This window comes from Pygocentrus nattereri, chromosome 4 (assembly GCF_015220715.1).
Source record: "Pygocentrus nattereri isolate fPygNat1 chromosome 4, fPygNat1.pri, whole genome shotgun sequence".
NCBI lineage: Eukaryota > Metazoa > Chordata > Actinopteri > Characiformes > Serrasalmidae > Pygocentrus > Pygocentrus nattereri.
Genome location: NC_051214.1, coordinates 43,202,360 through 43,346,538, shown reverse-complemented (window position 1 = coordinate 43,346,538; position 144,179 = coordinate 43,202,360). Strand labels below are relative to the sequence as shown.

At 37.8% G+C, this 144,179-nt stretch overlaps 2 protein-coding genes across 3 annotated transcripts in view; one reads left to right on the top strand and one right to left on the bottom strand.

The window, feature by feature from the left end:
* nkain2 (sodium/potassium transporting ATPase interacting 2) overlaps positions 1 to 18,432 on the bottom strand; it is a 267,619-nt gene extending 249,187 nt beyond the window's left edge. Inside the window, exon 1 of one of the 2 annotated variants that reach the window (XM_017683579.2) lies at positions 18,332 to 18,432. In XM_017683579.2, the coding sequence (XP_017539068.1) occupies positions 18,332 to 18,334 (3 nt within the window). In that variant the 5' untranslated portion in view covers positions 18,335 to 18,432. Of the gene's footprint in view, positions 1 to 5,111; positions 6,129 to 18,331 lie in introns of those variants that run through there. The other variant, XM_017683577.2, reaches the window with a different exon arrangement.
* A 31,659-nt stretch (positions 18,433 to 50,091) lies between these two features.
* trdn (triadin) lies at positions 50,092 to 142,275 on the top strand. Its single transcript, XM_037537387.1, has 29 exons — positions 50,092 to 50,462; positions 55,652 to 55,864; positions 70,439 to 70,492; positions 73,323 to 73,451; positions 86,771 to 86,797; positions 88,439 to 88,465; positions 93,120 to 94,262; positions 98,775 to 98,864; positions 106,790 to 106,879; positions 109,734 to 109,826; positions 114,432 to 114,476; positions 114,693 to 114,737; positions 117,366 to 117,404; positions 118,310 to 118,363; positions 118,460 to 118,507; positions 121,775 to 121,825; positions 121,916 to 121,957; positions 122,059 to 122,106; positions 123,047 to 123,091; positions 123,198 to 123,245; positions 125,018 to 125,059; positions 125,147 to 125,176; positions 128,282 to 128,323; positions 129,384 to 129,440; positions 130,676 to 130,705; positions 131,222 to 131,266; positions 131,352 to 131,381; positions 134,325 to 134,360; positions 136,759 to 142,275. The coding sequence occupies exons 1-29, from the start codon at positions 50,456 to 50,458 to the stop codon at positions 136,926 to 136,928; spliced, it is 2,820 nt and encodes a 939-aa protein (XP_037393284.1). The 5' UTR covers positions 50,092 to 50,455; the 3' UTR covers positions 136,929 to 142,275.
* Positions 142,276 to 144,179: the final 1,904 nt, after the last annotated feature.

The window sequence follows — 144,179 nt, the reverse complement described above, 5'->3', positions numbered from 1 at the left end:
AGCCTCCATTTAGGGACAGGACTGTGCTCAGAATGAACAATCCCATAGAAGCCGAGAATGGTTGAACGCGGACATTGGAGAGACTGGAAAAGGTCATGGTGTGTGTGTGAGAGTCAGAGAGAGGGAGAATGAGAGAGGGAGAAGGTGGGAGAGAGAGGGAGTGTGTGTGTGTGTGTGTGTGAGTGTGTAAAAGTGAGGAACCCATTGATCACAGATTGAAGGTGAGGCAAAGTGCCTCAGAGGAAGTTCAGACCAGCTTCAGCAGCAGAGCAGCAGTGTGATCTCCCCTTAAACCTCCTCACATCAAACGCACATGCAATCCTGCCTCAACTTCAATTATTCACCAAATATCAAGGGGCTCTGTAAAACACGATTCAGTCATTCCGTCACATTCCCTTTAAATAAACTCTTTAATCCTAAGGTAAAAAACATGCAGCTACGCTGTCAAAAAGCATCCAGCCCTTTCAATTGGAGAGCTCAGCTACGTTGAGGTACAGCCGTTGCAGACGCAGGTGTTCAATTGTGCTCAGACAGCTTGTATTATCTCCTTAGAAAAGCATGATAGAATGGGACACTCACATGAGATTACCAGGCCCAATGCCAAGTGTCTGCTAGAGGGATATAATGCAACCAAATCCTCACAGCAATGTTCTAACATCTTGTGTAGCCTTCCCAGAAAAGTGGAGACAGTTACTGCACCAAAGGAGGACAAACTCTTTATCAATACCCTTGAATTCAGAAGAAATGAAAAATGAGCAGGTGTCTACAAACCTATATATGCATAATGTATTTCTGCCTCTAAATCAACTACTCTTCTTTAATAGCATGATTTCTTAGTGCTTAGAGGTCCGTGAGACTTTGTTGTCACATTCATAGAGATTAAGATGTAACATGGCAAAAACGTTGAGCATCCAACAATAAAGGCAGCATGGAACTTCTTTTATGCAGTGATAGGAAACACAGTAGCACACAGAAAGCTTCATTTCTACATGCTGATTCACTTTACTATGACCAACATGGACATGCATGTTCACCAACTACTCTGGGGTCAGATTTTAATGAGATAAAGAAGATAAAGAATCTGAAAGTTATTGCCAGCGAGACATTAGATGGTGTAGGGTTAAGACAAGAGCATGACTCACTTCAAGCATCACGCCTCGCGTTTTACAACATGAGTAATTTATTTGCTGCTAACTATGACATCATGTAGCCGACTGCCAAAAGACCTGTGTTTCCAACCACATTCAGCAAGCTCAAATTAACACAGTCCAGGGAGTTGACATCGCCCACTGGCCACCTTAACACGTTAACGCACAAAATGGCCAACTGGTTTTGCTTAAGGGCTGACCAAGCTTGCCAATTGTCAAGTGACCTATCACGCAGGCCTGATTCACCAAGCCAGCTGGTAGGCATGGTGAGGCTATCACTGCCCACTATCCATTATCTAACAATGTGATTCAGACACAATATGTTGAGAAGTTGCAGAGTGAGTAACAAGCTCTGACTTTTCCAATATTATGATTATGGAGAACGTCAGTGATTGGAAGGGGACAGGCTGACATGGCATGATGCTCATTTGCTTTTCCACTTGCTATTTTAGAGGGTATCATTATAAAAAAGGAAAAAACAGAGCAGATAATAAGTGGTTAACCAGAAACATGAAACAAATGAGATCCAACTGGTTTCAGGGTTACAAGAGCACTCTGAAAATGGTCTTAAATAGTCCAGAGGTTCTTACTGTACTAACGTCAGATACAGTATTGGGAAAAAGTCAGAGACCGTCCATCATTCATTTCCAATCAAAGTCATTATGTACAAGGTATTCGTTTATTTCTGAGGAGATTAGATAAAAGATAATCCACTTGCATAAGGAACTGCCAAAAAACAGCAGTTTCCAAAACTGGAGTTCAAAGAAATGATTAAATGATGTAGAGGAAATGGGTCTCGTATCAACCCAGTAGACCACCAAACCTGTATAGCTCCAGATCTAAAAAATCCAGTTTTTTTCTGTCCATCCTTCCACTTTGAGACGACAACTCGATGCTATGGGTCTAAAAGTATGTGTAGCTGTCAAGAAGCTCTTACTAAGAAAAGGATCTAAACAAAAAATGAATGAAACTTTAACTAGAACACCAAAAGTGGACCATTTTCGACTGGAAATAAAAAAAAAAAATACATAGGTGGTCTCTGACTTTTGCACAGTACTGTACCTAACTGATAAGCATCATTTTATCAGTGATCCTCAAACAAGATCAAAAGCCTTCCTCACTTCTCTTTTTAATAAAAGGAAATAAGTGTGTTCAAGTGCTCGATTATGGAGTTATCTGCTCACTACTTCTCATCACAAAAGATCTTCAAATACGTTCCAGCACATTGAGGGAAACATTTCTATATTTGCAGAACGTTGTAATATCAGATAATAGAGTTCAAAACAATGTTGTTTTGGCTTCAATGGCAGTTTGGCAAATACATCACTCTTTAATACCACTACATAGTAAATCTTTGGAAAAAAAAAATCTAGACTCAAAAGGTGAGCAATACGACCGAGTCATACACATTACAATATGACTCACAGTGCAGATGGCCTAACATCCCTTGTCAGCACTATTGGCAGTAAGTTGTGCCATCTCCCTCAGAGGTCAGTGAGACTTCGCTCAGCCTCCTTTAAGTGTATACCCCCACAGGAAGATTAAGATAAGCACAAATGATACTTGCCTCAGGGTAATAGCACAAACCAGTCAGCATATCATCAGCTCCACCCTCTTTTCAATAAGATATAACCAAGCATAATTTCCCCTGCTGATACATTAGTTTCCGCCAAGATTACTCACTGCACTGCCAGTTTGTGCCTCTTTTTGCCCTCTCGTGACCCACATCTTAGTGCCATCTCACTGCACTCAGCTGGGTCACTGAAGACACTAGCGAGAAACGAGTGGCAGCACGCTTGGCTTTAAGCATGTAATGGCAATGGGATGCACAACTCTACACATTGGGTAGCTGGATGCACAGCTGTAAGCATGCATTTGTGGCAAATATTGGGATGTGTAGCTTCAAACATATAGCAGGCAGCAGGCTGCATGCATTTAAACATACAGTAAGCAAAGCCATCCATGGTTTAAAGCATGCAATGAGTAGCAAAATGTATGCCTGCAAGCACACAGTGAGCACTGGGATGCACGGCTTTAAGCATGTAAAGGGTAACAGGAACCATGGCTTTAAGCATGCATTGGTAGAAGATTGGATGGCTTTGTGCATGTAGTGTGGATGAAAGATTTAAAGAATACAGTGCCTGGCAGGTGGCATGACTTTAAGTATTTAGTGAGTAGCAGGTGGCAGTTCCAAGCATATAGTGGGTACCGTCTTGTAAGAGTTTACGCATGGATAGCACATTGCATGCCTCTGCACATTTAGTAGGCAATGGGATGCATGGTTGAAAACATGTAGTGTGTAGCAGGATGCAAGACCTTAAGCATGCATGGATTTAACCATACTTGGCTTTAAGTATGTAATGGATAACGGGATGCATAACCTGAAGCTTGCATTGGACAGCAGGCTGCATGGCTTTACATGTAGATGGTAGCTAATAGTTTAGATCAAATATTGAAACAAAACAGGTATGCGGGCGGAGCAGAATGACTTGAAGCATAAAGGGGTGCCAGCTTGTAAGGCTTTAAGCATGTACTGAGCAGCAGGTTGCATGCAGCAGTGAATGGGATGCTTCACTCTCAACATAAGTGAGCAGCTTATGCTTGACTTTAGGCGTGCAGTTGGTAACAAGATGCATGACTTGTAAGCGTGAACATTAGATTGTTCTTAATAAAAATGGGTCGCATCACTTTAGGCATGGAATGGGGAGCAAGTGGCATGGCTTTATATATGAATTTGGTAATGGATTTCTGGTTTTAAGCACAAAGCAGGCAGCAGGTGGCATGACTTTAGGCATATCTCGGATAGTGCTGTGTATTGTGCTCAGCGTGTAGTGGACAATAGGCTGAAGTATGTGCGTAAAAGGTTCTTCAAGCAAGCAGTTGGTAATGCGAAGACTGGTTGTAAGCATGCAAACTCTCTGTTTTAACCATGTAGCAGGAACCAAGTTGAGCATGTACTAGGTAGTGTTATGCATTGTGTTGAGCATGTAGTGGGTAGGAGGCTGCATGGTTTAAGGCATGCAGTAGAAAGCAGGTCGCGTGGCTTTTTTATGCATGTAGCCAGCAATAGTCTTAAGCATATGGGTAGAGGGTTGTATGGCTTATGCATGGCTTTAAGCATAGACATTACATTTTTATCAGTAATAATAATAATGGGTCGCATCACTTTAGGCATGGAACGGAAAACAAGCTGCATGGCTTTCTGTAGCGGATTTATGGTTTTAGGTATACAGCGGGCAGCAGGTGGCATGACTTTAAGCATGTAGCACATAGTGCTGTGTTAAGCATGTAGTGGGCAGTAGGGTTAAGCATGTGAGTAGAAGGTTGCATGGCTTCTGTATGACTGCAAGCAAGCAGCTGGTCATGCGAAGACTAGCTGTAAGCATGCAAACTCTGTTTTCAGCATGTAGCAGAAAGCAGGTCGCATGGCTTTCACGCATGCAGAGGGCAATAGTTTTAAGTATATTGGTAGAGGGTTGTATGGCTTATCCCTGGCTTTAAGCGTAGACATTAGATTGTTATTAATTATAATAGGTCACATCACTTCAGGCACGGAATGGAAAGCAAGGTGCATGGCTTTGGTAGTGGATTTATGGTTTTAAGCATGTAGTGGGCAGTAGGTTTCAGCATGTGAGTAGAAGGTTGTATGCCTTATGTATGACTTGATGCATGCGGTCGGTAATCCAAAGACTGGCTGTGAGCAATCAAACTGTTTTAAGCTTGCAATGGGAAGCAGGTCTCACGGCTTTACGCATGTATTGGGCAATAGGTTTCCCCATGGGGGTAACAGGCTGCATGGCTTATGCGTGACTGCACGCATGCAGTGGACAACGGGATGCCTGGTTGTAACTCTCGCAACTTCAGACTCGCGTGTATTGGGCGGGGACACCAAACGGGGGCTGACCGCAACGTCCATTCAGCCTAAGATCTGCTGTCCAGAGAGAGAAATGCGCTTAAACTTACCAACTGCATGCCGCAGATGAAGGCCAGAGTGCATCGGCCACTGCAACAGCCCATGGTGATCCGGCCACTCCTGGGTTCCTGGCTCCACGTGGGTCGCGGTTACTCCAAAACAAATAGCCCCCAAAATCTCCGGGCAGGTGGCTGCAGACCACCGCGGGGCTTCCGATGCAAAGAGTAAGCAGAGCTCAAAGCAGTCGCGTGTGTCTTCCTTCAGCCAGCATGCCTTTAAAATCTCCTTCTTTTATCGAGCATCCACACAAGAAATCCAGGCGGGGGGAAAAGCGCTCGGTGCGGCTGAGAGAGAAAGTCCGGGGTCCGCGGGTTTAGAGGGGAAAGAGCGAACTCGGGCAAGAAATGCCCCGTTTTGTTGTCCTGAACGAGACCGAAAGTCAAAATAAATACGATTTAAACCAAGACAAGGCTGATCAAGTTACTGTCCAGAATAAAAATAAACAAGCGGAGAGCGCAGCACTTCGGCAAACACCGTCTCCTACAGAGAGAGAGAGAGAGAGAGAGAGAGAGAGAGAGAGAGAGAGAGAGAGAGAGAGAGAGAGAGAGAGAGAGAGAGACAAAGCGAGCCAGTGTTGTTTACGGCGACAGAGCTGCTCGCTGCTCCTCCCTCAGAAGAGGCTCTCGGCCATGTGAACGCCAATTTCATACATTTAATCCCTCCCAGAAAACATAAAAACAAGCCCCACGCCGATCCGTCCAACTTCCACGCCTTAAATGTCCCACATTCAGGGCTGAAGCAGCGGCGGCAGCAGCAGCGGAGTGACTGGAGCTGAATCCAACCGCCCGCCCGCTATCGATCAAGCTGGAAGAGGGTGTTAAAGACGCCTTACATCCTCGCTAGGAACCCAGCGTCCCTCTCAGCGGCTTTAATTTTAGAGTAAAAAAACTCAGCCAAAAAAAACTCAAACAGTCCGGCAAACAAACAGCAGCAGCATTAAGAGTAACCGGGACAGAACGCCGTTACGCCGTTGCCAACGCGACCATCTGACGTTCCAGATTGAGTGAAGCAGCGCACGCGGCGGGAAAGTGGCTGAGTTTAGCGACTCGCGAGCGAATCGTTTCGTCTGAACCGGTTCTTTTCAATGAATCGGTCGAGTCGATTCATTGAAGCGGCGACAGAATATAACTTTTATAATAACGAGCCAAGAGCAAGGACAATAATAATAATATTAATCATAATATGAAGAAGAAGACGAACAACAATCATAACAATAACAATATTGATTTTTAATTAATACATTTTGTATCTTTATATTTTAAATAAATATAGCAATATTAATATTAATACCAATAATAATAATAATAAAGATAATAAAAATAAGAACAACGGTGCTAACAATATTGATAATGATAATATGAGCAATATTAATAGTAACAATAAGAACAACAACAACTACAATAATAACATTATTAATCATTCTAGCACTAAATTACTACTATCATAATAATAATAATAATGTTAATGATAATAATAATAATAATAATAACAATAACAACAACAATAATAATTATAATTATTATTATTGTTGTTATTATTATTATATTGCTAATGTTGTCAATGATATGATGATAATAATAATAATAATAATAATAATAATAATACATTATTATTATTATTATTATTATTATTATTATTATTATTATTATTATAATAACAAGATTGATCATGATAGCACTACTAATATTAATAACAATGATAAGAACAACAACAATCACAACAATAACAATATTAACATTTCTAACAACATTAATAGCTAAAAGAATTAACAGAAGAAGAGGAATTTTATTTATATGACTGCTTTCTTAAACCCAACATCAGTTTACAGCAGGATGAACAAAAATTAATGTGGAAAAAAGCTAAACTTTTTCTTTTTCTTTACTTTTTTGTGTTTTAAGGTTGAGGAAGGGCATTAATGTTAGGTAAGTAAGTAAACCCCGGGCATTAACAGATGAAATGGAGATGCAGGGGGCTGTGGGACTGAATGGGCATTCATGTTTGTAATATCTGCGATGTTTACATCCATTTCATCGGCTAAGGCTTCTAATAAAATTCAAATCATAATAATGCACACGACAACGTCATAAAATCGTCCCACGAAATACGAGATTGTAAGGAACTGCCAGTTGCTCCTGTTTTCTCTCTCTATGGTGCAGCAGACTCTGTCACTGCACAGGGGGAGCTTATTTCGCTTACGAATCAATGACTCATTGAGCCGGGCGCTCGATTCGTTGAAACGGACTGTTCGAAAGAGTCGGTTGGTTCTGTAAAGTGAATCGAGCTGCCCATCACAAGCTGCTGCTGCTGGGGCTGCTGGTCTCCCGAACGGCGGGGTTAGATTAGCATATTTTAGCGTTTGCTTGGAAAAGGAGGCTGAACCGTGATGTTAAAGTGATGTGAATCATGTTGTTGGGTCACTCGGGAAGGAGTGGACTCTTTTTGTTAACCGTTTGACCCGAAAATGCTGCAGTTGTACCGGAATGTGAGAACATCCCAGCCTAGCGTCGCTGCTAACTCAATGAATGACCGCACAGGACCGAGGAAGCTCAAGACTGGACTCGGACTTAGTGAGAGGTTGTCCACCGATATGCTGTACGTACCGAAGGAGAACAAGAAGGGAAAAGCAAACAGTTATGCCTGCAGTTACAGTCGCAGTCAGGGGCTTAATTGCTAAGTGATTCGAACTTTAAGTCACGGGGGACTCTGCAGTGTAAACACACACAAATGCACACACTGGACTTTGTATTCCCGTCTTTGTGGGGTTTTCCCATTGCTTTCTGTATGACTGCCCTGCTAAGAAAAAAAAAACCGTAAACCAGGGCTGTCAAACGATTAAAAAAAAAAAAAATCGCGATTAATCTCAAAATTTCATATAGTTAATCGTGATTAATCGTTTAAAAAAAAATCTGTGTAAATGTTATATAAAAAAAGGATTTTTAAGTGAAATGTTACAATTAAAACGGTGAACACATTTTGTGCTAAATGTACTTATATTAAAAACTGCTGGGACGAGAAAACTGTAAGGGAGTTTTGTTCACTCACATACTAGGCAGTAATACTGAAAACACAAAACTTGGATTTGTAATAGATTAGGGAGCTGCCGTCTCAAATATAAGACATGTAGTCACACACTACTGTGTCTCGGTTCAGATACGTGCAACAAAAGAAAATAAAAACTAAATAAAACTTCAGCTGTATTCAGTCACAGCCTATAGGACTTCACAGTCCTGCGCAAACAAAAATAAATTACAGAAAGTTGGACTTCATTAACGACATGTAGTGTCAGACCACAGTGCTACAGCGCTGTAAACAGTATAGTGAGTAGCCACATTTACATGCAGCCTAATAATCCGTTAATCCGAGTATTAGCTCAATCGGGATAGAATACGTCTATGGTAACACCTCAATTAGAATAGTCTAGTCCGATTGAGGCCATTCAGAATACAATTTCTATCCGATTGAACGAGGTGGGTAAACCTCTAAACAACCCGTTAAATAGAAGAATAATATCCGTGTAAACACCTGAATCTGATCACACTCCAATCGGAACGTGTCAGTACGTTCTGCGCATGCGCGGCACGTCACAGTGAAAGGTTCATAACGGTCAACATGGTGGAGCAGAAACTGGTCTGCAGAGGAGACGAAGTTTATGCTCTGATCTTTAAAAGACAGCGGTGGGACGGACGTCTAGCTTATGTGTCTCAGAGCATGATGTCTTCCTCTCGCCGCTTCCTTTATAAGTACATATGAAGGACGTTTTTCTGAGTCTGACGTCAGTTTAAAGCAAATATAAACACAAGCACTGCTCACTGCTGCTCATCTCACTCTGACTGGACCTCATGTGATGTTCGCCGTCATGGTAACGTTTACTCTGAGTGCTACTCCACGCATGCGTGTCATTTTGCATCAGATTACTTGTGGCGAGCATGTAAACGAAGATTTTCATCAGACAGTTTAATTGAGTGAGAATAAACACCTCAGTCTGAGTCTGTAATCCGATTGTTTTCAGTCGTTTTTGTTTTACGGCACAGTCGTTTTTGTTTTACGGCACTGTTTTTCAGTTGTTTTACGGCACTATTTTTTTAATCTTGTTAAATTGAGACCGCGTTAATGCCTTATTATGGCGTTAACTTCGACAGCCCTAGTAGAAACCACTAAATGTAATAATGGTTTTGTGATGTGTTTTGGCTTTTTTAATGGCTTGATATCACAATGTAAAGAATCCTAATGGTTTACAAAGCATATAGAAATATAAACATACAAATGCACACACTGGACTTTGTATTCCTGTCTTCGTGGGGTATTTGCTTTCTGTATGATTGGCCTGGTGAGAAAAAAAAAAACCTAGAAACCAATAAATGTTTCTGCAGGTTCCTCTTGCTTTTTGTAATGTGTGTTGGATTTTTTAATGGCTTGATATCACAATGTAAAGGATCTTAGTGGTCTAACAGCCTGATTCTAAATGCATTTGATTGTTTCCTAATGAATCTAAAGGTGTTCTATGGAAAACTAGTGGTCTCTATTATAAACCATTAAGCCAATTCCCATTGTAAAGCAATTACTGTCACGTTTTAATCCTATTAGTGTCTAAAGGAATGATTCTGTTTAGACCAGTGAGTTCGATATAGAACCATTTTGGATCTTTGCATGGTGAAATGGTTCTTCAGACTGATGGAGAATGTGCTGTATATGGTTCTATAAAGAATTTTTGTGAAAATGTATGTGCAGTGTGTATAGCATTGAAAAGGGTTCTGCTGTTGGTATGATGTCAAGCTTGAAAGAGCAGAATCCTTTTTGGTCCTATATAGAATCATTTGTTCTATGTAGAACCATATTCTTCATCAATCTGAAGAACCGCTTCACCGTGCAAAGAGCTGAAATGGTTCTTCATACAACACATTGTTCTAACCAGAAACATACCCATTACTAAAGAACCATTGAAGAACCTTTTTAATGCTGCTATGCTACAGAAACTAAAATATTAGCTTTGGCCCCTTTAACTTTTTTAATAAAAGCTGCTGATTTTCATAGGGACCAACCAAATATCCCCATAACATCAAAGAAAAGGTCCCCACAAAGAGCCAAATACATACCCATACACACACAGAATGTGAAAGAGAGAGAGATAGAGAGAGAGAGCTAGAGGATATGACATGGCTTAATTATCTCAGTAATCTTGAGTGGCTGGATCATGAATTTCATTTCCAGTGTCCTAAGATAAAGGCGTCTGGCAGTTTTGTTCTCCATTCCCTCTCGTCTAGCACCATTTCATTTCAGAATTGGTCTCCCCGCGACACCTGGCACAACGCTATGGGCTTGCCTTTTACTGCTGTGCGCTTAAGAAATTATCTTACGCTTCCAGATGTCATTACTGGAAAGCTTGACCTCAGCTGCCAAGGGTTCGCTTCAAAGTTTCAAGTAAACAAATAAACAAACAGATCCCAAACGACAGTAAAAGTGCTCACGCAGATGCTAATGACTAAAGAAAGGATACGTCTCTGAACTGAACCTATCCACCCAGACCGAGCCCTGTAGTCAAAATAACATTCCAGGCATTTGTTCTTTCTGATTTCTTGTAACCGACAGCTGCCATTTGCGTCTAGCTGACTGAGCACTTGCCACAGTGTAGAATCATCAGGTTAACGATGACCTTGGATCATGCAATTAGTCATAATAAGTAGGGGGTGGGGGGTTGTTGATAATATATATTAAAAAAGGCTCAATGCTGATCAGTGACACAAAACAGCTGATTGTAGGGAGAAAAAGATACCGCTAGGCCTTCTACTTCAACCACCGGTTTATTTGTAGAGGCTGTCATTTGTGCTTTTAATCTGTTTTTGCGTTTAGCTATGGGCTCCTTACTGAAAAAATGAGCAAATAAAGAGGAACGCTGGTCATTTGGATTGAGAGATTGTTGCCCATCTGCTTTTCCTCAGTTGGATTTGAGTTGGGCAAGTCTATGCCTGAAGATACTGACATCAAGTGACCTCTCCATCCAATCAAAATTAAGCAGATTTCTCATCAGCAGCTAAAGCAAGGACTATAGTTGTGTCTAAAAAATGAGTCTAGCTGGACAGTATTTTAAAACACTTCCTGACCGGGAGAAAATCACTGTAAACACTGTTTTAATTAAAATATATGTCTGCAGTGTATCTTGCCATGATTACACTGAGTGTGTTTACGTGCACTGAGATGGACTGGTGACTTGTCCAGGGTGTATCCTGCCTTCCTCCCGATGACCAATCGGATAGGCGGATGGGATAGGCTCCAGCACCCCCACAACCCAGAAGGAGAAGCATCTTAGAAGATGTGTGTGTGTGTGTTTACACGCACTCAGTAATCTGATCATAATCAGATTTCTGCAGTTATCTGTTTACTCAAATGGTCATGTAAACAGCTCACTCTGAATTCTTGGATCAGAGTGAGGTCTAGAGATGTGGTTGGTTAGTGTAGTGGTGAACACCTCTGCCTTCTATGCTGTAGACTAGGGTTCAGTCCCTGCCTGGGTAAACACCCTACACTATACCAATAAGAGTCCTTAGGCAAGACTCCTAACACCGCCTTCGCCTACTTGTGTAAAATGATCAAATTGTAAGTCGCTCTGTATAAGAGCGTCAGCCAAATGCCATAAATGTAGAAATCTGATAAAGAGAGCTTGATTTTAGTTCGGTAATCGGATTTCTCAGGCATGAAAACTTACTCTGATGTCTTTCGGATTTCTCAGGCCTGTGCATGTGCGAAAACAGACGGCGGTACCGGAAATAGACAAGCATTGTTGCCGTGAGACACAGCAAAAGTTTTAAATATAAAAGGTTTAAATATTCTTCATTTTCTAGATGTTGTATGTTCATATTTCAGGTAAAGTGGCACAATGTTTAAAAAGCATAAAGTTTGAGTTTTACATTAGGGTTACGTCATGTCTTCTTCCATGAGTTCATTGACTGGTTGTAAAGCAGAAATGTGATTACTGCCTGACTCATGTAGCCCCTAAGGTTCCTATTATCTTATTACTCACGTGCACGTAAACGTGTTGATCGGTTTACTGACAAAATCTGATTTTTTGCACTTATCGGATTATTAAGTGCATGTAAATGTACTTCCTGTGAGTCACTGTGCAGTCTGAAATGTCCAGCTTTTCCTAACATTTATGCTTGTCACAGCTATTGCATTATAGCCTGATTGGTTATTTGATTGGTTATTACAGTTATTTGAGCATTTGATTATATTAGCTGATAACTATTTTCCACAGAATATAAAGTAGGCATTTTCATAATTTAGTTGGCTTTAGGCAAATGCATATAAATAAAAGCAAAAAACTAATTAAATACATTATGGCTCAAAAACTATAAACTCTATTGGTGAGTGATGTTTGTTTATTTGCTGTTTGTTATAAACACCTTTAGAGGGCAGCAGTGAGTGATTACTCAAGCTTGAGCTGTGTTAACAATTCGTTCCCAACTGACAGGTATTGATAGCTAATAAGGAAGCTAGCTAATTTGTCGGTTTGATCACTTTAAATATATAATTTGAAAATAGACGATTAAATTGTAGTTCAATTATTTTTATGGCAATTAATGATTAGCTAAAATGTCATGACTGTGACAGGCATATTAATGTTAGAATTACCATTAATTACTATTTTTAAAATCTGACTTTATGCTATAAAATATTTGTGATATCAGACGTTCTAGCATAAACTAACATTGGTCTCCACTGATCTATTAAACAAACATGATTATTCGTAGAAACAACCAAATAAGAAGCAACTCGTCTCCACTCACCTGAAACACTTGTAGATTCAAATTTGTTCTTTTTCTAACAACATTGGCTTTTTGTGTTAATTATATTTTTATTAAATGCTATCAGTCCTGTTTTGGCTATTTGACCAAAAAAGGCTTTTCTTGTTTACTTCTGTACCAAAAAATGTATTGTCTTCCTCTTTAACTGTGTTCTAGCAAAGCTAAATACATAGCAGAGGTGGACGAAGTACACAAATCATGTACTTGGGTTAAAGTAGAGACACCCAAGATAAAATATTACTCCAGTAAAAGTAGATGTTCCTCCCTTTAGACCGCCACTTGAGTAAAAGTACTAAAGTATTTGCCTTCAAATGTACTTAAGTACCAAAAGTAAATGTTCTATAAGATTAATTATGGTTCTAATGTTCTGTTATCATTTTTATAACAAGACTTTTGCTTTATCAACTCATTTTAGGTGAAAATACTCGTGTGTGACTTTTGGTAAACCAGTCTTTTAATAGAATGCCATTAGTTAGTCACTGATGTCTATTAATATTATCATAAGTGCAAAGCACTGAAGGCAAACACTTTCCATTAGGTAGAACCGAGTGGCTTTGAAATAACCTTTTACAAACAAGCAAAGTTTCAGTTTAGGATTTATTTGCAACTTTTAATTTACAACTTTAAGTTTAATAAAAACTTGCTTTAAACTCAGGATCACAAATGAGTTTTGCTTTAGTACATCTGTGGGTCTCTGCTCATAAACATAAACTAGCCAAAACAAATTTACTATAAAATAAAGTGTTTATATAAATTCTGAAAAAGACACGTCAGTCACGACTGTATATGTGTATTTCTATATTGTGGTTTATTTACATAAAGTTAGGTTAGTTCCATCATTAATGTTGAATAGACTCTCCCAAAGTTTTACACTGCTGCACTGACGTTGAACCGTGTGCTTGCACTGGGTCGGTATGACCAACAGGTCACAACAAGCTCAAAACAAAGTGCTGCTTTGCCCTGATTGGTGTTCTTACTTCACACTTCTTTCGTTTTGATGTTACATTTTTATGCACACATAAACCAAAAGGAATGACAGGTTTCTCAAAATGTAGTGGAGTAAAAATTAAGCTACTTGAGTTTGAAATGCAGTGGAGTGAAAGTAAAAAGTCGCCCAAAATGGAAAAACTTAAGTACAGATACACAAAAAACTACTTAAGTACAGTAAAGAATTACATTTATTTTCGGTACTGTCCACCACTGATACATACACCCTCACAGCTAGCCAGCTTTCTCTTGCTTTGTCTGGTGCTTTACATCTGACATCACTGCCATACAGTAGATTCTTGCAAAAGGCTGTCACTGGGCCGGACCCAGCCGTTTAGTTTGCATTCTGACTGCAGCGTTTTAGCTTAGCACTGTTCTCCAATCTATCAGCAGGAGACGCACTGAAACTTGTTTGTGTGCTGACAGGAGTGTAAAGTGGCTTAAGTGGCCGCACTGAGACGTGCCTCTCTACGCTTTGACAGTATCGATCAAACTTTTTGACTTTGTCTTGCGTTTTGAGGGTGAGATAAAGCTATCTGCCCTTTAGTGTCTGATTTTCATTCTCAGAGATAACTTGCTTCACAGCCTGACACAGGCAGCACTGACTGTCACTCAAAAAGTTAATGGCTTAGTGAGCGCTGATGTGATGAAAAGCTCCCTGGGTGAGACTCTGGGTGTCTATAGTACAGATCCTGTGAAAGTGTTGCAAGAGTTTACACCAATGATTCATTCAGTGTTTAGCGTTTGTACAATTACTCGATTAAACTTGATTTATTAGAGGTAAAAGTCATAGATTAAAATGCACCTTTTTAATCTTCAGCATAATAATCATGTATATTGTGTTAGCAGAGTCGTATGAGCCCTTTCATAAGCCCTACACAATTAAAGATGGTTCGTCAAGGGTTCTTTAGCAAAAGCAATGGTTCTATTTAGAACCATGAGTTCTATACATAACCATTTCATGCTTAAATTGTTTTTTGCAGGGTGAACTGTTTCTTCAGATTGATGGAGAATGTGTTGCATGTGGTTCTATATAGAACCTTTTTGATCATTACGTTATCTGTTGTCGTTATCTACTGTTATGATGTCAAGCTTGTAACAATAGAAGAAGAACCCTTTTGGTGCTATCCCAAACTATTTCCAAAAAGCCTCTGTGTAGAAACAGAGAGGATAGTTCCTTTACTGAACAGCCACCTTTAAGTGTGTAGAGTGGTCAACACTCATTTAGGTGTAATCTCATGACATTTTTTGCATATTTTGTCTCTCCTAAAAAAATGTCCTATCAAATGAAGACAATGTGTTAAACTTTTAGTGCTGGATTGTGGTGAAATCTGCTGTACACAACGGCATTGGCCTCTAGATGCTCATGAGGTGTGGCCCAGGAGGATCCTGGGACTTATACCCTCTCAGAAAAAAATAGTATGACACTGTCACAGGGGAAGTACCCCTCTAGTGTCCGTGAGGGTACCACCCCAGTGACATCTCAGTGCCTTAATCCATTGAAATGATCATTTCAGTATTAAGTTAAGTGATACTTTTTTGATCCCACAACCGGGGAAATTCCACCTCCGCATTTAACCCATCCATGAAGTGAAACACCACATACACACTAGTGAATGCACAAACACTAGGGGGCAGTGAGCACACTTGCCCGGAGCGGTGGGCAGTCCTATCCACGGCGCCCGGGGAGCATTTGGGGATTAGGTGTCTTGCTCAAGGACATCTCAGTCATGGACAACTGGATGTTAAAACCACAGGTGTACCTTTGAGGGTACAATTACATTGTTTGTACCTTGATGAACAAAAAAAAAAAAAAAAAAAAAAAAAAAAAAAAAAGTACCTGCACAGAACCTTTATTTCTAACAGTGTATGTTAGTTAGGCCTTGCTCAGACTATTTTTATTTTTAGCGTATCCAGATTGATTTTTGATAGTCTGCACAGCCAATCAATTCATCGCTCAAATCAGATCTCTATCTGTCCTGCACCCACGTTTGATATCCTCATCATCAGGACAGTGGTTACTGACTGCCTTCGTTGTTACCACAGTAACTAGTGCAGATGGGTTGATGTCTGGACACGCAAAATCATTTTGATCACTTACAAATAACAGTGCAATGAGTCAGTTCAAAAGATTTGACAAATCCAGATTGCCTGCAGGCCGAGCATAGCCTTACATGCAAGTGGTATGCGTTTACTGTGTTGTTCTTTGTTGGGGAGTGGGTTTAGTTAGTGTGGGTTGGTGGTCACTGTGAGGGTGCAGTGTATGGTAGGTGGTGACCTCCCCTGCAATCTCAGTGCTTCGTCTGTGCCTTTCACTACTTCACATGGTGGAATCATCACCCTGTGTCTTATTCTATGCCCACCCTGCAGTATAAAGCTTGCTCACTAAATGCTATTGTTAGCTGACGTTCATCCTACTAAATGAATGGTTCAGAAATGCCCTTCGATATGGTTTCAAGGTAAGTTTAATACACAAAATGAGTTTAGTGAAATTGCTTGAATACATTAACTCAGGAGAAAAGGGGACTTTGGCTTGTTTGTAAAAAATTTGGTTGCTAACACTGACCAGCCATTTAAAACAAAAACCAGTGATCTTGGTCACATCTACAACCCCATTACCAAAAAAAAAAAAAAAAGTAAATAAAAACAAGAAGCAGATGATATGCAAATCATAAAAACCTTATGTATTCCATTGAAAAGGCTTCAAAGACAACATATCAAATGTTGAAACTGAGAAATGTTTACTGTTTTAAAAAAAATATATATATGCCCATTTTAAATCTCATGCCAACAACATGTTCCAAAAAAGTTGGGACAGGAGCTACAAAAGGCTGATAAAGTTGTGTAATGCCAAAAAAAAAAAAAAAATGAAGAAAAAAAAAAAAAAAAACCAAAAACCTGGTGGTTAACTGGCAATAGGTCAGTAACATGATTAGGTATATAAGGAGCATCTCAGAGAGGCAGAGTCTTTCAGAAGTAAAGATGAGGAGAGGTTCATCACTCTAGGAAAGACTGGACAAGCAGATAGTGCAACATTAATATTTAATAATATTTCTCAATGTAAAAATAATGAACTTTTGTTTTTCATCATCTGTGGTACACAATAAAATTAAGATTCAGAGAACCTGGAGTAATCTCTGTATGCGAGGGACAAAGCCTAAAACAAGTACTTGCTGGCCGTGACCTTCGGACCCTCAGGCAGCGCTGCATTAAAAACAGACATGGTTCTGTAGTGGAAATCACTGCGGGAGCTCAGAAAAACATTGTCTATGATAATAGTTAATTGCTGCCTTCACAAATGCCAATTAAAACTCAAAACACAGAAGAATCATCATATAAACAGGATCCAGGAATGCTACCACCTTCTCTTGGCCTGAGCTCATTTATAATGGACTAAGGCAAAGTGTAAGAGTCCTGTGGTTTGAGGAATCAACATTTGAATTTCTTTTTGGAAATAATGGATACTGTGTCCTCTGGGCTAAAGACCACTTGTTATCAGCACAGTTCAAAAAGCCAGTATTCAAGATGGTTTAGGGGTGCATTAATGCACATGGCATGGTTGACCTGCACATCTATGAAGGCACCATTAATGCTGCTAACCAGACTACATCTTTTTCAGGGACCTCTTTGCATATTGCAGCATCACAGTGCCAATCTACATTGTGCAAGTACTACAACAAAATGGCTCTGTATTAGGAGTCCGGGTGCTAAACTGACCTGCCTGCAGCCCAGACCCATCACCATTTGGCACATTATAAAATGAAAAAATAAGACAAAGGAGACCCTGAACTGTCGAGCAGCTGAAATCCCATGTTAAGCAAAAATGGGAAAACATTTCACTTTCAAAACTACAGCAGTGTCTTCTCAGTTGGCAAATGCTTGAGTATTGTTAAAAGAGGTGATGAAACACAGTGGTAAGCATGCCCCCGTCCCAATCTTTTGGGAATAGGTTGCATCAAATTCAAAATGCGCATTTATTTAAAAAAAAAAAAAAAAAAAAAAAGGCTTCAGCATTTTTTTGTTTTTAATACTATTTGCAATGAAAAATGTTTTGCATGTCATTGAGTTTTTAAATTTACACTTTGCACAGCATCCCAACTTTTTGAAATGGGGTTGTATTACTATCCATAAAGGGGGAGCAGGTTTGTCTTCTTAAATACAAAGGGGATTTCAGCTGTAAACACAGGTCATAGCACAGAAACAGACAAGACAGTTACTTTGGGCATTTTCAGACAGACGTTTTCCCTCAGCTTGTCGGAATAGCTGTGGGCAAAGTTGCACATTGCCCAGTGGTGTGTACACTACATTCCTATTTAATGTTGTAGATAATAGGAGTCCTTTGCAAACAAATTTTAGTGAGCATATGCAACGTAAGGCTTGAGAGAGGTTGCAAGTGCAAAATAGCTTTATTTGGGGTAACTCACCATCAAAACACGCAGGCATCAGAGGCACATCCACAGTCCAAAAAAAAAAACAGAAAGACAAGTGAAGGGTCAAAACAGGGGAACAATTCAAAGAAAACCCACAGCAACCTTTCAGTAAGGAACAACAGAGACTTCACAAACTAACAGGCCAAACAAAGGGGTTTAGATGGGAGTCTTAATGAGTCCAGGATCAACTGCAGCTGTGTGAAATGGAGGAGTGGGTGGAGCTGGAGAAGAAAACAAACAAAAGCACATGGCCTAGCCATATGCACCACCGCAGAGGCCCAGGAGGGGGTAGTTTGTGACAGCATGAAGGTACATAGTTTGAATACAAATCTGAGAGCTCGTCTTTTCTCAGACATGACTTCCAATTCTTTTTACATCACTGTAACTCTGTATTGTTTCAAGAGGTAATATGTAACTGTACTGCATGTGGTGAGTTCTCTGCACACACAACACACGCTGACATGCTTAAATTAAGTTTTTGGGGTGACTTTTCACAGACAATAATTTACAGTACAGTCATCCAGCTAACAACAGAACTGGGTCATTCTACCAAAACGTCCACTTTTTTATCTACCCATAGGGGTGACTGGTGTAACTGATCCTAACTGGTGTTGAGGTCACAGGTCACAGGTAACACCAGTGACATTTTTAATGAAAAATACATTTTACAAAATGGCTACTACAGAGCATCAAACCACATGTTGTCAGTCATGTAATAAAGTCCATTTGTATTCTATCTTTTCATGATTACCTAAGAATAAAGTATGTCATAGCAGTGACTTTCAACTTTAAGCTTCATAGGAAATCGTATGAAAAATGAGAAAAGTTCTGATAACTGAAGACACAGTGGACTTTTGTCATGCAGTAACACCGGGGACACAGCTCCTGGGGGACACAGCTCCTGGGGGACACAGCTTTTATTGTATACTGTATTTTCTAACCTTTACTTAGCTTATTTAGCTTTATTTGGCATTTGTTTTCTTTATGTCATTTAAATCCTGTATTTCATACTCATGTATAGATTACTGCAGTTAAAATCACAGAAAAACATACTTTTTTACCTAAACATATGGCCCTCACACTTTACACAAGACTGTGAGGACGAGCACTTCTGTGCTGCTTGGAATTCTATAGAATTGATTTAAAAATCAGAATGGCTGAATTGATGGCTCAGAAAGGCGTAATTTTTCAAATTATTATTATTATTTTTTAAATAACCTCAACAAGTTTTTCAAGTGTCCTATATCTGTAAACGCTAGAGACACAAAAATGGACTTTTCCATAGAATGACTCACTTCTTGTCTGTTGGACAGTGTTGATAAGAACACCATCATCCCCAGCTGTGAGCTCTTCCCTCAAAAGACGTTGGATTGGTTCAGAAATTGCACTCTCAGTTTGTCCTTTATGCACAGAGATGTTATTATGCACATAGAGAGTGAAATACCTAAAATTCTTGCAATCGCTCTCTGTGGAATGTTATGTTTAAACTATTGGATTTTTTTGGCAAAGTCTCGAGCCTCTGACCATTCTAGCCTATAAAAAACTAGACATTTCCGGAAGCTTCTTTTACACTCAAGCCTGATTGCATCATGTGTTTATCTATCTTCCTAGTCTTAAATTGCCCCTGACCTTAAATTGCCTCTTCTTGGAAAGTTTTGTAGGCATCAATTTTAGAATGAGAGTTTATTTACAAGAAAACAATGATGTTAATAAGGTAAGACACATATTGTGTCTTTGTACTGCAGGTCAAAGGAGATGTATAATTCACTGCTTTCTGTTTTATTTGCCCCTGCGACCCTGAGGGAGAAGCAGCTTAGAAAATGTGTGTGTGTGTGTGTGTGTGTGTGTGTGTGTGTGTGTGTGTGTGTGTGTGTGTGTGTGTGTGTGTGTGTTTTATTTGCATTCCACATACTGTCTCAACTTTTTGAAATTGAGGCTTATGATCAATTATGACAGCCCTACTAGGAATGAAAACGATTATAGTTTCCTGAAATAAGCATAAACAATTCCCATGTGTTTTGAGACTATAATGCTCTCCCTGTGAAGACAAATGCTTTAAGCTGGTACTTGTAATACTTACAGACGCTGCTTCTCGATATTATATTCCATTATGTAAGGGGCACTTGAGTTCAGCTTGAGCAATGCTGAAGTAAGTCCTTCCTGATCACTTCCATAACATGTTGGTTCAAGATAATATTAGCCTACAGCGCTTTCCAGCTGGATTGCTCGGTTCCAAATATTCAGATTAAAGCATTAGGAATTACGCAATACACCATTAGAGTTTCCACTGACTGGAAATTTCATTCACTCTGAGGCCCAAAAGCTTAATAACCTGAAAGGGAGTAGAATTCAGGACTTGATGGAAATTATATCTTGAACTGTATATATAAATATAATCCAGCTTTAGTAAACCGGAGCAAACCATTTAAGCATAAGAAATTAACAAGAGCCAGGAATCAGTAGCAGCCGTACAGAGATATTGATCCCTTAAAAATTCATGAGCTGCTGCAAAGCTCTTGACTTCTATCGCTTTAAATTGGACACAAGACAAATGCACTTCCCTTTTTAATGCTTTAGTGAGGTTGAACTTTGGGCTCTCCTGAATGTTTCATTTGATCTGTTCTTTTTTTCTCTTGTGCCCCATCAGTTAAGGCTTAGAGGAAGCAAGAGTTTTTATATATATATATAAAAAAAAAAAGCTGGTGAGGGAGATAGTGAAGAATGATCTGAAGTCCACTTTTGATCTCTAAAAATGTTGCGTTCAAGCCGTGGATTTTATAATGGAGATGAATCCAACTGGCACGTGGTATTACTTTATAATCACCGGTACTTATATGGAACAGAACTGCTTGGTTTATAGTGTGAAGTGAATGATCTGCAGTGGAAAAACGTGACGCAAACACACAATGATGAACAATGTTTGAAGGCCTTAAATAAGGAGGCTGCTCTTACTCAAATAGGTGATAATAAATTTGCCTTTCTGCTCTATGGGAAATATGGCTGCATAAACACAGCCAATTAGTCTGCAGAGTCTTTTAGTAATTACACTGCCAATTTACCTTCAGATGGAAACTGGTGCATGGCTGGGAGGTGTTTATCATTGTTAATGCATTCAAAAGCACACTGATGTTGTTCGGTACCTCACCTGCCTGCAGAATGTCAGCTCTAAAGAAGATCCTGTAATGCATTAGAACACCAACCTGGCCTCTGATTAGCATGTTTCTCCTTGTCCTGTTATTCTCTCACAGGTTTGAAACTAGCAGACCCACTGCTAGCACTGAATAAGCCATCATGTGATTCTGTTAGGACTTCAGGCTACAGAAGTCAAGGCTGCCAAAAGCCGCTAAATCGGACAAAAACCTTTAGCAGCCCACGAAAGCCCTGGCTGCGAGACATGTTTGACATGTAGCACTACAGTCAGCTGGAGGAAGTGCTACGTAGGCACATCAGCATTAGCGCAAGAGTGCGAAGAGATGTAAAATCTCTTTTGACACCATTGCTTTACACCAGCATTTAAATTTAAATTGCTGGCTTTTTTCCACATTGAGGTTTTTACTTCCAACCACCAGATAACTTGCTGATTCAGAGTTTTCAGTGACTTGTGCAGCTACAAATGATTCCAGTTGGTTCCACCAGAAGGTAAACTTACTTTCTTTGGCAGGGAACGTACCTATGTTCCCAGGGCCCTATGCTTCCAGTGCACTACGTTCCTATCTTCCCCAAGGCCTTATGCTCCTTCTCCCGACTTAATGTAGCATCAGATAAATTCACTTTTATTCAACCCAAGTAAATACTTTGAAATAACAGCTGTTCCTCCCAAAGTATTTTTGAGTTGTATGAAACTAGTTCAACTGCTTGTTACCACATGTGGTATTTTTTAAGGTTGACCTGACATACCATTTTTCCAGTGGTGGACAGTAACTAAGTAAATGTAATTCATTACTGTACTTAAGTATTTTTTTTCTGTATCTGTACTTAAGTTTTTCCATTTTGGGTGACTTTTTATTTTCACTCCACTACATCTCAAAGTCAAATATCTTACTTTTTACTCCACTACATTTTGAGAAATCTGTTGTTCCTTTTGGTTTTTGTGTGTATAAAAATGTAACATGTCAAAACAAAAGAAGTGCAAAGCAAGAACACCAATAATGGAACTAACCTAACCTGTAAATAGACCACAATATAGAAATATGTCCACATATGCAGTCGTGACTGGCGTGTTTCTTTTTTCTGAATTCATACAAACACTTTCATTTTATAGTAAATTAGTTTCAGCTAGTTTATGTTTATGAACAGAGACCTACAGATCAACACAGTAAAGGAAAACTTATTTGTGATCCTGAGTTTAAAGCCAGTTTTTATTAAACTTGTAACTAATTTACAAAGTAATCTTAAACTGAAACTTTGCTTGTGTGTAAAAAGTGATTTCAGAGCCACTCGGTTCTCCCTGATGGAAACTGTTTACCTTCAGTGTTTTGTGCTTATGATCATTTTAATAGACGTCAGCGTCACTAATTAATGACGTTCTATTAAAAGACTGGTTTACCAAGAGAGACACTGGAGGATTTTCACCTGAAATGAGTTCATGAAGCCAGTCTTGTTATAAAAATGATAACAGGACATCAGAGCCATAATTATGTTTTTATTACTTTTACTTTCAATACTTAAGTACATTTGAAGGTAAATACTTTTGTACTTTTACTCAAGTGGAGGTCTAGAGTAAGGACTTCTACTTTTACTGGAGTAATATTTTACCTTGGGTATCTCTACTTTAACTCAAGTACATGATTTGTGTACTTCGTCCACCTCTGCATTTTTCACAGTATGTGATACATGATACCTCAACTATGATTTCATTACGTAAACCTTGGAAAGGGTTCATTAGTTCAGGTAGGTTCTTGGGGTCACCTAGGATGAATAAGTAGCTTATTTTTCAATTGGAATGCACTTATCCTTGACTTGGCCAGCCTCAGTGGGCTAATTAAGTGGCAAGGCAAACTGCCATTTAAGCCATTTTCTGAGAAATCAGAGTTTAGAACGCATTAACTTTCTGAATAATTGGTTGATCTGGTTTAAGTGTGGTGCCCTGCCCTTTTTTGTTGATGGTAGCTGTATATCTCCTAGCTAGCTTCCTAGCAAGTAGGCAGAGTAAAGTGACAAACTTACTTCAGCGGGCATCTATAACATGGAGTCATTTCTGATGTAAAGCTGAGTTTGAAAGTGCTTAGTGAAATGTCTTAGTTTTGAAATATTAAGGAACAGACTAAACGAATGTTGCATTAGATCAGAATGGTATCTGGCCAAGTTCTGAAAGCTGGACACTTGGGACTGAAACATGGAGCCATGGGAACATTGAATTGTTTTCTAGAAACTTTCAATGAGGCATCTGAGGCCTGTGAATATAGGACCTTGGGAATATAGCGCCCTGAAATATAGAACCCTGGGAAAATAAGGCAATTCCCTGAGTTACAAAGAAGAAACACAGGGCTCTGGAAACATAGGGGCTATTTTTCAGGCATAGGGTTATTTTCTAGACATTTCGATGAGAAAATAAAGAGCCCTGGGAATAATGGGGGATGATGACCCTTTGGGATGCATCTTGACTTACAGAATGCCACTTTTCTTATTATATTCAATGTCTATTCATAGGGACCTAGTAATTTATTATGCTTCATTGCAGTACATTGCAAAAATAGAGCACGCCAATGTTTATACACTGCTGAATAAGCTTGAATGTTAATGATGCTCATCTGCCTTTATCTGGTGCATTCTTCCACAATGTGTAAGTCAGTGATTATTTATTGCTATTGTACATTAAAAGCCCTTTCTTGATGGTTTTAATGCTAGCATGCATTGTACTGTTTTACGTTACACCTGTACTAATGTTTCACATTAGACCGAGCCTGCAGTATCCTAATGTATGCAGGCTGTGCTCACCCTCAGTGTTCACATTACACTGTACCTTTCTGAGAGTAACTGGTGCCAAGGTGTGGTCTAGTTACGTAAGCTCATATAATTAGACAATTAAATCCAATAACAATGCCTCTGAGGCTGTTTAATAATTCATCTTTTAATAAGAGATGTGCAGGCCCAGTTGGGTGGCTCAGTGCTCTCTTGTGGTTTGGTATTTCAATTCAGTCCATTTCACTCGCGATACTTGAGCAATTCATCTTCTGTGTTGGGTTCAGTGTTTGTGTTACAGCAAGTAGCAGGGACTAAATGAATAAGTCTAGCCACTGTGACTGTTCTGCACTCTCTCATTTAGAAGCTAATGGTGAGGGTTAATCTGCGGCAATGGCCTGTTGATTCTATAAGAAATGGACTCCATACCTTTATATACAGGGTGAGTCAAAAGTCACAGGACAGATTTTATTTTATTTTATTTTTTATTTTATTATCGACTTTTATCTCTGGGGTCATCTCAAACAAATTGTGTATGCTGAGAAAATCCGCACCAAGCACTACCTTCAGCACCGCATTGTGGAGGCTTGTGACAGCATAAAAAATAAAATAAAACGGTGTCCTGTGACTTTTGACTCACCCTGTACTTATACAAATAATGGCTTGGCATGAGGTTCACATGACGGCATATTAAATATGTTAATAGTTTTCAAAACATTGAATGCTAGAGAAAAAGTACACAGTGCTAGTCAAACGTTTTGGACACTCTGACTCATAGAAGGGATTTATTTATTTATTTGTTACAGTTTTAGTAGATTTATACATAAATAATACATATTAAATAGTAGGAGGGCGGCACGGTGGCGTGGTGGGTAGCGCTGTCACCTCGCAGCGAGGAGGGCCTGGGTTCGATTCCCTGGCCGGGCGACCGGGGTCCTCTCTGTGTGGAGTTTGCATGTTCTCCCCGTGTCTGTGCGGGTTTCCTCCGGGTTCTCCGGTTTCCTCCCACAGTCCAAAGACATGCAGTCAGGCCAATTGGACGTGCTAAATTGCCCCTAGGTGTGAGTGTGTGAGTGACTGTCTTGTCTGTCTGTCTGCCCTGCGATGGACTGGCGACCCATCCAGGGTGTATCCTGCCTTCCGCCCGTAGACTGCTGGGATAGGCTCCAGCACCCCCCCGCGACCCTGATGGAGAAGCGGCTTAGAAAATGGATGGATGGATTAAATAGTAGATTTATTATATTTTTATGATGAAGCTTTGCACACTCTTGGCGTTCAACCAGATTGACAGGTGAAATACAACTAGTACAACAGGTACATAGTACAGGGATCCATAGAGAGCACATAAAAACACTAAGAGTAAACTTACACAAAGGAACCAGGGGTGTATTCCAGAAAGCGGGTTTAACAGATTCTAAACCTAAGCCAGAACTCAGAGTTGACTTATCTTGCCGTGTCATAGTCAAAGTTTCCGGTTCCACAACAGCTGATCAGTTAGATTAGTCAATTCTGAGTAGATTAAACCCAAGTGAAGCGCGTTCACTGTTACCCATAAATAGGCGTTCACAATGGAGTGGCGAAAAACCAATCACTATGCATGCCAGTGATGAAAAAAAGAGCATCTTACTTCACACCCATAGAGCAGGAAATATTACTGACTGCATATGCAGAAAATGAATACATATGTAAACCTAATACTTCAGCAGCGGCAAAAAAAAAGGAATTGGCATGGGAAAAAAATTGCAGACCAAGTTATGCATGAGTTATTATTAAATAATATTTAAATAAAACTATGACCCATCATTTAACATTTAGCAAATGGATATGGCAAAAAATTATTTTCATGTCAGTTGTAATAGTTGTCTTGATTTTTACATTTTTTTTCTTTTTTCATGTACATAATATAGGTGTAATCCAAGTGGCATGAAACGCACATGGCAGCAAATAAAGAGGAAATATAAAAGCATAGTGCAAAGTGGTATGCCTTGTACATAACTACCTACTTGTAACCAGCTTGGTATGACTTACAGTTGGTTATGGCTTTGTAGCTAATAGGAAAAAGGCAGAGGCACGGAAAACAGGAGGGGGACCAGCACAGCCGCCTTTCACCCAGGCAGAAGAGCTGGCACTGTCACAGAACAGTGGCCAGCCTATAACTGATGGAATACCTGGAGGAAGGTCAACAGAGCCAACAACCCCCAGGACATGACTGTTTATGTTAAAGGTATATTCATTATATTTATTAGTTATAAAGCCATCTATAATTCCATCTCTCCAGTGATAGGCGGTGTGGTTCAAACAACCAAGCCTCCTGCAGTTGTAAGTGATCTTAAAGTCCCTAGATCTTACTTGAGGTGTACAAATGCCCTTCTTTTAAACAAAAAAATCATTGTTTCAGGAAGAAGAAATGGTCTCTGCTGTCTCAGAGTGGAATGATGCTCTTGGGAGGCCTATGGATGTAGAGTATATGCTACATATGCTGAATATATTGACCATAGCATTTCATGTGATTCACTATGATAATGTGTGACTGCCCTCTTACAAAACATGACAGGAGATGTACAGCCTAATGAGAGACCAACATCCAGAATTCAGCTTGGAACAGTAAGATTAGTTTAATGTCTCACCAAATAGTTGAAATATTTAGAACACAAAGATATTTATTTAACCATATCACTGTATTTTTCTCGCTTCCTTTCTGCTTCCAAGCTACCTATAAAGGATTTATACAAGATGTGCCTCCAGAAGCAAATTAAGAAGTGTGATCTTAAGATGGAGCACATAAAACTCCAAATAAAACAGACAAGCCTTGAAATTGAATCGCCGGAATATAAGTTAAAGGTGGGGGTAGTTGCTGTGAGTGTATAGATGTGAATGTTCTTACTAAAGAATAAGGACAAGGAAATTAACATGCCATTGTTTTTTTTTATTTTCAGGAAATGAAGAAATCGTGAACATAAACTGTCGTCTTATTTCTATAATTAAAGGGCAGATGGGTGAGAGAAATGATGAGGACATAATTATTGGGAGAAATAGTGATTGCATATTGCATCTCGGACAATTCTACCATTTCTGTGGTCAGGTAGATTAAGATGTTGTTCCTACTCAATATCTGCTTGGGGTATGGCAGGATGTTGCTCTCCTGTAATGGTGGCAATGTTGTGAACTCTCTGGAGTGACCCTGAGTCCCCACAGTCGCTGGAACCCGGCCTTGAGAATCCCGACTGTCATTTCAACCCTTGCTCTTGTTTTGGATAAGGCCAGGTTGTAGCGTGACTGTGGTCCAGGCTCAGGGTCAGGGTATGGTGTCATCACATATGACATGCAGGGATACCCTCTGTCTGCAAGGAGGAGACCATCGTATTGTCCTGTAAGCACACATGGGATGCAGTGATTTAAACAATCAATGTAACCGTACACTAAATGTGAACCACAGCAAACGTTTCCCAGCCTTACCTTGTTCAAATTTATTGTATAGTGCAGACTCACGAAAAATCCATGCATCATGCAGAGCCAGGCCATTTGGCTTCAAGGTTTGTAACTATGTTTGTAGCATCATATATGATCTTCATGGAAGATAACAGTACATTTATGTAACAAATGAAATGCTACACTTTTATTTGAATAAATTTAACAAAGTACGTTTAAGATAGTCAATACCTGTATATTAATGCTGGAGAAGGATTTTCTTTTTACACAATCCCCTTCATTTTCTGCAGGGGCTTTAATTGGGATGTGGGTTCCATCCATGCAGCCAAAGACTCTTGGAAATCCTGAAATATTAAAAGATGCAGAGCTATTTCCACTTCCCAATTATTTTCTCCTTTTGTAATCTTTGTTAATAAATGCAAACCTGCAGTTCTGTGGAATTCCTCTTTGATGTTCATTATAATCTTATGCCCAGGGAACACCACAAATCTGTACATCAAACGTTTTAATCCTCTGCATACTTTTTTCGGACAGACCGACATACAGTGGCCTTCCCTATGTGTTCAGCATCTCCTATATTGTATAAAAAAAGAACCATTTGCAAAAAAATGGAGAGCAATGCATAAAGTTTGCAAAAAAGTACATGCGGATCCATGATGTATGATATTGGAAATGTATGGCTTTAGAATATTATTTAAGTATCTAATTGACTGTGAGGAAAAAAGGTAATGTTCGCAGAGATACTCGCCGGGTAATGAAAGCATGTCCAGTATTTACTCGAGAAAAGTGCATGTGAACCTGGGTTATGTTTAAGTTAACCTGCCAGTGAGCAGGTTAGCTTCAGAGTGTAAGTTGCTATAGTAACTGACAGTGGTTTTCTTTAATCTCGCTTTCTGGAACGAAAAACCTCGAGTTTTTGTAAATTCTGAGTTAACTTACCTGGTTTTATTGCTTAACCTGCATTCTGGAATACACCCCAGGACCACTAGGATGCCAGACCAAACTAACAAAACAAACAGGGGTATAAATACTAACACAGAAGAAAGGAACACCTGAGACTTATGCATTGTGTCGGGTCAGAAGTGTGGTGGACAAGAAGTTCTGGACAAGTTTTGCTGCTGAATCAACTCTTCGGTCCACTCAAGTCCTTCATCTCTCTGTGGGCTTATTTTTGTCTTAGAAACTAATTTAAGACTCAATCTTTGAATCAAAATCTCTCTGAGATTATGAAGCATAGGCATTCAGTCAGACATCCAAATTTTGTATTGTAAGAACACAAAACTAGACGTTAAATTCAAAGCTTTTCCATGACTTAGTGAATCTTTTTCCATCCAAGTGATCGTACAGTCTCTTGCACACCAGCCACCAACACAAAATACCCACCAATTCTGACTGCCATCAGGTCAGCTCTGCAGCAAGAAGAGACGATCCAGGGAGCCAGACATGTTCCCTGTTCCTGTTGCTGTGAGCCCGGCTGCAGGCCCTGGCTGAGCTAATACCTGCTGTGACATCCTCACTATATCCCTCCCACGCTATCACTTACCTCAGTTCTCTTATACTGAGCGTTTTCTCTTCACACAGAGCAAATCCAGCGATTAAACATGGCTGTGGGACCACGCAGCTCTGTTCTCAAATCCTACATAGCCACTCCTCTGTGTTTAAACCACTGACTTTGCCAAATTTCCATCTTACTCCAAATATAGCCTGTCAACCAAGGCATGTTTTGTACCTGGAGGTTGCAATTATTGCAGCTACTATGCATGGTTATCTACAACCACAATTTCAAAAAAGCTGGGATGCTGTGTAAAATGCAAATAAATGTAAATAAAAACAGAATGCAATGATTTGCAAATCTCATAGACCCATATTTTATTCACAATAGAACATACAACTCATATCAGATGTTGAAAGTGAGATGGTGAAACCAGCTGGAGTGATAATAAGTGCAAATTAGTCCATTTGTCTCCAAATGATCAATGTTCATCTTAAATCTTTCTCTTTGCCTTTTTTGTTAGCTACTAGCTGGGCGAGACTTGTCTGAACCGCTATGGTGACCAGCAGTCTGTGCACCAGTCTTCAAGGTTGAAGGTTAGAGAATTTGCAATTATAAGCTACATTAATTCCAGTATTTAAAAGCATTTATTGCTAAAACTGTGTTTGAACAATCAGCAGAGCTTTATTTTACTGCAAAGGAGGATTATTTTATTTTTACCTAAAAATCTAATTCTGCTGTAGAGCCGCAACAGGGCAGGAAGAGAGCCGCCTGTTGCCAACCCCTCAACTAGGTTAAGGGGAAAGTTGTGTAAATTAGACTTTTGGCTACTTAAAGAGAAACATATGGCCTGTTTCTGCTTTCATAACCTGGATATGTTGCTACAGGTCCTTTCCCAAGGCTAGGCCTCTGTGTTTGTGCGGTCAGCTGGAGGGAAAGCAGCAGTGTATGCATTGTGACATTGTGGCTCTCTTTATGGTGCCTTTGAACCGTGCACTCTGGTAATGAATGAAGGCCAGAAGGCTTCAGGTGCACTCACGCCTGCAGTGTAGGGCTGTTAATTGATGGTGTAGTGTCTTGACAAAGAGCCTTCACAATGCAGGCCGGCTGCATGAATGCATCCACTGAGGTTTGGGTTGCAATCAACCTGGATATATTGCCAGAACGTGAGATCTCTCTGAATTGCATTGGGGACTTCTCAGTGATGGAGTGCTTGTGATTTAGCCAGCAGGGCCCCAGGGCTTTTTGGTCGAATTCCCAGTTGAGTCACTATTGATGTCCCGCTGGTTTTGAGGCTGGGCTTTTATGTGCATGGCTGCTACGTAACGGGTTACAGCTGTGACTGAAAAAGAGTGTTAACCCATATTTATCTAGCATTACAACCTGAACCATAACAGAAAGGTGAGAAAACAGATATTTACATGTAATTTCTTTTAAAGTGCAACAGAAGTCCTGTTTCTACTAAATGGCTTCAATAAAACTGTCATGTCTTGTTGACAGGAGCTCTGACCTGCTTGTGTAGTCACACGTAAAGTTCGCAGCTGGAAAGCTACTGGCTCCAAGCTAGAACAGCTGAGCCCAGCTGGAACTGCATACCTGCTGCTATGAAACAGGACAAAATGGTGTCTAAAGATAGAGGACATCACTCAACCTACTTATCCCTGTTACACTACACGTCAAAAGTTTGGGGACTTCTTGCATTCTTTTAAACTTGTTTTCTATGTGTATGTAACTCCATGTGCAAAGGACATAAAAAATAAATGTTCATATTAAAATGAGATGCTGTAAAATATATTGGATCTACATATATGTGCATGTATTTCAATATATTGGTGAGTATGTGGATAAATTGCCATTTATATTTACATGCTAAAATCTCCCCCATATGGAAGAAAAATACAGCACACATATTTGCTGGTAATTGTGGCAAAAAGTTGGGACAACCCTGCAGTGTTGGCATCTAGCAACACCCCCTTTGGCATATTTCACAGCTTGCCCACTCATGTGTCAATGTTCATGGTCCATATTCCATGCACAGCATGTCTAAGACCTGCTCAAGGATTTTTTTGTGATGCTCAAGTCGTGGAACTGTGAGGACCATTCCAAAAGCTTCAGTTTGTGTTTCCTGAAGTAGTATATGGTGGTTTTTGGTGCATGTTTTGGATCATTATCCTATTGTAGAAGCCAGTTTTTTTATCGTCCCTCTTCACTGACTGTGTCACGTTTACTTGGAGTATTTGCTCAGATTTAATGGAAATGATCCTTCCTTCTATCAGTGCAGTGTTTGCCACTGGCTGCCATGCAAAGCCAAAGCATAATAGATCCACTTCCTTGCTTAAAAGCTGGCCAGGTGTTCTTTTCATCAAATGCTACTCTTTTTTTTTCTCCAAACATACCTTTGGTGATTGTGGCCAAAATGTATGCATTTCTTAAGGAAGTGAAGATAAAACTCTTTTGATGTCACTGACATTCTAAAGTAAATTCAGTGTCATTAAAAATACTTGACCACATGTTTGGGCGCATTTGGTCTAATTACATGTTTTGTTAATTTTCTAAATAAAAAGAAGTTAGCACTCCCTCTACACCTATATGGAAAACAAATACTCATAAAATAAAGTTTTCAAACATACTTAAACATTTTTCATATAATTTAGTCTTTGGAATGCATTTTAAAATATAACTGTGTTTTACATGCATTTCACATATAAAAAAATGCATGGCCATACATTTCTATTAATATGAGCATAGAATACACTTTTGCACATTTCAACACACAATTACTGTTTTTTTTTGCTGAATTTAACACATTAGGGAAATAGATAAAAAATAAAATGTGGCCTGTGCAAAAGTTATGGCACATTTTGTGCTTAATGTATTATTATTTTTTTCCAGTATGTTAACTCCAGGAAAAATATGCAGAAAAAAAAAACAGTTTTTAAGTTTGTACCCTGTAGAAAATGTTACCTTATTACTTAGAAAAATAACAAAACATGTAATTTGGCTAAGAATGTTCAAATCTTTGCTCACAACTGTATTTGCATATGAGTAAATGTGTATTAGAATTTTGGTACTAAGACATCAGATATGTGGACATATTGCACACATGTTTTGGCTGGGAAGAAATATACATACATATACATATATTTTTCCGGCAGCACGCTTTGCTGACACAGAACAGTTTGTCAGTTTTCTTTTCCAAACTGTTGTCAAATCTGATAGCGAAGCTCTTTTAGCCCAAAGGTTTGAGTGCTGACTCCAGGATCAAATGCATGGACATTGGTGTCATTGTCACTTCAGTGTCATAGTTTTTGCAAAATCACAGCACCTTTCTTTGTTAGATATTAAGCTATTGTGAGCAGACAAAGAACACATGCAAACTTATTGAAAGCATTTAGAAAAGCAAGATGTCCCCAGACTTGTGATGCCCAATTTACATCCCATGCTGGTTGTGCAGAATTGTTGAGGAAATGTCCATTTGACAGGTACAGTGGCCTTATACTGTCCATAAAATGCCAACGAGCTTTGTTTGCTTGGCAGTGTCAATGTTGCACTTCTATTGTCCTACATATTCTCCTCACTGCTTGTAGATCTGATGCTGCTGGCATTCAGAGGCTGTTTAGAGCAGAGAGAAATAAACTGTGATAGCGTTTGACACAGCATAACTGTGGCCCAGTGCATTTGGGGTGAAATACAATATCACACTCTAAACTCCTGTATGACAGCACCATTAACAGCTTTTTCCTGGTGTTTTGCACTCTTAAAGCAACTCTAGCAGGCCTCGGCTCTTCTGCCCATTACGGTGCTTTTGTGCTGGTAGTTATTGCTCTACAGACAGTCTTTAAGTATTAATGAAGACATCAGCAGTTCTTTTAAATTAGCTGTGTGGACACAGTTTTCCCCAATCTGTTGTAGCGTCCACTTCTCCAGTCCAGTCCTTCACTGTCTGCAGATGCTGGACTCTCTGAGTGGTCCTAAACCACTCGATGCAGGTTGAAAAAAACATCATATGATGCTTCTGTGCTGAAGGATTCCTGATGAAGCCTCTTAGTTGTATGCCATGCCAGGTTAGTGCTGCTAAGTTTTGTTCTGATTGCTCTGCTTTGATACGCTTCTCAAGTGTAGAAATCAGGACTATGGTGAGGCGCGTGACAGTTTTTTAGCCGAAGATGGCTCACTGTTTGTCATTGTTATTGGGTTGCACTGTTAGTATAATTGTTTTGTTTTTACAGACAATTTTCTATGACTTATTTTGCATTGTTTCCTGGCACAGCTTGTGCTAGTGCACTGCTGTCTCTCTGTCAGTCTGGGACTGTTCAGAAGATGCTGGTGATCACTATTATTACGTTTTTACTGATAAAAGATGATTCATGATGTTCTTGTTGTTAAAAATGATTCAATTGTTTGTTGTTTCCAAGAATATTGACAAAGCAAGAACCAAACTGAGATATGATTTGTTTTGGATTATTTTCCCCCTAATATAGTTTAATTTAGCAATAACATTACCTCTTGCAGCGTGGGACAGATATAAACTAGAATTAGATTAAGATTAGTAAATCAAAAGCTGAGCTCAAAACTTATACCACTGAATGAAGGGATCATATGAGAAATGGAGAATTTGCCTCACGTTTGTGAATGGGTTTGAAATAATATGGACACATTTTTAAAGATTTGAAACATTTTAAAATATACCATTCATCACCAAGTCCATATGGTCCACATATGTTCTGAGTTCACTATCCATGTGATGTCACAAGAACCAACTGATTTGCACAAATCCCTCTATTCAGCCTTCAAAACATTATAACTCTTAAAGGCACAGTAACAAAAACGGTGGGTATAATTTTGAGAGAGAGGTGAGGAAATCCTCATGTAAAAATGAATGGTGGTATTTTTGGTACATAAAATCACACAAGAGCATCCGCTCTTTTTTAACAACCATCTGTAAACGTCTGGGAAGTGAGGAGACCAGTTGCTGGATCCCATATAGGATTCTAGCTGCTCAACAGTCCTGGGACATCGCCGGAATTTTTTGTTTCATGATGTGCCAAATGTTTTCTGTTGGCGAAAGGTCTGGACTGCAGGCAGGCCAGTTCAGCGCCTGGACTCATCTTCTGCAAAGTCATGCTGTTATGATGTGGTTTAGCACAGTAGTTTAGTCTTGCTGAAATATGCAAGTCCTTCCCTGAAAGAGATGCTGTCTGAGTGGGAGCATATTTTATTTCTAAAACCTCTATATACTGTTCAGCATTCATACTACCTTTCCAGATGTGTAAGCTGCCCATGCCATAGGCACTAATGCAACCCCATACCTTCAGAGATGCAGGCTTTTGAACTGTACGCTAATAACAAGCTGGATGGTCCTTCTCCTTTGATTCATGTGACCACAGAACAGTTTTCCATTTTGCCTCAGTCCATTTTAAATGAGCTTTGGCTCAGAAAAGACGGTGACATTTCTGCATTGTGTTGACATGTGGCTTCCTTTGTGGATGATACAGCTTTAACTTACATTTGTGGATTGTACAGAGGAATGCGAGACTCTGCCACTCTAAAATGTTCTTTTTATACTCTGTCATGTGAATTAGTTGCAAATTGCTCCGCCAGCTGTTTTTTTATTAGTACCCCAATTTATTTGTTCTAAATGACATGTTCTAAATGAGTTAATGTTTGTCATGAAATGTGTTCTAAGTTCTGTTGTATAAATATAAATTCTGTTGTGTATAAACTATCTATGAGATAAAAGAGTCTATGAGATTTGCAATTCCTTGCACTCTTTGTTATTTGTTATTTACTGTTGTTATTTACCTTTATATACATTTTACACAGCATCAAAACTTTTTTGGAATTGTGGTTGTATTTAAAGTGATAGCCAAAACTCAAACATTTCCCCCCTTACCCCAAATAGAGTCGAACCAAACACGTTTGGCATCTGACGTTTCTTTAGTTAATGCAACCTTACAAGTAAACCCCACCAGGTCATCCTAACTCCATGAGTGAATCCTCACTCACTTGCATCAAATCAGTAGACTTGTTTATGTGGTGTCAGGCACTGTATGACATACTGTTTTCTATTCATATGAACAAAAAACAGACACTGTGGTTGCTATACTGTTTTTAGGTAAGCACTGTACTTTTGTCCATTTATATGCCCAACAATGTATCATATAGTGACAAATAATGTGAGTATGCCACATAAGCAAATCTATTTTAGATTCCACCAATTTATTTTTAAGTTTCTGCATAATTAAATGGTTAAGATGTGAAATATAGAGTGGTTTAATGTCAAATGTTCCGAGAAACGTAAAGTCAGATTGCTGCCACACAGAGAAGAACCAATAACCATGGTGACCCAATAGACATTCTTTTTCATTCAGAGCATTATAAGCATAATGTTTGTTAGTTAGCCAAGCCAACTGACCCAAAAGGCCTAAACAGCAGGGGGTTATGGATTCAGCTGGTTTTTATGTTATTGGTGAGGTAAACAGCTATCAATCAAACTAAATGGCTAGCTCAAATAACCACATACAACATTTCAGTGAAAAAAAATACTGCACATGGCTAACTAAGGCAAGATGGACAGTTTTACACCATGTGGGCGCTTCCATGGGATATGCAAATGAGCTGGCAACCACAGTGTGACGAGGCAGCAGAACTCAGATGCATGCAGATCCTTAAAAGAGGGATTTAATACAAAAACATGAAACAGGCAAACATGTAGTCGAAAACTAGTCCAAGAGTCGATACTGATCCAGCAACACAGGCAAAAGTACAGAAGGGCAAAGACAAAGAAGCGAAAAACGGGTAATCCAGGCAAAGGTCAAATAAGGCAACAAGGCAGTCAAAACAAACAAACTGGGTATGATCTCATGGATGCAATACTTCACGATATACCTGAACTAAGCCCGGGCTTAAATACTAAACTAAACCTATCACATGACAAAAACACACAGGTGAATCACATCAGAATTCAGGAGACTGTGAATGCTGATAGGTGTGTGAGTGAGAGTCCAAAGTCAAATGATCTTGCAAAGATTCATGGGAATTGGAGTCCGATTGGGAGTTTGCCGGATGTGTGACACACAGAGACCTCAAAGTTGCCATAATATTTTTCAAAACATGCAAAGCAGAGACATGCAGGGCATTGCAAGACAAAACAGGACAAAAAAGGCTCTTTTTCAGATTTACCACTAATATACCAACATTGTATATACAAACCCAGAAGACACATGAAGGTTCTCTGGTGGTTTTTGATAGTAAGTAGAGGGGCTATATTTGTGCTATAGACATCGGGTCCCCTGGTTCCTATCACTACCACTATAAAGAAATCTGAGTCAGTAAATTTCTCTACAATTAAACTGTAACACGGTGGAGCGATGATGAGGTGGAGGCATATGCATAGAGAAGTGAAATTTAGCTGAGGTCATGTACCCAAATCATTCAAACTAGTGAATTGTCAAGCTACAGACCTATTTCCAACTTATCATTTATTTCTAAGATTTTAGAAAAAGCTGTAGCCCAGCAACTCTGTTCCTATCTACATAAGAACAACATATATGAAAAATTCCAATCTGGTTTTAGGCCCCACCATAGCACAAAGAAAGCTCTAGTTAAGATAACAAATGATCTTCTTCTTGCCTCCGATCAAGGCCACGTATCTCTACTGGAACTACTCAATCTAAGTGCAGCTTTTGACACTATAAAACTACAAAACATGGTTGGAATTAGAGGAACAGCATTATCCTGGTTCATATCCTACCTCACTGACTGGTTTCAGTTCATACAATTATATAATGCATCATCTAATTATACAAAAATGAAATATGGAGTTCCACAAGGTTCTGTTTTAGGTCCTCTGTTATTCACATTATACATATTACCATTAGGCTTAGTTATAAATAGACATGGAGTTAGGTGCTGATTATACATATGCTGATGATACACAGCTGTACATATCAGCCAAACCAGATGATAAATCCAGATTAAATAAAATAGAAGATTGTGTAAAAGACATAAGAAACTGGATGCTGCAGAATTTCTTTCTTTTAAACCCAGATAAAACAGAAGTTCTCCTTCTTGGTCCAAAGGCTGCTCAGAATAAATGCTCAGATTTAATGTTAAATCTTGCTAACTTCTCTGTAGTACCTGGTTCAGTAGCTAAAAATGTTGGTGTGATGATTGATTCTGTTTTACGTTTAATCAACACATTGGTAATATTACAAAGACAGCGTTTCTTCACCTCTGAAGCATTTCAAAGTTAAGAAACGCATTATCCCTACATGACACTGAAAAATTGGTACATGCCTTTTTAACTTCAAGGCTAGACTACTGTAATGCATTGTTGTCAGGATGCTCCAGCAGGACCTAAAAAAACTTCAATTAGTTCAGAATGCTGCAGCTAAAGTACTCACTAAAACCAGGAAATTTGATCACATCAGCCCAGTTTTATCAGCATTACACTGGCTTCCTATCAAATATCAAAAAAGAGCTTTTTCTTACAAAGCCCCCAAATTGTGGAATAATCTCACAATTAATGTTCGGGACTCTGACACATTCTCATCCTTTAAGTCTAGACCTAAAACATTTTTACTTTAGCTTTTGATAATTTAAATTAGCCTTCCCCTTTAGATAAAGGCAGGAGATCCAAGGGTTCATGAGCATAGAGGCTTATGGTAAACTAAGATGTTGGTGCTGTTGACCCACCACTTCACGCAATCACACAGGTTTGTTGACGGTGGAGTGGGGGGATCCCAGTGTCTCAGGGTACTCTCATATCTATGTTACCTTCTGGTTCTCTCCTTTTAGTTTATGCTGTTATAGTTAGACCTGCCAGAGTCACCAGCCACACTCTGGGGGAAATCATATTTATTACAGTCAAACTCCTGAGCAGAACTAATTTTGTCTCTTTACTCTTCCTGAGGTAATGACTGCCCTCCCACCCTGCTGAAGACTGACCATCAGGGCCTCCTCCTCACCATCACCAACCCGCTGTCCTGTTCAGTTGTGCTGCAACACCCTCTGTTACATCACTGTGCCATTCAAATGTATTAGCACTGAGATAGGATGGGACCGTTTCAGCTCACTCCCAATTTTCATAAACTGCCTCAGTCAGAGATCGCCTCAGTCAGAGACTGCCTCAGTCAGAGACTGCCTCTACTAGTGCAGTTTCTAAAGCTTTACCATCCAGTCTTCAAACAGAAATCCTCTTAGCTTTTATTTGGTATTTAGCTTATCAAATTGTAAATACTTTTGACCAAGGGAGGATGGGTCTCCCCTTGTGAGTCTTGGGTCCTCCCAAGGTTTCTTCCTCCAGACTGAGGGAGTTTTTCCTTGCAACTGTCGCCTCTGGCTTGCTGTAACGGGGAGCGAGGAGGCAGACGCATATGCGGAGATAAGCGAGATTTATCATGGGCAATTCCAGGATCATAGTCAAGATGGTCCAGGGTCATAGAGCCAACACGGATTGATCGAGGGGCACACATTCAGACAAACCAGAATCCAACATACAAACAGTACAACCAGAATAGTGCAAACACCACAGCAGATAACAACCAACAAAGACCAGCAACCACAGGGGCAAACACAGGGCTTAAATACACAGGGAAAACGAGGGACAGGGGAAAACAGGTGCAGACAATTAGGGGCGGAGTCATGAAAGAGGGGATTAAACCAAAACAAACGCACATGGGCTAAACCAAAACACTAACACATGGACAGGAATGGGAGGGGCCAATCGTGACACTTGCTCACTGGGGGATATGTTATAACTGTATGTTTTCAAACTTCAGTAAAGCTGCTTTGTGACAACATTGTTGTAAAAAAGTGCTATACAAATAAACTTGAATTGAATTAAAACCCTACAGACATTATAAGTGGACCTCAGGAAAGAAGAAAAATGTAGGACATGTTTTTGTTTTTTGGAAAACACGAAAAATGTAGGACATTTACAAAGGCACTTTAAGACGAACTAAACCAGCCAACCACTTTTACTTCTGAACTTGTGTTTGTGCATGTTCTCCTCTGAACTTTGATGGAGTCCAGTCCCCTTACGACGCAGAGGCAATTTAGAGAGAAGGCATTTAGATGCAAATCTAGCTGAAATATACTCCTCTATAGGCAGATAAGGAGGTCACAAATGCCATCTCAGACTCTATTATGGGATGGCTGTGCTGAGCTGATGTAGGATTGAGCCCTGAGGTGCCACAGCAGAACATTAACCAGGACATTCTGTTTCTACATAAACCCTCTGTAAACATACGCACACACACACACACACACACACACACACACACACTAAATGCCAGTCATTTTCTCCTTCATTGCACTCGATTTCATCAGACCTGCATGTTTCATCTTGACCTGTGGAAGGGTCGCAGCTGCCATGGCAATGCAGGTGTGTGTGTGTGTGTGTGTGTGTGTGTGTGTGTGTGTGGGTGTGTGTTTGTGGGTGAGAGAAAGACTTGATTTTTCACACTTGCAGTTCTGGAAGCTGCAACACTCACGTGAAAACGCCTGCATGCTTTCCTGTCGGGCTGCTTGATTTCAGATATTGAAGAACTCTGATTCCAAGGCATGAGAATCAATGGAGTCGATTCCAAGAGTTGTTTCTGCATAATAATCTTATATTGCATACATATTGCCAAACCACCTGGCAAAAATACACATAAAAAAGCAATAAGCCACAAGAGGCCACACATTACAGTAGTTTTATTAGAGGTACAATGTGAGGTGGAGTAAAACGTCATTTCCCATTGATAAATCGCTGTAACAGATGGTGTGAAGTGGCTTATAGCTTTTATAAAAGGGCAAACACCATAAATTATGATAAAATACACATTTTTTCAAAGGGTAATAAAGTTATTATTAATATGCCATGGACTTCTGAAAGAGGACACAAACATTCAGTTGCCCATCCTTGTATCCTGCAGCCATTTCATCCAAATGAAACTATTACATCATTGCTTGTTGAACATTCTCTTCATGAGTACTATTCGCTCACTAAATTACAACCGAGATGACAATGCTAATGTTCAGTAGCACTTCTATGCAGTTTCCAGTTGTATTTAGCACCAAGCTAAAAGTACTGTACATGCCTTTTTACCATGCTGGGGCTGAATCTCAAATGGCTCCCTTCTCCCTACACAGTGCACTACATAGGAATTAAAATACTGCCCTGGCCCCCAAACAATGCAAAATGATTCAGCCTTGTCTATAATGGACAGACAGTACATTATTAGGGTGTAGAAACTAGAATTTCACATCTTACAGTTAACTTCAAAGGAAGGAGGGAGACATTCAGCCTAAGTTTAATGCTGCTTAAGACAGATCTGACTAAAACACAGACATTTGGAGCATGTACAACATTCAAGTGACATATTATTTAGTCTTTTATATTCCAGTGTTGTGGTAAATCATACATGTACTTGAATTCGAAGCTGATGATAATAATGGAGTTGTTGCTCAGCCTGATAGCTACCTTTTAGCTTGTTAATGATCTTTCAGCCTGTTAGCTAGTTGATTAGTTAGTTCTAGGTAAGAAAATAAGTTTTCAGCACCTCAATTTAAACAGAACCAGGTTCTTATTCCATTAATATGCTCAGTGGACCATGCGAGCAGTGTGACAGTCAACGATTATTCCATGAACAGCACAAGGATTTTTTGATTTACCACAGTAATTCAGGATTAGGTGGTTAGGAGGCGGTCATAACTAAGTATTTTAGAGTATTTTACCACAGCTTTAGATGCAGCCCAGCTAATCAGATTTTAGGACCATAATTTGTTTTACACTACTGTAGCATCAGTGTAGAAGGAGACACAGGAGAGGCACAAACACAGCCTTGAAGCAGGCAGGCCACATTTTTTCCTTATGGTAGATACACTGTTAACCCCCACTATCTCACTACAGCCCAACACTAAATAACACAGTCAACATATACTACATCTTAACCTCACAGCCAACAACACTAACATAATAAAAACAACAATGACTCCTTCACAAAGGCGGGGTGTGGTGGTGGTAGTGGTGGAGTATAATGTCATGGACTTCTGAAAGAGGACACAAACATTCAGTTACCCATCCTTGTATCCTGCGGTCATTTCATACTAATGAAACTATAATATGATTGCTTGCTGAACATTCTCTTCATAAGTACTTTTTGCTCACTAAATTACAACCCGAGATGACAATGCTAATGTCCATTAGCACTTCTATTCAATTTCCAGTTGTATTTAGCACCAAGCTAATAGTACTGTACATGCCTTTTCCCATGCTGGGGCTGTGGTAATGGTGGAGTATATGGTGCAGCTTGGCATCTAAATATTTTACCTTAGCAAAGAAATTTGGTGGGCTAATGCTAACTGCATTAACTTACTTGACTAACAGGGGCTGGTTAACTTGTACCTTCTCAACTTAGTTTAATCGAACGTTTTCTTACCCTACATTTTTTAGTTCTGCATCTCAGTTAGGTCAGCAGCACATTTTACATTGACCCTAGTGAAAAAAACACTAAATGTGCAGTGGCACTTTGTTTGGACCGGTCCTTTGTAGATGATTAATAAACTCTTAAAAGATTATCAGTAACACATCAACAACATATCAATCAAGTAGCAGTAGAACAGCATCTGAATACATTGAAGTAAATATCTTGTAGATGTTCTGTCGATGTATTACTTACTTTAAGTAGCTGTATTGTTAATATACGACCCCCATTACACAAACCTAACCTTACTCAACACCTAACGCTCACCCTGGCCCTAATCCTAACCCTGTCCTCAACCCAAAACCTAACCCTGGCCCTAATCCTAACCCTGTCCTCAACCCAAAACCTAATCCTGGCCCTAATCCTAACCCTAATTTTAACCCAAAACCTAACCCTGGCCCTAATCCTAACCCTGTCCTAAACCCAAAACCTAATCCTGGCCCTAATCCTAACCCTAACTTTGACCTCAACCTAAAATCTGACCCTAACTCTCATATGTTTCTGACATGTTACTGAGAGTCTGTTTCATCTGAAAAAAAGACCACCCAAAATAAAGTGTCACCAAACATGCTGTATCAGAATGTGTAACTTTATTAAATTTAAATTATTTCACAGTACAACTATCAGGGAATTTGTAGTTTGGAAGTTTATAAGTATAAATTGAGTATTTAAACTATTAATTTACTAGTCAAAATTGTATATTCACATGTGCAAACTAAATTCCAGAGATTAAGTAAACCAGGAAATAAAAGTTAAACCACTAAATTAGAATTAAATCGTTAATATTGTGAAAAAATGACTACATGTTAAAAAGTACACACTTAAAAGCATGGTTCCTCAAATGTTCTTAAAGTAAGTATAGAAAACAGTTTTATACAGAAGCATGAATCACTTGCATGAATCAATTGTTCTTTGCATCTTGAAAGGGTTTTTCAAATTGATGGAGAATATGCTACCTATGGTTCTATATAGAATTTTTCAAAGGGTTCTTTGCATCATGAAAGGGTTCTTCAGATTGACGGAGAATGTGCTATAGATGTTTCTGTATAAAACCTTTTTGAAAAGGGCACCAGAAAGGGTTCTTCTATTGTAGCGATATCAAGCTTCTAACAATAGAAGATCCCTTTTTGGTGCTGTATAGAGCCTTTTTCAAAAAGCTTATAAAAAGTGGGTAATTGTCCTACCAGTAATAAATGAAACCGTACATGCTAAAATATAATTCCCACAAATTAGGTAGAACTTCAAGATGTTATCATTTGACTTTGTGATCATATGTATTTATTCTTCTCATGATTTTTCTGGTATCAGCAGCATTGGTTTCTTGATTAAAAGTTAAATGCTTTGCTGTGTCTTCTCCTATCTGGATGCTTTTACTTACAAATTTCATTTTTTGTCCTGCCATCACTTTTGACAGTTGTTCATGTGACATTAATTACTGTGTTTATAAGCACATTATTATTAGCCTCCCATATCTTTTTCTGTTTTTTAATGTTTGATGCAGCTTTAGGGAACAATTTACTGTCATTTGTCAGAACTTCTTTGCTTAAAATTTGTTTTGTTTCTGAGAATTTTTTCTTTTTCATTTTGTGACCATTTAGCCAATCGGAGCTTCACTGGCCATGGGTCTTTATCATGCATGAGTTCATTTACATGTGGATTACATTTTCATTGGCTCTTGCCCAGGACACAGGTCTCATGATATGGTCATCATGAGACCAAGATGGCGTCGCGACCACACCGCGAGACCCGGCGTCTTACCAGTTTCAGTAATATAACACTTATTTACTTAACTATTCTCAGTATTTTCACTCAGATCGCTCGTGCGAACTACAGCTACAGCAGACAGACACTTTTGGATATCAACATTCACGGCACAAACATCGGATTTACACATCAGTTTGACTTTAACCAGCTTCCTCCAGAGTTGATCCGGACACCGGGACCTAGCGAGTCACTCTTGTCGACCGCAAGTGCCCGACGCCGGCAACGCCAGCGCAAACAAAGACGGGGCAAGCGCGGAGGTTTGCGTGCTAAGCTAAGGCTAAACCCACACCGGCCGGCGTTACCTAGCGTTTTTCTCGCCAATGTTCGCTCGCTGCCGGGAAAGCTGGACGAATTAAAGATCTGGTCCCTCACACAGAGATGGCTCAGGGACTGTAATTTGATGTTTTTCACGGAAACGTGGCTAAGGGGCGATGTGGCGGACAGCGTGGTGGAACTGGAGGGACGTGCGCTGTTCAGAGCTGACCGGTCAACCGCGACAACGGGGAAGACCCGCGGCGGAGGAACCTGTATCTACGTAAACAAAGCGTGGTGCACGGACTCTGTTGTAGTGGAAACCCACTGCTCTGCGGACCTGGAGTTCCTGACCATTAAATGCAGGCCCTTTTATACGGCTCGTGAGTTTAGCTGCATCGTCGCTACTGTAGTCTATGTGCCTCCTGATGCTAATGCTAACTCGGCTATGGAGGCTCTCTGTGCTACCATCAACAAACTTCAAACTACATACCCGGATGGAGCCTTGATTGTAGCAGGGGACTTCAATCACACTGATCTAAAATCTGGATTACCAAAATTTTATCAGAATGTCTCCTGCACCACAAGGGGACAAAAAATTTTGGATAAAGTTTACACAAACGTGGCTGATGCATACAAAGCCACACCCCTCCCCCACCTCGGACTTTCAGATCATCTTTCTCTGTTTCTACTCCCCAAATACAGTCCAGTCATTCGGAGGATCAAGCCTACAACCAGAACTGTAAAGATCTGGATGGATGGGGCTGACTCCTTCCTTCAGCACCAGTTCCAGCACACTGACTGGAGCGAGTATGCAGCCCGGGCCACCACGGCCTCACAAATCCACCTGGACACCTACACTAACTCTGTCCTGGAACACATCAACAACTGTGCAGACAGAGTGACAACACAAAAGACAATAATAATATTCCCAAATCAGAAGCCCTGGATGAACAGAGAGGTTCGCTCTCTGATCAAAGCCAGAGATGCTGCCTTCAGGTCAGGAGACCGGGAGGCTTACAGCTTGGCCAGAGCCAATCTGAGGAGAGGAATATCCATAGCCAAGCACTGCTACAAACAGCGGATCGAGGAGCACTTTACCTCCTCTGACCCTCGGCGTATGTGGCAGGGCATACGCACCCTGACAGACTACAAGCCACCGAGCACTGCGCCATCCACCAACAGTGCTTCACTCCCTGATGAGCTGAACCACTTTTATGCTCGCTTTGACCGGGGTAATAAGGTGACATGTTTAAAAAACGATCCTCCACCAGACGATAATCCACTTGAACTTTCCAATTCGGATGTCAGTCGCATGCTGAGCAGGGTGAATGCACGGAAAGCAGCGGGCCCTGATGGTGTACCTGGCCGTGTGCTAAGAGCCTGTGCTGAGGAACTCTCGGGTGTCTTCACACACATCTTCAATGTCTCGCTGGCCCAGGCAGCTGTCCCATCCATCTTCAAGTCTGCCACCATTGTGCCAGTGCCAAAGCACTCAACTGCTTCAGCCCTGAATGACTTCCGACCTGTTGCACTCACCCCAATCATCTCCAAGTGCTTTGAAAGACTAGTTCTTTCCCACCTGAAGTTCTGCCTACCTGCTACGCTGGACCCACACCAGTTCGCATATCGGAGCAATAGATCCACTGAGGACGCCATCTCCACAGCACTACACACTGCACTGACCCACCTGGACTGTCAGAACTCTTATGTGAGAATGCTCTTCATTGATTTCAGTTCAGCATTTAACACAGTGATCCCGTCCATGCTGATATCCAAGCTCAACCATCTGGGCATCAGCACATCACTTTGCAACTGGATTTTGGACTTCCTGACTAACAGACCCCAGTCTGTTAAATTAGGCAATCTCCATTCATCACACATCACCCTGAACACTGGCGTTCCACAAGGCTGTGTTTTGAGTCCGATACTGTACTCCCTCTTCACCCATGACTGTGTACCTGTTTATGGCTCAAACACCATAGTCAAGTTCGCAGACGACACCACGGTGATAGGCCTGATCACAGATAATGATGAGACGGCCTACAGGGACGAAGTACAGCATCTCTCCTCATGGTGCCATGACAACAACCTGGCACTCAACACGCACAAAACAAAGGAGATCATCATGGACTTCAGACGGACTAGGAACCAGGCTCACACCCCCATCTCCATCAGTGGAGTTGCAGTGGACCAGGTGTCCAGCTTCAAGTTCCTTGGTCTCCACATCTCCAAGGATCTCACCTGGTCCTTGAACTCCTCCGTCCTCATCAAAAAGGCGCAGCAGCGCCTTTATTTTCTACGGAGCCTCAAGAAAGCTCACCTGTCTCCCAGGATCCTGGTGAACTTTTATCGCTGTACCATTGAGAGCATACTCACCAACTGCATCTCTGTATGGTACGGCAGTTGCTGCGCTGCTGACCGCAAAGCACTCCAGCGGGTAGTAAAAACGGCGCAGCGCATCACAGGCACCGATTTACCCACCATCGAGGACATATACCACAAACGCTGCATGGGCAGGGCAAGAAACATCATCAAAGATGTTACCCACCCAAATCATAGACTTTTCAGCCTCTTACCATCTGGCAGGCGTTACAGGAGCCTCCGCTCCCGCACCAGCAGGCTTAGGAAAAGCTTTTTTCCTGAGGCGGTTATCCTGACGAACGCTACACAGTCACTTTAAAAAACTGCACTTCCAACACCTTCTGCACTGATGATATACTTCATTCATACAACTTTCATTTGTATTGCTGCTCCCTGATCTGTACAGTATCTATTACATCTACATGTCTATATTTGTATACGCATGTGTATATAATAACCTACATTCATATTACTGCATATCTCACTTTATGTATGTGTTATGTATATATGTATATTATATACTATATATTCAATATGTACATTCCTGTATATAAACATAATACACAGATAGATAGATACATATAACACTGCATATATAACACTGTATATTTTATATTGTATGTCTCATATTTTATATTACATATTTCACATTTCACTTATACACACATGTATATAACAGTTATATTTATGCACTGGTCACTGTTACCACCGCACTTTATGTAAATAATGTTATATATTGCACTTCTGGTTAGATGCTAACTACATTTCATTGGCCCTGTACTTGTACTCTGCACAATGACAATAAAGTTGAATCTAATCTAATCTAATCTAAAACAACACAGCATTAAAAAGACATGGGGATTCTAATCATCGCCACCGTGATTTTAGAAATAGCTCTTATTTACCGTGTAGCACTGTTAATGCCGAGTTTTACGAATCTTTAGAGCCTTCAGCACATAGAGCTGAGACATAAAGCATTTATCAATTAAGCAATGAATGCTTGCTTGCATTTATTATTCATCCTTTCCACTGAGCACAAAGCACAAGTTGAAATTCCTCATCATCACACCTCCATCTTAGGTCACTCTCCTTCCTTTTCCAGATGAGATGCACTCTCCTCTCCTGCTGAGGAAGCAGAGTTGGGGGGATAAAATGCAATTTGCTCTTTAAAGGTCAAGTGCATTAAATGTTCCATTTGAGCAATTTATGAGAAAGGTTTCGCTTGTTTTGCTGGAATATTTAATAAGCCACAGTAAACAACTTAGCCAGCTAGATCATGAGATCTGTGTCTTTCTTTGATGCTCGTCTGTCTCCACGGAGTTGCATTTAAAAATCTGAACATGTAGAATGACATCTTTAGACAGTTTGGGGATGTTTTCAGTACAAGACGCATGTTCCCTGCACTACTCTGTCATTACAACATAATGACCTCTGCAGAGGTCAGAACAACATAACAGATGTCACCTCTACCAGTGCACTCTTATTAGGAAGAAGGGCCAGTGAACTTTAGCTTTAAAATGGAATTCCACCAGTTTTCCAAAATTCCTGCATAATTCCATAGTTGCAATGTCCATCCATCCATCCATCCATCCATCCATCCATCCATCCATCCATCCATCCATAGATCCATCCATCCATCCATCCATTTTCTAAGCCACTTCTCTGTCAGGGTCACGGGGGGGTGCTGGAGCCTATCCCAGCAGTCTTCGGGCGGAAGGCAGGATACACCCTGGACAGGTCGCCAGTCCATCGCAGGGCAGACAGACAGACACAGACAGTCACTCACACACTCACACCTTGGGGCAATGTAGCATGTCCAAATGGCCTGACTGTATGTCAGGTGGATGTGGCATGATTCATTGTAGAGATACTTACTGACTGACTTTCTTATATACGTAATCTTGATAAAGCTGAGATAGTGGTAGATCTGAGGAGATTAGATACAAATTTTCAAATAAGTTGTGATGATGTTCAAAATGTAAATTAAAAACAAAATACAATGATGCACAATAATGCAATAGTGCAAACCCTTGCTTTAAATGATATTTAACACAAAGCAATACAATGTTTCAGTTTTTAATTGATTTTAATTCATTTTTAATTCATTCATTCATTCATTTTGCACAGCGTCCCAACCTTTTTGGAAACAGGATTATAGGATTTGCATCAGAGTTGTCAAGAAGCTGTTACTAAGTAAAGGAGAAATTCCTACAGATTTCTTTGAAAAACTAAAAGAAAATCTCCTGAAGAGAATGGACGCTACAATAAAGGCAAACGTTGGAAACAAGCAATACTGAAAAAAGTCCTCATTATACTTGGTGTTTGAGGGGTCTGTACAATTTTTTATTCCTACTTTTTTCCTGAAGCTGAAAACTAAATATCTTAATGCACTTAATAGCTGTTTTGACTGGAAATTAAACAAAAGATTGGTGGTCTGACCTTTGCACATTACTGTGAATATTTGATATGTTTTATTCAAGCAGCCACGGGAGTTTGGGGCATTGACATGACTGATAAAAGAATGTGGACAACTAGAAGTTCAGAGGTACTTGGTTGGTTTATCCATCCATCCATCCATCCATCCATTTTCTAAGCTGCTTCTCCGTAAGGGTCGCGGGGGGATGCTGGAGCCTATCCCAGCAGTCATCGGGCGGAAGGCAGGATACACCCTGGACAGGTCGCCAGTCCATCGCAGGGCAGACAGACAGACACAGACAGTCACTCACACACTCACACCTAGGGGCAATTTAGCATGTCCAATTGGCCTGACTGCATGTCTTTGGACTGTGGGAGGAAACCGGAGAACCCGGAGGAAACCCATGCAGACACGGGGAGAACATGCAAACTCCACACAGAGAGGACCCTGGCCGCCCGGCCGGGGAAACGAACCCAGGCCCTCCTCGCTGTGAGGCGACAGCGCTACCCACCACGCCACCGTGCCGCCTTGGGTGGTTTACTTTGTCTTAAATAAGCACCAGGCACAGGAACAGACACTCTGAGTAGAACACTGTAAAAATGTTCAATTAGCTTCACTTCTTTTATACAAATTCACTGTACTGGTACTGACAATAAATAAAAGTAAAAGAGCAACCATATGTATGTATACCATACACACACACACGCACGCACGCACACACACACACAAACACACACACACACACACACACACACACACATATATATATATATATATATATATATATATATATATATATATATATATCGCTGTTGTTGAGAGAAAACCTCGTATCTCCAAAATGGTTTTATAGTTTTAATGTAAGTCAATGGAACCAGATGTCTTTCCAAGTCATCTTGGGCCATCTCTTTCGGTCCATTCATCATGAAATTCACACACAATATAAAGGACAAAAGGTCCTTTGAAATTATCTGAAAGACTGAAGAATGACAAAAAATGGAGATACAAGGTGTTCTTCCTACAGCAGCCATATATAGATATGTGTGTATATTTATATATATATATATATATATATATATATATATATATATATATATATATATATATATATGTCAATTTTTAAAAAACTTTCAAAGTCTTTAAAACCTTAATAGTCTTAACTGAGTCTTAATAATAACTTGAATAGTCAGAACAAAAACACTATAATATGATATAAATATTTTACAATATAAAATGCACCACAGCTCAACGTCAACCTCACTGTAACTTGTGCTATTAGAGAAAATATCTTGAGATGGATTTTTGCAATAAAAGGATGAATACAGTTTTTTTTGTGAACAAGTAGTGTTAAATATTTTAAATCCTGGCATTCATTAACAGCGAAGCTCTTTCAATCAGGAACTGAATATAAAACACGTAGCCTACGTAAACACTGCTTCATCAGCTTATGGCAGAACCATGAACTACTCCTGATGGAAACGATAGCCATTATAGGCCTATTCTTAACTTTCTCAGGCCTGTATATGTGTGTGCATGTGTTGTTGGTTCCTATGCCAGCCCAGTTGCTGATAGGGGTCACACCCCAGGCCTAAAAAGGCAAAGCAGAATGCAGCTGAGGTTTCTAAGAATAAACTGCCTGGTCCACTCAGGGATAAGGTTACGTCCAAGCCCTCCCTATGCATCCCTGCTCTTCCTGACCTACACCCCTGACGTGCCGGGGACAATCAGAGGGGGGTTAGAATTAGCTTATAGCACTTAGCCTTCCTGATTTTCTTAGCTTGCACTCAGAAAGGCTACTGCCTGCACGGCCCTCTCTCTGGATCGTGTGCGGGGTGAGGAGACTCTACTGCTCGTTTAACTGACTCTCTGTAAGCAACAGGTGTCATATTTTTTGTGCTTCCTCGAGGCGGTCCAGGCCCTGACTTGGCTGACTTTTGCTGGAACACTAGCAGGACTAGCCCGGAGACACAGCAATAGCACTTCACTCTTGAGGGCCAATTGTGGGTTTTCAGCACTGTTTGACAGAAATGGAAGGTACAGTCATCTTCTTCTTCACATCTTAACGTGTTTTTTGTTTTGCTTCTAAGGTGCCACAAGGATGAATAATACAATAAAAGGCACGACACATACAGTGCAGAGTCTACAGCCTGATCGACGGATGCTTTGTAGAGGAATTTCATGATCGAAAGGCTGCTAAAAATAGGCCATATCATATGGCGCACTGTTATGCTCATGTGAAACATGCATGTGATGCGAGAGCAGCTTTTAAAGGATCTTCAGATAGGCCTAACAATTGAATTATGGCTCAATCTGCCTGAGAGGAAATCTAGCTACTCAGTCCAGTTTGGATATCTGTATTGTATCTCTGCTTGTATTTTTTGTCTGGATAGGTGATATCATTAAAGTCCCTGATATGAACGAATATTTAATATGCTTAAAAGGATTTGCGAGGATTTCGAGGATTTCGAACACAAAATCCTGTCAATTTACCGAAACACCCGCAAAATAAGTTTGAAAACTTCTCCGAAGCTATTTTCCTTGTGATGAGGTTGTTTCAAAAGCAATTATTAATATGACTGAAGACTGCTAAATGGATTTCAGCCTTGCGTGAAATAGCTTATTGTTGCAGAGACTTAAAGCTGAATTTGATATTCTGATTAAACCGTAGGAACTGTCAGTCAGATGGGTGTAAATAAGCTCTATTTAAAGTGTCAGAATGAAGGGGGATGGTGTGAAGCCCAGCAGTGGACTGTCTGTCTGCTGACTCAGTTTTCTCAACAAGCTCTCGCCATAGATATGAATACAGGGAAGGACAAGGTCTTCTATCAGAATCACTGATGAGAGGCACCTGTTTCCCATTCTTCTCTTGAACACTGTTTTCATACGGCTGGGCCAGGCTGCCAAGCTTGAAGGCCAACACATAGTTCTCTGCTTGTTGTTGATAAAGTCCTTGTGAATACGAGAGTGATATGTATGGCCCAAATCTTATTATTAAGATACAACAAAGTCACAAGAGTACTTCACTTGCTGATATGCTACTCATAAGTGCCAGTGACTATTCACAGGGTCATTTCCTGGCTCTTTTGAAGGCACTTGCCAATGCATAACAGTCCAGGTGTAGGCTGAGGGATGTTCTGAATAAGGTCAGTACAGGGGAAACGCAGCGAATGGCCTTCTTGAGTCAGCAAGTGGATGGATCTCACTAATCCTCAGTCTGACAACACGGCGTAGTGTGAAGGGCTACAACAGGTGGGGGCTGAACGGAAACTGCCAGAGCGCTCATCCAGTCACATACATGCACACACGCTAGGGAGGTAACCAAATACAGATCTGTAACCCAGAGTGAAGAGATAATGAACTGTAAACAGATGAATAGAGATTTTCAGCGCAGCTTTATTGTTTTGAGCAGATCCTTCATAAAGTTTAGATCTGTGGCTAATTTGCTTTAGAGACCTACGCTATGACACAGAAGACATCACAAGAAACCAAGCAAACTCCGCCTACTCGTGCATCTTCTGCATATCAGTTCTCTGCCTGGCTAACCAGATCTAAATTCAGTCTTATAAATCTTCTATTTTTACAGTGTCAAGCTTAGAAGAACCCTTTTTGGTGCTACATAGAACCCTTCTCGAAAAGGTTCTGTATAGAACCATCTACAACACATTCTCTATCAATTTAAAGAACCCTTTCATGAGTCCTTTAACCATGCAAAGGGTTCTTTGGGTGTTCATGGGTCCATGTAGAATCATTTTCTTCACAAATGCGCCGTTGAAGAGTTTAGAATTTACTTGTTCTTTTTTCTTTCATCTATGATGTTTGTGTTTTTTATTTACTGAAAACAGTCATAATTTCTAATTTATTTCTACAAGCTGTTCTTGTTACTGTGCCTTCAAGATTGATATATGTCAATGAGCTCTGTGCCTCTTTCAAATAGCAGGCCGTATTACAACACATCTCATAGAGTCAAGGGGGCAGTCATGGGCTGGAGGTTAGGGAACTGGCCCTGTCGCTGGTTCGATCCCCAGTGCCAACAGTACATGACTGAAGTGCAATTGAGCAAGACACCAAACCCCCAATTGCTCCCTAGGCTCGTGGATAGGGCTGCCCGCTGCTCTGGGCAAGTGTGCTCACTGCCCCCTAGTGTCTGTGTGCTCACTAGTGCGTATGTGGTGCTTCACTTCATGGGTGTGTTAAATGCAGAGTCCCATTGTGGGACTAATAAGGGTCACTTACTTTAATCTTAAAATGAGTGGGGCTAATCTTAATAGGAGGATATTTGTGATGGTCACTCAAATGTTGAGCTTAAAACAGGCAATATTTGCAGCTTTGCCACATGGACCTGTTGTGTTTTCATACTACATCAAACCCTGTTGTTTAAAAAAGAAACGAACGCAAAAATGTGGTTTTCCATGATACAGGCCTGGGTCAAAGGACATGGATGAAACACATCCAGTAGTGAGAACATACTTGATTATGGCATGTTTCTGCAATTTTTAGTGCACAATTTTTATTTATTTGCTGAATTTTGCATATTAGATAAGATAAAACATAAAACTGTTCCATAGCTTTTGCACAGGTGACATTTTATGTTTTGTAATTCTTTTTCAATATATAGAGGATGTGTTAACTTATGTTCACTCAGAAAATCAACACCCTGGTGCCAAAACATTTGCACACAACTGTGTCTTTCAAGTCAAAGAAGAGGTAGCATAAAAGAAATCTCAGACTGACTTTATCTTTCCCGGTCATCGCAGACTGAGAGCACAGGCCCATCTCTTCTAAGACGCACAGCAGATCAGCCGCATATCAATTTTAAGGAACCATAGCCAGAATCACAATGGCTCATACAAGAATCAATTCCGGACTCTGACTGAATTTGGCCGTATTGGGGTGAATCAATACAGGGGGCTCTGCAAAAGGAACAGTGTTTACAAAGGTCACGTGTAACATCTGTAAGGAATCACTGAGAGCCAATTCAGCCTCCACTGTGGCAGGGATTTATATCCATTTAGAACGGGTCTTTTGACAGAAACAGTCGCATCAATAAATCTTTCCAAATTGATACAAAGGTGGCATTTTTCTTTGCTGTGGCCTTGGAGATGTATGAACAATATGTGATTGATACGGCAATGGTGCACCATTCTTGTGGAGCCCAGCCTTCTTTCAGTATTCTGTCAGAGCAGAACAGTGACCACAGACAAAGAACAAACATCCGTCTGCCAGTTTGAGTCAGTCTTACCCTTCTAAGCCTTTCAAAATTCAGCAGCCAGAGTTTCTTATATTTGGATAAGTAGATGCTGTATATTATTTAAGTATATTATACAGTATACATATACATAATGCTGTTGTCGGAAACAAAACCTCTTATCTCCAGAATGTAAGCTACAGGAGAAGGAAAAAACATACTTCACTTTTAATGTAAGTCAATGGAACCAGACATTTTTCCAAGTAATTTTTAGGCCATTTGTTTTGGTCAATTCGTCATGACATTTACACAGAGCATAACAACAGGCATTTTCAAATTATGTCAAAAACTGAAAAATTGACAAAAATGGAGACACAAGGTTTTCTTCCGACAGCAGTGATATGCATGTTAATGAATTATATATTATGAATATACTGTACTAAGTATGTTAATTTGAACGCATCCATTGCTGACACAGGTGTTTAATCACACACATATAGCTTGTACAATCTCCATAGAAAAGCAATGACCAATAGCTGCACATGAGCTTAAAGTCATCATGCCCAATGCCAAGCATCTGCTGGATGGGTACAAGGCCCCTCAGCACTGGGCTGTGGAGCAGTGGAACTGAGCAGTGGGTGTAGCTTCATCCAGTTCCTCTGGGATGTGTTGGAGTGATCCGGAAATGATCCAACATCTGTACCTTACCTCACTAATGCTCTTAAGGCTGCAATCAAATCCTCATAACAAGGTTCCAACATCTAGTATAAAGCCTTCCATGAAGAGCAAAGGGACAACTTTCCTATTAATACCCTTGATTATCTTCAGAAAAGCTGGATGGGCAGGTGTCTACAAACTTTTGGACAAGGAGTGTAGAGACACTGAAACTGTATTTGTTCTGAAGGACAGAAAAATGTTTCATAGTGATTTAGTGTACATTGTTATCACACAACATTGCTAAGCCAGAATAAATAAATAAGATAAACCTCTAAAAGACAGACACAGAGCAGTACAAGCATCACCTCTATGCTATTTGAGCTTGATTGGTTAAGAATATCCTCCTGTATCATTCTCTCTGCATAAGTTACTGAGCTCCTTCATCCTTCCTTTTACACTTATGTCTTCTGAGACTGCTACTTGTGATCCCTTGCATAGGACCATTGGTACTAGTGGCAGCTCATTAAATACTACAGCTCCTAAACTCTGGAACTATCCACCCTGTGTCTCAGCCCCATCTCCCACAATGCTTCTCTACTTCAATTTTTTAAATTATCATTTCGCCAAAAAATGCGTATATAGTTTCCCTTTGGCCCAAAATTTTAATTAGCCAATCTATGCATAGTGTCTAAAGTTTGCTTAGTTCGTTTTGCCCTGGAGTTACTGGCTACTAAATGGACAGTTTTAGCCAGCAGTTTAACATTGTGCTAGCCACATGCCTAGATCCTCACGTATTTGGTTCAAATCATGTTGAGTAGGCTTGCATACGTGGTTTCTCACACTGTATGATACTATATATGTATGAAATCTATAAAGATGGACAAAAGTAAAGCTGCTAGTATTCTTTTTTTAGCAATGTGTCATATTTTTGGTCAATGTGTCAGAAACCTTATTAGCAATTCTAACTCAACCCTGAGGCAAACGTGTGAAGATTTAGATGTGCAATTAGTGCAATTCTAATTGTTGATGAACTTCTATAACTTGTTAGCTATGTTAACCCTGTAGCTCCAGTGCAAAACTAAAGTTGGAAACTTCAGACACCAGAGACGTTTTGGGTAAGGTAATATGATGATGTTGTCTAAACCACTGCTTTACATTGGTCTTTGTCTTTTTTCATTATGTAAAGCATCCTTGGATTTGTGAAAGACATTTACTAAATAAATAAACAAAAAAAAACAAGCAAGCAAACAAATAAATAAATCATCATCATCTTCTTCTTCTTCTTCTTCTTCTTCTTATTATTATTATTATTATTATTATTATTATTATTTTTATTATTATTTAGATGTGCTTGGTGTTCTGAAGTTGTGTGTTTTCACAGTACGGGGTTCCACCATCACCACCACTGTCCTGGAGTGTAAAGGCAGTGATGCGAGTGCTTCCTCCATCCGTGCATCTAAACGCACCATGACTGATGACCTGTACACCACCTTCAGCTCTCCCATGGCCTGGGTGTTGGTGCTGGCCCTCATCATCACCTGGTCTGCCGTAGCCATCATTGTATTTGACCTCCTGGACACCAAGAGCCTGGAAGGTAGGCACAGCTCCTTTTTCCTTCTTTACTGCACTGGACATCCTAATGTACACTACTGGTCAAAAGTTTGGAATTACGGTTTAACATTTTTGATTCTTTGTTGTCGGTAATATAAAACCAATTTAGCTGCAGATACATATATAAAAATATAAAATTTTTAGTCCTATGCAATGTCACAGGTTTCAAATAAGTGGTAAGAAGCTGTAAAAGATTAACAGACTTTAGATGCATCTGGAACGATGGACAAAATTGCCCAGCTAGAAAAATCAGCACAGACCAGCATAGCTGTTCAATAGCAAAACCTGCATACTGTCTGGAAAAATATTTTATTCCAAGTAACTTTGGACCATTTCTATTCCATTTTCAGGCAATACGAAAGGCAGCTTGGATATTATTATGGATATTATAAAAAATTAATAATGACAAAAATAGACACAGAAGGTTTTGTTCTGACAGTGGCAATATATTCTAGACAGCATCAATAAAAGTAGTGATGCTGGTAGCCAGCAAACTCAGCATATGTTGTGTTTTGGTTGGTGATACCGTGCTGGGTGACCAACTAAACCAGCAAATCTTGAGGCAAAGTGGAGATCAAATCTCAAGGCAAATGAAATATTACCATGAATAGATCATTACAGTGAATTACGACAGTTCCAGTTCCAGTAAATAATTTAAAGACTTACTTAGTTCCACTTTAGCATTGTTGTTATATCGTTATGTTACAAGCAATTCCAAACTTTTGAACTGGAGGCCTCCTATAACCAGACCATGACTGGGGATAGTGTTGGCATGGTTTCTTAAGTGGTTATCCATCAAAGCAGTGTTATTTTGGTCTGAGGGGATGTTGTGGATTGGACTCTGGAGCTGGTGAACAGAATGTTTAGAGGAGCTTCTATATCACTGGGACATTAGCTTCATCTCCAATTTATGCTATAGGGTAAAAGCGTTTATAGATTGGGGTAATAGGATGCTTGGATGAGAATTTAGAGACTACAGAATGTGATAAAGCCTGATGGTTGTTTTCTTGCTGGGAGTTTATCTAGACTGCCACTGGGCAAACTGTGTGTGGGCTGTGGGAGTAGAGCGGAAGCTTATTGGCTGAATCCTGATAGCACCGACAGTGATAAAGACAGATAGGGTGTTCTGTTAGCCAGGGACAATCACTAGCGGCTACCTTCACTTCCAGTCAGCAGTAATCAGAGAGCAGGCCAGGTCCTGTCTAAGCTCATCACTTATTTGGCCTTTTTGACAAGTACTCCATTGCATCATCACCTGATGAGATTATACATTAGGCCATTTAGCTTATGATAGATGTCTGTGGACATTAACCCTTAGACGTCTCGAGTTATCACTGCTGTTTTCATGTACTGTTCAAACGTAATTACATAAATATGTAATGGTACGTTTAAAGTCCTAAATGTTCAAAATGTCCACATAAGTAAAAACGTTTGACATTAGGAAGCATATTTGTAATTATTTCGAGCTTTTAGAGCTGTTAAAGGCTTCAGATGTCTGACTCCTTTCACCATCACTGTAAAGAGTCATTAAGTTTCTCTGCAACTAACCATTTCACATCAGACCACTTAGAACGACTTTAGACAGAGATTGAATTATGCAGAGACGTCGAAATGCATCTTAATTTATGTAATAAGTTACAAAATGAAATAGGTTAGCGCTCAGTTTACATTCTGTATCATATGCTTTCAGTCTGCACTCTCCTTCCATTTATTTTGATGTCTCAAATCTTAAACATGTGGCAGAAGCATGTGGTTTTTTTCAGAAAAAAAGAAAATGATGTCCTTTTCTACTTACAAACAAAAATATGGAGTTAATTATAAGTTTAGAATCTGCGTCCAACAGAATTTCTCTGTGAGAAATAATTCATATAAAATTACTTCATACTTTCATTGTCATCAGTGATAACTGTGACTTCTAAGGGTTAAATACAGTTGGTCACATTTAATGTAAGAATACAGCATTTTTGGACTCAGCTGTTGTTTAGTAATGGCAGTTTTGAGCTCTTTCAAGATCTCCAGACATGGAATTTGTGAAAATTATCATTGCTTAGATGGATTTTGTGATAGCATTTTTCATGTCATATTTCACTCACATTTCATTCCATTTCAACCAAAAAGAAGAAAAAGGTCTGCTGCATAGCACAGAATACATTTTTGAAAGCATTTCAAAAGTGGAGACCTTTTTATATTCAGGGCCACTGGTGTAGCCGAGGCCAACTCTCGAGTCATTAAGACCGTGTAGCAAAGAGTACATCTCCCTAGTAGCCACCTTCACTCGTCCATTTCTAATAAGTTTCCCTCCTTTTTCCACCCTGTCCATCCCCATGTGTCATCCTGTTGCCATCCAATAAAAAGCCCATACATTATACTGTGACGACCCCTGTTTGCCACCTGGTAAAGACTTTTTGCCTGCAGTGATGTGCTTTTGCCTGAGTGTGTGCGCGTGTGCCATCGCCGCCTTCCTCAGTGTGTGTGTGTGTGTGCATGCATGCGTTGAGGGAGCAACTGTCACTATCATTTCATGCTGCCGTGGATCTGAAGATGCGTATTAATTGATAGTTGTCTCATCTTTCATTACAGAAGCCTTCACTTCACTTCCTCTATACTTTATTCATTCCTATTCAATGTGACGTTATGCCTTTCAGCAGTGTTTCCCAATCCATGTTCTGGTGTCGCCCTGCACTGCTGATTTTAATGTTTTCTCCCACTCCCAACACACCTGACTCAACATCGCTAATTAACAAGCCCTTCATGTGCCCTTTCCTGTGTGTTACAGCAGAGAAAATACCAAAAATACGCAATGCAGACACATGCCAGGCCCAGGATTCAGAAACTCTGCCTGTTAGCCATAGTATTGCAGTGAAGAATGAAGTGCTAGCTATTTAATTATATATTTAGGGCCGTCATTATTGATTATATTAGTAATTGAGCAATCTAGCAATTTTTTAGATTTAGATTAAGTGGATTTAGAAATTTTCTAAGCTTTTTTTACTGAACCCCAACAATAAAAATAGGTTTATTTAAGTAATAACAGTCCTAGGCATCTTCCAAGGCCATTTTCCAACCTTTAAAAATCTCAGGAAAGTAGAAATAACATCAGAGATTTTGAGAGGAGAATTATCACTCTGTAATGTCTTCTGGGTTTTTCAAGCGCTAGATGGAGTTCCTGAACAAGTCCAGAATGGTATAAAATGGAGCATTTGAGTAAACTCATAGTTTATTTGCTGACCAATCAGCACTTAGTAAAAATAATGCTAACCATTCAGCACTCAGTAGCAGTAAAAGTAGCATCCTGCTGCCCAAGACCTCTTTGTTGCAAAAAAAGGAATCATATAGGTTCGTTTTCTTTACTTTTCTTTAGTGAAATACATCATTCTACTTTCTAAAATTACAGGAAAGTTCTGGAGAAGTGGTTAGAAACTACTGTTTAGTTCTTTTTAACCCCCATTCATTGAGGACTCACTAGCAGGTGCCCTCTGGCATTTTGCAGTCATGATTTTGATATAATGGGGGAAATAGGAAGAGGCCAGGCTCATTAACAGACTCTGATAACATGACCTTTAGAAATAATGCATAAACATATGTGTCTCCCTGGAGCTTTTTAAAATATTCATTATCAGAGTATTTGCAAGTATCAGCAAATTCAACAAATGCAATTTAGGGCTCTTTAATCTTTTTAATGAGCCAGTCATTTCATAAACTTGAATTTTCATTAGTGCTTTTGTGGAAATTTCAATCTCAAGTTGGCTGTGGGGTAAATTCACCATGCCACATAACACTAGTTAATGCTTGATCTATTTAAACGCAGACATTTAACAGTTTTGTAACAGACATTCAAATGGTGTATTCTTTACCTTCAGTAAAGCCTACGTGAATATTATTGGAGTAGCCTGTTAGCTGTCTGTCAATTTGTTTAATCTAAAGCTAAATAAAAAAAAACTTCTATTGAATTTAATATAAAATTCAATTCCATTTGTAACAGCAAGCATTTTTTTACTTCATATACATGCAGTTTGTAACTACAAACAAGCATTAGTGAGATTCAGCTGGTGTGGGTTTCTTCGGTTTCAATAGCCATATCTTAAAGCAAAGCCAAGGATGCAGCAGAAGAAGGTTTAATTTCTCAGCCGTTACATCCTTCTTTTGTGGTTGAGAATACGATTCATTTCTATATATGATTCGTATCTGAGACATTAAAGAACTCAACTTTTGTACTCTTTCAGTCATCCACAATCCTTTATACTTTGAAAAATAACAGACACTGTCATATGTTGCAAGATGCTGGGCCACCAGAGTTTGTAAAGAAATGTGAAATTACAGTTTTAATTAAATATTCTTACATATAAAGTTGCCGTGTTGCTTACCCCAATAATGGTTTGTACTATCTGCCAAGACCATCCAGATTGTATGTGAGTCATGAAGAGGGGCCTCTGTATACCAATGCTAGCAAGATCTCTTCTACCATGACTGCAGCTTTCACTATGAAATATAACTATAGATACTCACAAAGGCAATTTTAATGCTACTAGCCCCTATGTGTGGCAAATCTTCAGACTGCTAAACATGGCTTTATAATGACCCTGACCAGTCTATTAAGAACATGATACATATATTGTAATCACTGTATTTTTCTAAATCAAGAAATTAATTTTTGTGAAGTCATTTTGACATCCCTATGTATACAAAAATACAATACAATATGCATTGACAGCCATATGTATATTACAGCACAATACAAAATTTCATTTGCATTTCTATTATGCAGCTATATGTTGCTGTACATTGCATATTTCTGTATATGATTCCAGTAATAGTGATTATTCTTTCTCTCAGTGTCATTTCCAGATTTGATGATTGGTCCTGGTCCATGTTTACACTGTAAATAATTCAGAGGTTACATATCATATCAAGTAATGGCATAGTATTTAAATTTCTCATTGTATTTCATAATAGGCATGATGTCAGCTGGATGGTCAATCTTTCTTTCTCTTCTGTTGCACAATTAATTGTCCATTTAAAATCCTATTATTACATCCTAGAACGTATTATTCAGTAACTACATGGACAAAAAGTGTGACTGGTTGAGTTATCTCAAAATAAAGAAGTGTAATAAAAGTTTTGGACTTCCTGGCCATTTAAGGATTTGCTGAAATCAACATTACAAAACAGGAAAATCCTTATTATCTTGCATCACAGTAGCATTACAAAAATACAATTCACAAAAAATGTTAGATAGATGTATAAGTAGCACTTTAAGTATAACACGGTAAGATAATTCAACTTACATGCAACACTTTGCAATGTGTTACAATGTAAAGAAAACAAATGTAAAATAGTCTGTATATCCACTTTATCATTTAAATCCCCAGTCAGGAATTGAATTCGACCCAAAAGATACTAAAGAAGCACTCAGTCCAAAAAAAAGACCAATAAAAGGAGAAGTTATTAACAGGTCATTAACCGGTTAACTGGCACAGGAGGAAAATTAAACACCTGGACAAAGACCACAGTCAGATATAAGGTAGCAGAGAAGGACAACATTAAAGAAACACTGCAAAGTGATGAGCTCCATTTATTCACCTCCATTTATTATTTGAAGGTGCTTCTTCCCTGAGTCGCGGTTACTGCTGAAAACTGACTTATTTTTGCTCCAGTGCCCGAAGATCTTTGGCAGCAAGTCCTGATTGGGGCTTTAATACGTGAACTTACAAGTCGTGCGTAGCCTCAAGAGCTAATGGAATTACTTCACAGAAATTCTTCTGACAGTGTCAGTTTTTTCCTCAGAGGAAAAAGAAGGTGAAAAAAAAGCACTTGCACAAATCACATCAACAATGCAAGAAATTCAACTCTGAGCATATGTTGAGCAGAGGGATTCATTGCTATGAAGTCATAGCTAAGAGCCTCTGGCTCTTAACCTTTATTAAACATTACTTTTTCAATGTCAAATCTGTGTTCGTTAAATAATAGGTTCACACAAGCCGCTGCCAGTAGTGTGCCAATTGCTCCCTTCCACTCTTAGTCTCTTAGACTTAGTCAAGTCTTTTTTTAAGTTTAGTGCACAATATGGTTCTGTTCAGCCACAGATGATTCACAATTGATGTAGTTCTAACATTGAGAGCTATACTGTGAAAGCATTGTGGCTTGCTTTTGTTCATTAACTGTGTGGTATTGAGCAGTAACCCATACTTGCCATGCAGAATGATTTGAAATTTTCATTCAGTGCTTTGAGAGAGATAAAGAAATTTGCCTTGCAGAATTTTAATGCGGTATTCTATGTTGCAGATGCTCCACTTTTTATCAGAAGAAGGGAAAAATAGTTTGCACACTAGTGAGCGCTCAGAGAGGCTAAGTGGTCGTCTTGGGAGATACAAACTCATGGGCTGTATCACATGGAATCATGCGGAGGAACGATGAGCTTTGGTCCATCTAACGCAGCCTTGCAGCCTTGCTTTTTCACAAACTCTTTACTTAGTGCCCTCAGGTGCTCATTTTCCAGTGTAAACAAAAGATAAAATTATGGTGCTGTACTAGCACCCAGGGTTATCGTAAGCAAGACAACCACCACCCAAAAACCTGATGGGTAAGAAATGCACACCATATATATTATACACTGTACAATTTCAGCAAAACATTGCCTGCAAGCACAAAAATGAGTCAAGTGTAAATGCATATTTAAATGCTGCATGCCCCAAGTCGCTAGCAGCCTATATTTGGCCCCATTTCCAATTCTGTCCCACTTTTCTTAATCACATGCATGACAAACAAGATATCAAAATATAAGAAAATACAGTGCACTTTGCAAAAGTCATAGACCTTTGTATAGTAATGTGTATTTAATTTTCACCCAAACCTGCAAAGTACACATTATTTTTCAAAAGATATTTCTGAGGTATAATAGATATATTATACTATATGGGGCAGTCATGGGCTGGAGGTTAGAGAACCAGCCTCGTGACCGGAAGATCGCCAGTTCAATCCCCAGAGCGACAGCACATGACTGAGGTGTCCTTGAGCAAGACACCTAACCCCCAACTGCTCCCCGGGCACTGTGGATTGAGCTGCCCACCACTCTGGGCAAGTGTGCTCACTGCCCCCTAGTGTGTCTGTGCTCAATAGAGTGTATGTGGTGTTTCACTATTCAGATGGGTTAAATGCGGAGGTGAAATTTCCCCGTTGTGGGACTAATAAGGGTGACTTAATCTTAATCTTCATGTAACATGAAGTCCTTGCATAAGGAAGGAGAAAGCAAAAAAAAAAAAGAAAACAGAGGTTTCAAAACTAGAGTTGAAAAATCTATAAATAATAAGATACAGAGAAATGGAACTGCAATCAAGCATTCAAAGCCTGGTAGACCATCCATACTGTCACCATCAGGTAAACAACACTAAAAGCTTTTATTTTTGAGAGAGAGGAGAAAATCAGATCTGAAGCATATCCATCATTTCAATGTGAAAAGACAGCTCAGCACTATGAGTATGGAAGGATGTATAGCTGTCAAAAAGCCTTTACTGAGAAAATGAAATCAACAAACCAGAAGAAAACATGCACTAGAATACCAAATCTGGAAATCTGAGGTGTGGAGCAAAGCTTTATAGACTAGATCGTCTAAATTAATTTAGGATTACTTAAGAGGAAGGAAATGCAACCAACTTCTATGACTTAACTTTGAAGGTGTGGCAAACTATCTCTGCAGAATTCTTTGAGAAGCTGGAAGCAAGACTCCAGAAAAGAATGGAAGGATGGAAAGGCAGAGAGAGGACTCACTAAATACAGAAAAAAAATGCACTGGAAATGAATGAAGAGTGGTCTCTGGCATTTGCACAGTGCTGTAAATATTTGATATGTTTTGTGTAAACAGTCACAGGACTCTAGGACAGTAATACGAAGCTCAGAAACTCTTAGTTGGTTTAGGTTGTCTTAAATAAGCAGCAGGTATCAGAACAGACACTTTGGGTAGAAGCTAAAACTGGACATTTGGGTGCGGAGTGAACTTTTCTGCACTAGCAAATCTAAACTCCCTACAGATGTCTTTGAAAAACTGAAAGCAAGTGTCCTCAAATGAATGGAAGCTATAAAGGCAAAGACTGGAAACCACTGAAAACCTTGATATTATATTTAGGCTTTTGTTTAATGTTCTGTTAAATATATTTTTGACTTAGAACAATGCATAACTAGAGCACTTTTAAAAATATGGTTCTTCAAGGGTTCTTTAGTACAGAAAATATATTAGATTTCATATATAGAACCATGAACTTTTTTCATGATTAAAGAGTTCCTTGCCTTGTGAAATGGCTCTTCAGACTGATGGAGAATGTGCTGTAGAAGGTTCTATATAGCACTAAAAATGGTTCTGCCGTTATAATGATACATGCTTGCAACAATAGAAGAACCATTTTTGGTGCTAAATAGAACTCTTTTCAAAAAGGCTATATAGAACCATCTACAGCACATTCTTCATCAGTTTGAAGAACTTCACAATAGAAAGAACTATTTAATCATGCAAAAGGTTCTTTAAGTGTTCATGGTTCTATACATAACTATTTTCTTTGCTAAAGAACCTTTGAAGAACCAAAAAAATACACAAAGAGTGTTCTTAATAGCTGTTTTGTGTGGAAATGCAATCAAATGAAAATTGTATTATTTTGCTATTGTCAATAAAATATGTGGACAATTTTACATTATTTTGGATTATTATGGATATTATTTAAGATATAAATGCCAGTTTGCTAACAACTTGAGGTACGTACAGGTGGCTAGAGGAAACACTTGCATTTACAGGTTACAAAAAGTATAACATCTTTTATAATAACAACAACAAAAATCCCTGTGATATACTGGTGCAAACAAGGTTAAAAAACAAACAAACCTCCTCTATATTTGTACCCTTTTCACTGTGCGGCTACTCAAAATGAGCCCATCTCCATGGGGTCGATGGCTTATAGAACCACATCACTCAGATCAAACCGCCCTTTTTTTAAAATCTTTTGAGTCAATTCAAAGACTCAATTGAAAGATCTTTTTGTTCTCCTGGGGCTGCACCAAGGCCCACCACTCTCCAGGAGACCACCCTTTGATGCCTGCTATCCTTTTTGGAGGTTTGGAATTGTCCAGTGTTTTCTAAGCTCTGAAAGTTCCTAAAAGCTACTACTGAACAGTGTAAAATAATCAGAAATATTTTCATTCTCAAAATAACGGAATAACTGAATGAAGAACATACTGTTGTCTGATTCATAAGTGGTTGTCCTGCTTTAATTAAGACAACTGAAGAGCTGCAAGAGTGCACAATGTTAAGAAACAACTCAAGGACAAGAAAAGTCCTTGAAACCCCTGACACTAAATGCAATCTAAATTAAATTGGCTGGAACAGGGTTGAACCAGAGGGGAAAAGCATGCCTTTCATACCCATGAATCAAAGATGAAAGCCGTTAGATCAAAATGACAAACCGAAGGGTTATTTTGCTGCACGTCTATGCTTAGCTTCTTGACACGGCAGCAAAAATCCTTCTCTGACGTCCTGCTAATGCAATGCATTTGAGTTCTTCTGTGACATTTGAATAAAGGGCACTTTATCAGAGGTAGGGATGGAACCAACACGTTGAAACTAGGGCTAACATTGCCATGTTTTATGTCTATGGGATAAATGCTGCAAAATTTGGGGAAAAAAATAAGGAATCCAATCTGCCCAGATGAAACTGAGGTGATCGTCACTGTAGCAGCGTACAGAACAGCAACCTGAAATCACAAGTTACCTTTTTTTCCACTTTGTTAGTTCATCTTACATTATTTCATATCTTTTAATGTACACATATCTTGTTTTATTCTTAGTTTTCCTTAATTACTTTATATATATAGCACTTCATTTTAATTAGTAAAGTGCTTTACAGCAGAATACAAGTAAAAAATTGGTCAAAATGAGCTGTAAGAGATCCTGGCATTTGCAGCCTGTCTTCGTGGTTTGAGCAGATTATTATGCATCAACAGTTGCCCAATAATACCTCCTTTCTTTCCTTAAATGCAAACAGATGGAATTGGATGTTGCTTAATGTAGCGTATAACTCTTAATTCACTGACTGATAACCAAGAAGGTTGGCACACAGACTGCTGATCATCATAGCAACGTAGACAACAATCTCACCTAGCTACTAACTAATGAAAAGGTAAAGAGAAAGATTCAAGACGAACATACATAATTTAGAGACAAATGGACTTCTTCGCAATCATAAGCTCTCCAGCTGGTTTCCTGATATGTTTAATCTGCAGTGAGAAACTCTCAAACACGAAAAAGTCCCAAAGCTGAAGTCAGTTTCTCATTAGTCAGCTCTTGTTCTCATTTTCCCATTCCACCTTAAATGCTGCAGCAATTACATTCTGGCACCTCAGGCACCATTTCAGATGGTTTGGTTTTCGTTGAAAGGACAAAATTGCTCTTCTTAACTTTTGGGTTGCCGACCTCTGTAATATACCTTCCAATATGCTGAAAAAACATTAGTGAACCCTTCATGTGACACAGTTAATGATTGATCTGTCATATTTTGGCCCAAACTATCATGTTAATGCTTTGATTCATCCAAACACTACGTTGGAACATGAATCCTGCTTATGGGGAATTAACATACAGTACTGTGTGAAAGTCAGAGAGCACTTTAATTTATTGAATTTCTGGTCAAAATTCATTTTTCAGTGCCAAGAAAAAAGTTGGACTTCTAATTATGTTTATTTCTCAGTATTTACGGTGTCCACTTCTTTTCTTATCTTTATTACTGCGTCCATCCTTTTTGGGAGACTTTCAGTTTTGGGAGGATTCAGTTTATCAAAGAAATCTGGAAAGACATTTTCCCAGCAACCTTCAGTCTGACAAGTTTCTGCTTTTTACGATTCAAGTAAACCGAAACACATTGATTGATGGCCTCTGGAGTGGACAGTCCATTGTTATTGCAATTGAAATAAGAGCTTCCTTATTTAATGTGCATTTAAATTAAAAACAAATGAATGAAGAGTGGATTTTGACTTTTCCACAGGACTGTACATGCTGATTCATGTGAACCGCCCAACAGACCACACTCAGTACTATCACTGTGACATAAAGCTGAAATTCAACCTATCTCACATTTTCAAAATGAAATATTCAGTCTTTTGTTTTAATAAAATAAATAGAATTAATGTAAACTCTGTAAATGTAAAAAAATGGCTCGTCAGATCAACCTAAAAAAACTACTTAAAGTAAATTAACTTGTTTCATTCAACCTTGACAAATAATTTGAAAGAACAGTTCTTTCAGTCAGTTTAGAGTCACTCAAAACAAAAGTATTTTGATTTAAAAATGGTCAAAGTCTGGAATGTGTTTTCAGCTCTGGCTTTGACCCAGTTCAATAGAGCGATCCATATAGTTGCATCTAAATATTAAAGCAAAACAAAAGTCTATAAGATTTTATAAAAGACAGCACACTGGTGAGTCATGCATGGCGATGGAGTTAAGAGCAGCTACATAAATGCACTCAAGTTTCTGGAGTTCACTCTTTAGCCCTGTGCTGGATATAATGAGTGATATGCAGCACTTGTCTGAGCTTTCTCCTGGAAGGCTCTCTTCTCTCTCCTTCTCTCCAGATTGACATCTGTTGTTTACCGGGGCATTAGCTGCCGAGGCCATGACACGAATGAGTGCAGACAGTGAGAAATGAGTGTGACTGGAGTGTTGGAGCTCTGAGAACAATAATGGATTTTCATGAAATAGGTTAAGAAGTTAATCGAACAAATGTCACTGAATTCATCAGCGCTGCATTAGCATTTCTGTTTGGAGTAGATTTCACAATGATGTGCTTCACCCTGAACTTTGATGCTGTGAGCGTGCACAAGTCGAAATCAAATTCAGAGCCCTGCAAAAGCCGGGAAAGCTTTCAAAAAAAGAATGCTGTACAAACCCTCAGATGCTGAGGTGGTATCAAAAAGTAGACTCTTACATAATAAGTTTTGTAAAGGTTCTTTAGTAAAGAAAGTTCTATATAGAACTATGAACTCTCAAAGAATCCTTTACATAATCAAAGGGTTTTCCAGATTGATGGACAATGTTCTGTAGATGGTTCTATAAAGAACCTTTTTGAAATTTACGATGATTTGCAAATCCTTTTCAACCTATATTCAATTGAATACACTACAAAGACAAGATATTTAATGTTCAAACGGATAAACTTTATTGTTTTTTGCAAATATTCACTCATTTTGAATTTTGTATTCTGTTTTTATTTATGTTTTACACAACTTCCCAACTTCATTGGAATTGGGATTATAGTAATAATATACATATAATCTGATTCGTTGAATTCTAATTGGTTACTAACTTACAGTTTACTTAAATTCTGCTTAGATCTCCAGTTAATGTAACAGTAAATTGTCTGTGCCACAGTTTACATACACACATACATAACATCACCTGCATTTTACATTTTATGAACATTTCATGGACCAATATAAATGGTTCAAAATAATGTTATATTAACCCCTCAATATTCCACATACTAAGGCTTATTATTCATTAACCACAGGGACTTCAGTGCAAACTAATGGAGCTTTTCATAGGTTATAGAAGTGTATAATAAAACTTTGAGCCTGCTGGTGGACCCATGGCTTAATAAGGGGTTAACTTATGCTAACTTACTTAAAAATCTTACCTTAACTTGACTTTATAAACCCACAATGTACAAAATTCTGTTTTAACCTAAGAAAGTTAGTAACTGGACTGCCTTCAATATTTGATTTAACTTTTAATAGTAAGTTAACAGAATGAGTATCAGTGTCTTTTGCTCTGTCAAATTATTATTTAAAGTTCAAGTAAGTCAAAATTATAAGGCAGCCCAGAAACTGCCTTTATAAATTAAAAATGCTGAATCTCACTTTAATTCCTCTCTCTCAGAGCACCCACATCTTAATTTCAGAGTAGGTGTTGAATAGTTTATCGTAGTTAATAAATAATAACTCTTAGGAGAACTAACTGAATAATAATCTTGGGGTTCAAGAAGTTTAAGACTGTTTTTCCTTCACCTGCAAAGTTACCAATTCAAATACTTAGTTATAACCAGGGACATTACCATATATATATATATATATATATATATATAAAAAAAACAGTGAGTCTTTATCACTATCTACACTCTTATAAAAGATGGTTCTTCAAGGGTTCTTTATTAAAGAAAATGGTTCTATATAGAACTATAATCACTCAAAGAAAAAGTATAGTTTGATAAGTTACCCTCACTCTCACCCCCTCATCCAATGAGAGAGCAAACATATTTTAATACCATGTACAATATATCTTCCCATATGAAAGTAACATATGTGTACATATATTTTCTAATGTTAAAAATATATGTGCAATATATGTGTTGTTTTAAAATATAAATGTGCTAAATAAAATTCAACATGCCATTCATGAATTTTTAAATATATAGCCGTTTATGCACATATATATTATCAATGAATGAATAAATAGAAATATATGCACATGTGTAGATGAAATATATATAACACAGTAAATGTTTAATATCATGATATTTATATAGGTCATCATATAGGACTCAATAGGTCATCTGTAGGAGAAACCTCCATTACTAAAGCCTTGTCCAAAAATAGCGTATGGGTGACACCACTGCCTGTAAGTGGACAACTGGTGTATGAATACCCATCATACAAGCAAACACACCAACCAACAGGAGTGCCTGGGCTAGACTCCTAATGCTGCAATCGCATAGATTTATAACATAATGAATCTGTAATCAACTCTGGATAAGAGTTTCTACCAAATGCAAAAACAATGTAAGCACATGAAACGTATATAGATTACACCAGCAGACAAAAGTGTACTGTGCAGGTATTGGTTGTTTATCAAGATAAAATGTAAATACACCCTCAAAAATACAACAAGTGTAGCTTAAATTAGTTTAGAAGTTCACTACATTCACTTTCCCAGAAGTAAGGCACTTATATGTACCTTTTCACTATGCAACATATTAAAATCGAAAAAAAAAATTCCTCAAGATTGTCAAGACAGGTGTATGGACTCAAAGGAAAATGCATAATTACAGGGGAATGTGGCACAACTATGTTCCCTAACTAATAGTACAGTAGATGTATCCTTGAGTCCCACCCCAGCAACAGTGCAGTCCCTTTTTAATATCATTCAGAGATTTTACAGATATATTATTCACTTTTTTGCCTCAGAAGTCAGATTGCGCATCCCCAGTAATGAAAACAACAGCACACCTAAATCAATCAAAAATAAATATATTAAAATATATTCAGTAAAATCTAATCTACTGGGACACTTTGCAGTTCTCAGCGTAGCTATCCTGCGTTTGAATCTCATCTGTTTCACAATCGTCTTCTTCATCTCTCTACGTGTGCCTGTGTCTTGCTGTTACTGCCATTGAGTTGTGTTTGATGTGGTTAATGTGCACTCTGCCATTGCTCTTGCTTTCCTGCATACTGCATGCTTCCCTGCTAAAGGTGTCCACTGAACGGCTGCGTATGTGTTGCAACTCCTCTGCTCTGTATCTCGTCTTAACAGGACCTCAGCCAGGCCGGGTCAGGAAAGCCTTCAAGGAGGCAGGCGGCCCTAGAGGCAAGCCTTCTTATGCACTTATAGCTCTGAACTTTGCAGTGGTCATTTGTGCGCTTCTTCAGCTAACGTGCTTGCTTCTGTAACTGCTGATTTTACTGACCTTTTGGTTCCCAATCCTGGTCCTACACTCCTCTTGTCCTGCATATTGTGATGTACAGTGTGCACATGCTTCAGAATCAGGGTTGGGAACCACAGCTGTAACTTACTAGCTTCAAAAATAATATCTGTACTTGATTTCTTTTGATGTGTCATGATGACTTTTTGCTAAAAGGAATTTCCACTGATTTTTTTGTGCATAAATGAACAGTTGAGATGTAAACAAAGTTAGTCAGAGTGCTTTGATGTGAAATTGTTCTTTGTATAGAAATTTTACAACTCTGATTTCTTTACAGTAGTGGTGATGGGAACCAGGGGATCGAAAACAAGTACATGTGACATTGATAATGATAAAATAGTAGTAAATATGAAAAAAGGAGTTTACTTTTCAGTGCCGTGCATGTACTTCTCCATCATTTTCAGTGAGTTTTAAAATATGTTTTAGAGCCAAAACTTCTTCATAAAACACTGCCTCGGACATCAGGCAGTGTATTCATCACCATTTCATGTAATACATTTCTGTGAGCGAGCTTTTGGAAGCGTCAAACTCTTCAGCTGTCTGGTTCCAATCATCAGCACTGTGAAAAATTCTGACTGTCAATTTCTCTAGAATGGAGCATTTCACATCCAACCAACATGTATGCTTTAATTTTGAACCAGAGGTGGAACTGCCCTATAAGTACACTGGAAATACTGTAGTTATTGCTGTTGTTTCTCTATACTGTTTTATTATGCGTCATATGTCAGCTACATGATTACATAATGAATTGCATTTGAATTCGATTCATATTCTGCATCCACTGTCTGCACTTCTGATTTTTTTTTTTATGTCAACATACGACAAAAACATGGCAAAAAATTTTACGATTTTTTTTTATTTCTGCAAATCATTTTCTCTACTCACAAACACAAATATGCAATTGATTGAAAATTTAAAATCGCCAATTTCCACAAAACGCTTGTTTTAGTGAGCTACAAGTGAGAAATGACACCATGTTTTTGTTGTTGACTTCCACTGGGGAGCTTCACTGAACTATAGAAATAAACAGTAGTATTTGTGTAACCCATTAGCAGTACTAACAACATTAACCGACCACTCAAAGTCACAATCAGAGATGTTAGGTCACTGAAATTGTAGTGAGCTAAATAATTAAAAGCAGGGACCACCCTTTCATTCATTTAATCTCCAAGGTTAGCATTTGTGAACGTCAGAAAAATGGAGAAAACAAATATTTGAAAGAAAATGAAGCCTCAACAATTAAACAGATCTTTTTTTCAGTAATGCATGTGTTCACTTTTTGCCTTTATTACAGCTACAGTTCTTTTCAGTAGACTTGCTTTCAGTGTTTCAAACATATTTGTTTTTCAGGGATAATCTGCACTTCTAAATGTTTAGAAGTTGGCTGAGATTATGTAGACTAGCTGTTCTCTCTTTAGCATAGAGTTGTTTTTCTAGTTTTTCTAGAGCAATGAAATTAAAATGTCTTCAGTATTGTTCCACAATGTGATACAGTTATATTCAAACACACGCAGCATCAGTGAATCTCTGATTGTGGCTTTAATACTGGTGATGTTTAACCTGGTGTTGACTGCACCGAAAAAATTGCTGAATTTATTTGATCGAAATGTGTACATCATCTCTACACTAATAAAATATGTTACAGCAGCATAGGTTTCGGTTCCCTTCCTTTTGGCAAAGACTGTGCTGATGGAATGTGTTTTGTTTATATGGAAATGATATACACATTTGATTCTTTTACTGTCTTATGCAGAAGTTTGGAAACCCTTGGTCAATGATGTCTATTTTATAAGTCAAAATGAGTCAACACATCATCTACGAGGAACGCCCTTTAATGCACAATTACTGTTTATTTGCTTAATGTAACATGTTGGGGAAAATGAACCATAAATGTGGCCTGTGTACATGTGATAGATTGTAGATTTTTCCCAATATGTTGAACTAAATAATAGAAATTATGCACTACAAATGACAGAAAATGCCACATTTAAGTTTGCTCCATGTAAAGGAATTGTCAACAAAACATGTAGACCAAGGGTACCCAAAATTTTGCCTACAACAGTAAATTCAGTGTATTGGTTATTTCACTGTACACAGTAATGCAATTCAGATTCACCTGCAATGTATTTTAATAGGAATAGTCACTGGCATTGTGCACAGACATAATGTGAGTCAGGGGAATTTGGAAAGTTGCATGCTCTGCATCGTGTCTGCATAATGCCTCGCGGCTCTGTGCATTTCGCTATGTGGTTGGCCTAAACATGCCCCTGTTAGCCCACATTCATTAAAGAAAAGATGACGAACCGACCCACGTGACCATGGATGGACAGAGGAAAAGGAGGAATTCCAAAACCACACCACAAGCAGTGACCTGGAACATGATTAAAAAGCCTTTTCACATTCATAGCTGTATCTCCTTGTCTAGCTTATTGTTTTTCAGTCTGCTGGCTTTGTTGTCAATCGATCAGATGAACTGTGAAGGAATAGAGAGATTATGTGAGCGTGATGTATAAATGAAGGAGCAGCTCATGTTTTGTTTATGAGTTTTGCTGAAAGGTGATGATGCTCTGAGGTGTTCCGATGTCTGGACTTGTTACACAAGCTGATGTTTGACCTGTGTGTTAGCGTAGCCTTTCCCTGAATGTGTATAGTAAGAGTATTTTTGAGCATGCGGGGTCTCTTTTCTGATGTAAGCCTGTTACACAATGCACTCAGGGGGCATTCAGCACATGAGCAAAGACCCTGTGAAGGCAATGACCGACACCATGGACGAGACCACCGACTGGATGAACGCAATCTTGTCCTTTATGACAAATTTGGTAGCACCGGAGGAGGAAGAAGAAGGTATATTTCATGTAGATGTGAATGCTTGATTTACATCACTTGCACAACTGTTCAAAAGTTTGGAATCTCTGTTTACAACAAATATAAAATCAACTGAGCTGCAGATACATTTGTAAAATGATTTTAATAGGATGCTACATTTGTGAATAGGTGGTATAGAGCTTTTTTTATAATGTGGAAGGTCTTTAAAGGGTCCACATCATGCAAACTAAAGTCTGATGTAGTAAGATTGTTCTTTCAAAACGTACCATTCACTCCCCACTCCATGTAGTCCATATATGGAAACTAAACTGCAAGAACAGCCGTTTTGAATTCAATGCTTTTGTGATGTCACAAAGACCAACATATTTACATATATCTATATATTTCACCCCTTCACACTGAAGTTCTAATAATGTTTCAGGTCAGACTAGTTTCTGAATGAGGAGCAAAATCAGAACAGAGCACAAATAACAAAACCAGCCTTTTTAAGTCTGGTGAAGAAAAATGTAGGAAACAGGCCCTTTAAACTTGAAAAAAAGGTAATTAAAAGAATCAAACATTAAAAGATTCTTTAGGGAACCAAACATGGTTCTTCTATGACATTGTTAAAAAAAAAAAAAAATAGTGATATACAGCTTTATAGGCTTTAAACAGTGTAGTGAATAAGTGAATAAGGAGCTGTGGATGATTCTAAAATGACTGATAAAACAGTAACAGCGATGCCCAAGTGGGCTTGCCAGGATATTTGATTCAGCCTGTCAGAAATTTGCCCAACCCAGACTCTATTAGCTGATGAGAGAACACAGATTTTTTTAGATTTCACATATTTACATCACTGACTGTTTAATAAATAAATAAACAAATTCTAAAGTTAAAAAATAAAAATAATAATCTTTTGTAAATTTCAGCTCTTTAATTACTTTTACACCACAATGATTGAGTCAAAGAAAAATTTAGAAAATTCGGTGGAATTCCCCTTACATTGGACAGAAGTTTAATATAGGACACTCTTGAAGTTTAAAAACATTCTGGTTACTCTTCAGCCCATACAGTCCATATTTGGAAACTAAGCCTGTTTTGGAGTCATTGTTTTTGTGATGTCACAAACCAACACATTTACATCTATTTAGCCTACTGCAGTTGTGCCCCGCCCATTTACAGGTAGTGAAGATATAAGGGATGTTTCAGTCAGAGCTGCTTTTGGAGGCAAAATATAACCAATCAGAGCAGATTAGGCAGCCGATCAGAACAGAGCTCATTTACATATATCAGTCTGAAAGGCACAGTAAAAATTCTAAAGGATAAAATGCTCATGTGTAAAAGTGGTTTATATTTTTGGTACATAAACCATATAAATGTTATAGGCAAACAGAGGCATGCAAAAAGCAAGGAAATGCAGGATATGGGCCCTTTAAACATTGAAATTGAACATTATATTAGACTGATAATGAAGTTATAATACAATTAATATCCATAAGGCACTTTAACTAAGACACATTTAAATAAACATTTAAATATCTTCTAATGTATGTTAACCTACACCACATTGTTATTAGTTATTATTGAATAAAATAACAAGTGATTGAGAAAAAGTGATTCCAAACCTTTGAACTAAAGAGTACTACACACTAATGTCACTACTGCATTTTAAAGAAACACAGGCAGAGGTTTGATTTGACTAGTCTTGGGTACTAATAGAGCATATAATGAATTCATACCAATGGTGGTCACTCTTTTTTGCTGCTGGAGGCCAGTCCGCATATCTAGGGAATAACATTCACACAGAGATTAGAAAACATCGCTATCATATCCAAACAGCAGGTCCAGAGAAAGCACTCAGCGCCCACGGGGAAGCATCAGATAGGCCTGCGTGCTGAAATCTGATCAGACTTCTCCTTCTGCGGAGCCTCCGGCTAAAGCTAAAGCTGGCTCTGGCTGTTACGCCAGCAGCCCTGATCCAAGGGCTTAGCCGGGCAGGAGAGGTCATTGCAGCCAGACTCATCTCTTATTTACTGCACACATGACCACATGACAGATACAATTAAAGGACTACTCCAGTGTTTTTTCAACTTAATCTCTGTCTGACGCGTTGGGGATGTACAGCATATTACCATGGCTAATACTTTTAACACTTTTCTCTGTATTCAGAAAAGAATAGAAAACTTGCAGATTCATAGCTCATCTTAACAGAAGCCAATAGGCAGCTGCTGAATTCATGAATGAAATTAATACAAACTAGTCCGTCTCTGAAAGAAGGAATTAACCAGAACAGATGATTGAAGAAATCATAAAAGTTCTACAAAAGTACTGGCATATTCCTTTCATAACAGCAACACTACCATGTAGACCATCAGACTATTTCCACTCAGCAGTAAAGGGATTATATACATGATGCTGTGATTATGTATGATGTATCTTATTGATATGGGCAATACTAAAGGATGGGCCGCTGTTTTCCAGCTTTACCCCTCAGTGAAGAACTCTGAGTGAGAAGAATGAGGCTGTGTACCTGCGAGTGTGAAACCTTACACTGTCATCCTGCAAAAATGAAAAATAAAATCAACCAAAAATGGATAATCTGAGTTGCTCTCCTCACTTCTATGATGCTTGCTTCTGTAGAATATGTGTTATCATTAGTTTTGCTCACTACCACAGCGCTGGGTAAATAGTACCAGTACCAGTCAAAGGTTTGGACACACATGATTGGAAATATGCGAGACATTTTAATGTGAAGGCTAAAAAGCTTACTAAAATATTACTACAAACTGACATATGTTACTAAGACAAATATAAACAGTGACATTTATGTTAATGCATGAATTTGTTTCTAAAATATAATATTAATTTGATTAAGCACATACCATGAGGCTGTAATGATAATGATCCACCTTCACACATTTCCTATAGAAGGTAAGCCAACCTTTAGGAGAATCATACCACAGTATAGCCTACTATACTATTATACTTTATTATACTATACTACACCTTTATATACCTTAGTATACAATGCTGTACTGTATTATTATATACACTATGCTATACTACACTACTCTATATTACACTATACTGCTCTATAATCTACTGTTCCATACTGTACTATCCTACACTACACTATACTATCCTATACTAGTCTATACCACACTACACCTTTATAAACTCTACTATAGTCTACTATACTGCACAACTCCATACTCTATACCTTTCTTTGCTATAATATACAATGCTGTACTATTATGTATAGTGCAGAATACAGCACTACTTTATATTACACTATACTATACTACACTGTACTATTCTATACTACACTATGCTACACTACAATATAGTCCACTGTACTGTACAACTTCATACTCTGTTTATTTAGTATACTATACTGTGCTATTGTATACACTACACAATACTACACTTTTCTATATTACCCTATACTATATTGCACTGTACTATTCTATACTATACTACATTACTCCTTTATGTACTATATTATGCACTTTTCTATAATATGCTATAATACACTACTCCATATTGTGGTATACTATTCTACACTAGTATACCCCATTTTATGTCATACTACACTACACTGTTCTATTCTATACTATACTACACTACACCTTTATGCACTATATTATGCACTTGTACACTATTCTATACTATGCTATAATATACTACTCCGTATTGAGGTATACTATACTACACTCCACTATACTCTGTACTCTAGTATACCCCATTTTATGCCATACTACACTACACTACACTACACAACTAACTACCATTATGTACTAGACTATACTGCACTATGCATACAAGAGCATCATTACTATTATTTCTAAAATGCAAAAATTGGAAATTTGTATATAAATGAGTAGTTTTGAGCAGCAGACGTGGTGTAAACATAGGTTGATCCTATTCAGTCCTATTGGAAAAGCATCTCAGGTGATTCCTCATGAACCAAGAGCCTGTAATTTTTGTAGAAATCTAATGTAGAAGATAGTATTTTTAATTTAGACAATTTTATTAAGACAATTTGGTCACTGCATAGTTCTATATGTGTTATTTCATAGTTTTGATGTTCTCATAATGTGGAAAACAGTAAAAATTGTGAAAACTCTACATGTGTCCAAACATTTGACTGCTACGATAGCTCTATAGCTCCAGCCACTCAAAAATGAAACATCATGTAATCCTTATGATATATTTGGATACTAAAACTGAAGGTAGCAGAATGCTAAAAATGGACAAGTCTGTACTCCCCTGACCTATGAATGTGTTCATCTACTCAGAGAAGGCCAGACATAGTAAGTAATGTGCACTGCCCTTTTACAAACAATCTGCTGTGCAGAGTAAGACATTCAGTGCTCCATTTAATTTTGGAAGCTAACAGGCAACTCTTAAGCATTCACTCATGGTTTAAAGGAATAGTCCAGCGTCTTACACCCTAATCTTTGTCTGCCACACTTGTGTCATACTGTCAATTACCATAGACAATAATTTCAACCAGTGGTGGCAGAATAATTGAGCCCACTCATTTTTATTATTGCTACAATTTACTTTTAGTATTTAAATATTATGAATATTTCTAACATTTTTGACAAAATTCCAGTTTTAACTGTACCTGTAAGGCATTTCAATGCTGCAGTATGCCACACTGGCTTGGTTGTCCACCACAGAATAGAAGAAAAGGTTGTCATAGGAAAAAAAATATCAAAATTTGACCACAGCCATGAACATCACCTCTGTTGCCTCTATACCTCTAGCAGACCTGTCGCTACAACAGCCCAAACTCAAACAATACCCAGCTACAGTTTTTAGCACTACATCAAGGAACTTCTCATTATAGTTGTATGACAAATGGGTAATACTTTCTGTTGCAGTCTCTTAAGTCCTAGGTATTAACTATGTGTGAAGTTCAAAGTACAAAGATCTAGGTAATTATTTGGGTAAAAAGTTCTAAAGACAGTTACTACATAGTAACATAGTAATCGTAAAAGTGTTACTAATAGTGTAGTACATATATCAGTAGATATATACAGGCTTAAAAATGATAAGTCCTCAAATGTTTTCTTCAGTAAATAAAAGGCCATGAACTACTTTTTGCATGATAAATAGGTTCTTTGCACTGTCAAATGGTTCTTCAGATTGATGGGAAATGTGCTGTAGATGGTTTTATGTAGAACCTTTGTGAAAATTGCTCTAAATACCACCAAAAAGTGCCCTTCTATCGTTAAGATGTCAAGCTTGCAATAACTTTTTTGATGCTAAATAGAGCCCTTTTTGTAAGACTTTTATATAGATCTTTATTCAACACATTCTCCATCCATCTGAAGGAACCTTCCATAATATAAAGAAGCCTTTAATCATGCAAAATGTTCTTTTACTGTTCATGATTCCATATAGAACCATTTTCTTTTCTAAAAAAAACTTTGGAATTTTGAACATGACACAATTATCAACCAGCTAATTACACTGAAAGCCTATCTGCCAGAATTATAGAAAAAAAATCAGTTATGGTGGACATCACTGCTCCTATGTAGAAAAGCGTGAGATATTCATGATTCAGTCATGATTAGATTTTGTTTAGAGTTTAGAGCTCTTATTATCAACTTTTTGTGTCTGAGGTTTTTATTGCTGTTCTGAGATTGAATGGCCAGCCAGTGAAGCCTATAGTGCTTGAATGAAGCATAAAATGCCTTACATTATGGTTGTCCTTATTTTGCTGTATTCTATAACAAATTTGAGATTCATATCAAATGCATCCTCCATGAGGGAAGCTACTGATTTCAACAGTGTTGTCTGAGCTCAGTTAAAAACAACAGGAAACACATTGCTTGTTTTAGTAGAAGTAAATAGCAGAAGCACCTGCCCCATTGTTTTCTATTTTAAGTGTGTTTTGTGCCATCAGTCTTTCTGTTGTTTTCTAACTACATATAAAATTTGTCTTTGATAAGTGCTTGTACTGTAAAGACAGTACAGATAGAGATTAGGTTGAAAAACCCTGGAGTACTCCTTTAAACCACAAATCCGCTTTAGAGAGAAATACTAATATGAACCCATATATATGAACTTAAGAGCTCTCAGTTCAGATTGTAATTCTAACTGAGCACTTTGATGGGACTCTAGTATCTATTTCACTTTTTGACCTTGGCTCAAAATCTTGTGTTTAAAGGTTAATCTGGCAAATTAGCACTCAACCCACACACTTTAGAGGCTTTATTGGAGGGCATGAGGCAGGTGGGTGAGCACTAAACTAGACCAACAGCTGTCACTACATTGCTTTGCCGTGCACTGCAAACTTACATATGCAGTACCAGTCAAAAGTCTGGACACATCTTATTAAATGTATATATTTTTAAAAAGATTTTGGTCTAAAAACAAATGTGTTTCTAAGGCAGACATAAAAAGTGAATTTGTTGATTTTATATTTGAATTTACATTCACCATCTACTTTAGAAACACCTACTTTGTGTTTCCACACACTGATTATTTTATGAGTTCTGCCTACCTTAAAGATCCACAGTATACAACCACAGACTGGAGCCCATTGCTGCAAAGTTGATTACCGCCCTGTACCCCATTCATAAATTATAGATTTCTAACCACAAAGCATTTATTAGCCTGTTAGCCAGAGTTAGTATGACTTAATACTATAGCCACATATAAAGTATGAAGCAAATGTGCTACAGTCTGAAGTCAGGCACTGCTATATCCTCTCACCGAGATATGCTGTAAGTCATAAAGACATTATTCAAATATACAGATATTAGATCAGTTCAGTTTCAAAGTTTCTTTGCCTCATATAGAACTACTTAACTATTCACTTCGTATATTATAGATTTTGAACACGGTCCAATGTTTATTTAAGTGAGAGCTTTGCTAAAATCCTGTCTTCAGCTTCAGTGGTTGCTGATTACTTTGCAGAGCAAATGAAATCAGAGCCCATTCCCCAGGACTAGTATAATTGGCTTATATCTTATGAAGTCTGACATGATTGGCTTACAGTTTATGAGGTCTGGTATGATTGGACGAGCCAGGGGTTTAACTTTTCATGTCACATTAGTAAATCTCTGGTAGCACAGCACAGGCAGCACTGCATTAGAGCAGTAGCAGCAGAAGGACATTGTGTCGTGCTATCAGGATATTGTGAAAGAGAAAATTATTTGATATAATAATTTACATTTAATTGGGAAGAGGGGTTAAATATAATTTTGAGGAAGGGTAAAGCCACCCCAAAACTGGCCTAGCAACATCCATGTAACTTACTATTAGAAGTTAAATTTTTAACGCAACCATGTTAGTAAATAAGTTAAAACAGTGAGTCTTTGCATGTACAGTCGTCGCCAAAACTTTTGAGAATGGCACAAATTTAGGTTTTTACAAAGTTTGCTGCCTCAGTTTTTTTAGAACCTCTTGTCAGATGTTTATGTGGTATAATGAAGTATAATTATAAGCATTCCATACACGTGTTATCTTTTTATTGAAAAATACATCCAGTTTAATCAAAGACTTAATATTTACAAAGTTGACCCTTCTTCTTTAAGACTTCTGCAATTCACCTCGGCATGCTGGATATCAGCTTCTGGGTAAAATCTTGAATGATGGCAACAGATTCTTGCCTAATCAGTGCTTGGAGTTGATCACAGTTTCTGGGTTTTTTGTTTGTCCACCCTCTTTTTTGGGGATTGACCACAGGTTCTCAATGGGATTGAGATCTGGGGAGTTTCCTGGCCATGTTTCCAAAATTTCAATGTTTTGTTCACCAAGCCACTTGGTTATCACTTTTGCCTTGTGACATGGTGCTCCATCATGCTGGAAAAAGCATTTCTCATCTCCAAATTGCTCCTGGGTTGTTGGAAGAAGTTACTCTTGGAGAATGTTTTGATACCATTCCTTATTCATGGCAATTTTCTTAGGCAAATATTTGAGCGAACCCACTCCACTGGATGAGAAGCAACTCCACACATGAATAATCTTAGCATGCTTCTCTGTTGGCATGACACAGGACTCATGGTAGTGCTCACCTTTTCTTCTCTGGACAATAATTTTTCCAGATGTCCCAAATAGTCTGAAGGAGGCTTCATCAGAGAAAATAACTTTATCCCAGTTCTCTGCAGTCCAATCTCTATACTTCCTGCAGAATATCAGTCTGTCCTTAATGTTTTTCTTGGAGAAAATCGGCTTCTTTGCTGCCCTTCTTGATACCAAGCCGTCCTCCAAAAGCCTTCGTCTCACTATGCATTCAGATGCACTCACACCTACCCTCTGCCATTCCTGAGTAAGCTCTGCACTGGTGGTCACCCAATCTCATAGCTAAATAAGGAATGCATCAAAACATCCTCCAAGAGCAACTTCTCCCAACAACCCAGGAGCAATTTGGAGATGAGCAATGCTTTTTCCAGCATGATGGAGCACCATGTCACAAGGCAAAAGTGATAACCAAGTGGCTTGGTGAACAAACATTGAAATTTTGGAAACATGGCCAGGAAACTCCCCAGATCTCAATCCCATTGAGAACCTGTGATCAATCCTCAAAAGAGGGTGGACAAACAAAAACCCAGAAACTGTGATCAACTCCAAGCACTGAGTAGGCATGAATGGGTTGCCATCATTCAAGATTTTACCCAGAAGCTGATATCCAGCATGCTGAGGTGAGTTGCAGAAGTCTTAAAAAAGAAGGGTCAACTTTGTAAATATTCAGTCTTTGCTTAAACTGGATGTATTTGTCAATAAAAGGGTAACACATGTATGGAATGCTTATAATTGTACTTCATTATACCACATAAACATCTGACAAGAGGTTCTAAAAAACTGAGGCAGCAAACTTTGTGAAAACCAAAATTTGTGCCATTCTCAAAACTTTTGGCTATGACTGTATATCACATGAAATGTCTGTAACTACACTACACACATAAATGTGGTTTAGTTTAACTTGCTTTTGAATGACTATCAAATAAAACAGCTCAGACAGCTGACAGTCTAAAAGGCTCCTGCAGTAATATTCAGAGTAAGGCTTAAAATTGAAATATTTTCTGAGGGATTTAATGAAAAACTGCAAAACAAAGTAAAGACTGTCTTACCAGCTTCAAAAGTCCTTGTTAATGTTGAGCTGCTGTAAGTAGTTAAATCCAGCGTGGAGAAGTGCAAGTATGCTTTAGTTAGCTTGATGCGAATACAGTAGAGTAATTGCTAGATTGAGAGCTAGCACAAATGAGCATGAATAAAATGAGAAAATACAGAAACAGAATAATAATACAAAGACCTTTCTAAATTAATTATGTCACAAAATATCAGATGCTGCGCTCTGCGGAAAACAAAATGTACATTTGATTGTGGTGCACATCTTGAAGTAAAAGACCTTTAAGTATCACTGGAAAATCCACGCTTAAATAAATAAATAAATGCTTTTAAACCTGCCAGTACTACTGCTAGGCTAAGAGTGGTCCATCACCCAAAGATTTCCAAAATTTGTTGTGAGAAACTGCCCACTGAGGAAAGCTGTTAAGATGAATAACACAAATTATGTCTCAAGTGCAAGGTGGGGTAGTTTTGTTGTATGAGGCAGGGGATTAAAAAGATGCCCGGTTAGTGTATTTTCAAAACAAATGAATCCAGGTTGGCCTTAGCATGTTAATTCAGCCTTTAAGTAAAGCATCTCAAGATCTTCTCCCCTCATGAAGCCACTTGAGAGAATGGCAGGAGTGTGAAAAGCTGCACCAAGGCAATAGGGGCCTACTTAGAAGATGATTTGGATATTGCTTATATTGCTGATTACAGCAAAATGTGATATTTTACTTCTCCATTATTCTATAATAATAGTAAAGAAAACTCAAAAAAGTGTGTCCAAACATTTGTCTGGTTACTTTATATATTTCAAAAGTGCATATAAAACATGACAATTACCATAGCCAAATAAGTGTGAACCTTTTGTTAAGTCTTTAGCATTAGCTTACTGAACTGAAACTTAGTCAGTAGCTTAGGATGTTAATCCTACTTATTTGAAACAGTACAGAACTTGGAAAATGGGCTTGTTTTTAGAGAGTTCTCCAAGTGAATTTATCAGTTCATGTTTGAATGTTTTATTATTTAAAAAGAAATTCCACAGATTTTTCAAGATTTATGTGTAACTCTTTTACTGAGATGTAAACAGAGTCATTCAGAGAGGTTTAGTATGAAATGGTTAATTGTAGAGAATGGGGCTGACATTTCCACAGCTATGAAATTTTAATAATGGTAAAACAGTGGTATATCTGAAAAAAAAATACTGTTAACAATTCTGATGCTGCTTCTCTAGAACAGGACATTTCACACCAAACCACTCTAAATTTTCAACATTAAATGATGCAGTATTGAACAAAAAGAGATTGGTGGAATTCCTCTTTAGATTAGATTAAGTGACCCTTATTAGTCCCACAACAGGGAAATTTCACCTCCACATTTAACCCATCTGTGAAGTGAAACACCACATACACTCTAGTGAGCACACACACACTAGGGGGCAGTGAGCACACTTGCCCGGAGCGGTGGGCAGCCCAATCTGCAGCGCCCGGGCAGTGGTTGGGGTTTAGGTGTCTTGCTCAAGGACACCTCAGTCACCTCACCTCAGTAAGGCCTTCATGAACTGAATTCAGAGCGTTAAGTGAGCATTTTGGGCCAGGTTGCCAGTTTGACACGTCTGCATTAGATGTCTGAACACTACTATGAGGATATGATTGCAGCCACAAGAGTGAGAGAAGGAGAGAGAGTGAGAGAGAGAGAGAGAGAGAGAGAGAGAGAGAGAGAGAAACAATGGCAGCAAGCAAGAAATAAAGAAAAAGAGAAATGGAAAATTGGGAGAAAAAACTAGTGAGAAATGAATAAATGGAAAGCAAGAGTGAGTGAGTGAGAGAGAGAGAAAGAAAGAGAGAAAGTGAGTGAGCGAGCAAATGATAATGAAAGACAAAAAACAAATAAGTGACTGAGGGAGAGGAGTAAAGGAGAGAGAAAGAGAAAGCACAAGAGAACAATGGGAGAAAAAGAGAAAAGTAAGAGAGAGAGAGAGAGAGAGACAGAGGGAGAGTAGAAGCAGGCAAGGAAGCAAGCAAGACAAAAAGAAAGAATGAGAGAACAACAGCAAAAAAGAGAGGGAGGGGGAGAGAAAAAGGTGTGAGTGAGAAAGAGAGAAAAAGAAAAGGATTGAGTGAGACAGAGAAAGAGTATCCATATAAGGAGTGAGTCTGGCTGCAGTGTAAATGTTAACCAGCAGTGAGTGCTGGAGAAATAAAGACGACTGTGCTGTAACTTGAATCAACATGTTTAGCAGGAAAAACTGCTCCGTAATCAAAGCCAAGTTGTGTTAAACACTGAAGACACTCCGGCTCAAAAAGGCCAGTGAAGCAGGAGCACATGCAGATGTGCACTGGAGGATGGATGGATTAATACACAGATCTCACAGGAGAAATCACAGCCTTGTCAAATCAAACTTCTCTGCACACCAGCAGGCTAATAATTAATCACACTGACTCATAATCACAGAACATGAATCATCTGATGTGAACAGCGCCTGCCATATGTGCTGCAACACTGACATACAAGGCAGCTTATTTTCCACATAAAGACAATGTATTTTTATCATAATGCTAACTGCACGCTTAAATCCTCACAAACTTCCCCCGAACTGTGTTGAGTTGGTCGGTAATATCTAATAGATGGGCTTGTGTGGTTTATGACATACTGTTGTGAAAAAAAGTGAAAAGACTAAAGTTAGGCTTTAGTACTGTTTTTAGCCATCTTATAGATGTTATAGAGAATGTTACAGAGTAGAGGTCGCAATGTTTATGGTGGGCCAAGGACCAAAAAGACAAAACAATATACAAATAATGTAGGTAGGCAGTATTACAAATGTGCTTGTAATGTATGTGTAACTGTAAATAACTACTTCAAATATCACTCTTAAAGAAAAATTAGATATTTAAAGATATAGTATAAATATATGATCTATATTTTGTGGTCAAAGGTCTTCACTTTCCAACTCCAGGCTTTGGTCGTTCCTTTGGGCAGTCCTGTAATAGGGTATATCTTACGGTTATGTAATAGAGAATGTAAAAGTTATATAATGTCAGAAACTGGTGTCGCCAGCTAAACCCAACAATAGCATTTAAAATCTTAATAAATATAACACAATAATCAATCTCATGTCATTTGACTCAATAGTCATCATAATACTAAAGAATAAACCTAAGGAATATTTGAAAATCTTCTGTTTGTTGCCATGTACATAAATAGCTAGCTACAGTATGGAAGCATATTAGTATCAAAATGAAAATGAAGACATGTAAAATGTGTATTTGTATGTTTGCCCACTCAGACATGTAATTCTGAGCTCAAATTGAAAATTCAGATTCGGTACAGTGATTTTAATTTGCCATTTATACTAAAACTGACATTCCCATCAGAATACGATTTAGATGCGTAATGAGTAGCTTTATTTAAAGTAAAATGTATTTTCAGAATAATAATAATAATAATAATAATAATAATACAATAATCTTATTTTTAGCTACAAAATAAAAAATGTCATTTGACCAGGGGTGCACAAACTTTTGCATGCAAATTTATATACATAAATACACATAAATATTAAACTCTAGACTTTGACCTGGAATGACCCCTTGAAGTAATCTCTAATTGACTTATTTATGTGGTTTCTGACTCCCTGTTATCTATAAACGTGGGAAAGAGTAAAGACAGAATTCAGGCTTTAAGATGACTGTTAATAGTTTTATATGCAAAGCCATACACTGTCAGAAACCACATAAGCGAGTCTATTTGAGTTTGCTTAAACTCGACATGGTTTGAAGCAAGTGTTTGATGATTTAGTCATGCAGTTTAAACAATTCCAATTTATATTGGGTCCTGAGCACAAATAAAGTTGAGTTCTTTGTGCCAATAAAGTACAGGACTTCACTTTATATCACCTGCATATTGTTGCTGTCGGAACAAAACCCTATATCTTTAAAATAGTAACTTTACAGAAGGAGGACAAAACATATTCAATTTGTAATGGGAGTCAATGCAACATTTAAATTCATTTTGGACAATTTATTTTGGTCTATTTATCATGAAACTGTAACACAATGGAACGGATAAGTGTTCTCAAATTTAAAAAAAATTATAGGTACAGCGTTTTTGCATGATAATGACAATATTAAGCATGAAGTTGTGCTCACACATATATATTTACCTGTTCACCTTCCTATTCATGCATTACAACAGCTAAATAAATATGTGTTCATACCACAGTTTGTTAAATTGCTGTTTGCATTTTTTATTGTTCCACTCTAACACCACCACTTTCCTCTTCCCTGCAGGAGAATGGCATTCAGTGAGGAAAAAAGGTCAGTGTTTAAAGCTCAGTCATTTGTTTACGGGCTTTTTTAAAGCTTACATTTATCACAATCAGAAACTTGGAAGCTTATTTTGGTGGAAGAAACAGCTCAGGCTTCATTCAGTCTAACAATGAGACAAGTTTATATCTAACTCATTCATCATAGCTGAACCTGTACCTGTGGGTCAGCTTACCAGACAGGAATTAAGCCTAGTCCTGAACTACACAGAATTCTGGATGGAGATTCTCTATTGAATGGGAAGTGTAGTCCAAGGCTAGGCTGTTTCCTAGACCCAGATTAAGGCTAAGTCTAAACTAAATGGAATTTTAAACAGTGAAACACCAGTGACATTGCAGTTTTGTGTAAGACTAGGCTTAATCAGTGTTCTGGCTGTTTTCATGGATCATTTATACCATTGCAATTCAATTGGGATTTGAATGTGGATGTAATTTAAGTATAAAATGTGGTCTGTCATACTGAATATCAGTACAGTCACACCACTCACTGTAAACCACCGACCATAATACCACTGACTGTAACACCACTGACCGTAACACCTTTAGCTAGATAAAATTAAAATCTGAGATTGTCCAAAATATATTCCACGTCAGTTTCAAACACACATATCATGAGTTTTCACCTCTGATTTCACCGCTGGTTTTGTGACACACAAAACATTTATATTGCTGAAATTTATCAGCAATATAAAACATATATATATATATATATATATATATATATATATATATATATATATATATATATATATATATATATATAGTAATGTATTTTGAGCAATTCAAAAACACCCCCCTGTTTTGTTTCTTAACATTTTGTGTTTCTGTAACACCAAAATAATCATGCTAATATATTTCTATATATCATAGGACATTCAGTAATATCAATTTATTTTCACAGTTTAAACTGATAAACAAACAAAAATGTTTCACTTAAAAATAATAGTGTGGTGCAACACTTTTTCATGCAATAAAATACAGAAAAATAACTAAAAGGAAGAATTATCATAGTTAATTATCATAATTACCATAACGAAATACACAGACATGAAATTTCTGTGGTTATTTCTTCCTTTGAGCTCATTTCCATGGCTTCAAAATTGTGGGACACCAGCGGTGGGATGAGCCACCTAATGGTCGTGCTCTATACAAATGAGTTCTTTGGCCTTAACCAATGATGCACAATCATTTACAGTGTCCCCAAAATGTCTCATTATATACACATAACTTTAAAATTACAGGCCCAATGATGATCATGATACAGCATGTAGGACAAGAGACATTCATTCATCTCGTCTTTGTGCTCTTGTCACAAAAGCGAAAAAGTCAAGTGGGTTAATAAGTGAATGAGTAAGTGAAGCAATATGAAAGCTGTGGCTTTGCTGTGAAACTGTATTATGTAAACATCCTAGCAGACAGAAGCTGGTGTGACGAAGCGTAGGATGAAATGTCAGGATGGGAAAACTTCATTACACTTGGCCTTAAATAAACCACAGTGCATAGTCTCCACTTTGCTTTTCTCTCAATGTTTCAATCACATATTTCATTCCTGTGTTGACTGACTGTACAAATAATTAGTTATCAAACTGAATTTCTAAACGTAACTGAAATTGATTTCCTCTCTTTCCTCCAGGAGAGTTCCTGCCCCCAAGGAAGAAAGGTTTGAAAAATAAGCAAAGAAATTAATAAACAAAATGATGAACCTCCTTATCAGAATTAAAGGGGCACTGAAGCCAAAATAAAAAGTTTAACCAATGCTTCATCTATTCTGACCATGCATAATCACCTTACTGCCATAATAATCTCAGACAGGGCCCGAAGTTTTATTACACTCTTCTATAACCTAAGAATAGCTCAGCCAGTTTGCACTGAAGTCCCTGTAGTTACTGAATAATAAGCCTGAACATGTAATATGCCTGGGATTCTCAAATGAAGGTTTTAAAGTCTATAAAACCTATTCTGATCATGCGTCTTGAAGGTGGGAAGGATGTTTGCCAGAGAGCTAACATTACTGCTAGGAAGCTGAATATTACCTCTAGATTTATTAGCTCTACTTCCATGGCTGGACTAGCAGTTAGGACTTCTTTATCACATTGTGGGAATTCCCAATGGTAGTGAGAGAGCATTGATGGAGAAAAATGATGAATTCCTTCCCTTCGATGAGGCTGAGGGATGCAATGCTGCACTAAAGAATATTACATAAAATTAAATGTTAAATTGCTGCTGTTGGAACAAAAGCTTGTAACATTTAGTGGAAGTAAATTGATAAATACATTTTTCCAAGTTTTCCAAATTTTTGACCATTTTTCTCCATTCATCATGAAATTTTGACACATAATTAAGGGCACCTGGCCTTTTCTAATTATGTCAAAAGCTGGAAAATGGCAAAAACGAAGACATGAGGTTCTGTCCCAATTAGGTTAAAAGAGTATTGTGTGTAATCAGGAAAATCATCTGCCATGTGGAGAAAAGCTAAACGTTTCTGATAGGTCACTGCTTTTAAACTTAAATTATACGCTGTCTGCCCCTTTTGTGCCCTCTGGGCTTGTTCTTACTCTAAGAGCTAAAACACACACTCTAAACAACCCTTTCTTGTCAAAATGGAGAGAAAAAGTAATGCTTTTCTTCTTTCTAGAGAAATTGTTGTGTCATGACAGCAACAAAATGCATGTACCTTTCCTGCATGACAATGAGAAAGCAATCAGCATTAAAGCAGCCAGCATGGCACTCTATCATCCATTAACGCCTTTATGAAAAGATCATTAAATCACATCTGAACACTCAAAATGCTACAACTATGACGGGAAACATCTGAAAACATTCATTCAGATTACAGGCTGAACGGTGCAGCTTGTGAATTAAACAGATAATTTCACTTTTGTAGTGCAATAGCTCTGTGGCTATTCTCATTTAATTAAAGTGTCTTTTTTTTGTAAATAGCACCTGCACTGCTGCTAATGGACTTGCTCTTCTTAATCACATTTAACCTCAAGGGAGCTCCACACAGCCTTTGATATATATGCTGTATTCAAGGGAAGTGTGTCTTTAAACTAGAAGTGTCAATTAAATATATTTAACATGCTTTGCATGTTCTCAGAGCACCTTATTATTAGATTTCATAGCAATACGGGTGCTATCATCATTGTAAATGGTCATGACTAGGTTTCCCTTTTTTCTTCACGGAAAATAATTTGGTTAAAATATTACATCCTGATTGCATTTTTGCCTCCATGGATTTGTGGATGCTCATTAGTTTTAAGCTTCTCTAGTTCATGTCTTAGTTTTGCAGTGGAATTAGGAGGCCAATGTGGCAAGTAATGGAGGCCTTGTTAGCATTGTGCAAACTTAGTCTGAAGCAGTTGTTTGAAGACTTGCTCCTGCTTTCTGACACTTTTGTCCAGTGGTGAACCATGACTATTAGTGTTAGGCCTTCAGTTTGGTCCAGAATTAACCTAATTCAGGCAAAAAACACCTCCATAATAATGCTAATGTCTGCTAGCATGCTTTCTAATGTATGTTAGCACTAAGCTAACGCTAGAACACTTTCAACAGTTCATAGATTAAATAGAGACATTTGACGCTTGTTAAAGACATTCCATGTTTTATTTAAAGCTTGTAACAGACATTTTGACTTTACAAATGTAAAGAGCCTTTCCACAAAACCAGCAAGTTTTCTGTTTCTAACAACTGACTGAAACCCAGTTGTACTTTTTGTACCGTCAGTGGCATAGAGTATCTATGTCTTCTAAAAGGCCTGGGGCAGGTGTGTCCAGTCGTTTCCACAAAGTTTAAACAATTGGTCTCAGTCCTCTAACAACTTATGATAGCTACGTTCCAAAGCCTAGACTGCAGCTGAAGTAGGCGGCATTTCTCAGCTGTTCCAAAGTGAAGGACCCTTTGTATACAACCTAGAAATGCAGCCTGCGTTCTGAGTGATTTCAGATGCAACAGATGCATCCTTCCAAGCCAAAAAAAACAGCACCCTGCCCTACCTCGTCTGTAGCCCAGGCGCTGGAATGTAGCTGAAATCAAAACATGATTGGCTGATTCCAGTATTACTTACATGATAATGATTAATCCAATGTGTAAAGCTAGTAGCCACATGAGACCACTATACTGGACTACCACCTATTTCCTATACAGGGGCACAGGCAGTATGGGCAGTCCTGTTTTTAGGTGGTTTTGGAGGGAATGTATAATTCAGTAAATGGTTGATGTTAGCTGGATAAGTTTTTTCTTCAACTGTGAATAAGTGATATTATGTCGACCGAGGATTTTTTCCTTTTCATTTGTCAGAAAGACGATGCCACAGCTTGCTGTCGTCTTTTCTATTGGCTGATGCTTCTAAGGTTCATGAATTTAAAGGGTTAAAAATTCACAAAGATGATAAATTTATTAGTAACAGAAGCATTGATCATGTTCTCACCTCCTTTCCCATTCAAGTGTATTGACATTTTTCACCTGGCATCTGGCTTGCTTCACATTCACTGTGCGCTTTAGGCCCTCAGTCTGGTCCTGAAGGCCTTAGGAATGGTTGAGTAAGCTTGGCTATCTCTACCTACACACTTAAAAAAGATGGTTCTTCAAGGGTTCTTTAGTAAAGAAAACATGAACGCTTAAATGAACAATCAAAGAACAGTTTGCATTATTAAGGGTTCTTCGAATGGTGAAAGGGTTCTTCAGAATGGGAATTGCAGACTGCTGGGGATGGTCCTGTACATAACCTTTTTGAAAAGGGTTCTATATAGCACCAAAGATAGGTTATTCTGTTGTTACGATGTCAAGACTGTAAGAACCTTTTTGGTGCTGTATAGGTGCTACATCAAACCATATACATCAAATTCTCCCTCAGCCCGAAGAAGCATTTCACCATGGAAGAATCATTCAATTATGCAAATGGTTGAGTTTACATGGTTCTACATGGAAACATTTTCTTTACCCTGGAAGAACCATCTTTTTAAGAGTGTAGATATGAGATAAAAATCCTGAGTGGATAATTTTCCGAGATTTTAACCCCTTTGTTTCCAATCAACAGATAAAAATGAAATAAGAGCATCGCTACAATACTTGTAGATTTTAAATACAACAAGCGTGATCATATTAAACAAAAATGAACAAAAAATGATAAACATCTCTGCTAGAAAAACCAGTACAGCTAGCCATGAGTAAAACCAGCACATTGTTGCTGCCATACAAAAACATTGCATCTCCATTTTTGTTGTTGTTTACTTTTTGTATAATTTTAAAATGCTAGTTGTCCTTTGCATTATGTTAAAACTTCTTGATGAACAGACCAATAGAAATGCTACAAAATTACTTCATTTTAATATATTGTGGTTTGGATGCTGATATGTTGGTCAGTAGCTGTGAAGGCTATTAGGCTGGTCACTACCATCAGCAGCATATAGTGTGTTTTAAATGCTGGTATGTTGGTCAACCAGCATTATTATGCTGAGTGGCCAGCTGAACTAGCTTGTCCCAGGATAGATGTATACCTATCTTACATGGTGTTTTCAGCAGGGTTGTATTTTTTAGTTTCGAGAAATCATTAGGCATTCTCAAGCCACATTAGCCCCATATCTCCCATGCAAAACTACAGAGGCAAGCTTTGGATTATTTTTATTTTTATACACCAAAAATATAAACACTCGGGTTATGCAACCTTTCTGCACCTGGAAGTGTCATGCATGAATATATTACTTTAAGTCTGAAATGTAGAGCAGCACTTCTAAACTATACACCTCTATGCTCTTACTGAATGCTACTTCTTTGCTTTACTCATTCATTAACCAAAATGATCTAACCAGGCGTGTCTGCATCCATAAGTCTAAGCCACACTGATTAATCTCACAGTGCTTACGCTACGCTCAGCAAATTAAGTAGATAAAAAAAACACCTACTCACATGCTTTATACACAGTCCTTGAATATCATTACAAATGTTTTCGGAGAAATCAGGTTTGAATGTATAACGCTGTCAAAGCAAAACCTTGTAGCTTCAAAATGGAAGTCAATGGAACCAGACTTTTTTTGTCAGAGTAATTTTGGGCCGTTTCTTGTGGTCCATTCATCATGAACTTCACCCATAATGTAAAGGGCAACAGGCATTTTCAAATTACGTTAAAAACTGAAAAACGACAAAAATGGAGATGCGAGGTTTTGTTCTGACAGCAACAATACAATAAGCATCATTATCAGTATGATAAATTTGACATTGCATGGTGTGTGAATAAGTCTTCATACTTTCCTGGAGCTGCTTTCTTCATCTATTTATTCTGTTTATTCACCTAAATGAGACTTAACCACTTGATCTAGTTGCAGAGTTGCGGGCCAAGGAGATCATTGAGAAGGAGGAAGAGGAGAAAAAACAGCAGGAGGAAGAGGAGGAGGAGGAGGAGGAAGAAGAGGAGGAAGAAGAGGTAACTCCTGTGGGGGAGAAGGCTGAGGAGGAGGAAGAAGAGGAGGATGAAGAAGAGGACAAAGAAGAAGAAGAAGAAGAGGAGGAGGAGGAGGAGGAGGAAGCAGCAGAAGAATATGAAGAAGAAGAGGAGGAGGCGGTAAAGGCTGAAACAAAAAAGGAGAAAAAGAAAGCCAAAGATAAAGAAGAGGAGGAAGAAGAGGAGGAGGAGGAGGAGAAAGAGGAGGCAAAGGCAGATGAAGAGGAAGAAGAAGAAGAAGAAGAGGAGGAGGAGGAGGAGGCAGAAGCAGAACCAGAGGTAAATGCTGAAGCAGAAGAAGAGGAGAAGGAGGAGGAGAAGGCTGATAAAGCCACAGACATAGAGGAAGAGAAAGAAGAAGAGGATGATGAAGCTGCTGATGAAACAACAAAACAAAAGGCAGCGGAACCTGCTGATGAAGGTGAGGATAAGGAGGCGGACAAAGAGGAGGAAGCTGTAGTTACTACTGCAGCAGCTGATATTACTGATAAGGATGTTACTGACACAGACAAAGATGCTAAAGATGCTTCAACAAAAGATGAAGAACCTGTTCCTGCTGCTGCTGATGGTGATAAAGCCGATGATGTGAGTGACACTGATGTCACTCCTGAAGCTCCAGCAGGAGCTGCACCTGTTGAAGAGGTGACACCCCCCGAAGAAGCTAAAGACGACAAAGATACTGATGAGAGTGATGATACAGAAGAAGCAATTACCGCTCCAGCAGAAGCTCACGAAAAAGATAAGGATGATAGTAAGGAGGAAGAAGATGAAGCCGCTGGGGCTGCTGATGAAAAAGATGAGAAGGAAGACATCGATAAAGGTGAAGCTGCAGGTGAGGAAGACAAAGCTGAGAAAGTAACTGAACCTGCTGCAGCTGAAGACGAAGGAATGACAGACGATGACCAAAAACATCAAGATGACCAAACTGAAGACAAGGAGGACAAAGAGGCTCTCAAAGAAGATGCTGAGCTTGAGCAAGGAGCCAAAGAGGAACCAGCTATAGTTATCACTGCTGCACTAGGTGAGGATCCAAAAATCAAGTTAGGTTGTATCTTCCTTTAAAGTTCTAATTTTATCGCTGTTACTTTTCTCTGTTTTTCTCTATTTTTACCTTTTTCAGCAGTTATGCACCATGGAGATATGTACATAATAACACGACAACCACAGTTTACACATATTACACAGGGCTATTAGTGCTCATATGCCACAGTGTAGAAATGTCCATTCCTGCCTGCATTTTCCTTTTTACAGTCTCAGGATGAGTCAATCTTTCCACATGCTGGATCTCAAACCATTGTTGTTTTGTAGGAGGTTCTGCAGCCATCCGTTTTTTTCAACTTCAAAAAGTAATAAACTCATTTTTGCATCTTTGTCACAGTAAACGGTGGCAGATCCTCATTCTAAACGTAATGCAAATCAAGGAAAACTTGAGGAAACACAAATCAGTTTTTAAATGATTATTTTGTTTGTTGATTTAGTTTCTAAGTCAACCCAGAGCCTTGGAAGTGGCTTTGTAACCCTTTCCAGACTACTTTATATCAGTAACTTTATCTCTTCTGGAATTTCTTTTTCTTTTAGCCTACTTGACATTGATAGAAAAGCTCTTTTTGGCCCATTAAATAGCCAGGGCCTGTCAGCGGGCCTAAAGTTTTATCATACACTTTTGTAACCTAAGAATAGCTCAGCCAGTTTGCATTGAAGTCCCTGTAGATACTGAATAATGTGCCTTGGAATGTAATAAGCCTGGTATTTTAAGAGGTTAAGTGATGTTTAGATTCAGTCATATACGATGTGCAATCATATACTTTGACTGATCCCAATTATCAGCTACATATGGTTAAATAGTTGAGTCCAGTTTGGGCTAGAGAATGTTTTTCCTTCAAAATATGATCATTTCAAATGTGAGCATTTTATTTCCTCATGTTTGTCTTGTTCTTATATTAAAAATAGCTTGAAGATCTTAAATAATAGAATCAGGGGATGGGGGGTTGGGGGTATGTATGAAGATTGTCAGGGACATTTCCAGGAGATCAAGGATCATTCAATGTATAAACCTAGGATCTCTTTAATTGTAGATTCTACTTCTTCCCAATGGGATTGTACACTAGAAAGTATTTTTAGACAACGACACTATATTATCCCATTCCTCTTCCATTATTTGGTTATCCACCCTGGTCCTGGAGATCTACCAGCCCGTAGAGTTTAGCTTCAGCCCTAGTCTAACACACCTGATCAATGTAAAGAAGGCCTTCAGGGACATTTCAATTTTAAAGTGTGCTGGATTTGAACTCTACAGGTTGGTAGTCTCCGGGACCAGGATTAGGCAGCCCTGATGTATAAGTTTGGACATTGTTTGGCCTCAACTGCCCCCTACATCAACTAAAGCTTTGATAACACCTGAAGCTGCAATCTTACTTCTTGTTTAATCTCTGCAATCTTGTTAATCTCTTTATCTTCTTATTAAAATAACTTTTTGCAAATATCAAAAAAATACAAAATAAAAATCTGGAAATATTTAAAAAAGATGTTACCTTTTAATTAAAGAAAATTCCTGTAGAGGTTTTGTTAACATAAAATAGCTATTGGTTAGTCTTTTGAGTGCATTTATCTTCAACAATCATCTCTATGATCATTTAAATATCCTTATTGGTGAGAAGAACAGATTTGGCCTTAATAATTATTTGAGTTTCTTTTCCAAACTGTTGTTAAAAACTCTTTTGGCCCAAACGTGGTTTAAACACCTGAAAAGTTTGAGAACTAATGAGTGCTGACATAACAACATGATAAAACAAGACTCTGGCTTTACTCACAAGACAGCACTGTCATTAATATTGACACAGTCTTTAATATGTTAAGTCATTGCAAACTGACAGAGAAAGCAATAATTTAAAACTTTTGACAGGTGGCGTCTTGTTAATAATGAAAAACTAGCAAGATGTAGAGGATCATAGAAGTGCCAATGACTAAGCAGATCTGATGACAGCTCTTAGTTTAGTTTAGCTTGACGTTGGGTACAGTAGAAGTAGGATGTTAGGATGCCCCACTGATGACACTTACAAAATCAGACAATGAAATCAGTGACAGTTACTACAAAGACAGCACCTCTTCATACAACAGCGAATCTGATGATAAAGCCACATTGACAGAGAAGAGACAGATAATCACACTGCAAATGGCACTCCAGATGATTGTAATAAGGGTTGTGATGAAACTGAGAAACGGAAGCTGCAGAGAGTCTGACTGAGGAACCTAAATTAGCTGATGATATTTCAGATGAAAGGAAGAATCAAATCAAATCTTTATTCATAAAAGCATCTTTTTACAAGCAGTTGTAATTCAAAGTGCTTTCCAGATACACCCCCGAGAGCCTGAGGGAGAAGCGGCTTAGAAAATGTGTGTGTGTGTTTCCAGATACAGTTAAGACCACAACCCAGAAAGGAGAATAAAGAGAACAAGAACATGAAATATGTGCAACAGCAGGAGATAGAAATAAAATGAAAGAAAATAAAATGAAATAAAAAGAACAAGAACTCAAAATATATGCATAGGAACATTAAAAATAAAGTGAACAAGAACATACAATATATGCAATAGTAGTGTTAGAAATGCAATAAAAAGTAACAAAATAAAGAAGATTAATGAAGAAAACAAGAATGCAAAATACGTGCAATAATAATACAATAAAAAGAACAAGAATATAAAATATATGCAACAGTAGAGTTAGAAATAAAATAAAATAAAGAGAACAAGAACAAAAATATATAAAATAGTACAAAAGTAAAGTAAACAAATAAATAGAAACAGAAATAAATAAAGATAAAACATAGCTGGCTATGATGGCTCACATCTATCTTGTTCATCAAAAAAAGCCTTATCAAGTGCAGACATCTTATTTAATCAATATCCTAATGACGGTGAATATTAAAGGATTAATTTGAGTCTACTTGTTCTGATATGTCAGATTTATTTGATTTCAGAGATTTGGTGCCTCTGTTTATCATTACTTTTACCAGAGGCTTGTAATGAAGCTTGACAGAGGCATGTCCTTCGCAATGTGACATTGAAAAATAAAAAAATGCCTCCTTTCAGAAAGAGACTGATTGCACCATCGTGGGCCTGTGGATCCAGACCATACTGTGTCACCTGGAATGGTGGGAATGATGACTGATGTGAAAATGCATTACTTTTTACAACGCAATAAGTTCAACAAATAAACAGTAAATATGCACTGAAATGTGCAGAAATGTGTAAAATGTGAATGTGAATGGTTACTGAAATTTTTCAATTATGCCAAAAAAGTGAGAAAAAAACAACTTTGACATTAAAGCTCTAACTTTATTCACTTTAATCCAGTAGAAGCAAACTTGTCGTATAGCTCAGTCTAAAAAAGTCCCTGACCCTCTCGTGGTAATTAATTCCTTTTTCCCTTTTTGCCAATTTCAGTTATATCTTCAAAAACACAACACAGGGCTCAAAGATGTATGTCTTGGGGGCAGTCCATGAATCCTCTCATTGTCCATAAACAATTCCTCAGGGATTGATAACCAAGTTCTTCCATGAACATAAAAGAAGCAAATACATATGTTTCATAGTAAAGCACACAGTGCTTTCATTTACATGAGGAGAAAAATGCATATCCATGTGTATACATACATACACATACATACAGAGAGAATTGTTTCACTTAGATAACATCTGTTGAAAACAAATGTGTAATTACTGAGGATCATTTAGTCAAGAATAAGTCTGATCTCAACTGTAATCTCGCAGTTATACTTTCCATATAGTAAACATTGTTAGCCCTTTTCATCCATTGCATTACCATGGGGGGGCTGCAGCCTCCGCCAGGAAACTGTAATCATCTTCTTAGCAATTAGTAGAAGGACTCTCAGTAATGATGTCTGATTATTATTTCCTACATTTTCTGGTAATATTCCTAATAATAAATAGGATGGTACTAACTTTGGACAGTCCCAAAATATGTGTGTATGGTTTCCTACCAGGTTTTTATCAGAAATTATGGTATTCATCTCCAATTTCCATTTTTCTTTAATGTCCAAACTGTTATCCACTAATTCTCCTTGTAATATCATATATATGTGTGATATAATCTTCTTTTTAATAGCCCCTTTAATTGTTAACATTAAAAAGTGTTCTATATTGGATGGAACATTACATAATTCATCCCATTCTTTATGTGTCTTTAAGTAATGCCTCAGCTGCAGGTATCTAAAGTCATGGGCTGGAAGGTTGTATTTATGTTGAAACAGTAATTCATTCTGAGAAAATTGTTCCATCAAATAGATCAAAGATGAAAGCAGATTATATATATAAATTATATGGTCCTGTAATTGTACATATAAGCCAAAAGGTAGTTATTGTCTATAATGCTGCTCATTACTGCTACCGTTGTGTTGAAATATAGGCTGACACACAAAACCATGTGTAAGATCTCTTTTGTTTTGTTGATTCCATAAAAAGATAGTAATAGTACCTTTTGGCAAGCATCTCTATTCTCTTCTTGGATTTACAGACATGAAAGAACAAGTGAGGGAAGATAAGGAGATTGAGAAGGAGGCAGAAAAACCTAAAGCTGAAGAATCAGGCAAACCAGTTCCTGAAGGTAAAACCTGTGGAAACTGTGGGGGTCTTTTAGCAAGAGGACAGCATGAGATTCACTTGTAATGGCTTGAGATCCTCAAACAGGATCAAGAACAAATTCTCCACTGAAGAGAGATTTAACTATAAAGAGTTAGCAATATAGTAAGTAAGCAATAGTATGTAATATTTATATATATATATATATATATATATATATATATATATATATATATATATATATATATATATATATATATATAAAGGTTTCCGTCCTAATTCTAACAGCAAACTTTCACAGTTCATAGCAGGGTTCACAAAAGGGTTCTATGTAGTACAATAAAAAAAAAGAACATTCTATGATGTAACAATAGCCAATCCCTTTTTGTAATGTAGAACCATTTTTAAAACATTAAAAAATTCTTTTAAAAGGTTCTATCTCATATCTCATGTGTTTATATCAGTCAACCTTTATTTAACCTTGGAGAACACTGACGGTGACCCTCATTTACAATGTTGCTGTGTTTTTTCTATCTATCTATCTATCTATCTATCTATCTATCTATCTATCTATCTATCTATCTATCTATCTATCTACAGTATCTCACAAAAGTCATTGTCTCTCCGTGGTGTCATGTGACTTGTTAGAGTTTCAAGTTTCTTGGTGTGAATGGGGAACAGGGCTGTTAAATTTGGTGTTTTGGGTACAATTCGCTCATACTGGCCACTGGACATTCAACATGGCACCTCATGGCAAAGAACTCTCTGAGGATGTGAGAAATAGAATTGTTGCTCTCCACAAAGACGCCTAGGCTATAAGAAGATTGCTAACAACCTGAAACTGAGCTATAGCACAGTGGCCAAGGTCATACAGTGGTTTTTCAGGGCAGGTTCCACTCAGAACAGGCCTCTCCAGAGTCGGCCATAGTAGTTGAGTCCATGTGTTCTGTGTCATATCCAGAGGTTGGCTTTAAAAAATAGACATTTGAGTGCTGCCAGCATTGCTGCAGAGGTTGAAGAAATGGGAGCCTGTCAGTACTCTCACCATACGCTGCACAATGCATCAACTCGGTCTGCATGTCCATCGTCCTAGAAGGAAGCCTCTTCTGAAGCTGATGAACAAGAAAGCCTGCAAACAGTTTGCTGGAAACAAGCACTCCAAGAACATGGATTACTGGAACCATGTCCTGTGATCTGACGAGACCAAGATAAACTTGTTTGGCTCCAGCATGTGTGGCGACACCCTAGTGAGGAGTACCAAGACAACTATCTCTTGCCTACAGTCAAGCATGGTCTGGCACTGGGGAGATGCGGTTCATTGAGGGAAACATGAATACTAACATGTGCTGTGAAATTCTGAGGCATAACACAATCCCCTTCCTTTGGAAACTGTGCCGCGTGGCAGTTTTCCAACACGATACCAACCACAAACACACCTCCAAGATGACAGCTGCCTTGCTGAGGAAGGTGAAGGTAAAGGTGATGGACTGGCCAAGTATGTCTCCAGATCTAAACCCAATTGAGCACCTGTGGGGCATTCTCAAGTGGAAGGAAGAGGAATGCAAGGTGTCTAACATCCACCAGCTCCATGATGTCATCATGGAGGTGTGGAAGAGGATTCCAGTAGCAAATGTGCAGCTCTGGTGAATTCCATGCCCAAGAGGATTAAGGCAGTGCTAGATAATAATGGTGGTCACACAAAATATTGACACTTTGAGCACAATTAGGACATGTTCACTGTGAGTTAAAGGCTGTGTGTTGAGTTATTTTCATTATATCCAAGTTTCATTTCTATAGTGTTATCTCATGAAAATATTTGCAGAAATGTGAGGGGTGTACTCAAGTTTGTGAGATACTGTATGTATATATACTTTGAGCTTTTGGCCCATTCATCATGAAATTTACACACAATGTAAAGGGCAACATATATTTTCAAATTATATAAAAAACTGAAAAGTTACAACAGAGATACAATGAATCGGCATAAATGGGTGAGGCTAAGCTGTAGGCTGAATAGGTATATGTAAAGGTAATGTAGGTGGGTATACATAAAGGTGGAAATATGTAAAGGTATTGTATGTGGGTATAAGTAAAGGTGTGAATATGTAAAAGCATTGTAAGTGGGTATATGTAGAGGTGGGTGTATCTATAAAGGTATTTTATATGGGTATATGTAAAAGTATTGTATGTGGGTATATGTAGTGATGGCAATATTTAAAGGTTTTGTGGGTGGGTATATGTAGACGTAGGTATATGTAAAGGTGGGTATATGTAAAGATAATGTAGGTTGATATAAGTAAAGGTGGGAATATACACTCACCGGCCACTTTATTGCTAGTAAAAGGTTGGACTCCCTTTTGCCTTCAGAACTGCCTTAATTCTTTGTGGCAGACTTTCAACAAGGTGTTGGAAATATTCCTCAGAGATTTTGTCTATTTATTTGAGTTACTGTTGCCTTTCTATCATCTGGAACCAGTCTGCCCATTCTCCTCTGACCTCTCACATCAACAAGGCATTTTTGTCCACACAACTGACCGCTCACTGGATATTTTTGGACTATTCTCTGTAAACCCTAGAGATGGTTGTGCCTAAAAATCCCAGTAGATCAGCAGTTTCTGAAATATGCAGACCAGCCCATCTGGCACCAACAACCACGCCACGTTCAAAGTCACTTAAATCACCTTTCTTCCCCATTCTGATGCTCGGTTTGCACTTCAGCAAGTTGCCTTGACCACCTCTACATGCCTAAATGCATTGAGTTGTGGCCATGTGATTGGCTGATTAGCTATTTGTGTTATACATTGTGTTACATTGTGTACCTAATAAAGTGGCCAGTGAATGTACAAAGGTATTGTATGTGGGTATAAATACAGGTATGAATATGTAAAGGTATTGTATGTGGGTACATATAGAAGTGGGGTTATGTAAAGGTATTGTATGTGGGTATAAGTAAAGGTGGGTATATGTGAAGGTGTTGTAGGTGGGTTTATGTAGAGGTGGGAATATGTAAAGATATTGTATGTTGGTATATGTAGAGGTGGGAATATGTAAAGATATTGTATGTTGGTATATGCAGAGGTGGGTATATGTAAAGGTATTGTGGGTGGGTATATGTAAATTATTGTATGTGGGTATATGTAGAGTTGGGAATATGTAAAGGTATTGTAGGTGTGTATATATAGAGGTTGGTCTATGTAAAGGTATTGTAGGTGGATATAAGTAAATGTGGGTATATGTACAGGTATTGTAGGTAGGTATTGTAGGTGCATATATGTACAGGTGGGTATATGTAAAGGTATTGGCTTCCATGAAAATGGAATGGACTGTTGCTGGGGCTTAGTTTGCATGAATGAATGGCAAGTTTGAAAATTTCACCTACATACTACATCAAGGCATTTTATTAAAAAATATTTGCATAATATGGGCCTTTTAAAATAATAAAATCACTGAGTGTCATAAACAGAAAATCAGTGGAAAATTCATGATGCAGTGAATTAGTAGAGATTTAATGATGAGTATCCGCATGTAGGAATTAACTGGCTGTGAGTAAATGTGCAGCATTACTGAATGTTTAGATTTAAGTGAAAAACTATAAGAGTAATGACCCAACAGACTGCTGTCTGGAGTGAGAGGAGTGAAGTGAAGTCAGAGCTCAGCAGAAGCATCAATGTATGTCTGAGTATGTGCGTGTGGTGGGGGAAGACAGCCGGGGGTCTGACCCTTTGATCTTCCCACATTTCTGCATTACTTATTTCTCCATTTCCTAGGCAGAATGTTGATGTAGCTGTATGTGTGATTTGGCTGTATTCCATATTGGACTACTGTAAGGAAAAATAGAGCAGGACAAAAGTTATAGTCAAAATAAAGACACATATAAATATATATGGCATGCAAAAATTTGGACAAAATCTCTGGTCAACCTCTGACCTGAATTTCTGTCAGAGTAAGTAGAAGACGACCTGATCTTCAGATCAGTACATTGTTTTCGTTTTGTACAATTTTAGTGTGAAAAAAGGAAAGCAGCACCATGTAAAAGTTTGGGCACCCCAAGAGATTTGAGCTCTCAGATAATTTCACCAACGTCTCAGACCTTAATTGGCTTGCTAGGGCTTTGGTTCTAGCAAGATCATTGTTAGGAAAGGCCAGGTGATGCAAATTTCAAAGCTTTATAAATTCTCTGTCTCCTCAAACCTTCCCAGGAATCAGCAGCTGAAGATTCTTCTAAGCAGCTGCCCAGCACTCTGAAAATTATAAGCAAAGCATTTTCAGGTAGCCGCTTCCTCAGTTCATAGTGTGATTAAGAAATGTCAGTTAACAGGAACAATGGAGGTCAAGCTGAGGTCTGGAAGAGAAAGGACAACTTTCAGTGAACTGCTCATAGGATTGCTAGAAAGGCAAATCAAAACCACTGTTTGACTGCAAATGACCCACAGGAAGATTTAGCAGGCTCTGGAGAGATAATGTGCTGTTCTACTGTACAGCAACACCTGCACAAATATGATTTTTATGGAAGGGCCATCAGAAGAAAAGTTCTTCTGCATCCTCACCACAAAACTCAGCATCAGAAGTATGCTGAAGAACATCTAAACAAGCCTGATGCACTTTCAAAATAAGTCCTGTGGACTTTTGAAGTTAAAATCGAATGTTTTGGCTGCAATGAGCGAAGGTATTTTTGGGGGGAAATGGATGCAGGACTTCTCAAAGAGAACACCTCTCCAACTGATAAGCATGGTGGTGGATCTATCATGCTTTGGGCTTGTGTTCCAGCCAGTGGCACAAGGAACATATTACTTGTAGAGAGAAGAATAGATTCAACTATCAGAACATTCTGAAAACAAACATCACACCATCTGTAAAAAAAAAAAACTTTTGACTTCTACAATAGCATAATGATAACTCAAAATCCACAAAGGACTACTTCAGGAGGCATAAACTGAAGGTTTTTCAATGGTTCTCAAAATCTCCAATCCTAAACTTCATTGAAAAGCTGATAGAGTAAATAGATAGACCTCAAAAGAGCAGGATGGTCCAAGAATCCCTCAGAACTAGAAGCCTTTTGCAAGACAGAATGGAATTTAGCTGGCTTAGAACCAGAGGGGGTGTTACTAAGCACTGACCAAGTAGGGTGCCCAAACTTTTTCTTCAGACACTTTTTCTTTTTTGTTATCTTGAAACTATAAAAGTTGAAAATAAAAAAATAAAAAAATAATTTTTTCATTTTAACTTCATGCTTTTTGAATATCAGGTCATTTTTGCTCACTTAGCTATTCATAGTAACGGAAATTCTGACCCGCTTGCCCAAACTTTTGCATGCCACTCAATGTATAGGGCCTAACAATTTCACCCTGAACTTTTTACCTTATCTGTATAAAAAGCATTGAGTGATCAACAAGATCACAACACTACTGAAAGGGGGGGGGGGATTAAATAAATAAATAAATAATCTTCCCATCAGTGCCATTTTTATAGTTGTTTGTGAAATGCATATTTCTAAAGATACACACAAATAATAAACGTATCAGTTCTCACTATGATACAAATGTAATAGCACAGCTGGAGAATATTGCATTGCTGTATTAGTTTTGTGAACTTCTTAATTTAGAAGCGTTCATTTTAAAGCAAAAAGTCTGGAAAACATGTTTTTACATTTTTTTATGCAAACAAATCTCAATTATTATGTGCTTACACATTGCTAATTTGATTTCTAAGATCAGAGGCAGTGCTCTACAAGGGAAAACGTCACTTCTCTGAAGTTCAGTGTTGAATTCGGGCTTGATCTTAACCCACTGAGGCTTGAAGAACAGAGCCTGTGGGCTTGCCAGAAAGGAAAAGCTCCCTTCCCCTTATCTTGCTTTATTATGAGTCTCCTGGTGTTATCCTGCAAGCTGTACATCTCTCATACAGCACATCGCAATATGTTGTGTGGAGCAGTACCATCTCACTTACATTAATGGGAAGTTATTTTTACAAAACATTTCTAAATGTTGTTTCCACAACAGTATTTTCAGGTTGCATGAGAAAATTTCTTATACATTTAGCTAGAATTTAAATAAACATTTTTGAAGAAATGACCTCTCCCTGTTCATTTTTAATGCTGAAATATAAGAAAAGTGAAAGAAAAAAACATTCATCCGTGCGAGGACAGATCACACATTATATTTTTAGTTACAGACATTAGGATGGCCAGTGGAAGGCCATTGTGAGATAATATTTGTATATATATATATATATATATATATATATATATGGAATACTTACTAAAATCTTGGCTTTTCTGAAATATAGTCCACTCTCACTTTAGTGTCAAATCATATTGTATGTAGACAGTTATACATTGTGTTCATGTTTTCATCTTATTTCAATTTCTAAATCACTTAATATTTCACAAGTAACAGCACTGAGACAAGTTTTGCAGCAGGTTTAGCCAAATGCATCAGGAATATAACAAATTCACTAACCCTGGACAGAATTAGACATTCTTAATTTAAGATACCCATACAAGAAGTAATTCAAAAAGACCTTGTTTTTTAATGACATTGTACATTTCTGTAACACCACTGACACAAATCTTAAGATAGGATTTATCAAAATAAGATCATATAAAGTATATTTCCTAATATAATAAGAATACTTATTTTTATATTTAAAATCATTTTTACATAGAACATACAATCATTTTTACAATTTAGTAGTAGTAGTGTGCATTCTGCTTGCACACTAATTGGTGGTGCATAAATGTCTATTACTTGTTAGCTTGTAGCTGCAGCGCAAAACTAATAAAGCCAGCTTCAGACACCAAACATGTCCTGACTGACTGACCACATGTGAGATTCAGCCTGGGTGAACTTGGCCTACATGGCCTATGCCTGCAAACATGCACAATTCACTGACGTTTACGTTTCTTTTTTCTGTAGTAAACTATTTCACCTCTTATTTAAAAGATGCCACTCAATTTTGTTGATATGGGTTTATGGCTGTTTCATGTGCTAATAGAACCCCCTGCTTCAGCCTTAACTTCAGAATGCTAAACGTGAGTTTCAAAGCCTAATCCACATTTTTTACATGTTAAAAACAAACAAACAAAAATATTAGGTGTTTTCCATCATAAAAGCAGCAGGGCCCTGGGCATCAATCCTTAACGCCTGTGGGAAATCACCAAGTACTACATTCTGGTAATTTTACAACTCATCTGAACCACTGGGACACTTTGGGCTATGTAGAAAATGCTGAGAATTTTCCTCATATAGTATTCTGTACTCTGGGAAATGCCCAGGAGCGAGAATGGAAAATGTGCTCTCTGTAGCTCCTTGATAATCTATCACTGATATCAGATTACACTGCCCTCCTATTTGGGATAAAGGGAAATTGTTCAAATGTGCTTCTGTTTTTTTTAATAGTCCACTCTCCCTGGACTTACCAATGATAATGGATTAGCCTGTGTCTATGCTCTACCAAAGGTTACTTTATCTCAAAGTGCTGTAAGCCAACCTCACCTCAATCTCCAGCGATTGCTTCTTAGATACATCTTTTATCAAGCGGTTTCACTGTTAGGCGAATTTTTGCTCTGGTTTTTACAAACTGTACTTTTGTATTTTTGTGCACCCCAGAAAATTACAGTTACAACAGAGCCTGCTACCATTTACCATCTGAAACAGGCTTGAAAAATAGCGATTCGCGGTCTACTTACGGGCAGAAAGCTCAGGCACTCTGTCATTCCTCTATCAAGAGCATCTTTAGATGTGTTTCACACAGCGGCTGAAATTCCTGCTGAGAAAAAGGCCTGCTGGGCAAGGAAAAATGAAACAGGGGACTTTTTACAGAGCTGTTTTGACCTGTAGGCTTGAACAGAGTCTGCAGAGTGTTGTGAACATGAGAATTTTTTTTTCTTTTTGGCTTTTTTCAAAGATACTTTTCATACAATCTTTTTTTTTTGTTTTTTGCAAACATCAGAGGAGCCAAAACCAAAGGCCATGAAGGAGGATGAAGACAAAGAAGAGGAATCCGAGGTTCTAATGAAACCAGAAGAGACTGAAAAAGAAGGTAGGAAGCAGTTTTTTACAACATGTTTCTATATGCAAAATGGATGGCATTAACTACCAGAGCTGAACTGGCAACTAAATTTAGCTGGACCTTTATCTAGACCAGCCACTACAACCTCAGTGATCTCTTTCACCCTCACCCCCAAATGACTAAGACTGCTATCATAGTACTAGTGAGTGTCTGCATATGTTTGAACTACATTAGCCTGAACACATCAAAGACGCTGTAGCTTGGCAGTTTCATACCTTTTTACTGACTTGATTATAGTATCCTCGATTTGAGAAGAAACATTAGATGAGCAGGTGTCTACAAACCTTTGGACAGTGCACATAAGCATTCACATTAGTTTACTTTAGGTCCAGCGCTACTGTAGGTTATTTAGAGCAGGACTGTTCAAGGCCACAGACTGAATTAATTCAGCAGACATTGATTCTCTTCTATAATAAGGCTAAAAGCACTGCTGACTTGGGATTTGGCTTCAAACAGCCACATTTTTTGCAATCATGTACTTTGCTGATCTGTTTAAATTGCAGAGTTGGCTGATTAGAATTTAAACCATGATCTAATTTAAACTCTGATATGGACAGATAAAAAGAGCCATTAGGAATACAGTGGGCGAATCTGTGGACCATAATGTAGACATCACAAAGGCCAGTCTCTGTGGGAAAACAGCAAAGCAAAAGCTCAATGCAGCACTGATTGGATAGTTATAATTACAAAGCAAATAGTCTCTAGGCCTTATCTGACTGCCTTTCAACATTTTTTAACCGCAGTTACAATTTAAACTTTGCTTTTACATTAAATGCAGCCCAGCATAACCAACTTGCATGTTTTGAATTATGTTTTTAAAGTTCCTGCTGATTTTAATCAAGATAAGGTGACTGCTGTTTTTTAAAAAAATCTGATAATACAAAGTATTTTACCAAAGGTCAGAAAGAAATGGAGGAGAAAGAGTGAGCATGCTGGTTTAATAACAGAAATCCTGCACTCGGCTGCAGGGCTTAACGATATCGACAGCATTTGCATTTTAGGCACAAAGCATTCACATGCAATCTCTCTGCAAATCTCTGAAAGCATACAAGCAACAGCTTCAAATCTGATCTCCATACTAAGATACAGGCATATGCATTGCTCTTTAATATTTCTAAATTTTGGAGACACACTCATCAAACAACATCATTCATCTCCTGCTTTATCTGTTTTGGCTGTCATAAAGCCGTCTTATTGTAATGATCCAATTTTCTGATGGGGAGGCATTCAGTCCAAAAGTGTCACATTAATTCAGACAAATTTAAGCAATCCAAACCTCTAATAAAGCTGTCATATTTGCACCGTGACTTACATCCACTTTTTGAAATTAATTTCAGTCGTGTGATTTATGAATGCAGAAAACCTGCCCGGGCTTTTTATGACACAGGAATATTATTAGATTTACAGATTATGATAGCGGTGCCTTCAGTTTCATAAAAGTGAACATGATTTGGTGACTGGCAGCAAATGTGAATGAGATGTGAATATAAAATTAATTTGATCATCCAATCCAATTGTACAGGAAACCTGTTTCAATGATATCCTCTTAAAATCCAAATCCAATGACTATAATGGAATCCCCTCTACTTTTAACTTGTAGCTGATCCTTTTTTCAAAACTGACAATTCTACTTTTAATTAGAAACTTAAGCAGAAGCATACAGGACTGTAGTAGAGACCAACATTTTCTGAATTTCCAGAGAAAACAACCATTGAGTACAAGTTATTCCTTTTTCAGCACGTAAAATATAAATAATTTAACAGAAGCCTTAACGACTAAATAAAATTTAGTTATTTTCAATAATTAGTGCACTCTTTGCCTTTGTGTTTTTGGTGGTCCAGGTCTTGCATGGTTGTTAGGGGTCCTATTTTCTTGTAATGTTTTGAACTTTTGTTCTCTTTTTTAACTTACTGTCCTTTGATTTTCCTCAAGTGGATTATCTTATATCTTATCTCAACACATTTGCTCGCTCGCTCTCTCTCTCTCTCTCTCTCTCTCTCTCTCCCTATCTATCTATATATATATATATATATATATATATATATATATATATATATATATGTATATATGTATATATATTATAAAAATGGTAGCTTTACAGGAGAAGGACAAAACATTGTTAACTGTGAATGGAGGCTAATATAATGATTTCTTCCAAATAATTTTCAAGCATATGTCATTGATTTTTTTTTATACAATTTAAAGGAGAGATGGAGTTTTCAAATTCTGTAAAAAAACAAAAAAACAAAAAAAAAAACAACAAAAATGGAAATACATTAAATCAATCTGCTGCAACATGTTGATGGTAACCTAATCTGCCTTGTCTCAGCAATTGGGGGTTAGGTGTCTTGCTCAAGGACACCTCAGTCGTGTGCTGTCGGCACTGGGGGATCGAACTAGCAAGCTTCCAGTCACAGAGCCAGTTCCCTAACCTCCAGCCCACAACTGCTTTTAGGGTAAAGCGGGGGCCTGACCAGTATTAGAATAGTATTTTGAATAAAGCAGATGGTGTATACAGCTTTTGGACTCTTGTACAGCTTTTGGACTCATTTAACAGTGGAGGCTCTCGAGGGGAACTGGTGCTCCACATGGCTCTTGATTTATCCAAAGGTCTCTGCATAAAGCACTCTCCAGCATAATCTGTTGAAGGTAATGAAGGCATTTAAAGATTGTTATTAAATAAAAGGGCTACAATCACAGCTTATATTCTAGCAACATATGGTGTACTGCAGCTGGGCTTAAGCCTAGAATGACTACAAATGGTTCCAAGAATACAGAAGCACAGTGCTATGTCACTAACATGTTTGCATGTCTTCACATTCAGATGAAGAAAAAGAGTCTTCTACCTGTGTGTGTGCGCTGCCAAAGCAACGTGTAGAGCCTCCTGTACAAGACACAAAGCCAAAGGACGAAAAAGGTACTGATATTGAGTTATAAGGTCAGTATGATTCATGCTGCTCCTTTAGTAACTGAGCTGAAGTAGATGTTTCACCTCCTGTTTAGAGTGACGGATGTAGTGCAGAATGACGGTGATGGTGGAACATTAACCTGGCAGCAGGAAAATAAATTATTGTTCAGTAACGTTGGAGTTTATTGCTCGTCTCAGACTTAGGACTGGTTTTCTGAATACATATTAAAGTGAGTCTCATACACTGTGAGTGGAATTTTCCAATGAAAGGCCTTTTATGTGGAGGAACAGGCTTAATCCAGCCTGCAGAAAACAAGCCTTATAACAGGCTCAATCTCAATCTGCAGCAGTAGGCCTCATAAGCATTTTGACTTATTGTAAGGCCTGGCTTTGGGGATGGATGATTTATGGCTTCAAAATTGTGTCAAAACATGGTCTGGAATTCAGATGGTTTTGATTCACCACAATACAAGATGCTGAGCAATAAACAAACATTTAAACAAGCTTATAGATAGCACCGTTTGCATACTTTAGGCAATAATTGTGTTGACATATTTTATTACTGGGAAAATGATATACACATTTGAATGAAGTCAATTTAATGCATCACTTTTCTCAGTAGTGCAAAAGAGAACACAAGTTAATTCCACTGGATGAATATCATTAAGAGGATCATTAATTGTGCTCTCCTCTCACCAGCTAATAACCTCCCAGGCTAACTGCACATCTGAGCCAGTATGATGCAATGCAACCTCAAGGACAGACACTGTTCATGCTCTATTGTCCTGTCAGGATATTCTAACTTCACACTGCAAAAATGTACATCATATATATCCGCATTATATGGGAATTAGTAGACACAGTGAGTTCCAAATTTTTGAGACCACTAGTGAAAATACCTTTCTTTTGCATTCTTCTATAATTTAATTATACATATTATAGCATCAGTAAGACTAAGTGAACAGCAGACTCTTTGAAATTTTCACATAAATCACAGAATTTCATAGTGTTGGTCTTGGTTTTACTTTAATGAGAGCATGCACTCGAGCTGGCACGGACTCTGATCATTAACAGTGACACAAGGCTCTGCTAAGTAGATCAAATCCACCTGATACTCGTCTGGACATGAGCTCAATGGAAAAGAACACTGAAAACAATCTCACCTTTTTGTATAAAGGCTTTATGTGATCAGTATCACAAATCTGCTTAAATTTAAACAATGTCCTTGAAATTGTGCAAAATCTTCAATATTCTATTCTTGTTTTAAAATTTCCAAAATTCAGGAAGTTTCTGTTGTTTATTTGCAGGATTAAGTAAAAGCATTCCTAGATTCCCAAATTGGCCTCAGACTTTTGAACCCCACTGTATATGAGGAGGATATGTACAATACATATAAAGGCAAAGATTCTGTCTCATGCTGGGGGTCAAGTTTGTTTTGAAAAGTGCTGGAAACGGGAAGGGCTTATGATGTAGCTAGCTAGATAGCTAACTCTTACAATCAACATACAATGCTTAATCACATGTACAAATTTAAAACTAGAACTTAAAAATAAATATCATATTTGAGAAATTATGTAATTATTTTGACAAGTACAATTTAGAGAGAAACATTTCTTTCAGAAGACTAAAAAAATGAGAAATTAAGTCACGTTAAATATAATAAATTAAAATTGAAAGACAATTGTAATGTGTTGGAAGCAAAAGGAGACAAGACGACAGGATGCAAGCGCTAACACGAGGTTTCATTGTTACCCACGAGAAAGAGTAGCAAAGAAAAAAAAACAGAAACAAAAGAAAAGCAAAAAGAGGAAAGTACTAAAAAAGAGAAAAAGCACCACCAAAAGCAATGAACAGAGAACAAAATAGACAAGAACTACCACTCAAACTGAGAGTCAGCAAAACACCCTACAAACCACACCAAACCAGAAACAGGCCAAATCAAGAGGAATAAATAGACAAAAGACATGAGAAACACCTGGGCCTAATGACAGGGAGGGCTACAGACTACACACAGGTGGGACAGATGACTGGGAAGGAGATGGACCAAAACAACAAAAGCACATGGCCTACATAAACAAAAGCACATGAAAGACGAAATACCACGGAGGATAAAAAGCAAAGGCAGACAGACAGACATGAGGAAAGATAACGTAGGGTAAGACAAGATGCTACAAAAAGAAGTCTTTCTTTTGAAATGCTAAATCCAAAGTTTGAGAGAATAATTCATTATTTTAACACACAATCAAAATTTTGAGAAATTAAGTATTTTGAAACGTTAAACTTAAGCTTTAAAAAAAGTCGATATTTTGACACAGTAAGTCCAAATTTTCAGAGGATAAGCAATTATTTTGACATACTGTGTACCATATAATTTCTCAAAAATGTTATTTAGTATGTTATATAGTAACAAAAGTTATGAGAAAAAAACACTAAATTAAAACGTCAGAAAATACGTCATTATTTTGACATACTATATCAAATAGTTTGCCAGAAACAAAGAAGGTAATGGGGGAATTTTTTTTTCTCTACCTGTCATGAACTGTTTTTTGTACATTTCTGGCCTGAGCTGCAAAAGACTCTCAAAAGACTACACTTTCATGAAGTAGTGGGCATTTCTGGGACATGACAGTAGAATCCCACCATAAGGTACTGTTCATGCCAAATAACAGTATGATATAACTTCCAAATTATATATAAAATTAATATTGACAAAAAAGGCCATTGTCATAGTCTTTTGGAGCAGGGCCCAAAGCTATATTTTCGTCCTGGGCCTGCTTTTAATGGCAGGAGTTTCTTTCAGTAAATAGGCTGCTGTAGCACACAATACATAATAATGAGTCTAAAGACCAAATTCAATTCCAGCCTGTTGTGTTCTGATATCTCCCTGTGGAAAGCACTTTTCTCCTTCCTATGGAAAAACAGTGCTCTCAGTGTTGTCATCTGGTGGAAGCTTAAGTAACTACAAGTCATAAATTATGCTTCTCCTACTGATGTTGCCCACTATCAAATCTGAGCTTGTATAGTGAGGATATACATGATTTTTAACAATGTATTTTTCATAGCCATCCTGAAATGTTTAAAATAGAGTATTACTGATGTATCATTAAGCTTTTCTTGTTCCATGCAGTGCAGAAGACCTGGACCTTCTTTAACTCTGCATCTGTTGGATGATTCACATTCGACTAGACGTAGAGTCACATGGGAATTTCTGAGGACATTATTAATTAAGCATTCTCCATAACCTCAAACCTTTTGCTTTTACAGTCCCGCTGTGTGGCACACAATAGTGCCCCCTGCTGGATCTACCTCAGACTCCACAAACCACCATCCCCAGCTTTCAGTGATAATTTTGAGAGCTGTGTCATATTTATTATAGTATATAACTGATCCCAAGCATTCAGGATGTAAATAAAGCATCTCACATTATTCCTGTCAAAGATAAGCATATAGAGTTACGTTTTTCAAAAATGAAAATTTTACTAAATTCTGTAAAAGCACAGATGCACAATATGCTGTTGGAAGAAAATTTATTTTTGAGTTTTTGACATGATTGTAAAATCCCTGTTGTCCTTTACATTGTTTGTAAATTTCATGAAGAGGAGACTAAAAGAAACATCCCAAAATGACTTGGAAAAAAGTAATGTATGTAAGATACAGCTCTTCAAGAAACAGAGAGAAAAATATTCCAGAACAAATTCATACTTGTTAAATGAACATTTGCAAACCAGAATAACAATAATAATAACAATAACAATAATAATAATAATAATAATAATAATAATAATAATAATAATAATAAATGAACAAATTAATGATTGAGTGAGTGAGTGAGTGAGTGAGTGAGTGAGTGAGTGAGTGAGTGAGCGAGTGAGTGAGTGAATGTTAAGAGCTTTTCATGGCTGTTAAAAAGACTATATCGCTGCTGTCGGAACAGAACCTTGTATCTCCAAAATGGTAACTTTACAGGAAAAGGAACAAACATACTTTACTTATAATGTAAGTCAATGGAACCAGATTCTAGGTCATTCTGGGCCATTTCTGTTGATTTGTTCATCAAGAAATTTACACACAATGTAAACAGCAACAGGCATCTTCAAATTCTGAAAAATGACAAAAATGGAGATACAAGGTTTTGTTTTGACAGCAATGATATGCATTGAGAACCGCATTATGCCCGAGATACAATCTATTTAAGGGAATCATCTCACAACTTATCTTTAGCTGCTGGTTCTATGAGCATACAGTCAATTTCCATAGGTATTAATAATTCCACACACACATACTCACACATTTTCTAAGACACTTATCCTTCTGGGTCATGGCGGGAGCTGGACACTATCCCAGCAGTCATTGGGTGAAAGGCAGGATCCACCCTGGACAGGTCACCAGTTCATCACAGGGCATAATTTCAGTTCATTTCTACATAATTAATAAAAAAATAGAAAACCTGTTGAGCAAAATTGAGTTATTTATTTTATTCTCTGCTATTTATTTAACAGTTCCTTATCTTACGTCTATGTTGTATTGTTTTGTTTCCCTTGAGATCCCCTTGTAACATTTGTGTAGTTTTTTTCCATGATACTGGCCCTTTAAAGCCTTTGTTTTCGTTTTCAGAGGAAGAGGTGAAGAAAGCAGAACCACAGGAAAAAGAGGAGGAAGGTGAAGCTCAGAGCTAAAGCTAATGGCACTACATCTCATTTAGCTACTTGATTTACCTTATTAATGAAACCACTTCTGAAACACAGTCTCTGTAAAGCTCGTGGATTTCTTACAAATATGTCACTATCAGAAATCAGTTCAACCTCACAGTTTTAATTTGGTAATTACAGTCAAAAATCATTTTAATGTCATGATGTTTCTCATTCTGTATTCCAGCAGTGAAGCAACAGGCAGTGGACTCTGAGCTGCCTAAGCAGAAAGGTAAAAACAGCAGGCTTTCCTCATTACGTTGCTCTATTTATTACATAAAAACATCATCAGCAGACACAGGACTGCAGGAGTGATAGCAATGCTGCTTCACTCACAATGTTAACCCCATATCAGCCACATGGCCCTAAAAATAAAGGTGCCAAATGGGTTTAGAGGAGCGATGCCAGAGAACCACTTTGGGATCCTTAAAGAACCTTTCAGTGGATGGGCCACTGCTAATGAGAGAGCACTGTTGTGAATGAAAACCTAATAATCATATAAACCATAATGTAAAAGTTCTATAAACTCTTAACATCCATAAACAATCTTGTTACACTACCATTCAAAAGTTTAGAGTCTCTGTTTAGTTTAATATCAAACTAATTTAATTGCAGATACATTTCTGAAAAGATACTAATATAATGCTAATATTCAAACTGGATGTTTTGATGATGAGCAGCGCTGTGGATGATTCCATACCACTGAGATAGCTGTATAACTTTGAGAATTAACATTTAATAAAAATAATATCCAGAATGATATATTCAAATAGCAGTGATCAACTCTTGCTGGTCAAATAGCTCTTCATAGTTATTTAAAGTCAAGAAATTACAATAAATAGATTTTTTTGCTCATGCTTTCTTATTTAATTGAAATTGTGATTAAACCATCAGTGTATGTTTTCGATACGCTTACTTTTACAGTCCTCTAAGTTCTAGATATTAACCAGGTACATATGAAGTACAAACACAAATGTATGCTCTCAAAAGAAAAGTATTTTGGTAACACTTTCAATGAATGTCACGTTTGTAAGCATATATAAACACATTTATAACATGTTATAATGCATTCATAAGGCATTAGAAACATGGTTAGAAATCTTTATAAAAATGAATTACATTGCATTACACTTGACAGCCATTTTTATTATACATTATGAATTGTTAATATGATGCATTATAAGTAGTGCTAATAACATGTTATACAGTCGGTGCCAAAGAAGCCAGTCCCAGCTTGGAGAGTGTAAATACAAATGCAATATTTGTCTTTGCCCTGGGATTTCCAGTATTATATATCTCGCTGTTGTTGCTGATAAGCTCTTCAGGGCTTCTGTCCTGAATATTCAGATGCTCCAAAGAGGCTGTCTAGCCTAAAATTATTGCTATACTGCACTTTCCTTAACCAGCGCTGTGACTTTAAATGTTACATAACCTCACAGCAAAACAAGTAAAAATACACTACTGGTGGCATTATTAGTTAAAAATCTGACATGTGAAGCCTGTAATGTGCTTTATTGTGTATATTTTAGTGATTGTGTAAATATCTTTTTTCATTATGTGAACAATTCATAATGCATGATAAGCATAGTTATAAAATACAATGCATTTTTCTAAATATTTATAGCCATGGTTATGATGCCTTATGAATGCATTATAACATGTTATTATAACATGTTATGGATGTGTTTATAGATGCTTACAAACTTGACATTCACTGAAATCTGAACATCTGAAAAATGTTGCAGATATTTCTTTAAAGGTTCTTTAGTAAAGGCAGTGTTTCTATATAGAACCAGTTCTGTCTAGAAACATTTTCAAAATTATTAGCACCATATTGCTTGTTCCTCCCACTTATCTGATTAATACCTAGAACTTTACACGGTTAGTCTACACTCTATAAATTTGAATAACGATTATTAATATGAAGTCTGATTCTGAGCTTTAAATAGTATTGTAAGTGTTGGATCTAGGGAAAACCTTTACATCCTTTAAATCCTTTAAACTGTACTCTGACATATATATATATAAAATGTTTGAGAAGAGCCAAACATACACCTCTGCACATAATAATAATAATAATAATAATAATAATAATAATTATAGTTCCTGAGAGCTGAACAGTTACTATTAAACCTCCAAAAAGCTAAGAGGAGTGTTAATCCAGGATAACTGACAGGACAACTGCAAGCCTCTTTGCGATTTTGGAAAGTAAATGTAAAGCATAAATCCTGGACTGAGCACAGCAGAAGAAAGAGAGGAGAGTAAGGCAAACTCTTTCAAGTGAGCTAGACCACAGGTTCTGACCACAAAGGCTTCCATGGCCTCCAAGAACATTTAACTGGCCCAATCATTTAAAATGCTAACAAATGTAACACATCATGTTAAACAGCGTAGCCTACTGAATAAAACATATCTGAAAAACTTCTGTTTGTAGTGATTTATCCATGATGGATGGATTTCATACGATCAAAAAGACTCTGACTTGCCCTGAAAATATAAACAAAACTAGCTAGCTGTGTCAGTCACTTTGGTTTTGATACTGCCTGACCAATCAGTGAGTTTGATCTTATATTTTTGTAAATAATCATCACAACAATAATGTTTGTAACATTTAAATGTGTTTGGCAAAATGTAACAAAATTTTGCAATTTAAAAATAAAACTGACAGCCAATGTGCCTTAACAATACCACCAGGGCCCACTGGGGGGCTGCGGCCTGCAGCTTGAAAACCACTGATCTAGAGTGGTGTACCAAAGCTGTACTTTTGCTGTAATTTGTGAAGATATGCAAATGTGTTACTTTTATTTAAAATGCCTTTCTTTCTTTTTTTTTATTAAAAACCTTCCTAATTGGACTGAAGCTCCAGAAGAAGTTGATGTTGTGGCACCGCTACAGGACTGTAAGTGTGTATCATGATTAGGAGACAGTTTAAAGCAATACTGCAGCAACCAAACATCTATCTGCTGCATCTGTAGCATATCATCACTGTCAAAACAGAAGCTCATGTCTTCATTTTTGTTGTTTTTCATGTTTGTACATCATTTTAAAATGTCAGCTGCTTTTTACACAGTGTGTATGGTTCAGGAGGTACAGACCAATGCAAACTCTCCAATATGACTTTTTACATTGACTGACACTAAAAGTAAAGAATTTTTTTGGCTTGTTTCAGGGATACAAGATTTTATTCAGCATCAATATGATCGATTACCGCTGACAGTAACGTCAATGCAGTTCCCTGTGGTTAGTAAAATAACTTTTGTTTGAAAGACATATTATAGAAACGAATGAGAAGCTGTTTCAGCAACTGCTCATTTGTTTCTATAACAACCATGTTTCAAGTTTCTGTTCTTCCACTGAGTACAGGGAAAAGTTGTAAAGTTCCTGTCCCTGATAATCGGACATATGCCACTGAAGCAGCAGATAGAAATTAAGGTGAAATTGCAGAAATATTCCTTCAACGCAATAGAATGTTTTACATTCTATTTTACAGAATTTTACAGTAGTATGCACAATTTTGTGGTAACAAAATTACCACGGTCACATTTTTGCACAGCCCACATTCTATATTTCATTTATTTTTTCCAGTGTCTTCATTTTAGCAAATGAACAGTAATTATGCATTAAAATCTGTTCTCTGTAGCGGGTGTGTTCACTTATTTTCACGTTAAACACATTCAATTAACACACCATTTCACCAGGGGTGCCCAAACGTATGCATTTGACTATATACAACTATAAATTTGTTGACATTACACAAAGAGAAAATTCTAGCTACTAAATGTTGTCCTATAAAATCCACCACAGTGCCCGCATGCCGTCCTACGCCAGTGTACTGCCCGGCGCCCCCCGGCTGGTATGGTGAGTAAATCGCCCAGTCACTCTGCAACAGAAGTTCAATATTCTTGCTTTTGATTTGATTGAAACATGTAACCACAATGGTCATTTACCTTCCAGTGCATCACATAGTCACAGATAATCCACTGCCACCGACGACTCTGAGAGGTATTAAAAGCCATTTCACTTCAGTCTCGAGCAAAGTGGGTCATTAATTGTCAGAATTGACAATGCTGGTGCACATGGCCTGAAGTGTCTGAGAGAGCTAAAAAGCCCAAGGATTTAATTAATCCCAGTGCTTTCAATGTGCTGTATTACATCAGAACATGCTGGCTGAAGCATTTGTGTGTGTTGAGTGTGCTTTTCCTGCAAGGTAATTCGTTTTATTTCTTCTTTTTCCCCCTTTTTTTCTTCCCTTCCCTTTCAACCTTCTGGGAATAAATTATGGCTGCAGGGTGGTAACATTTTACTCCCTTTACTACATTATGCCCTTCAGTGTGTGGCGAATGAGATAGCAGCGATTCTGAGTGTCTAAATCAGGTTTTAGAGGGTCTGTATCCTACATATTTTTTGTTTTAGTGTTTATACAGTTTTTATACCAAAAATGGTCAGAATACATTTTTACAGAACCTGTTTTCAACCTTTCAAGACTTTTCAATTTTATCCCTTAGAATTGTTTCATTACTATGCCTGCAAGACTAATACATGTAAACGAGCTCTGTGTTGTGCCTCCTTCAAAATGAATCTGGGCTGAAACACTTCTTATAACTTCAACATAAATGGGCAGGGCTAAGCTGCTGTAGGCTCAGTGGGTGGATAAATGTAAATGATTGCTTTCTGTGACATCATTTATGGACTGTATGACAGGGTAGTGAACACGGCGTTTTGAAAGATTAACAGTGTTTACATTTTTATATTTTATTAAAAGTGAGGAAAATTTGGTTCTCCATGATATGGGCCCTTTAATACATACATCACATACATTGCCATGTCAGTCTAGTTCAGTTCACCCATCCATGCTCTGCCCACAAATGTACTGTTTCATAGCTACAGTTGCTATGTTAGGAATCTTTTGAGAAAGTTGCCACACAGACCTGTTTTATTATAACATAAATGATATACATTTAACTACTACAAAGTTGCTATACTGCTATATACAATGGCTCATCAGATCAGTCTAAAAACTACTTTTTATGGTAACAAACAAGTTAACTGGTTTTATTTAACTCAAACACTTTCATCTAAATTTTAGTTTTACAAATACAATATTTTACCTAGATTTGGCCCTAATCCAAACTATGATGACAGGATTTATCACTATAATACTCTCAGCCTACAGGCTAACAGTTCAGTGAAATACAACAGTGTTGTGTGTATTTGCCAAGTATGTTATGTTAGGACATGTTGGACATAACTGAGAAGGCAGGTAGTGGGCCGGAGCTCCAGCACGGCTGTATCACTAGTCTAACTCTGGTTGATGTTGCTAGGTCCAGAAACAGTGACAATACAAACTAACCCGCCACTTCATCAAGTAAACCGCCTTGTTTCTACACTCACTTTCCATTTTATCAGCTCCACTTACTGTATAGGTGCACTTTGTAGTTCTACAGTTACAGACTGTAGTCCATCTGTTTCTCAGTGTTTAGGACCCTCATAGGACCACCACACATCAGGTATTATTTGGGTAGTGGATCATTCTCAGTGACACTAATGTGGTGGTAATGTGTTAGAGTGTGTTGCGCTGTTACATGTGAATCAGATACAGCAGTCCTGCTGGAGTTTTTAAACGCCTGATTGTAACTGCTGGACTGAGAATAGTCCACCAACCAGAAATTCCCATGCAGCTGTGTCCTGTGACCACTGGTTAAGTACTAGAGGATGATCAACTCAAACTGGGCAACAGCAGATGAGCTGTCATCTCTGACTTTACATCTACAACGTGGACCAACAAGGTAGCCATGTTGATAGAGTGGACAGTGAGTGGACACAGTGTTTAAAAACTCCAGCAGCACCACTGCGTCTAATCCACTCATACCAGCACAACAAACACTAAAACACCACAACCAAATCAGCGATAATGCAGTGATAAGAATGATCCACCACCCCAAAAAAAAATCTAGCCTGCATTTTCCTGAATAGCTGTTCATCAATTCTTATGAATACTCAAATAGTAATGCTGCTTAGGCCACACATCTCAGGTCCCTACACTAAATAAAGTAGCAGTTTGTGGTTGGTTATTTCACATGTCTGTCAAACGGCCCTTTCCTGCTGAAGTAGGTGGTTCTTGGCCTCATTAAGAGACACAACTAGATGGAATTCTGGCTTACAGGACTACCACTAGGCTAATGTTAGCTTGATTACACCAATCATAAAAACTATAATCATGGCCAAAAGTTTTGAGAACAGCACAAATTTTAGTTTTCACAAAGTTTGCTGCCTCAGTTTTTTTAGAACCTCTTGTAAGATGTTGATGTGGTATAATGAAGTACAATTATAAGCATTCCATATGTGTGTTATCTTTTTACTGACAAATACATCCAGTTTAAGCAAAGACTTAATATTTACAAAGTTGACCCTTCTTCTTTAAGACTTCTGCAATTTGCCTCAGCATGCTGGATATCAGCTTCTGGGCAAAATCTTGAATGATGGCAACCCATTCTTGCCTAATTAGTGCTTGTAGTTGATCACAGTTTCTGGGTTTTTGTTTGGCCACCCTCTTTTTGAGGTTTGACCACAGGTTCTCAATGTGATTGAGATCTGGGGAGTTTCCTGGCCATGGACCCAAAATTTCAATGTTTTGTTCACCAAACCACTTGGTTGTCACTTCTGCCTTGTGACAGGGTGCTCCATCATGCTGGAAAAAGCATTGTTCATTTCCAAATTGCTCCTGGGTTGTTGGGAGAAGTTGGGTTGTTGGGAGAAGAAGTGTCAACACTGTAAATATTAAGTCTTTGCTTAAACTGGACGTATTATGGACAGCACTCTATAATTGTTGGCATTTATGGGCAGAGCAAAGAGAGGTCAGTTACAGTTCATTATTAAATATGGGACTCTTGTGGTTTTACTGTCTGTTGCTTTTGGTGTTTTTATTTTATATGCTGCCCATGCATGGTTTCTACAGCACAGACCAAACAGTCTGGGGATTCACTTTGAATTTTTTGTAGCTATTCAAAGGGCTGTAGCTGTTGGACGACTGTGTTTAAATTTGACCTGTCATGTTTCATCTTTTTCCTGCCACCATGATGCATTAGCTGTAGTGGAAAGCTCAGTCCCCAGACCGTCTGCTCTGATGTCATGCGGTTGGTCATGCACTGCTGTGTTGCTCGACCCTGAAATGGTTCTTAGAGCTGCATCTAATCTGTAATTCTAATATCTCAAGCTCTCCACAGAACTCTGCTGAAATTTAAAAGGTTTTGGCCTGTTTTTTTTTTCCAGAATCTCAGGTCGCTGCAATAGCAACTCATGCTATCACTATTCAGAAGATGGGTATGTACCTTTCAAGTAGCCAGAATTTAATTGAAAAATTTATATGAATGGTAATTTATCTCCATCTTTACACTCCTTTTATGACACTAGATGATGAGGAAGAGAAACCAAAGGAAACCACAGAAAAGAAAAGTAGGAATCTTCACTTATTCAGTTGGCAGTGGCAGTTTCACATTGTCCTGATACATTCATTAATGTAAACATCATCATGGATCACTGGTTTCCAATTTCAGAGCCACCTGCTCAGAAGAGGAAAGTTAAAGGAACTCCTGTGAAGAAAGGTAAAAAAGTTACATTAAATAAATATTTTGGTCAAAAATGTGATTAAACCTGTATGAAGGCTATTTAAAGTTTCACTTGCCTAGAACAGCATATTGACCGTTTGTTAATTTAAAACTTACTGGATAGTTCAACACAAAGATTTTCTTGACTGTGTGCCACATACAGCATTATGCCCTTACAGGGCCAGGGCCCACCGGCAGGCTCAAAGTTTTATTACACACTTCTTTAACCCAAGAATAGCTCAGACAGTTTGTGCTGAAGTCCCTGTAGTTATTGAATAATAAGCCTTGGCATGTAATAAGCTTGAGCTTTTAAGAGGTTAATAGAAATAAACTCCTAGCAACACCCTAGCAACCACCCGTAATAGTTCATCAATAGTCTAGCAAGACTATAGCTACCACCTGGAATACCATGGCTATGGTCAAGCAACACCTTATCAACCACCAACAACACCATAACAGAAAGCAGAAATATCACAACAACTTTGTAGCAATACCATAACAACTGCCTGGAATTACTATATTAACCCATTTGAGTTATCAAAAACAATGACCAGTGTTCTGCAACCATGTTAACTTTGGAAGACATTATAATCTAGCCAACTTACAAACTTGTCTCTAGTTAAATCTTTTTTTTTCAATATTAATTTCAGGGGAATCAGACTTTTCAGAATTTCTACATAATTAAAATATTAAAATAGTCATTCAGACTGGTTTGATTTGAACTTTTTCTTATTTTAAGTAATTTTATACTCCTGTGCAGTCACATGACAAAACCATCTTAAGTAAATAATGGCAGGGGAACGGCTTGAATAAACTTTCACTATTTAAGATATCATTTTGTATAGTGTTTTTTTTTTTTTTTGTGAGGACATTAAATCACTGTCACAGAGATATCAGGTCCATTTAACCCTTTTGTCCCATTATTGTTTTGCACCAGTCTTAGCATCAAAAGAGAAGGCAAAAGCAACTGCCCTGAAGAAAGGTATAATTACTTACAATAATTATTGTAATTGGTTACATAAACTTTGGGTTATATATAAACAGCCTACTCTTTTGTCCTGTTGTTCACGCCGTTGTATCTGTTACAGAAAAACAGTCAACTAAAGACAAGCTCCGACTGGTCCCCCGCAGACGAGGTTAGTTATAGAATGAAAGCTAAAGTATTAACTTTGACATCTAATCAAAAGAAAAATCTAAATGAATTTAAATGCAGATGGAATTTTACTGGCCAAGTAAGACATCACTTACAAGGAACTTATCTTGGCAGTAGTTCACCTTGAGACAAACAAGTAACAAGTAATTAAAAAGAATGTAGGAGTGGTGAAAAAATTTCTACTGTTGCAACATAACTTTACAGCATAAGAAAAAGACAATTCCAAAAAATCTGGAAGAGTAAGTGAAATGCATAAATAAAGTTATTTAACCTGTATTTAAAAGAAGCACAAAGACAAGAAATTTAAAGTTTTACCTTCTACGCTTATTTGTTTTTTGTAAATATATGCTCATTCTGAAATTTATGAAAGTTGTAATAAGGGCAATTTAAGTCTTGAAAAGTGAAATGTTAAATGATTTTAAACAGGTGATACAGTCCAATCTATTGCCAGTCCTTCAAGATCAAGGATGGGTTGACTTTCCTCAATGAGTGACTGCAAGAAGTTTAAAATGTTTCACCCTCTATGGTGCATATAATTATCAAAAGATTCAGGGAATCCAGAAAAAAATGCTGTGTGTAAAGAGCAAGACTGAAAACAACAACTGAATGCCAATGACCATTGACTCCCACTCACAGTGCTTCAGAAATGGAATACTTTGCTAAACTTTTGTCAGTAAACACTGTTCGTCCCTGCATCCACAAATGCCAGTTTAGACTGTACTGTTCACAGCAGAAGCCATATATTAGTAACATCCAGAAATGTTGCTGACTTCTCTGGCTCAGTTACAATGGACAGATGTTGAATTGTATTTTGTGGTCTGGCAAGTCAACCTCTTCAAGAAGAAAAGGACTATCCAGACTGTTACCAGTATAAAGTTTAAAAGTCAGTGTCTGTCATGGTATGGTGGTGTATTAATGCTTATAGCACATCTACACATGCATAGTTGCACAGTTACAAAGCAGAACAATGGCAAAATATTCTGCTTTTCAAAACTGGATCAGTTTGTGTCTTCAGTCCCCAGGTGATTAATAATTGCTATTAAAAGGAAAAGTGATGTAACACAGTGGTAAACATGCTGCTATCCCAAATTTTGTGAATATGTTGCAGGCATCAAATCAGGAATGAAAACACATTTACAAAAAGAGAGTAAAGTTCATAAGGTAAAACATCAAATACAGTGTGACGTGGAGGAGCGAGGAGGGGGACGCATGTGTTGAGATAAGCGACTTTTATTAAGGGCAAATCCAGGGTCATGGTCAAAACGGTCCAGGGTCATTGAACCAACACAAATTGATCGGGGGGCAGACATGACAAACAAACAAGAATCAAACAACAAACAATCAGCACAATCAAACTTACAATGACCAACACAGACCAGGGCAAACACAGGGCTTATATAAGAGGGACCAGACAAGGGACAGGTGGGAAACAGGTGGCAACAATCAGGGGTGGAGTCAGACAACAAGGGGGGCTGGACTGAACCAAGACAAACGCACATGGATGAAAAAGTAAACAAAAAGCACACGGACAGGACTGGGAGGGGCCAGTCATGACATACAGATCAAACTGAATTTACTAATCACTGCTTTCTGTTTTTAATGTACATGTTTTACAGGCACTGGTGAGATGTGTAGTTTTAAAAAGTTTTCTTGGCTCCCTAAGACCTTTACTCAGTACAGTATATACAAAAAAAGTTTCTTTTTTAGAAACATGTAAAAATATTTGTATTCTAATTGTCCTGATATCTCCCACAGAAACACAGAAAGTGGTCAGGCCTACCAAACAAGCCACACCAGGTAGATATATGTACAGTTTAGAATAACAACTATTGATGCACATTTGAACCAAATTCTGATGACTAATAGAATTTTTTCTCCATGCAGTGAAAAGAAGGGTCAGACCAGTGGAGAAAGGTTAGTCTAAAATAACTACCTCTATCCACTTCACATGTAACTATTTCAACGTATTATAATACATTTATTCTCAACAACTTTGACAGACCACTCATTTCCTAATGTGACCTACTTTAATGATCAGATATCTCCAATAGAAAAAGAGCACATACTATTGTTCAGTTGGTGCATTCTGCTGGTCTGCTGAAGTGTTTGAGTCAGTTCATGAAAGCTTGAGATTCAATTGTATGAGTCCAATACAGTCTAAAGACCAAGAGGATCTACTTAGAGCTGTAGAGAGCATTATTCTGTATATAATACTGTATGAAGAGTCCTGCTGCTAAAGACCATGTACAGCTCCTCAAAAAACAGGGTAATCTCTGAAAATATTTTACAGTAAAGGGCCTATATCGTGGAATAACTGACTTTTCACTGCTCTTTTAAAATAAGAGTTTAATGTAGTATGTAAACATTTTTAAAATTTACCGTACCGTTCACTCCCCAGGTCACACAGTTCATATATGAAAACTAAGCAAATTTTTTCGTTGTTTTTGTGATGTCACTAAAATCAACATATTTACATATTTCACCCATTCCGCCAACAGCAGTTTAGCTCCACCCATTCACACTGAAATTTTAAGGAGTGTTTCAACTTGGACTGCTTTTTTGAATGTGGCACAATACAGGACAGCCAATCAGAACAAAGCTCATTTACCAGTCTTAAATGCACAGTAACAAGAACAGCCTAAAAATTAATTAGGACTACTTTTGGTCAAAAAAAAAAACCATACAAATATTGTATGTGGACATGTGGAAAATATGTAAATGCAAATAATGTAAGATATGGGCCTTTTAAGGGTTGGTTTCTTGGACAGAGGGAAATTTTCCAGCTGAATTAAGCTGACCTTTCTGTCACCAAAGAAAAGCTGTGCTTGCAGTAACAATGTTTTGTTTTAGAGAAACATGTCCAGACTAGAACACCAAATAAGTAAAGTAGCATGCTGTCTTCAGCAGAGCCCAGAAATGGACAGAATTACAAACTAATCGTGAAAGCTAGACAGCGTAGAGGGGCCTAAAGCAATCCTCAAGTAAACCTCTTGTTACTTCAATGATCTCACAACATATTGAGAAGTAAACAGCTACCAGAAACAAACTCTAAAGTACAAAAAATCAAGTCAAAAACTGCTGAAGTTGTTTAAGCACTGCTCTTCTCATTTTGAGATTCTTTTGGCTTAAAATGCTAAAGCTTCAAAGTGAGGAGTGTGAGCAACCGTAACCAGTCCAGGAGCTGAACCAAGCCAACAGAAAGAAATGATTATCTCAATATGAATGGCTAAAGCGGACATGAAGAAAGAACACATTACACACTGAAAAGAAAGTATCCTGTGTAGAAGAAGCCTCATCAGCATCCAATGTGTCAATTTTTTTTCGCTCTGTTAGCTCATTAGCTCATCTGCAGAGGCAGCCTCCCTCACTCACCCAACATGGAAACTTACCAGTGCCCTTCAGCTCTTTTGAAATAATAAAATGTGTTTACCTTCATGCTGCTATACTTTTGTGCAATACCAGTGCTGTCACCCAAAGTTCTATGAGTCGGAACCCTAATTGGTCAACACTATCAGCACTGGACATATGTTTAGATTTTGGTATTCAAACAAATATTTAAAAGCTTATTTATTGTACCCCAAAAGAGCAGAATATTTAGGCAACGCTAGGCTGCTGTGCTAAAATAATCTGCGTTTTATGAATTTTCACTATATTCTATTTACATAGAAATAACTTCATATCAGCATTTGCCAAGAATTCCCATATTGGTGCATCCCTAAAATTTCTTACAGCTAACCCCTTAAAATCCCAGGCTTATTGCATACTAAGGCTTATTATTCAGAATTATTCAGGGATTCAAGGCAGGCTGGCTGAGCTATTCTCAGCTTACAGAAGTGTGTAATGTGTAAATAATGGGCAAGCCCTGGCCATTTAAGGGGTTAAACTTACTAAAGCATCTGGGACCAAGAAATATTATAACTACTCACTCCTAGCACTAGGGTTTTTACTCACAACAGTAATCACTTATCAAGTAGTAATTGTGCCTCTCCAACTGTAACTGGAATACTTTGGTTATCACTTCTTTTCATTTTTCACCTCTGTGATTCCCTAAAATCCAAACAAGTCTGTACCAATTTGAAGGAACAATGAATGACCAGCCATTAGTATTTATTGAGAGATAGCCACAATAAAAAGTATTTAAACTGTAATATGCTACACTTTTTTGAAGGTTCTGCAGAAGAGACTCTGTACAAATAGCAGATCATGGCTTTGGATCAAGTAAACAGCCTTAAGTTGTATATTGGGTGCTAATGGCTTCCGCAATTAGTATTAACATCATAAATACGAACACATACAAATAAATTGTGTACATTTAACAGCTTTAAAAGTTAGTATCTCATTTAAAACCTGCCTAAAGCTACACAACTTATCCTTCTCAAGACAGCAATAATTACAAAAACACACATTTGTTTTGCAAGATTGCGTATGACCCTGTATGTGTGTGAACAAAATTATCTGCCATTATAAACTGACAAATCATCCAGCAATGTGGTTTGGAGGCAAACAATTATATTGTAATTATAAACGGGCAACATATCCAGCTGATGCTATTAGAGATAATTGCAGCCTTGGTACAATAATCACCTGAAAAATGACAAAGATTTTAATCTATATCTATGTTTTAGCAGGGCTGCTAGGACAAAGCAAACTGTGTTTAATTTTTCTCATCTTGATTCAATTTGATCCTGTGTAGTTTCTAAGTTTTGTCATGCAAACAGTGTAACTCGAAACGAGAACTGAAACTGAATCTTTTGTAATCAGCCATTTTATTCATGATAAAAGGCCTGTATATCCATCTTTCACCACATAATGTCACAAAATCTGAAAAATGGCCAAATTCAATAGTTCTTATGTCAATCTAATACATTTTATTTGTGTTCAAACTTTGAAGTTGAGCTCTAATTTTTAAGTTGTATTTTCTATATTGGGAGGTAAAACATTATGGAAAGCCAGTGATTGCACAGAAAGTCATTCTGGCTCACTAACTTTCTGTTCTTTTAATTATTTCATTATAAACAGAGGAGAGGAAAGCAACCAAGCATGTGAAGCTGACTGCTGAGGGTAAGTGGAGATGCTGTATGATTTTGTGCTTATCGTTTTCTGTAACAGAAAGATTATGCATTAGCTTTCCTTGTTTCTAGACTTTACTAGTTTAAAAGTATACTTCAAATGTAGTTTGCAGTAGCCAAAGTGGAAAATGTTCATAATTAGTTGATGTTTCTAAAGTAAATGTGAGAAGTGCCTGCCAAGACTCTGAGCAACATGCTCTTGTAGTTTCTAAACTCTTTTGAATATGTCTTGTCTTTTCAGCTGATCTTTGGAGTTTGTCACATCATTGAAAATTTTGTTAGAAAAATCAGGGCTAAAACTGCACAGGGTATCACAACTTGGTACCACTTTATAAGAAGAGTACATTTTTAAAAATGATATTTCTTCAAAAGTTTTGAGTAAAGACAATGGTTCTACGTAGAGCCATGGACACTCAAAGAGCCCCATGCATGCTTAATTGGTTCTTTGCATGTGAAATCTGAAGAACCCTTTAGTCATGCAAAAGGTTCTTTGAGTGCCCATGGTTCTACATAATATTGGTGGTGATATTAGGCTCTTTGTTAGTTACATTACTCTTTAGCTCCTAGTTTAAAACTAAAGAAGCAAACTTCAAATATCAAGAATGTTGTGGCTGATCGACTATATTTAGGGTAAATGGAGAAACAGTGTGTGCTTTGATTTTCGTCCAAATCATCACTTTTAAAAACTTGATCCTGAATTCTCATTTTCAGTGAAGGAAATGCAGTCTATACAAAGAAGAGCAATTCAATCAATGTCTTGGTCATTATCAGTCTTAAATTTCATTACGTCTCACTAAACTTTCAGTTCATGTTTTTATATCAAGTTTTTGAAAACAAACTTCCACATCGGTTTACTGTCATTAAATGTAAAAATCACATTAGTGCTTAGTGTGTAAAGAGCATGACAGAAAATCAACACCTTGTTGTTCGCTGTCACATCATGTAAAGGCTAATGAAACAAATACAGTGTGATGCTTCTTGGTAACATTGTTTTTTGGTGCGTTTTATACTGTATTAATAACATAAGAGTAATATATTTGTTTTGTTGACAGATAAAAAGAAGACTGCTCCTGCAAAGATCAAACAAGCTGTTAAGGCAAAACCTGCAGGTATGTATTCATGTTTCAGGTGAAGAAAAAAAAATTATATATATATGTATATATAATTTACACAATTTCCTCCTTACTCAAAATGTGGTTGATCAGCCAGGACAAAATAAGTGATAATGTAAGGGAGAGCGATTAGGCGGATGCATATGCTGAGATAAGCAAGATTTATTAAGTGCAAATCCAGAATCAGGGTCATAACGGTCCAAGGTCATATAGCCGACACGGATAGAATGGAGTTCAGACATGACACAAACCAGAACAGAACTAACAGTAAACAGAGTCCAACGAAGCAAACATAAAAACAGAGCCAGGACATGAAACAGAGACCAATACACTCATACAAAGACTGGCAAACACAAGAGGCAAACACAGGGCTTAAATACACGGGACAATGAGGGACAGGTGAACACAATCAAGGGCGGAGTAACAAAACCAAAACAAACGCACATGGAGTGGGAGGAGCCAATCGTGACAGATAAATACATCTATTTGAGATTACTTACAGTGGAATTCCATCTATTTTTCAAAATTTCTGCTTAATTCCATAGTTAAGATGTAAATAAAGTAATTCGGAGTGGATTGATGTGAAATAGTGCATTGTAGATAAACTTAGTGACTCAGATTTCTTTATTGTGGTGGTCATAGGAACCAGGGTTTCTGTCAGAAAAAAACTTTTTATCATTTTCAGTTTTTGACATAATTTGAGCATGCCTGTTATCTGTTATATTGTGTGTAAATTTCATGATGAATGGGCCAAAAGAAATGACCCAAAATGACTTGAAAAAATGGTTCCATTGACTTACATTAAAAGTAACGTAGTTTTTTTTTTTGATGATTTTGTTTACACCTTAATCATTTGATTATGCAAATATTTTAAAGAATCAAAATATCCTCTTTTTTGTGAGTTGTGAGTATCAGCCAATATAGATACAGTTGCATGACACACTCATTTTAAAGCTTATTAGCTTCTGGGGCCATATCTACTTTCCATCTGTCAGTTTTTGGCCAAGAGATCAATTACACAGCTAACAACAAGACATCATGCACTGTGAGTGAGTGCTATTCCAGGAGAAGTTTATTACCTTATTCATTCATTTTTCCATCCAATATATAATTCAGCATTTCTACTGATATCAGTTAAATACTGATACCCATAAATTACTAATATGCAATCTCTAATGGAAAGTCTAAAGATGAAACAGTGCTTACTTTTGTATTCCCTTTGATTTCTTTAGCGAAAGAACCTAAAACCGCAACTGTAACAGGTGAGTAAACTGACAAGTTCACTAGATTCATTCGTGAGATTGAATATATTGTATTTTATATATAATGCACCACTGGACAAATGTTGTTAGGATGTACTTTCCCTCAAACTATATTGTTTATCTTATTCCACAAGTGATCATATGACAACGGCTGCAATCATTCAAATCCTTGTTAACCTCTTAACTCCAATTGACACAAGAAAATAGGATCTGTCAAGCTTTAGAATAAAAACTTTAGAATAAAAGCCTGACAGACATTCTCTTATGACAGCAATGATGAAATGAGGGTCCCTTTGATTGCCTGTTACATCACTCTGTAATTACAGACTACAGTGTATTCCTGGCACAAAGGGACATGAAAAGAAAAAAGAGCAGAAATCAGTCACTTCTGAAAGTTGATTTGATGGTCTTGCTTGTGTGATTTTGCAGAGGTGTCAGATAGTGTTGGAGTAATGCCTCTGGTTGAACTGAAGCAGCAAAGGCCATGTTCCATGCCATATTCACTTCTATTCACAGGTAAAGCCGCAGCAGAAGAGAGAAAAGCTGCCAAGGACGTAGAAGGTATGTAGAAACTTTAGTTATTTAACTTTGCATGTGAATCAACTCTAAAGAAGTTTCAAAAACTCCTTCCTCAATTGCTTCCTAGAAAAACCAGCAGAGCCACCTGCACCAGCAAGTAAGTAAAGCCTTGAGTCTTCCAAAAGATTAAGAATGGCATTGGGTTTAGGTTTGATGTGCCACATAATGGTGATAAACATCTTCATTTAGAAAAGAATGACACCCAAATAGATGCACATACCGTATTAATGCTGTGCATATAAACTAGGGCCTGACCAATATATTGCATTGCCAATAAAATTGTCCTAGAATAAGATTCCATAGATTTGTTGTTGGTTAAAATTTCTTATATAATAATCTGTTTAAATGTTGTATAAGAGAAACACATTCAGGACGACTTTGCACTGTTCATATCTCACAGGCGTTCATCGTTATATAGCATCACATGCACAGGCCCCAAAAGAAGAGGTTTAGGCATCATATTCAAAATCAACATTATCCTGATGTAGTTTTGATGACAATAGTAGATGTTCAGTTACATCCTCAGAAGACACGCCCTTCACTAAGTTCTCTTTGAATACTCTTTAAATGCACTAGTAGTCAGATTAATCTGTTTACTTGTTCTTCCACATTGCATGCAATTACACATTTCCACCTGAGGGGTCTCAGAATCCCCAAAATCTACACAGTGCAGCTTTAACTAACTAAAGCTAGTTTATCTTCAAAAAGGCTTTTATTCTCAACCAAACAACATTTTCAATAGCTATTAATATTATCGGTTATCAGACTAGTATCTTTATTAGTGACAGTTTTAATATCAGTTGGGCCCTATTTTGAATCACAACTGCATATTTAATGTCTTATTACCATAAGAACTCAAAGGTATCTTACATACTTGCCATTTGTAGAACATGGGAAAACTACCAAAACCACCAGGCATCACTAAGGTACCATCTCCATCTACTGATCTCAATCAATTAACATCACTGTGTTCAAAAAAACTGGATCCAACTATTTCACTAAACACACTATCCACTTCATCAAAAACTCTTACCTTGCACGACTGTCCACTTTATGATGTCCGCTCACCTTATGAGTTCACTCTTTGTCTTTATTATACCTTTATAATTTTCAGGAGTCTCGCTTTCAGATTTTCAAAGAAATCTGCAGGGCTGTTTTTCTATACCAAAGTTCAGTCTTAGAAGTCCAAGCAATCCCAATTTAGATTCAACCTGCATCTTAGAAGTCCCAGAACTTCTGGCTTCTTGACAGCTGCACATCCTTTCAGACCCATAGCACTGAGTTGTCTTATTACAGTGAAAGGATGGACAGAAACACTTGTGGCTTTTTTCAAATCTGAAGCAAGAGCTTGATTTTCTCCTCTCTCTCAAAGATGAAAGCCTTAAGTACCATTTGTCTATGAGGTCTTGCACGGTTGGAAGTGCCATTTTCTCTGTATCGTTTAATCATTTGTTAACTCCAGTTTTGGAAAGTTTTTTCAATTGTTTTCCTTTAACTTTCTCCTTCCAGTAATACTTTAATTGGAGTGGTCCTTTGTAGATGATTAATCAACTCTTAACAGATTATCAGATCTAGCAGCTCACATCCACAACATATCAGTGAAGTAGATGTAGTACAGCATCTGAATACATTGGAGTAAATATCTTGTAGATGTCTTATTGATACATTACTTACATTACGTACATGTATTGTTACGTTACTTCCATTACGCCAAACCTAACCCTATCCAACCTTTCCCAAACCCTAACCCTGGCCTTAATCCTAACCCTGACCTCAACTCCAAACCGATCCTAACTCTCATATGTTTTTTACTGATAGTCCATTAAGTGTTTGTTTCATCTAAAAGGACCACTCAAAATAAAGTGTCACCCTCCTTCCTCATGCAAATGAAATCTTATATCTAATTTCCTAAGAAATCATTAACACTGACTGAAAATTAAATAAAAGAACAGTGCTCTCTGATTTTGCACAGTATTCTAGGTGTATAATTATAGATTATAGCCCATCTGTTATTGCACAATGCATCTGTCCCCCTCTACCCCACTCATCATGGGCAGTTTCTGACTGTAAGGCCATTATTGACCACATATTATTTCCATATGCCTAACACAGAGCAATGCTATGATCAGAACTTGACTACTGATTAATGGCTAGAGGGTGGCTAATACAAACTGTACTACACTGGGCTACAATTTCTAACTGTACACCAGCAATGTGGAGCTTCAAGACAGGGGTTTCTAATAAAGTGGCCAGGAACAGTATGCTGGTGTTCTCCCAGAAAAGCATTAAGAAAAATGAAAACTCTATTTTTGAACTGTTATCAATAAACAGCACTTTTAAATGTTAACACACTGCAAGCACAGCGTGGTTGACAGTATGTGACAGCAAGACAACCCACTCTGCCAGTCATTTTTGATCACCACCCACTATCTATAGATCACAGAGCACTGCGGATTTTGGATTCATGTGGGTTTGGTTTAGATGGTCTGATATATTTAGATATTAGCGGTTGACCACTATGTTGTTTTGTTTTTGTTTTTTTGTGTTTTTTTGATGATGCTGGATTATACTGAGCAGCCTCACATAAAAAATTATGCCCTCCAGCTAAACTATGACTTAACATACTGATTACTTTATCAGACTTTGCTTACACTTTCCATTAAATACCATCTCTATTCACTCTTCATAATTCTCAGCATTCTCTCCCCAGCCTTGTCTTTTGAGCTGCTTGTTTACAAAAAACTGGATGCTTAATATTACTTCCAACCACCTTTTATCCTCCCATTATAGCAGCTTCTGAACCTCAGTATTGAAATTCAAGGTTTCCTCAGTCCTCCTGGTCTGTTGTGCGTAAATATGCTTTTTCATGTCACCCCACACACTCCCTCAGGGTTAAATATCAGGTCCACAGCTTACCTCTAACTGAATCTGCTGTGGTTACTGATACAGAGACCTGACCTTTAATGTATTTTACACTGTCTACTGTATTTTACTTGCCTGTTCCTAATATGTCTCCATGCTCCCCTTTATGTGTAATTAGAAACTGAAGAAAATGTCACAGAGGGGAAGAAGCCAGGTAAGCCCTCTGCTACTTACAATACACTTAGATAGATAGATAGATAGATAGATAGATAGATAGATAGATAGATAGATAGATAGATACTTTATTGATCCTGAAGGAAATACACTTAAAACCTTTGCCACTGCACTTCATTTAAAGCCACTAGAAACACATACAGAAACTTCACAAAGGTTCACAAAAAATGCAACAAGTATATAAATATTTTTATTGTTATTTAATAATTCCTTTCTGAAGCAAACATTTTAAAGTGATAAAAGTAGTTCTGGAAGTAGACCCCAAAATGTATAGTATATTGTATATTGTTTGAGTAAATAATCTATAGTATGTAGAACTGGACATTATTTTTGGCCACTGTGCAAATCAATATTTCTGTTACTTTTAATTTGATGGTCACTCATGGTCAAATTGCATGCACAATCACACTCATACATACACATAACACTCACTTTATTAGGAACACCTCCTTGTTTCTACACCCATTGTCCATTTTATCAGCTACACTCACCATACAGCACTTTATAGTTCTACAGTTACAGACTGTAGTCCACCTGTTACTCTATATACACCCTTAACCCCCTTTTGCCCTGTTCTTCAATGGTCAGGACCCCCACAGGACCACCACAGAGCAGTGGGTGTTATGCTGTTACGAGTGGATCAGACATAGCAGTGCTGCTGGAGTTTTTAAACTCTCATTGTCCACTCTATTAGACACTCTTACATTGTTGGTCCACCTTGTAGATAAAGTCAGAGACAGCAGCTCATCTGCTGCTGCACAGTTTGTGTTGGTCATCCTCTAGTCCTTCATCAGTGTCATAGGACGCTGCCCACAGGATGCTGTTGGCTGGATATTTTTGGTTGGTGGACTATTCTTAGTACAGCAGTGACACTGAGGTGTTTAATCCACTCAGACCAGCACAAGACACACTAACAGACCACCACCAGGTCAGTGTCCCTGCAGTGCTGAGAATGATCCACCACCCAAATAACACCTGCTCTGTGGTGTTCATGTAGGGGTCCTGATCACTGAAGAATGGTAAAAGCGGGCTTACAAAGTATGCAGAGAAACAGGTGGACTACAGTCTGTAATTGTAGAACTAAAAATTCTTCTGTGTGGTAAATGGAGCTGATAAAATAGACAAAAAGTGACCATATAAGGTTGAACATTCATTTTACATGTGTAATTTCATAGGGGATCATACCAATTTGTATTATCCTCAAAGCCTGTTTAATTTAGGACATCTTTAACTTGCTTCAGATTTCCTTTTCATTTACAGTGCAATGCTGGATATAGTTACATTGAGTATTTAGTTCTTTGACAGTTTACTTGAGTTCATTTGTCAACTGTCAAATGCGAGATCCACTGACTCTGAGAAGTGATTTGATAAAAGATTAATCCGCATTTATATTCTCTGACTCTAAATCAATTAAATCCCTCACTAATGCTATGCCTATTAGAGCTGAACACTTGTCAAACATCTTTCAGGGCCTTGTGGGTAATTACTCTGATTTCAGGGTCTTTAGATGAAAAAAAATGTTTCTGTCACCATATAAATAATTTATTGAAGTAGTTCCAATTGAGGTGCCTAATGCACAGAACATCAGCTGTGTTATTTAAATATTACTGGAAGCACTGATCTTTAACAGGATGTGAAAGGATATCAGTGACCCCTTCCCATTACAATAACAACTGAATATTACCTTGAAAATGCATTGAACATGGCACGCAAAATCAATGACTTTTCAGTTCTACACCCATTAATACATTAACTTGTAGCAACAGTTGTTAGGTAAAACAAGCTTTACATAACATTGACAAAAATCCCTTTCAGCCTAAAATTTTTAGGCCACAAATAAATGTCAAGTAGTGCATCAACCAAACCCAGATTCGTCCCTGAGATTACCAGACAATGGACTGTGATTCATCACTCCAGAGAGCATTTTTCCACTGAACTAGAGATGTGGCTGAGCTGTTGTTGCTCCTAGATGATTCCATTTCACAATACTAGCACATACAGTTGACTGTGGCAGTTCTAGCAAAAATCTGGAATCCTATGACAGGGCTACATTTGAAGTCACTGAGCTGTTCATTACGATCCATTCTACTGCCAGAGTTTCTCTTTGGAGACTATGTGTTTGATTTCATGCACCTGTATAAAATCAAGCACGTGCCTAAAACACCTGAACTTAATAATTGCGTCCACATACTTTTGGCAGCATAGTGTGTGCTTAATTGTGTGCTATAATTTCTCATTATTTTCTTCTTCTTCCTTTTGCATATGTTCTGTAAAGCTTGATCAAGAAACCAGCGCATGGATTGATCAATATTTGAACCTAATGAGGACTGTTTTGGAAACTCAGGTAATAAATAATAATTGTTTTCTCTGTTCAACAGGAAAGATCCCATACTTTCAGTGTGTGTTAGTGGGTGGAAAAGCCAGCCAGTATCCATTACGCCCTTTGTCTCCTGCTATGACTCCTGCTATTAACCCGGCCATGATGAGGGCCATGATGGAGCAGAGAGCCAGCGTGCTGGAGCAGAAGGCCAAGGCAGCGGGACAGTAACCCGCCCCAGTGTTCCAAGCTGAGAAAACCTTCCTGAGCTGCTCCTGAGCTGCTGCAACCCATTTAAAAATGGTACATACAATTGTATGTGAAAGTTTGAACACCGCTGGTCAAATATTTTCACTTAGACTTGAACATATTGTAAAAAAAAAAAAAAGAAACATAACATTTAAAGTGTTCTGTAATTTGTGCACAGACAAAATGTCATTTTTTCCCCCAATATATTCAGTTCAGCAAATAAACAGTACTTGTGCATTGAATTGTGCAGAAGTGAGTTCTCTTAAGAGAATATGTTAATTTATCATTTTTAGTTTACCTTGACCAGAGGTATCAAAACTATTTCATACAACTATATTGCAATGTATTGTTCGGATATTCCAAATATATGTTGTCGAAACAAATCCTTGGATCTCAAAAATGCCAAATTTATAGGGAAAGAAAAAAACTCTTAAATTTTAATATAAGTCACAGTAATGAGATTTCATTCAAAGTGTCATTCAATAATTTTGGACCATTTCTATTAGTCCATTCATTGATACATGTTAAGTCAAAAAATAAAAAAAAGGACAGAAAAGGGCAAAGAAGGTTTTGCTCCAACAGTGGAGATATGCCGCAATACATTTTCAATGTATTACATTTTTCAATGGGAAGCCTCCACACAGCTCTTCACTGAAACAGACACCAAAACTAAACACCTCAGACAGACCTCTAGTGTTTTTCTATTTATTTATCCATGAGTCTATGGGTTTTAGAGCTAAGAGTCTATTGCTTTATGAATGGCTTTAGCAGTTAACCCATACTCACTGTTACGGAAACGTGTATTTGATGCTGATCACCAACAATGCAATACTTGTGAGAGGAGCACAAACAGTCAGAGCCTACACTCTTAAAAATACAGGTACCAAAAAGGGTTCTTTAGAGTGATGCCAGAGAAGAACTATCTATGGTTCCCAACCAAGTAACCATGTTGTTTTAATGGTTAAAACTCATTAAGTCTCAAAGTACTTTAAAGATGAAAGATGTTGGAAAGTTAAAAGTAAAATGTTGGAAAGATAAAAACACTACACTCTAATGGGGTGGGCAACTTATATACTCATATTATAACAATATGCATAAGTGTCATGATAAATATGCCACTGTTTTTTTCTCAGCAAATTGTGAAAATCATCAGTACTTAAAGAGAAAATCGTTTTATTAAAAATTTAAAATAGCATAATTTGTCCTGTTCAATGGGATTTAATGCAGCACACTATGCGAGAAGTTGGATAAAAATGATTGTACTCATAGTTTTTGATAGTTTTTTAATATTACTTTTTAAACATGGCACTGGAGGAGCATTCTGTCTATTCTGACTTATTAAACCTCAGAAAAAGTAAATATTGCAATATTTATCGTTCATCATGCAAATATTTTTTCTTTAGTTCTGCTATACCGCCCACCAATGGCTAACAGGAGAAAATAAGCCATAAATAAATAATTCAATAAATATAGCTGTATAAGAAAATGAACTTCCAGCAACTGAGCTGTAAAAGATCTGAGTATTCACTGAATTTGTGCACCACATTCACTGAGATGTCCAAGCCAAGAACCCTTTAGGAACCTTTATTTGTAAGAGTGTACTAGAAATATGGGAATTGTAGATTTATAGAACATGTGAGTTTGCAGCTTTGTTTGAATCTAAAATGTATATGTTTGAATGTACTATTTAGCTTAGTTTATAAGAATGTACAGTTTGCAAAAAATCTGTTTACATTTGGAAAGTTTTCTTCTTGTTTCTGCTAAATTATTTCGAGAGATTTAAACGGAGAAAACACAGTGTCTGGTTTAAATATTTATTTATTTATTTGACATTTAATTTATGAGGCTTTGAAGTAACAGTAGTAAATGTGTGTTTTGGCTATTTTCCAAAAATTCTAGCCACGTGCACATGAGAGGCCTTATCTGCAGGCATAGGCCATTTCCTTTGACTCACTGTAATAAGATTATGTAAAGAGCGTCCGTGTTTGGTCACTAATATGCCTTTATCACCATCTGATCTGTGCTTTGAGTGCACTCGTGGTCTATGGCAGGTGGCCTTCTTCTAAAATACGTTTGTTACAGAAAGCTTATCTATCTTAAAACAATATAAACATTTTTATTCTGATACACTTGAAACCACAGAGCTTAACTGAAAGAAAATTAGTCACACCCTTAATTTAATGCCCTAATCTGTTGCTGTGAATGTTGAGTGTTTGCTAATGCCAATCGTTGATAAGACAGAAGTAAAGTAGTATTTAACCACTGAATGCTCTCGCAGATGGAACCTCTCATAGAATTTGCATTGTGGACAATGTCAGTTCAGGATAATGAGAAGTGTGGTGGAGTTTTGACTTTTCTTTGACTTTTTTACTATGACCAATACATATTTCACTACAAAAAGGATATACTGGCAAGAGAAAGCATCTTCAATGTAGAGAATCTCCCTAATATCACCTTAATATCATGATGATGTTGAAAGTGTTTTTGTTAACACTTTAGTTGAGCCCTGATACAGAACACTGACATAGCCATGCCGTAAATGTGTCAATAGTTGTCATGACAGATTTTGATCAGTGATGTAACAGTGTCATGTTACTATTATGTTTCCATAATGTTTGATGTCACGACACTTACCAGCATGACACTGTCATACTACTGGATGTAATCTGGAATATAATGATTATGTCAGTGTTATACAGCAGGGTTGAAGTAAAGTGATTTTTCAGTCCAGTTCAAGAAATTTTAACTAATCTTATTTTAGTGTCCAATGCATTTAGTTTCATAAAATATCATACAGGGGAATTCCACTGATTTTTCAAAATGTCTTGACTAGTAGTTGAGATTACAACAAAGCTGAGTAAACAAAGCCATTCAGGGTGTATTAATATGAGATGGTTCATTGTAAATAAAGCTTTTGATTTCTTTACAGTGGTGGTGATAGGAACCAGGGCTCACAATGTCTACTAGACAGCCATTTTATTTACTATCAAAAACCTCCAGTGAACCTACACTTGTCAGAGTTTTTATATGGAATGTTAATAATGATAAAATAGTACAAAATCTGTCTTAGAATTTACCCTAATTTCTTGATACTAGCCATGCTAGAAGGATGAAAGGTATTGCATGCATCCTTCAAGTTCACTGAAGCCAACCATCTTTTCAGACTTCACTAGGTAGCTTCACCTGCCTGTTCTATTACCTCAACTAACAGACGCTTTCATTGGCTAGCATCATATCATGCTGAGTGATAGGAGAGAGAGAAGACCATCCTACCCACCCAGAGAGAGTGAGGCCAATTGTGCACTCTTGGACTCCCTTAGAAGGCTGTAGTATCACTGGGGATCTCCTGATGATGTGGCCAAAAAGTAGGTGGTCATGTCTCAGGTATCAGGCACTGTATTCATATCCATTTTATGTCATAACCTTCTGTGAGGGAGCTTTTAGAGGCATTGAATATGTCAGTTGTTTGGTTCCTATCACCACCAGTATGAACAGTTCTGACTGGAGCATTTTACATCAAACCACTCTGAATGACTTCGTTGATGATATGATCATGCAGGAATTTGGATGAATTCACCTTTAAGAGTCACATAATAGGTTGGATAATCCTATAATGAGAACATTCTCATATATGTTTCACATTCAAGGTGCTTTTTCCTGCCAATATATCGTTTTTGCAGTGTTGAAGGTGATGGTGTGGTGTTGCTGTATTGTTTGCTCACTGACGCCAGCACTATCATGCTCCTGGAGCGTTTCCCAGCCTGAGGTAAATGCTCCGGGCCTTTAACTTGATTTTCTTCATTGTCTTATTCAAGCATCGATTTGTGTAAGATATAAATCTTTCATTTCTGTGTATGAACGGTCACTGGGCCTAAAATATGCACATAATGGCATTAGTCTTTGCAGAGACAGTAAGCCGCATGGGCAGATGAGGAAAGAGCAGAAAGCACTGCTTTGCATGCTAAGTATATGACTTCTTATGCTTACAGAGAGAATGTGCAGTGTATTTTCTGTACAGTTGTACTGCCATATGGTTGAGTTTTTGATCATGACAGACACAGTCAGCTGTAACAGCACGACTGAGTGGAGAGAAGTAGGCCACAGGAATAATCTCACTTTGAAGTTACTGGGTGCTGTTTTGCTGCTCATGAATGTTGAGGCTTTCTGTTCGGCAGTTAGTATTCCAGTTACAGTGCTCTGAATGAACAGCAACACTGGTGAGAGAACTGGAATATGTTTCAGATGATTTTTTTTGTTTGTTTGTTTGTTTTGAAGGAATACCATTGGTAACAGCTGTGTGCAAATGTCCAGTGCTGGGCAAAAGTCAGAGACTACCCTTCATTGATTGAATTTCCTGTCAAAACTGACAATAATTAATTAATTATTCATTTGTCACAATCAGGGAAAAAGCTTTGAACACATTTAACCCTTGTGTGGTTTTCATGTTTGGTTCCTCTGTGGTCTGGTGGTCCGCATTATTGTTTTTTTTAAATCAATACAACCATAACAATTTATGTAAAAAAACAGATCACAAGTGTAGTGTATCACAAGTAAGTGTAGGGTCCTCCTTTAGCAGCTGTAGCCAGTCAGCACATGTTGTCCACACTAATACACTCACACAAACACACACACACACACACACACACACACACACACACTAACAGCAGACCATGTATTTTAAAAACAGAGTGAAGGGACACAGTATCGCCATACTTTTCTTCCCTGCAGGTTCACCCCAACACTACTATACAGTGTGAAGTTATTGAAAATGTGTTTTTTATATGTTCTTCACAGAAACTGAACAAAGGCCAAGGAATCTGAGGTTGAAATAATACTAAATTGCAAAATAATCTCTGACTTTTGCACAGTACTATATACTTCACAGATGACAGTTTGATCCAAATGTAATGTTTGTGTGCTGAAAATGCATTTAATTACTTGATTCAGAGATATTACAACATAATTTTGTAAGTAAGTGAACTGAAAAACAACTGTGTGTTGATATTATTCATGTGTAAATTATGTACACATTTCAATCACTTCAGTATGAGATTGTGTGGTAATTATACATAAATCAAAGTGATAATCGATGTAGTTCGTAATAAAATACCTTTCAATGGTTTAATTCAGGACACACACCGTTTCAGTTTAGTATAACGTGAGGGACATTGTTTGTGTTGACCTTCTCCAACTGTTTGATTTTTTTTCTTTGCATGAGCATTCTGTTCTGTTGTAGATATTTCTGTTATATGGCATGTTGTCACATACTTTTGTCAATAAAGTGGAAAAATGCACCCCTCCCAAATTAAAACTGGGTTATATTAGCTTACTAGGCTGCATATCCACTCTTTATTGCTTTGTTGTGTTATTTCTGCATGGTCTTGTTTTTCTCTCTATCCTGTTCAATGCTAACTTATTCAGATCTGTTGAGATTGGCCTCTGGAGCCAGATAAACTGCAGCTGGCCTACATCATTTGAAACAGGCTTCCAGGAATTGTTCAGTAAAGAGTAATCCAGTTTTTATGCTATTATGTGATGTAATACAGGTGTATGACTCAACGGCTTTGGTCATTCTCAGATTATTTGTGATAATTTGGGCTGAGAGGCAGGCAGAATGTTTGGACTGGTTTTACTGGGGCAAATACAACACTCACAGTCCTCAAAGAAGCTGGGAGTCAAAACATCAAAAGACACAAACATTGCATGCCAATACAGGAAAAATCCAAGATTTTCAAAGCTTCAACAGCTGTCATAATAGCTTTATGACCTACACCTTATAATAATAATAATATAAATAATTTTTATCTATACAGCACTTTTCATGCTGGTGGCAGCTCAAAGTGCTTTACAGACAGGTGATATGGACAAAAGTACTGGGACACCTACAATATTACACCTACAGGAGCTTTTATGACATCCTATTCTAAATCCATGGGCATTACTATAGAGCTGCCCCCCCTTACAGCTTCCACTCTTTTGCTTTCTACAATATTTTGGAGGGTGTCTGTGGGAGTTTTTGCCCACCCGTCCAGAAGAGCATGTTGGAAGAGAAGGCCTGGCTGCATTGTGCCAACTGTAAAATTTCTGGTCTAAGGGTGCAAGGCCATCTCCTGAAAAACATCCATCCATCCATCCATTTTCTAAGCAGCTTCTCCATCAGGGTCGCGGGGGGGTGCTGGAGCCTATCCCAGCAGTCTTCGGGCGGAAGGCAGGATACACCCTGGACAGGTCGCCAGCCCATCGCAGGGCAGATTGTTAGGAAGTGTGTCCCAATATTTTTTTCTATATAATCAACTTAACCCTGGACCGCTCTGTGAGTAGCTAGCAACATTCCCCATACCTGTCCTCAAAAGGAGAATAGGAGGACCCAAACAATAAAAATAATTGTTCTTCAAGGGTTCTTGAGTGCAGACAATGATTTATTTGAATTTGCATTATGAAAATGGCTTATAGTCTTGTTTTAATCATTACTGCTTAGCAGGGCTTTATTAACTCTATCCTTTGAAAAGACATATAATTACAAAATAAATGATACAAATAGATAGATAGATAGATAGATAGATAGATAGATAGATAGATAGATAGATAGATAGATAGATATGCTTCATTTTACAGTGTATTTACTGGAAATCCTCCAGTTTTGTTAATTAAACTTGCTTTTGTTTCTCCTTTTTCAATTATTATTTTAGGTATGTGAGGCCTTGTAGAGAGAGGTGGAATTCATTAAACATGAATTTATTAAAGTAGCAGAAAAAATGCAGCGTTTCTCCTCTTTTCAGTCTTCGAACTCAACAATGAATGTATAATATAGCAGCAATATTTTTTAATATAAATTAGCAGTTTTATCATAAATAAGTAAAAATATGTGCAATGATTTCTATTATCTCTGTAAACTCAATGCAGTTCCATCACTTCCACTCCCTTTCCATCTGATGCTTCGTTGCAGTCTGCAGTCTGAATCCCACTTGAAGTGGAAGGCTCAGCTTCAGCCCTGTGGTTTTTGAGGGCAAACGCTGCTTGAACGTTTTTTCTCCAGGGCATTTTTCAGCTGTTGTCTGGCCTCCTTGTTAGAGGCGTTCATGTTTTTAATTGAATCAAAAACTCTGAGTTATTGGGCAGAAACAGAAGCAGATGGAGCGACTTTGACTCTGCGCGGTTTTCATTTCCTCCAACTCTGCCTGACTTAGCCCACATCCATTAAGATCCAGCATAAAAGGAGCACACTATTTTAAG

Bases quoted from the DNA above. Each gene is read 5' to 3' on its own strand.
- trdn (XM_037537387.1), top strand. The intron at 106,880-109,733 runs GTAGGAAGCAGT...CTTCACATTCAG, and splicing joins AGAAGAGACTGAAAAAGAAG to ATGAAGAAAAAGAGTCTTCT. The intron at 129,441-130,675 runs GTATGTATTCAT...TGATTTCTTTAG, and splicing joins TGTTAAGGCAAAACCTGCAG to CGAAAGAACCTAAAACCGCA.